A 144,179-nucleotide genomic window follows, 5' to 3' on the forward strand; every position below is an offset into this window, starting at 1 on the left:
CAGTTTAGATACAGCCACACGTGCCTTCTTCAGCCAGGCTTTCTGGATTTTGCATTTGCTGTGGACAGCCAATCGTGCATTGTTTGTGTACTCAACGTAGAAAAGGATATCTGGGAAGTTCTATGACGTGGGATATACAGGTAAGTGACACATTTTTGGTGTTGTGATATTTTTCAGTTCACTGAAAAACTGCTTGGTATTAAGACCTTTAAAAAAAGAAGTTTTGTACTGTGTATTAAATGTTGCTCTGTGTGTAGTTTTCATAGATAAAGAACACTGAAAGATAAATCAACATATAAAAGGAGAGAGAGAAAGAAATGAGAGAATATTGAAATAACAGAATAAGACAGAAGGAGGTGAATGGGAAAAGGCAAGAAAATGCTAGAGGAGACAGAAAATTTGGGAAAAAAGGAAGGAGAATTAAGAAAATCTGTCTTGACAGACAGAGGGGACAGAAATAGCCCCTTTCATCAGGCAGCAAGCACTGCACACATTCAAGTCTGATTCCCATGGCAGGAGCCACCAAAAGCAGGAAGAGAGGCCTGAATGGGTGAAACCTGAACCTCAACAAACCAACAGAGCTTGTGGACAATGGGACTGGCTGAGGGCAAGCGAACAATCCCAACCGAAAGGAAAACAGTCCTTTAGGCAGCCAGAAATAGTGAAGCAAAGGGCAAACCCTCCTGCTCCAAGTCCCACCCGACTCCTGCTTTTAACACAGCCCTTCCTATGTAATGCAGTGTCTCCATGGGGCTGATGTTCCCACGTAAGTGCAGGCAAACCTCTGCCTAAATCATCAGTTCTGCAAAGCTCCTGGAAATGTCAATGACACTATCAGGGCAAGGGATGGGCTGGAAGTAACACCTGAAACCCACCACTTTCATTTTGGGGAAAATAAACGAAAGCAAACCCAGCAGGTGGTATAGCAGATAAGTGCATTCAAGCTTATAAAATACTGAAGTTTTGGAACAGCTTTTTTGGGAATAAAGAAGTCGCAGAGCTGCTCTGGTCTATTAAAATAAAGGCTTGTGGTCTTCCTAGAGACTGATAAAGGATTTAATCACTCTGGATCAGCTGTAAATTGTGCTATCTGATCTGTGTTTAATGAATGAAAATGGGAGGAATTTACTACTCATATTGCAAATTTACTCCTGGTTGTAATGTTGATCCCTTGTTCTGCACCTTTTGTACAGCTCCAGGGCCTGGAGTTGTTACTCAGAGGCACATGGCACTAAGTGGGTGTCTTATCCAGCTTGTGGGACACCACCTCAGAGCTCCTGGTGCCCCTTGGAGCTCTCTGTTCCCCACAGGCACCAGGGACTCTCCTCCTCTCACTTGGCTGCGGGTGTTGCCCTGGAGTTGTGTGCAGCTCTACATGTTCAAGTCTTGAAGTTGTCCTGCTGTGTTGTCCCAAAGACTCCAAAAATAACTTTTCTTGTAGAAAGAAGGAACAATTAAATGTTTTACTTTACTTCCCTTGGCTGGGGCACGGAGGGAATTTGGAGCATAGGGAAAGGGCCTGTCTGGGACCATGCTGCTGGGAAGCATTTGGGCAGCCTCTCTCTTGTCTTGGGGAGCACAGAGAGAGTTTGGGATCATCATCCTGTCCTCATTCAGGACTGGGATGTCCCCTACTCCAGGAGGAACAGGGGAGGTTCTCCATTTCCATTCTGTGATGTGAAGCTGTGTTCTGTTCAACTCCATTTCTAAATCCTGCTTGTTTTCCAGGTTCCTGATGTTCTTAGACAACGGCTACATGTTGGACATTGAGGACAATCTGTTGGCTACGTGAATGATCCCTGTCCCTCCTGGCCTGGAGAGGTTTGGACATAACATCATCCCTTCTCTTGTGCCTGGGGGCTTGCTCACAGGAAACTGGAGTGGCATTTATCCTCTAAGAGCTCCCTGTGGTAGTCATTCCTCCTCTCAACTCACATACCCATGCAGCTAGGCCAGAGGTGAGTTTTCTGTCCCAGCTCCTCATGTCTTCTCCATGCAGGTAAAACCACAGCTTACCTCACAGAGTGTCCCCTCTCTCTCGAGCAGGAGCCTGCTCCTAATAGCAGAGACTCTGGTCTGTACCGGATAGGGCAAGGAAAATTTCCTTTTTAAGCTCTTCTAAAAGTTTCTGGTGGCCCTCTTTAATTTCCTTTTTTAAATTCCAGAAATCCTCTTTCAGTCTTTCCATGGATGAGATGTAGGCCCACAATGGGGCGGAGATAGTTTCTTCGTATATCTGGAGTCTGCCAAACCAGAATGCCCACTTTTTTTTCTCCCTTCTTCCATGCCAACATTCCTAATGACTTGGCACATGACCACATGTTTTGTCTGCACTGGACGCTGTCTGGATTATTAGGGAATCACTTGTTATCTGAAAAGATTATCTCCAGCACAGCTAATTCTCTCAGGCACTGGGTACATTCCTCCATAGTGTTCCACTTGTCTTGGTGCACTGAAAAGTCTTCCTTGCAAAGGTATCTTTCCCTCACACTTGACAAGAATTGCCTCCAGAGGCTGAGAGTTCCTGTTCTTTTCCTGATCCTCTGGCCAATATCTGCATCCCAGGACAGGGATCCCAGTTACTTGGCTTCATTACCATCCAGTGCCACACTGTCGACCGCGATAAGTCTTGCCAAATACTCAAGGATTTAAGTGGAAATAATCTTGAAAGAAATAATTAAAATCCCTTCCAAAGGGAGGAAGTTTTGGAAATTATATCACTTTCTTAATTAATTTTTTCTAAGTAATTGTTTTAATCAATCAAAAGCAGTGTATTAGTCTTAAGCAGTGTCATTTTCCGCTTTAGCCAGCACGTCACTAAGTTTCTTTTGACAGACTTATTGTTAGATCGCCAAAACTTTACGTTTTGCTAAACTAACCCTGATAACCTTCAATGAACAAAGGAAAGGATCCAAAGGACACCCAGGATCCAAAATTTATGGCCGTCCAAGGACACACTGGAGTAACCAGAAGACACTAACAAAGACATGACAGTCTGAGCACTGTTGATTCTACTGGGGAAAAACTGATAAAAGGGCCGAAAAACGTGGACTAATTAGCACAAGAAGCAAGAAACCAATAACTAATAGAGTAGCAATTAATGGAGAGAATTATGCAATTTAGAACCAACAAATGTTAACTTGTTTGCTAAAAATGTGTGAGTGAAAAGTTTTGGAAATGGAGTGCATGTGGCTGGAGTTATCTGCTATGCACTCCAGCTGGAAATAAAGTAATGCCTGCCCCCCAGTGCTATAAAGTAAAAGTTTGCGAGTTTGATTGCTCCCGATGTTTTTGGTGTCATTCTGAGGAGCCCAGAACTGGACACAGGAGAATGGGTGTCCATACTGAGGACCTTGGTGGCTCATGCAGCACAGCCAAGGAGTTTCTCAGCGACACAAGGCCTGTTTGGTGTTTTCCCTCCGTTTTTCCCCACAGGAGCTCGCAGCCCCGACCAGCCACCCCGTCCCGAGCCCAAGATGGCGGCCGCGATGGGTCAGCCCTGTGGGAGGGGCGGGGACGGGGAGGGTTTCCATAGCGGCGGTGTCACATCGGGGCACTTCCTGGTCGGAGGCCGCCAGTCCCGGGGCAGCGAGTAGGGACGCGCCGCTGGGGAAGGCGGCGGAGGGAGGGAGGGAGGCCCCGGGAAGAGGAGGAAGCCGAGCAAAGGTAGGGGCACGCCGGGACTTTGCTCCGGCCATTGTGTGGCCCCGGGGTGGCCGGCTGGACCCGTCCATTGCGGGGGTGCGCGGGGGGTCGCGGGTGTGTGTGGAGGTGCCGTGCCGGAGCCTCCACTGAAGCGGGCGGGTGCCTCCGGGCTGCGGGGAGGCGGGCACTACCATCCTCCCCGGGGGGGGGGGTGCGCACCCCTCGCTGGGCCGGGGAGGTGGAAGTGGCGGGAGCCGGCTCCCGCAGGGTGCTGGGGTGCTTGGATTGTTCCATTCCCAGCGGAGGGGTGTGTGCGTTTTTGGAGGTCCCCTGCTCTTTCTGCTGGGGAGGGGTCGGCGCGTGGGGGCTGCGGAGGGTGCGGGACGCGGCGGAGCCGGGAGTGCTGGGGGACCCCGGGGGAAGCCCTGTGGAGATGCCCTTGGTGCCATTGTATGGTTGCAGTGAGGTCTGGCGGCGTGAGGGGCCGCAGTCAGAGTGAGGCTGGGGGGGGCCTGTGTGTGTGGGTGTGTGCTTGAGGGAGTCACGGCTGTAGGTCGGACACTTGGGGCCTCCTTGAGGCCCCCCTTTTCTGTCCACGTGGGAGGCGGCAGTGCCGCCCTAGTCGGGAGTAGGGAGGATTTCGATGGCTGAACCCTTTAATGTGACTTTTTGGCATCGCTGCTCTCTCTGTACCTGCTCCCTCCTCTGCTTTTGGTAATACTGCAGGTATGTGGTAGGAAGTGCCAGGCTGGCAGCGGTGGGCTGGGGCAGAGGGCGTCCTCCAGGCTGTGCTCAGCCCTGGGTCTCCATGGCCCTCTCCCAGTCCTCCATCTCCGCTGGGACTGCCAGCAAAGAGCCAGTTATTATCAGGTGTTTCAGGTTCTTTCTGTGGCGTGGATGGCTGCCTGTAGAGAATCACAGAAGCCACTGAACTGCCAGCTGAACGAGAGTCAAGTGGTGACTTAAAAGTCTCTGTCTCCAAACTCCTTTACCAGTTGTTCACCCGCATATGCTCTAGAATAACTTTCTTTGTGCCATTTGCTGCTTGGAGGAGGCAGCTGCACTGAAAGCTGGCTGTGAGGGGAGCTGGTTCTCAGCTTTCCCTGAATTACAGTGGAGTGAAAACAAATGCACATCTGCCCTGTTCACAACAAATGTATCTTGTGGAGGATCATTTCAGCTAGGATAATTATATTAAATAATTGTTTTCTATGGTTTTCTAGCTTGCTGCGTGCCGTGCAATCTAGAGCTGCTGTGTAACAGTCGAAACTCCAACTCTGCCAGGCGTGTGTGTATTAAACGCAGCGGCCAATCAGCAGTGCCTGAAACTAAAGGCGATTTGCCTCAACGCTTTGTAGTGTAAATATTCCTGCTATGAACAAAGGAGGGTGTGTCGTTGAGCTTGTTTCATTTGTACTTCCATGTGCTTCCTCATCTGTGGCCAGTCAGTGGTTCTGTGTAGGTTCTGAAACAGTGGCAATTTCACTTTGTTGTGAATTGTGCATTTGTGCTGTCTTGGGCCTTTTGCTGAGCTGGGATGCTCAGAAGCTTGGTGCTATATTAGGGGGTTTTGTTATGTTCTTTTTAATAGCTGTGCTCTGAAGTGACTTAGTTTTGCTCCTTTTTAACTTTTGTTGTTTCTGATTATAACTTTAAAGTTAATTCAGCTGAGATGCAGTGTAAAATAAGTATTTAGTAGAACTGCCTTTTAACCAGCTGTTCCTCTGCCCTCTGATTATACAGCACAGAAACCACCAATTTCGGACTTAGTGTTTTGCCAGCCAGCTATCTGTGCAACTCTAAAACACAGTGCTTCTGAAATCTCTGTTTTCTGTGAGGGGCCGTAACGTTTGGTTTAAAGAAGACGGTAAATGACACTAAAATACTGATTTGTGCAAGGCAGGCTGTCTTTAGACTGTTTTATCTTTGTGTATTTAAGCAGTGCAGTTGCATGCTGCTCCTGTGATTCCTGGTTCTTGGGAACTGAGGGTATAAATTCTTAATGTTAACTCCTTAGCATCTAAGTTAAACAGATACTACAATTACACACACAGAGGCTAGACGTGAACCTTTAATTGCCAACTTAAAGGAAAATCTTTTCTGCGGGTAGAGTCATACTGCATAGAGTTACAATATGCTGTAATTTGCTTGCAATCTGGCTCCTGCTCATTATCCTGAAACAGAGTATTGGGTAAAAAAAGAGACCTGGCACCAGCTATGGAAACAGGTAATTGAATATATTATGAGTGTGTGTGAATTCGGAGTTGCAAAGAGCTTCACTCGCTGCAGGTATTCCTTTCAAGTCTCAGCTAAAATGCCAATAGTTTCATAGCTACTGAAGGTGATACACCCAAGAGTGAGTAGATGTGTGTCAGTAGAGGAAACATGGGATGGAATACAAGGGTTTAGCTCTTCAGGAAAAGACAAAGATCAAAGGTATGTGTGGGTGGGTTGGTGGTTGGGGTTTTTTTTAATTATAGCCTTGTTGATTGCAAGGGAAAGCAGAGAGGGTGTCAGGCACTGTTTTGAATTAAAAGTTTTTCCAAGATGGTGTCTTTCAGAAAGACGCTCAACAAGTAATTTACTCTTTCTGTTTTGTAGTAGTTGGTAGCGTTTCTGTACAGGAGAGAACCCTGCAAGCTTTGAAATAAACCAGGCTGGCTGAGAAAACAAAGTGGAAACAGTTTGGTTCCTAACACACATCCCTAGGAAAAAGTGTTGGTATTGCAATGCAATAGAACGCAGGGACTGTCTGGTATTTGGTAGTGTTGACTTTCAATACTGCTTGCTATTGCTATAATCAAAATTACAGATGAAAGACAAAACTTTGCACTTCTTAAAAAAGTTATTTACAAGGGAAATGACATAAAACACACACGTAGTGTTATTTCAAAGAACAATCGACTGAATTTACCAGAAGTCTGCATTGTTTGGTAAAAGATGCTAGCAATGGCTAAACAAAGTATTTGGACACTGAAGGCACTACAGGAGTAGCACTTTATGGCTGGGAGTTGGAGGGCAGGTTGCTGTCGTGCGCTGGGACATTCACTTTTCACACGTTTAGGTGGAACAGAGCCTCTGTATCATCCCCATCTCATTTCCTCAGTGTTACGTGACAAGGTTTTTATAAGCGATGAGGGTGCATAATTAAGCTATTATTAGCCTTAAGTGGTTTTCAGAGCTGCTGTTTTGTTTTTTCCTAATGAACAGCCTTTTCCTGTACATAGACACAAAATGTCATGTAACACGATGTCTCAGGGGTAAAGTATTGTTAGTTCATATTTACAAAACTAAGGTGAGATAATGCCTTTGGAAAATCAAGTTGAATGGGAGACTCTGGTCTTCCAGTTGATGATGCATAAGATTCCAGAAGAATTTGGGCCCAAAGGTAGTGTGAAGCTGTGGTCAAAAGTGCTTTGGGCCTGGTTTGAGGTCTCTCTGTTTGATCCAGTTGATATTCTTAACATATAATAGGTGTTATTAGCCCAGTAAATAATTAAATATCATGAAAGTTATACGTGCTAATTTTGACACCAGTAATCAAGAGGAAGCTGACAAGGCTGCAGTTCTAATGATATGTTTTAACAGACACTTCATTTTTGATTTGGCTGTGTGTGCTTAAATATTTAATTTAGCAGACGTTCCTGGAAAGTTGACAGGACCTGCAGTTAAACTGTTCTTCTTCACTGATTATTGCAGCTCATGGCTTTGTGTTCATCTCTGCTCATTTAGAATGTTTGTGTGTGGATTTTTTCAGCTGTTTTCTTCCTCTACTGAGTCGCTTCCCTGTTTTACTTTTTCAGTGCAAAAAAGTTGGTTGTAATTTTCAGTCCACAGCTTTACCAAAGGCTTCCTTTTGGCAGCTGGATTTCTTTTTTTTTTGTGGTGTGTGTGGTTTTGATGTTTATTTTATGTTTTTTTAAAATTGTTTTAGCAGTTGATAAAGGAACCTTTTTGGGCTGTCCTGTGGTTGTTCCTGTACTACTTTGCTGCGTGCTGTAGATCTGTGAATGTTATGTGAAGTAATAATTTAGGAAAAGTTGCATCTCTTCTCATGTGTTTTTGCATTTTGCTTTGCTTTTTTTTAAGCATGAAGAGATCAGGAGAGTTGAGACTTGAAATCTGAGTCAGCACAAGATATTATCTGGCTGGACTAGCACAGGTGGTGTGGTTCAGCAGGTTCTAATTGGTTTTGAAAAATGGAAATTTATCACATAATATTCCTTAATTTACAGATAGTCTCTATTTGTGCAGGTATTAGATGAAAACTGTTCATAGCTTAGTAGATATGTTGGATTTCTTCTTTTCATCTCAGCTGTGAGATGAAGTTGCTTTCGCTTAACTGTTCTATCAGACTTGTATAAACTTGCTTTTAGCAGCAGGAGGGAGATTATATAATAAATTTTTCAAAATGTACTTGCTGTGCTGTCATTGTTGGAGATTAAGTCCTCTGTATTTGTCTTTAGGGAGGGCCAGGCATATTGTTAGTGAATCCATATCTGCCCTACTTGGGTATCCTTTTTTGAAATCTATGAGGAACTGATGGAACTGTAGGTTTATAGTTGCTGGAAAGGGTAACTTTTTCAAGTTTTTTTTCTGAGGAGGAAGTGTTGGATGTCCATGCCAACCTGTGCTTGTTTAGTAATCTCAATTGCATTTCAAAGAGTGTTTTTCTGCATCCTGTTGCTAGCTGAGATTGCTGAAGGAAAATACTACTTTGGAATTTTCAGTTACTATACACATATTGTAGTCTTGTACTTACTAAGTTTTTAACTGTTCCCAAGAGATAACAAACATTATTTTTTATTGCACATTTTTTGTGGCACATAAACGCACAAGTTTATAATGTGATCGTTAGAAGAAGATGCACATTTTGAGTCAATAAACTGCAAAATATATCCATAAGCAGTAAAGCTCCTCAGTCATAGCAAACATATCTTTGTGTTCCTTCTTTTTTTTAACAAAGAGGATGAAAAAACAGTAGGAAAGACTGTTTATATGTAAACATATATTCCAGTGATTTGAAGTTGAAAAAATTATTTGTATTTTTATTTTTCTCCCACCTTCAGGACATGTATACCTCTGAGAAACCTTCTCCAACAAAATACCTTGCTTCAAGACCTGTCTTGGATTATATACAAAGAAGTTTCCAGTCATGAGTAAGTAGATATCTTTCTTTCAGAAGCCCCCCCTCTCCCCCCCTTAGTTTGCAGTTTAAAAGAACTGTACTTCTGTAGAAGGTTTTGGGAGGTGGTTTTTCCTCAAAAACATTCATACTGAGTTTTATGTCTTCAGTCCTGTAAAAATAAGCGAATAAAACTGAGATTTGGCAGATGCCATTTGTAATCTGCAATCTTTCGATCGATGTGTGCTCTGTAAGACTTCTCTGTTTGTAGTCTGGTCTCATTTTCAAGAAGTTGAGTTCTGTAACAAGCTGATGTTTGTTTTATTCAGTATAAATAAAACATGTAACTCTGAGGGGAAAATGCCTTGGGTTTGCTAAGAACTCCAAAATTTGTGACTGCCTGGTGAATTAAAATAACTGGTAAAAATCCAACATAAAATGAATGGACTTCATTTTATAGGAAAAAAATAAATATCTTACTCAAATTCCAGTATAGAGATTTGATCCCAAAGGAATTTTGGCATGTATTGGAATGATCTGAGCCATAGAAAAGTGTGACTTAGTATCTGTTACGGTGGAAAAAACCAGATGAAAGACACCGGAAGTTTTGATTTAGGTCATATCTGATGGGTAAGATAACCTCTTTTTAGTGAGCTCTTTTGAGTATTTAAAGGTCTCATAAGTTTTGCAAATGTGAGACTTCCTAATGCACCTTTTGTCAGCAGTGTTACTTGGCCTTGCCTCATGTAGAAATAAGGATAAAACTTCATTTGCACAGGAACTGTATTTATAATGTAGCTCAACTTCAACACAATTGTACTGAATGTGCTGAAGAAAAAGCATCTTGTTTGCAGGATAATTATATCCTGTGTTAGTAAAATAAGACCATTTGAGTTTCTGGGAGGAAGTGAGTAAAGAAAATTGTTGGTTAAATTTCTTGTCAAACTAAATGAAAAATGATTGTTCTTGACAGCTGGAAATAAAAAAGAATGATGAAGGACATGCTTGCTAAATGCCGCAGAGGAAAAATTACACCAAAAAAAGGACTGAAAGAATTGCTGAACTATAGGGTTCATGCTAGTGTAGATAGAACTATTTTAGTTTTTATACAGATGTGTCTCTACTTTCTTTCATATTGCTGCTCACACTTGTTTACTTTCTGATGTTTAAACCTATTCGCTGTATTGCGTAGAGGACAATTTTCCAGGCAGTTATTCAAATACCGGAATATCCTGATTTGTCAAACACTGTTTATGAATCTTCATTTGTTTTACAGAGTTTTTCATGTGATGTCATTACTTTATGTAGAGTCTTAAACATAACAAATAACTGACTCATAGTTGCTTTGTTAGGTGTGACTTCAGGATGCTGCTGTGGTGATGTTGGTTTTACAGGCAGAGCAAAACACTCTTGGTTTTGGTCAGATTTTGAGCTGATTCCAGACTGGAGGGCTCAGCTGTTCATTAGGAAGAATGAAGACCCTTATTCAAATGCAAGACAACGTTTTGGCAGTACTTTTTGTGGTGGTGAGAGACGATGTTCTTCAATGCAGGACGCTGCATTCCTGTGGTAGAGTGGATGCTTAAGGCTGTGCTAAGTGATGGGCTTCAAGGGCACAACACAAAGTGCCACTTAAAAAAAAATATGGTTTAGAGAAGATTAGATGTTTTATATTTGGCTGATGTTGAATTTCTTAGTTTATGGTTTACTTGAGAGAAACTTGAACTATAAGCACAGTCCTTAGTTTTATGCTTCTCTTTTCTAAATAGCTCAGTCAATAAGGTATGTATCATGTCTTACAAAGCTGCATTTATTTGCATAGTTCTGTACATGTGAGCTTATCCATAAAATCTGTGGGCACCTGGAATAGCTAGATGTATTAAAAATGGTGGGAGTCTCTAGTATTCCTAACTTGTGCATCACCTAGTATTATTCAAACCAAAAACCTATCTAAAATGAGGTAATCTCAGCCTTCAGAAGGCCAGTAAAAACTCCAGAATGCTGTTATGTGCAGGCTACATTATCAAATCCTACTCATTATTTTCTTGTGATGTACTTGATGCAATATATATTTCATTGCTCTTTGTGAAGGGCTGTGCTAGACTCTTAAGTCTTAAAATGATTAAAAATGTGTTTTCTAATATCGGTCCTAAATTTATTCACAGGCAGATCATATCTATTTGGGCTTTTTGCCAACTTTATTCACTAGCTTAAGTAATTTTTACCATGTAATATTTGTCGTTTACCATATAAATTTAGTTACATAAAGCTTATTATTTTATTGATATAGCTCGTAGAAGTAAGTCTGTTAATATCCTAATACTTATGAAGCACACACATGCTTATTTTTAAGCCAATGATCAGTTTTGGTTTGGTTTTTTTTGAAAGTGAATGAAAGAACTACTTTTTTTGTTTAACTTTTTAAATAGTTACCAGGTGTGTAAGTGCATGGTTTGGACCTTGTTGTACTGGATCTTCCCCTGTGTTGGGGAAGAGCATTGACAGAATTTCAGAGTTCACTGTTCGTGGTGATAGTTTGTTGTAGGCCAGTACAAAAAAATCTGTTAAAACGGAGGCTTTTATTTCTGTGGAATGGCTTTATAAATGTCTGTTTTCATAAATAAGTGTAAGACAGATTTGTATTTGAAATTGTGCTTTTTGATTGTGTGTCTTACAGGACACTGAGGTAATATCCTTAAAGGGTTTGTAATAGTATTAAGTGTAGCTAAGTGAAGTTGATTATTGATTTGTTATGTATTTAAAGATAACTTTTCAGAGAAATCCTGGTGGATGCAACCTGCCTAGAATGTCCCACCACAGAAAGAGTTGGTTTAATTTGCATTTTCTCCAGATATTAACATTTAGTGGCCAGAAAATGTATAGTGTCGTGATAAGTTCTTAATATTATAAACTCAGCTCTTTATTTTTGGGAATTTTCCTGTGCTTTTCTCCTTTGAGGAGAGGTCAGTACAGTGAAATTATTTGAACTGCTGCAGTGAAACTAAATGTTAGTGCACACTATTGCAACAAGCTGCTGACATCTTAATTTTTTTCCCTTTAAATGTGTAAGATGCAGTGCCAACTTATAATACAGAGTATTTTTTCCTTGACTTTGTCTTTCTGCTTTTTTTTTGTTTTATACACACAAAAAACTTAATGCTGGCTGCGGTTGGAAGGTCACCTGCTTCTCTGTGCTTCACTCTCATCAATTCAGGTTTGCTTTCTGTTCGACTTGAGTGTAGGAACTCATTTTGTGTGTTTTGAGAGATGCTGTGCAATGTAATCTTACATTCTGCAAATGGTTGGTGTGGCTTGGTAATGATGGGGGAAGTTTTTGCTTCACCAGTTCAAATCAAGCCCACAATGGTGTGATTAAAGGCTGCTTCTCTTTGATGGTTGGTTACATACCTTGACCTCTCATTACAGCTCTGACTTTCTAGTTCGTGTTCACAGAGGAACCTTATGGCTTTGAGATTTCTAAAAAAATAGATTTTTTTTTCTTTCCTTCTGTGTTCTTGTAGTGTATGTAAAGAAATATTTTTGGCTGTCGATTTCCCTGTTAATGAACCATGAACTTGGGAATTAGAACAAATGTTAAGGTCAGCCATAACAGATAAAGATGCAGTGCTGTAGTGACTGCCTCAAGGCCAGGTTGGATGGGGCTTGGAGCAACCTGGTCTACTGAAAGGTGTCCCTGTCCATGGCAGGGAGTTGGAACTGGATGATCTTAAGGTCCCTTCCAACCCAAACCATTCTACATATTATTATTTCTGTGCTTGCAGCTGAGGAAAGTGTTCTAGGCATCTGTAAAGCTTCCTGTGCTAAGGAAAGTCTGTGAGTTAAAGCTGGCTCAGTTTTCCCCCCTCAACCCTGATCTCCCCTCCTGGTGTGTCAGAAGGAATCTGTAGTAAACTGAGGACCAAGTCAAACTGTTCATAAATACTGGGAAATAGACTTTTTGTTTGTTTTACCTGAAGTGTAGGTGGCTGTGCACTTTATGTGTTGTGGGTGAAGTGTTGCAAATCATTTTAAAGCTGAATGATTTGGTTTAAGAGGCTTTGTAGTCATCACTTCTTTGCAGTGAGCTGAGATTGAAGGAAAGAAAGGAAGAAGTCTAGATTCTGGTTCACCGAGACAACTGCATGCTGGGGAAGGAAAGCTTAGAAGTAAACCAAAATACTTCTACAATATATAATAATGAATAGGTAAAGGGTGTCAGATTATGTTACACGCTAAGTTTTTGTTTTATTTTTGAATCATGAACCCTGAAAGCCATTTATAAAATGCAAGTTTGAAGCTACAGTTTGTGAAGTGTTTTCACAATTGTTGTTGTGATTTCACAGCACAATTGTCTTCTAATCTTTATAAATACTGTGACTTGAGAAATAGAGAAGAAGCTATTGTGTCTCCTGGGTTATCTTTCCTGAAACTTGAAGTAGTAATTCTCTATGAAAAACCGAAGCTCTGAATAATAAAGAATTGTAGAATACAGGGGATAAAGAGCCATAATACATATTTGAAAAAGGTTGCTTTGAAGACTTCTGATATGTTCATAAAAAATTTTTAACAGATAAATAATAGTAACCCCCCTGCAACTCAGCTATGTGAAAAAGAAGGAAACCCACAAGACTCTTAAATAGTAAAACTACTGTATATTAGTGACCCCCTAAAAATTGCTTCATTGATAGTATCAGTATTTATTTAATGTTTTCTCTTTTTTTATTGAAGCTGTCAAGGGAATTTACCACTGTAACTGTAGTGACAGATGAGAATTTGGATCAGTAGTAGTACACTATTAACTTTTTTATAGTGGGATGTTGAAACATGAAAAATACATGTTGTTGTTTGGCTCTAGAATCTTGTAGTAGAACTTGCCACTCAGTCTTGTTTCACTGTTCCTCCTCTGTGTTTTCTTAACTTTTCAGATCTGTTTTCTTGGGGTACTGCCCCTTTGCTGCTCTATCTCTTCTTTATGTAGTGCAGCTTGTACAGGGTGAGACTGTCAGCAACTGAGCTGGAGATAATTTTCTGACTCAAAATAGAGATTCAGAGGTTAGAATTAATGGGTTACAGAAACTTGTATGGTTCGACAAGGAAGTTTTGAATGAAGTCTCATTAGAAAGATCTGGGCTGTAGGAGCCAAGGCTGAACTCAGGGTCTTAAAACTTCATGACCTCTTTAAAATGTTGCCCATGCCGGTAATGGGGGCGGTGTCCTTTGCCTGCCTGAATTCCTGCATTCTTCCTTGCTACAGGAGCATTCATGGGGCTGAATGGAATTAGGTGGGGTCCCTAAGCTCTTGCCTAGGTAGCTGTGTCCATGGGTGCACTGCTGCCATGCAGGGAGAGCAGTGCAGGAGTGGGGGTCAGTGATCCGTGGGTGAGACTCTGGTAAATGCTGTTTTTCCCTTGCAGGAAGTGTGTATGGAACTATAGCTTAAGTTGTTCAGGAATGTAGTAATCTTGGGCTTCCTCTATGCTAAGCAAGGAGAGGCATCTCCAGAGGACTAATCAGATCTTGGATGACCCAGTTTCTCACCAATACTGTAATTAAACTGCTCCTCTGAATACACAGGGTGCATGAATAGCAATAAAATCTAAACCCAAATACTTTGCACAGAACTGATGCATCACATGGGGGAAATGCAGGCATGTTAGTAGAAACTTACTTGTTGTTTTAATATTCACATTTTATTATGTCGGATTTCTTATTTATTCAATTGACGTAATGATGCAGCTTCTCAGACCCTGTGGATTTTTTTTTTTGCTCATAGTACAGCTATTTAAATATATCAGAACACAAATGAAAGGTTCTTGAAATTCATCTGTATTTAAACAGATTTTAAATTAATTTTTAAATTTGTTTTCTAATCCTTCCTTTATTTTTGGTCACTTTTTAGGATATTTAGGGCTGGTAAGTTGTTGCTTCCCGTGCACTTAAAATTTATTTTTTGATCAAAGAGGCAGATAAGCAGTTTTTGAATTTTATTCTGTCATGTATTTACTTGAATGAAGTAAGTCTTCAATTTTTATAGTCAGAAGTAAAGCTGCATCTTTGCAGGAGGTTGCATTTACCAAAAAATACATTAATCACATCCAGAAGCTGTGTTTGCAGGTTTTAGAGTCAAGTTCAGTAGTGTCCCTTTTTATAGGGCCTTGCTAACGAAGAGGTATTGTATAATATTTACTGTTTAAATTAGTTAATGTATAGTAGAGCTAAATTTGTAAAATTCTTTGCATACATTTCAGATACATTTACTGAACGTTTTTTAAAAGGTGTTATTTTTTAATTTATTTTTCCATAAAGGGAACTTCAAATCTATCTTCTTTCATTTGGGCTTTTTCCTGGCAGGTTGATGTGGCTTCTCTAAATAAGTTAGTGCAACATGACACCTACTTTTAAAGAGATGTAATTTCTGTTTGTAGACCAAGATGTTGGCACTGGCCAGAAACTATTGTTAATTTTGAGCTGACAGGAGAACTGTGGCAGGAAAATTGCTATCATTAATGTTGTTGGAATTCCAGTCTTTTTGTATACACACACAGTTTCCCAAATGTGTCCTTTTTAGGCACTTCACATTTATTCTGCCACGTTTGTACTGGAAATTAAGGTTGGATTATTTACTTTATGATATGCTAGCTGTGTGTGTCCAGAACAACAAGGATGATAGAAAGATGGTTATGATAATAATTTATGTATATTTAAACATGCATTACATGTTTTGTTTGTGATATATATTTTATGTAATTATTTTCTCTTTATATTATAAATTATAGATCTACATAAAATATATTAAAAATTCTTTTATTTATGTGTTTATAAATAAAAGAGAGTCATCTTTTAACATTTGTCTGCCTCAGTGTTTTGATTGATGGCCAGTAAGGAGTGCTGAATTATTATGACTAATTGGCATACACAGGAGTACATGCCTTTGGCATGATAATATTCTCCCATTACATAGTTTTTTATTTAAACCTTAGTCTTTGGGCCTCTCTCTGTGCTCCCTTATTAGAACATTGCACAATGATGCCTTTATCGTGGGTCTTTGGTGCTCCTGCAGCAGAAGGAGTGAGTAGCACAAGAACACTGTAACCTTGTTCTCTGCAGTGAGTATCAAGTATCTGCCACTATGTAAGCAATTCATATTTCTGGGATCCTATTCATCCTCTGATAAGTTGAGGGTGGTATTCAAGTACATTCCAAACGGGGAAGAATGCAGAAATTCCCAACTAAAACAGAGATGAAAAGCAACAGTTACAAATGTAGATGTTTGGGTGGGCACCCCCTTCTCTGCATAAGGCGCTGACTAGTCACAGAACAATGTTGCAGTTACTGCAGGAGGACTTAGAGAGGCTGCAGCTTTAAGCTCCCTAATGGTGGTGTTATTTCCTGTTGAATCAAAGAATTCACAAAACAGCTGAATCAGAGGAAGGATTAGAAATGGACTACAAGAAGAACTTTCCCAACAGCAGTGTTAGGTGAGGTGTTCACAGGACTTTCCTTGCCTGTCGTGAGTAACGTTGATTCTCACTTTCCATACAAATGATTGAATAATATGCACCACTGCATAGGAAAAGTGGAGCACTGCTGCACATTGGTGTAACTTTATCACAGATAAGAAAAATAATTGAGCTGTAGTCTCATTTTATGTTGTTATTCATGTTTATATTCAAGAAACAAAACATCTGATTTAGAAGATGTGTGGTTATTTTAAGCTAAATTGACAGGGTTTCTAGAAAAACTATTCTGACATGCTTTACCCAACTTCTGATAGGAAACAACTTCTTTGTTTTGTAACACAGTTGGAAAATATTTGGGGTTGTTGCCAGAAGTGGGGTTATGCAAATAATGTCAGCAAGATTATTGGCTCCATATTTGTTTAAGTTTATGATCTTTTCTTTACTTAAACTATCCAGCCTGTTATCCTTTCACTGTTTACAAGGATGGTTGCAGATGTTTGTGGTAACAAAGCAGCTGCACTTAGGTGATACCCTATCAATCAGCTGATTTCAAGGCTTGTGTTAGCTCTCATTGCAAAGGACCCTCTCCCCTATAATTAAGATACTTTAATTCCTAAAATTATGCGGGGGACTGGCAAGATAGCACTGGAATTTTTTCAAGGCTATTGGTAAACCTAGACGTATCCTGCTCAAAATTTCTGAAGCAAGCACAAAGCTGTGTAGTACTCCCAAGTTCTTCTGGTTTGGGAATTTGGTGTGATGTGTTCTTTATTTTTCTTCCTTTGTTTCCCAGTTTTATTTTGTGTAAAATAATGGTCTCCAGAATGGAAGGCATACCAACATGCTGTAGAACCTCAGTGCTTTTGGCCAGGGCACTCATTAATCTAACAGCTCACTAATGTAAAAGGGCACTTTGTTTTAATAAAGCACTTTGGTTTGCCATAGGAGAGGATTCTTGAATGTGGTCTTTCTGTTTTAGCCTTGAAAAGCTCTTTGAAAACCTGCCTAATTCTGTGGTGGAGTGCTGAAAGCCTTACTCAGAGCTCTTTTGAGCACAAGTCAGACTTGCCAGAATTTTTAGGGACATAGGGAAGTAAGTCTCTCACCAGAATGTTCTCTTGGGTTCAACATAAAGCTTTTTCCTTCTCTTTTTTCTTTTTTTTTAGTAGACTTTTGTACAGCATTATATGAGGAGTTTTATTTTGTGATGCTACTGTGTCCAAGTTGTACCAACAGTACAATGGCATAACCTTCCTTCCCTGCACTCCCCCAAATTTAGGTTTGGAGGTGACACTTGAGGGCTGCAGGTCTGAGTTCTTGAAATGATGCTGTGCTACAGCTATGCTTGTGTTCAGGCTGTTTGACAGACCCTGCTTGCCTTGTGAGCTTCAGAGCAGTTACAGTTCATATTATTTTATATTTGGTTGCAAAATAGACCAGCTTTTAGCTTCCTCTCCTCCCCAGTTGCAGCAAATTACTGTAAGAATGTTTGAAGGATGTCAGGGTTGGTCTTGGAGGACAGGAGAAAAGAAAGCTGGTCTATTGCTAGATGTAAAAAGATGAGGCACAAATTGAAAAGTGACAATTCTGCTTTTTATTTCCTCTTCCTCCCCTGCGCCCCCCCCCCTTTCCTATGTCAGAAGCAGTGACAAAAATATTTGTAGGTATTGCTTTAAGTATGTGGTAGGAAAGTTTTCTTTTTTAGAGCAAAGGCTAATGAGTCACTTTTAGTGACATTTCAATATTTATTTATTCCTCATGCATTAACACAAATTGAAAGAAATAATATTTATGTGAAACTCGCTATAAGGCTCTTGAGTGGTTTTTTCCCCTCTTCTTAATGCAATCAATCATTAAGTGGAACATCCATTTAGGAGAACTAACACAATCTGTATTTTTGTTTAACACTGTACATTCAGTGGACTTACAGGATGATTTAGCAAGGCCAGGTTACCTGGGTGTCATTATGTGACACTTAACTGGTCAAGTTCAAGGATAAATCCACTGCAAAGGGGGGATGATGGCACTACTTCTGTTCCTTTAGCATTGGTGTAGTGCCAGTGGGAGTTAAAATGCTGGGCTACAGTGCCTGAATGTAATACTGGGTAGAGTGATGACCCTTCTTCTCTGGACCATGGCAGTTGTCAGCTGAAACTTTGCATGATTTTAAATTCTCTACAGCTACAGAGAACATAGAGAACAGTTAATACACTACAGTTTTCCATCTGCCAAAACTGGTACAATGTTCATAGGTTCCTCTGTTCTTGCTCATGGAATAAGTAGGTAAGGCATTCTTCATTTGGATAAAGTGATTGTCTTAAAGTGAAGCTGACAAAAGAAGTCTCAGATGCCCAGGTGTTTCCACCATTTTTTCATTGACGAGGAAATAGGAGAACTCTTCAATAGTGGAAACATGTGTATGTTTTTATGGGAAATAGGATTGCATATGAAGGAAGTGGGACCTGCTTGTTACAAATTTGCACTAAATAAATCCAGTTGTAAGAACAGAGGCAAAACAGAGATAAAGGTAGCCACAACCAGCCACTTAGAAAACATCTCAAATACAGCTCTAGCATTAACCTTAAGTAGTCACAGTTAACATGATTGTCGTATTCAAGTGCTAAGCTTGAATTTTCAAAATACGTTATTTAAAATCTGCTTTGAAAGACTGCATTTTCTGAGTGAATGTAGAAGGAGAGCAGGAGGCAGAAGTCTAAAAGTGAACAGATAATGGTGTTTCCCATTAGAACACAACTGCATGAAGCAAACAGACCCAGGTACGCTTCCTTTTAAAGGAGGGTGGGTCCCTTCTGCTCTGTGTGACCTTTGGGTTAATGTCCATTGGCTACTTTTGAAATGTTGAATTTGTTCTTCCTTTGAATGTGTCTCTTCATAATAGTTTTTTCATTACTAAGGTAGGCTGCATTTGTGGGATTAGATGCTACCTTAGTGTTAGATTAGCCTATTGCAGAGTATTCAAGAACTTGTTTTAAAAGTGTTGATTTTTCTTGCAGTGACAGAAAGCCACACCGTGTACTCTTTGCTGCACAAACTATGCCTGCAAATACATGGGCTTAGTAAAAGTAGTGTGTATTTTGCAGTGGACTAATAAGGTTTGATGTTCTTCCTGGTGCCTCTGTACAGCTGCATTTTATTACTTAGATTAAATATCAGTGTAGAAGTATACATGCAGTGAAGGATTTAATCACACTAAAAAATAGCAGTGCATACAATTTTCTAGTTTTTCTTTGCCTCAGGGAGGTACAAGATTATTAGTCCCATTTATATCCTCTTCAAAAGGAAGCCAAGTAAGGATTTAAATTAAAAGCAAAGTTTTTATTTTTCTTCTTTCTTTGAATTGAACACACATTCACTTTTATCAGTCTTTGCCTGATTAAACTAATGAATGTACTTTGACTTCAGTATTAGCACATGTAGGATAGTAATAGTTTTGATTTTTGTTTCATATTGCAAAACTGAAAAAAAGTCTTTAATGACTAGTGTGGCTTCTTTCTGTGTGCTTAGGTTTGACAGAACATTTAATAATATCCTTTATCTTAAGATAAATTAGTTGATTAGCACTACAGCCATGACCCAAATCCAGGCAATGTAAAATTGCTGCATATTCTGTTTGAAATGCTGCAAGTGCAGGAAATCCTGCATATTATTGATGAATATATATTTAAAATAGTTTTTGTTATGTAATTGCAACTTCATTAATGTCTGATTTCTTTTTGAGACTTCTAGTATGGAACTTTTTTTTGCAGAAAAATCTTCATTTGCACCTAAAGCTGTATGAAAACTTGTCATCTGAGGAAGACGAAGAAATTCTGTGGGGTGTGTGCATTCACTGAGATGAGATCTTGTACTACCATCCTCTTTCTTCCTCCTGTTTAAAAAAACCCGACCAAACCTTATTTTATCAATTATTTGAAATTGACTACTTAGCTACAACCTTTTTTGGTTGGTGGTGGAATTCCATATGCTTTGTTGGTGCTTTCTTGACTGGTTCATGAGCCTTAAGTGACCATTTGGCCTTTGAAGGGCATGGTGTGAGGGGGAGGAGAAAGCAATGGAATTACTTTGAAGATTCATAATAAGAATCTGTGATTCTATTCTTACTCATTTTCATGAGTTGTAGCTTGCTTAACACAATCCTAATCACATAGACCCAAAAGACATGAGTCTGTTCCTCTATATGTAAGGAATTCTGCACTGCAGCCTGAGCTATTCCTTTTGCCACATCTTTATGGGTTAAATATCTAAGAGCTTCTGGAACCCTTTGAACTGTTGCTAAGCTGTGTAGTTTAGATGCACTTGTATGTCTAAATCTGGTGGTACAGTTCTACAGAAAATATGTGAGCAAAGACAAAGCAGTACCCTTACTTTTCTCATGGAAGTGACAGGTATAAAACACATTTATTGGGAAGAAAAAAACAAATTGTACATCTATACATGCTTTTTTCCTTTTTGTAGATTTTTTTTTTGGGGGGGGGAGAGAGTGCATCAAGACTTATGTGAACACAAATTTCTGATACTGATCTCCATTAGTGTCTGGTGTCTGTTATCAGGGTGATAAAAGTGATCTACATGGGCAGTTCCCTTGCCTTCATTGTGGCTCTCTGGGAAACTTGCTGTCTATCTTGTTACAGTCTAGATCTGCTTGCAGAATGTGTTGTAGCAAGAGCTGAGGGGATGAAAACTGATGCAAGAAGGGTAACTGAGAGCAATTGAGCAGGGATGGGATTGTGCAATGTGTAGTTTTCCTTCACTGTGTGCAGTAAGGTCTGTAGAATGTGGCCCTGTGTTTTTCTGTCTTCTCTATTTCCCAGTTACAGAATTTGTTTTTCTATTTTGGGTTTATAGGTTTTTTTTCCTGGAATAGGTAGAATTAATTTCATTGACCATTTATTGAAGTTTTCCATCATCTGAATTTAATGAACAGCTTTCTTGTATGTTTAAAGTGTAAAGAAAAACAGACTTCAAAAATAAAACTTTACTTTTCCAGCCTTTAGATCAAGCTACTTTCTGCTCCCAAGAAGATGCCTTCTAAATAAAGCTCATAAATCTGCATCAGTTTCTTTTAAAAACTGCAGCCATAGTTTCATGCTTTAAAATTGGTAGCAAACCTGCTAGAAATGAAGAAAAAAATATTCCTAAGTGGATGCAAATTCTGTTGGATTAAGCAGTTACTGACTCTAAAGGACCATTGAGAAGATGGTGAGGATGTTTATTTATTTTTATGGATGCTTTGCAAAATGCATAGCCAAAAGCAGTTATTTTTGAAAAATGAACCCCTGAACAATAAATGGAGTTGTATCACTGGTGCAAACATTTTTACAAGAGAGGCTATCACAATTTCACATAGGAATTGTTAAGAGTTGTTGAGAATTTTTAGATTTTCTTTTTTTTTTTGCCTCTTTCGTGCTTCAATGAATGATCTGTAGAAAATAATGAAGATTAAGAATTTAAAGTTTCAGAGATTTATGGGGACAGTTAATTATTGATCTGGAACTCTAGAAGTCTCTTCCAACTACAATAGATTATTTAAAACTTAATGAAAACTGTAGGCTTCAGTTCAGAGATTGGAAAATTAATTCAAAATATTAGTGAGAAACAATAGATAACCTACTTTATAGCAGCTGTAGTAATAATTTGTATTATGATATATTGCCTGTCTTAGAGCTCAATACCTAATTGTTTTCAGAAAATAATTTGAAGACCTGTTGTGACAGGAAAAGTCTCAGAGTATCATAAAACAATGTTTCTGTGGATAGTTGAGGTATTTGCCTTAGCTACTGGATAGACTTTATCTGAATTTATTGTTTTTGCAAAAAATAAGCTGTTTTTTTTGTAAGGGACTATATAAATGTTCTTATAATATACTCTTCCTTCTATTCGATATTTAAAGAATCTTTTCCCAGCTAATATGCTTGATGTGTATCTCCTTAATCCTTTTGTCTATTCTTGAAAACTTTTGTCCTGCATGTGAGGTAGTTAATCCTGATGGGAAAGTCATCTTCATTTTCTGAGCCCCTTTGCTAAGATGGGAGGGACGATGAAGCAGTTGTGCCATGTGTGATTTCTGAAACTGCAGCTTTTAAAGCAAACATTCCAATGAGTCATTAAGAGCAGCTGCCCTCCCTTTGGATGGCACTGGAGTTTTTACAGCCCCTGTTACAGACAGCCCGGCTGGGACAGCCCTGCTGACTCCTACCGTGCTGGAACACCTTCCGGGTGTTACAGCCTAGAAAGGAGGGTCCAAAGTGCAAATGCACCCTGCTCTTTTGTGAATCCTTTTCTTCTTCCTCTAATGTCTTTGCTCTATCGCAGAACTGGAGACACCAGAAGAAGTGTTTCGTGTATTTATTTGCTTTCTAGAGGACTTAACGGCTTGATCCTGCTCCCATTGAAACATTAGTGACAGCACTGCCCTGGGCTGGGACCTTCCTGGCCATTTTGTTGTGGGCTCTCCATTCCCTGGGGTGTCAGGCCTGAAAGCTTGGCATCTTAACCACGTGTGGAGTCTAGCAGTAGGGAAAAGGACATAGTTCTGGCTATGGGGAACACAGGGTAGAGTAATGAAGCCAGACCTGCACAGTTTTCTGCAGAGATGTGGGCAATAATCTGTGTGCAGAATTCTGGACAGTTCAGGTTGGTATGAGATGGAAAAAGAACAGTGACAGTAACTATATTTCAGCTCAAATGTGTGTGGGGCTATTGTTCCTATGAATGAAAGCCCTCAAGCCATTGCAGTGGGTTGGGGTTTTTTTCTGTTAGTAGCTTGTAAATCTTTCTGTAAATGAGGACACAACAAGCAGGCACTTTTTGGGGTAGCTGCAGTGCTGCCTGGGAAAACCCCGAGGGTTCTTGATGGTTTTTTAATAGCCTAGACAGAATGCTGTGAATGTATAAACATTACAGATTAGAAGAAGAGAGTGAAAGAGAAAATATTAAGTCTTCCTCAGACTTAAATTCTGATCTTCCCCACCTCCTGTCAAATACCTTTGACAAATACCCACTGAGCCATCCTTCTGCAGCATCATTTGTGCTGTAAATGTGTTATCTCCTGGCAATATGGTTCATGAAAAAGAACTGCTTCCAAAGATCAGTTAATTATAATTATGTTAACAGAAGCATTTTTATTCTGAATTATGATAGCTGACTAACCAGGATGCAGGTCATTTTTTTTATTATGCTTAGGAGAGATCAAGGGCTGTACACAGTGATCCATCCCATCCTGTTAACTGCTCCTTCCAATACCAGTGTATTTCATCAGGTTGATAACATGTGCATGATTTCTGTATTCCCTACAATTTTGAAGTCAAGGAAGAAAAGCAAAATCCAAGAACATCATCAAGCACATATTGCTTAGCAAGCTTGCTGTTGAAGAGGAAAAACGCTTGGCAGAGATCCATGTTGTATGCATTGAATATGTAGCATTACTTTTTTTTTTCCTCAAACAGAATCTTCTCAAATTGTTACACTAAATTTATGACATGGTTTCTTTGTGGTTCACCTTGTGTATCTGTGTCAGAATTGCAGTGAACTTCCATCTGGTGTATCCTTGCCCACAGTGGGTGTTGTGTCAGGATGTGTGGTCTGAGTGGTGGCAGTTGCAGTGACAGATTGTATGGAAGTATCAGTTGGTTCAGTATCAGTCAAAGATAAGAGTGAACTATAACCAAGTTCTGACTCATGAATAAGATATGAAATTACACAATTTAACTAGTTAGTGTGGTTTATTTCTAGAAGTCTTTTTGGTATTGCCTCTATCCTAAAGCACGTTTAGTGTTACTGTCTGGGTGTATGAATTGATTTGAGGAAAGACAAATAGCAGCCACCAAGCTTATTGTTAATTCTTCAAGGTTTCAGTGATTTGTTGAAATTTCTTGTTTATCATGCCTGCTTCAAACTTGCACCATTTTCTTTACATTCCATGTGGAATTTTGTTTACATTTTCCTGAATTAATTTTAAGGCTTTACTTGTTTTTTCAGTTTTTTTTTCTACATGCCAATTGTCACAACAAAGAAGAGAGGGGAAACTACTGTGCATACCAACTTTGGAAACTGTTTCATGTTGAGGAAGGCAGGTGTGGGTGAAAATGACTTTCCATCCTGAAGTTCTTCTGTGTCTCTCTTTAAAAGGGAGGACAGGGACCTGTACCAGCAGGATAAGGGACAGTTGGGAAGAAAAAGGAATGACTTCCTTTTTGCAGTAGGGAATAGGTACTGAAGTGCTTAATTTCTTAATTTTAAAATAATTTTTGACAAAAGTAAGTACAAGTCATGCCTTCTAGTCCTTTCTTCTTTGCTGCCTCTGCTCAACTGTTAATCTTTGTCAGTCCACCATCCTCTCTTTGTTCCAGCACTTGAGAATGTTGCTGTAGAAATTAGATAATCAAGTTCATTTAAAAATCTGTTGTAGGATCTGCAAGGTATATTCTTGCTTTGGAAGGCCAAGTGGATGTCATTAGTGAATATGTTATTCAACCTTACTCTCTTTTTTTTCCTTCCTTTTTCCTCCTGCCCATAATATGTTTATATAAGGACCATTGAAAGTTTAGTAGTTCTGTAGTAGTTGTGTTTTGTTCACCATGATTTTAGAAGTCAGTTTTTTAGAGAAAATTTGCAATGTAGTATAGTTGCAAGTAATGATACTCCTTTAGTTTTATACCTCTGACTTGAAAGTTGTTTGATTACCCAACTAAATAAAGAACAAACACATCATGGTAAGATAATCACGGAAAAAGTTCTTCCAACAGCAGTTTTGAGCACTGGATTATTAAATAACGGACCTCCAGGTAAACCTTACTGCACAACCCTGCATTTTACATCTTATTTAAATGTTCTGAAATTATAGTTGTTCTGGAAGGGGCTGCTTGTAGTAATCTTCTCCAAACCTCTCTAGGTATAAAGTCATTAGTCTTAAACCTGGAATTTAACTTTAGGTCCAGGAGTTAGAAATTACTCTTAATATAGAAAAGTTGAGGATTCTGTCTGTAGCATTTTGAAGAATCCTTTTTCAGGGAGGGGTAAGTCATAGTTGCACAGTGTGTCTACAAGCTTCCTCTTGGGTGGACGCTTGAATGTTTGCAGAATGGGAGAAGAAATCGGACAGCTTGGCAGGGAGAAGAATTTTACTTGTCTTTGTTTTGCCTAACCAACTATGATAGAACTTTGAGTTGCTCTTCCTTCTGGCAGAGATTAATGGGCAGGCTGTGAATGAGACTGACATAACAGACATAGTTTGTCTTTCCTGTGCTCTGTGTGAGTCAAGAGACTGACATGGATGTGGATAAATACGCCAGTTAATCTTAAAATCTGAAATGCTTGTGATGAGCAGCTGGAAATGGAAGAATGGAAAGAGATGACCTCTTCCCCCCCCTCCCAATCTAGCACTTAAGCAATGGGAACAGAAGGTCTAAAGGCCGGAACATGTGGCCTGTGGTTTGTTTTAATGTTATGGTTTTCAGAACATGTAGTTGGCTTCCTAAATTGATCTTGGTGTGTGCAAGGCCTTGCAGGGCTGCGTAGGAATTTGGTTTTCTGAAGTGTTCACTGAGCCTCTTCAGGCCTGACAGTTATTTAAAGTGATCACATAAAACATGATTCCTCATGTTTATTTTTTTGGGGGTTAGCTCTGCAGAGGCTTTGACAAAAGGCACTTCTGAAGGGCCTTTGTACATTTTCCAAATACCATTAAAAATTTTGCAGGGCACATACAGCAATCTGTCTGCCTAAAATTACCTGGCAGAAGTAATGACAATACCTTTGCTGAAATAGTTCTCTGGGCCTCTGGTGGTGGGTGAGAGAATGCCTGAAATACTCCCAGGATTTTCAGCGTGCCTCCCAGTGTGTGAGAATTCCTGTCACGTACAAGGGTGTCAGAGGTTTCTGTTCGAGGGGGGTGAAAGGAACCCAGTGACTGTCTTTAGCAGGAGCTTGCTTGTGCCTGATGGAGTTTTTGCAGGGTGGGTTTAATTTTAGTTCTGTCGGTGGGTCTGACGCTGGCTCTGCACTGCACCGGAGTCTTTCTTTAAGCATTATGTGAAATTTCATGAATTGAAACCGACTTGAAAAGAGGATGCAAGCCACACTTCTTAGTTACTGAGCCGAGGGGAGCATGCTGCATCTGTCAGCAGTCATTTCAAGGGGAATTTTTTTTCTTTAGCTACTTTGTAAACATTTCCTTTAAACTTTATTTAGAGAAATCGGTATGCGTTCTCTGCAGTAAATAACTCTAAAATGTTCTGCAGAAATACATTTAGGACTGCTTGTGTTTTTTTGCCTCCTTGTGCTGAAGTCACTTTAAATCCATCACCTCAGCCTGTAGAGTCATCCGGCAGAAATCTTCCTGTGAAGGTAGATGAGTTCTTCCTGCATCAGTTTTGCTTGAGCATACTGAAGACAGCAATGTAATAAGGTGTAGTAATGAAACCTGTTGGAATTTTAGAGGAGCACCTTGTTCCTTTGATCTTGCTAACGAGCAATGATTCAAGTGCTACAGATTGTAAAGGATCTGGTGTCGCCAGCAAGACGGAGAACAGATGCTGCCAGGAAAGGTAAGAGCAGCTCTGGGGTATATTCAGTGTTCTCAGTAACTTGCTGTGAATCAGAAATATTTTGGAGTTTGGTTGTACTTAAATTGCATACTTGATACTTAAAAATGTTCTTTGTTGTAGCATGTACAGCTGCCATAATTTGGCGTAGAACTATATTAAGCCTAATTATTATCGTTTTTGCAACTGCAGCTTTCCCAAAGAGAGCCCCAGTGACGTTTATTATGGTGATAACTGAGTTTGTCGGCATCTGTGACTGTTACTGTTGTACTAAAGATTGCCCCTTTTTTCTGTTTTTGTGGTAAAAGCATTTTTGTTGTCAGGAGAGCTCAGGTTGTGAAAGTAGCAGCTGTATTCTGTGTAATCCCATCAAAATAGTTTTTAGAGTCTTAATGCTCTAAATGAGAATAAGAGCAAAAATAGGCTTGTGGAAATAACGAGACTGGAAGTACACAGCTGCACTGCTGGTTAGGTTTTACAATTAGATTATTTCTAGATTACAATTAACTTCAAAATCCAAAATGCCTCTTGCAAGTTTACAAAAAACGGCTTGAGATAATCAATGATTGTTTGAAATTATTGATGTTAAATGCTGTTCTTGTTTACTTCAGTGTGTTGAACATTTGTTTTTTCTTTGCTAAAGTAGTGCCATCCTTTGTGGTATCTGGCACATGTATCTAATTAGGAACTGATTAAACACTTATTTTGTCTTTCACATCTTAATTATTTGCAACTGCTAAATACTGGGTTTGTAGAAGAACTAAATAATTTGTGGGGATAACTTAAAAATTTAATTCCTTTCTTATTAGAAGTAATTTTCTAGGACCAGTTTATTTTGTATTGAATAGGTTATGAATAATTTAAGATTTACGGCATTTGCCCGTTACTGTGTCATTTTTCTGCCCTTATGTGTAATGTGTGGCTATAGGCAAGTACCTTTATTTCCAACTACTCATCAATAACACGAGGCTGCTCTAATTGTAACAAGTCAGTTAATGAAACACCTCTGTAAGTAAACAAAAGGAGTGAAGGTAGAACTGGGCTCAGCTGTTACCCTTTTATACTGAAAGAAAAAAAGGCAAGCTTCCTAATTACTTCCTTAGATTCTGCAGTGATTGGTTGAACATCCTCTCCAAGAGTTGTATAATTTCATCCCAGTGAATTACTTGACCTCAGCGCTGCTCACTGTTCATTTTTGATTTGTGCTGCTCCCAGAGAAGGACGAAGGGGCAGAAGTTCTGCTTGTCTGTTTTGCACGTACCTCACTAGCCAGGCAGGACTTTTATAGAACTACTGTAAGAACTGTTCAAAAAGATGTAACACCAAAACCCTTAAAAATACTTATTTTTAGGAACAGATTCAATGGAATTGAAAGGGAAAGCTTTGAAAAACATGAGGAAGTGCTCTTTCTCAGTTCTAAAGCTTTGAGGGTTTTTTTCCTGTTTTTTTTTTACTCCCTTGTTAAAAAGCATTAATTTTGGTCATTGTTTGGGTGGTATCTCAAGCTGCTACTAACTGAGCTAATTAGCTGCTAGCTCTTCTAGAAGCTGGTATTGCATTTTGACAAGCAATATTAAGATCTTAACATTAAAAACCATTCAAGTATTCTGAAGAAAACATTTACAAAAGCTGCAAAATGCTGACAGATTTTGGTGATAAATACAGTAATTTGAGTAGACATTAGGTTTTTTTCTTCACACCATGCAACATTAGGCATCTGGTGTACGTGAAGGGCTGTATTCTGCAGAAATGACTAATTCTCAGTATTGTTTTCAGTAAAGAGAAAAATGGACTTGTAAAAGACTAGGAAGCCCACTGTGAATGTGAGGTGAATCCATTGAGACTTGGGGGATGATGTGTGAAGTGTTTATGTTTACCAAAGTGTTTTCAAATTGGTGTTACTAAACTGTAAAGATTTTAAATCCCACTCCTCAAGTGCATCCTCCTCTTTCCCTTGAAAAAGTGTTTTAGTTAGAATATAATTTCTTGGGGGGTAAATGTTACAAAGGAGCACAGTGTATTAATTGCATTTTCATATATAGTATCAAGTTAAAAACTTCTTTAAGACTGAAGGTCCTAACCATGTAACTTTTTATAAGTAGTACATAAGGTTGGGGGGGGAAAGGATTCTTCTGCCCTCCAATTTTCCCAAGATTTATTTTCAGACTGAGGCTTAGAAGCACAGTTAATAGCCAAGAGAGTGTCTTTTTGCATCCATCATTCTACATCAGAAGCTTGTTATAAGGCCTGCAGTAAGCACAGCTACTATGGAGATGAAAATTCAATCCCTGCAGAAGAAATTCCTGCAGAATGCCATTTAAAAGAACCCCATTACTAATGCTTCATGGGTTGAAATGTGGATTTAATGGGGTAGCTCAACAGTCTGACAGAATTGTGGAATTTAATTTTGCTTTTTCATGGGCTAGTCTGTTTTCATTGTGGCTGTGACCTATGCCACAAGTTAAATTAAATTTAATTTTCTGTATCATAAGAGGTTGATAAATAGGTGTTTTACAAGACTAAATCCTTCAAAGAGTTAGGCAGTGTGAGCATGGGTATCCACCTTGTCTCCCAGTGCAAGACCTGCGGTTCTGGTTTTGTCTTCAGTCTGACTGTTGAGGCTAACATCAGAAAATCCTCCAGTAGGCCTGGGAGGCTTGCTTAGTGACCACATGAAGTGAGCTGAACAGTGTGTTTTGATTTATAATGTCTCACATTTCCATACTTTTTTTAATCTTGTGCTGTTTAAAAATTGAATTACTCAGTTTTTTTAGGAAAAATGTTCTATGATTGTTTTCCATAGTCTTCTAATTGCAGTGAAGCTGAGTGTGTAGAGTTTATTGTTTGAATTTTTGGGAAACTAAAGGAAACTCCAGACCCTTACCATATTTAGATAATATCCGATTCGTTAGAGGAAAAAATTACCATTAGTCATTTATTGTCAGAGGGTAACACTTCATGTGCTCTGTAAGTTTGAAGGTGAATGTGAAGTTGTGAAGAAATTTTAAAAGTTGCCATTATTTTATTTGTGAAATTGAAAGTCTGTGTTGAATAAAATGATAAATCATGCCAGTATAAAATTCTCTTGACAGGCATTCTAATTCGAAGCCAAACATTTAATGAGATGTGAAACCTTCCTGAATTTTAAAAATAGTTCAAATGTTACTTTTCCTAGAGAAATCCATGTAGAATATAAATGTACTAATTATTTTCTTTTTTTCCATCACTAAGATCGTGGTTGAAATCCAAGTTGTTTAAAATTAATGAAGAAATACTCATGTTTACTTCTTTCCTCCCTTCTTCCTCTTACAGATGGCTACAGCAGAACTTAATTGGCAACATCACCTTGATGTTAGGATATAAAAAGAGATGTTGTATTAAAACACTTCTAGCAGATGGGACAACTAAATTGAAATCACAGAATTAAAAAGGAATGCAGTATTTCAGTGTGAGAGAGAGAAATCTGAGAGAAAACTTTGGTTTGATATTACTTTTTTTTTTTTTTTTAATGGAATGCAAGAGGAGGCATATGTTTGGTCACTGCACTGTTTGGGCCTACAAGATGTGTAAATTTTGGACCAGTCAAGGATAACTACATTTAAATTCTCCAGCAGTAAATGACACTTGGGAAGTTACTGCCTGGATTCACTGCAGACAGTACTGTGGTGGTACCTTGTATTTCAGACTTAGACTTGACAAAAAATGGGCAGTGTTTTTTCGGTTTGTTTCTCTGGGCATGGACTAAGATGATTAGTTGCAAGATGGAGAAAATAAAATAAAGGTCCCACCTAAAGTAGTTGTGATGTTTTCTCTTTACCTTTGGTGATAGTAGGGGAAAAGTGTGCTCAAATCAAATGCATTCCCTTGAGGCATCTAGGGAAATATGGGAAACTTTCTTCAATCCCTTGGTTTTTCTGTTTGTTGTAACAACTTTGCATGGAAGGCTGAGAGTTTTACCCCTTATGGGAGGCTCCAGGGTTACCCGAATTTCTTATTTTATTTCTTCATATAATACTGTTATAATCCAGGTTGAGTATTTTAACTGGTAAGTGCTGGATTTGAAGTAAAGGTTTCTCTAGACTCATAGACCTGTCCTTGAATTACTTCAGTTTTTAAAGGAGACTGGCTGGAAGAGCCAAGTTAATAAAAGTTAACGAGCTCTTCAGTGAGCTGCAAGCAGGGAGTTAAATGTCTTTTTTTTTTTTTTTTTGTCATTAAATATGAAATTCTGCCCGCAGCAGTCAAGATAATGTATTGTAGTCTGCAGCTCATCAGTACATGTACACAGCTTCAATTCATAATTTACCGTGGCTAAGTTTCTACCAGTGTGACAAAATGTAACTGTATTTCAGCAGTTCTTCTCACATTATTTGTGTTAAAGTTTCAGCCGTGGTTTCACAAATAATTAGTGCCAACACAAATGACTGCTCCTGCCTTGTCTCTGCTGCTCACTTCTCGTCTTCATCCCAGTTCAAATCCCCACAGTGCTTCACCTGCATTTGTGTAGCCATGCAGTGGTTTGGAGTGGGAAATGGTACTTTTTGTTCTTGTTGAGTTCCTGTAACCTTGATCAGTTTAACTAATCCAGCTGCTGGTGCAGTTGCACAGAGGTGCTTGTGAGCTCCAAGGAGGAGCCAGCAGTGGGGTGTGACTGAATCCATGGGGACAACCTTCTTTCAGTGTTCCCACTGGGTGAGGCTAGTGCAAAATGCTGGTGGGACTTCGTTCTGCTGGAATGTGAGGAATTCACCTCAGGATGATACAGACACAAGCAAATAATAATACAGTTGGATCACTGCACAGCTGGACACAGTGACTCATCTAGAGTGTTTTTACCTAAAAGACTCTCTTTCTGTGGCTGGCATTTGCTATGTCTCACTTTAAGTAGTCGTAACTTGCATGGGATACACATACATTGTGGCTTTTTCTGTTGAATTTATTATCCTGACATTTTATTGCCTTTGTACTTTGTTTGAAATTTTATTTTTCTCCTTTGTGTGATGCCCATTGCAGTGATTAAGAAAGGTCCTGGTACTGCTTCACCATATGTAGCTGTTAATGGCTTACTTTAGTGTCTGCGTATTTGGTTATTAGGTAGGTAGCATCATTAAACAAAGTCTGTAGATGTTGGATCTTGGGAATTGGTCTGTGGCATAACAAAATTAATACAGATAGCTAGAATTCATTTACCTATGGAGGAACTACAGAGATAAGAAGCACTGCTTGTTCTCTATTTGTGCAGTAATGTTAGTCACCTGAAGTGAGCTAATTTACAAGCAGGTAAGCACAGAAGAGGCAACTCATCTTCAGCTTCCTACCATGACTTGTTATTCCACTGTGTCTTGGGGTTATTTTTGGGAAGGTGTGGCCCTAAACCCATGAATTCTCAACCGTAATATTCTCAATATTCCTGAAGTAAATTTTAGCATTCTTATTTGTAGCACATGGGAAATGTGGGAGCTTAACATAAAATATTCCTATACAAGTAGGTTTGAAAAAGGAGGAAAAGTAGGGAACAGTGCAGTTAGAGCAATAGGGAAGAGCACAACAGGTTTGCAGTGATGTTTCTGCTAGATGGGACAGAAATTCAGTTCTGTGTACATCAGCACAGCTGTTCTGGCATCACTGAAACTGATCTGACTTGCTGTGTGTGGTGTGCGGGGATCTGCAAACTCTGGCCTGGTTTCACTGCAGCAGGAGGGACCTGGCAGCTGGGTGGAAGGGGCAACTGTAAACAAAGTGAATCTGTTAGGTTCCTTGAAAGAAGAGGACAGTTAATGATTCATTCAAGTTTTTGCTTAACGTTTGGGAAGATTAATGGGTTCCATGGTTTTGAGCTCGAGCTGGTAGGGTGAGTGTATTTGGCTTTCTGGTTTCAGTGATACTCCAGCTGTGACAATGATGCTGTGTTGCCTGAGGCGTTTGTCCACTATGTTTGCAGTAGAGCCAAGATCTCAAGCCTGGATCTGAACATGGCAAAAAGGTGTTTGTGTCCTGTGCCTTTCCTTCTCTACTGGCTCTTGTGCTTCTATCAATGTGTGAATTTTACAAATAAGACATTTTAGTTTTCATTTGGAGACTTCTGAGAGAAGGTCGGGAAGTTCTGCCTGAAGGATCTAGAAAAACAAGCTTCATTCTCTGTTTTCCATTTTCATAATTCAGGCAAACGTATTTTTCTGATCTTGATTTTTGGTAGGATGGCAATTGTGCATATGCTGTTTCAAGCATGTACAACTTTTTTCTTATTATTGACTGTCAAAGGGTAATGCTGATGTTATTTTACATGAGCAAGTAGTAACACATCATGTGCTGTTGAGATGTGCACACTTCAAGCAATGAGGGATCATCTAATTTTTTTTAATGCATTAAATTCTTAAGTTTTCAGTTTTTTATCCTCATGCTTATGGAATTTGGAATCCAATCTTAAATATGAATGCTAATGTCCATGTTTGTTAGTTAGGAAGCTTGCACAGAATTTATTTAAAAAGCTTAAAAAGGTTACAGTTTTGTTTGTTAAATTGCAGTGGATACGATTAAGCAATGGTGCAGAGATAAATGCTAATAACTTTGCCCGTTTGTTTTCAGTAACTTAAAATGTGGTGAATATTTCAAAGTGACAGGGTCCCAGCTGGACATTTTCTACAACAGATAATTATAGCAGTTGGGTGGCTTAGACAGTGCTTTGGTGTATATTGACATTTCACAACTTCCCTGGACATCTTATCTGGCTTCTTCAAAGTATTTTTGTCCTGTTGAGCTTTTAGATCTTTTGGTACAGCTTGTAGGGAAAGCATCCAGCTTTCTCTAATAAGCTATCAAAGCAATTTTTTTTTTAGTTAATCTTGTCTAACAGCAAATAAAAATATTGGTTTTTCAGTGGATTAGTTTCCACTATTTCGTCCTTCTGGTTGTAAGTCCAAGCAGTTTCTTCTAAAGGAAATTATCTTTCAGCATTAGTATTAAACTATCCATAAAAATGTTAATTTGAACTGAATTTCCAGATCAAACAGAAAACTTAATTCATGTCAGTTAATTAAATTCTTGGTGGAAATGAGAAAATAAGTACACAGATGCCCAAGACTGCTGCTGTCTCCTTGCTAATAAAGAAGCTAACAAAGCATTTTTAGCAGTACCTGGAGGGGGCAGGTCCTTGGTGAAAATTACTTCCTCAAGGAACAGATTCTACTCCCTTCTGCATCATGTCCCAGGTGATGCAGGTTTTTCCCCCTGCTGTTATTTTCTATAGCATTATTACATATCAACACACTCAAACAAATGAAAGGAAGTAGATGTGCAGGCACTTGATTGTGCACACTTCTCTCCAGGAGAAGAGCACGACCCCTGTGTCAGGTGTCACGGTCACTTTACTCCGCCCCCCAAAAATAAATCTTGGGACCTGCCAGCCATGAGGGCTCCATGTGTGCAAGTGGGCTTTGGTGTAAAATGAGTCTGGGCTGACTGGCCACAGCTCCTGTGAGCAGGTTCTGTCCATGTGGGAAATCTCATCGGTATTCAGCTCGTGGACTTTGGATACTCTTGTTTGCCTGATACCACTGCTGCATTGAAGGTGTTCTCTACCGCCACTGGGAACAGCTCAAGTGCACGCTTCACATGGAATTGCCAGTTTGAGCAATAACTCTGAAAGATAGGATTTAACTGTTCCTTTAGTCTCAGGGTGTTCTGAAGACCTTGAGGGGTTTGTAGCTTTTAAGCCAGGTATCATCCTGACGCACACGGTTGAAACCGTACATCCTTGGGGAGTGAAAGTTGTGTGCTGCAGTTGATATTTTTCCCTCCCTTCCCACTGTGTGTGTGGTAATTGGTTTTGTTGTTTGTTTGGTGTGTTGTTTTTTCTTTTTTTAACAGTGATTTTTTTTGTCTGGCACTGTTGTGCTTTCTGAACAGCACATTATCACAATCTGGATGCTCCACTCCTATGGCACATTAGCCATAGGACTATTACAGCCTAATGCAGATAGTAATGAAATGTAAGTGGAATACTAGGAAAAGCAATCTCCTTATTTCCCTGTGCTTTAATTCATCATTGAAAAATAGGTTTCTATTAAAGGATTTAAAAATCAAATATCTCTTTCTTAGCATTCATGTTATAGTGGTGTGATGGCTGCAAGCACCAGTTACATCTGAACATGAAGTGTTCAAATGTAACCTTTCTGCTTATTATTTTTCCAAAAGCAAATAGCAGAGTCCTGTAAATCTTGTGGGCAAATCAGATTGCACAAAACTTTCTGCATTTATTGACTGGAAAATATTTTTATTACCTGGAAACTGAAGGGGAAATCAGTTGTTTTTTCTTTTCCTAGTTTTTCGATGAGACTTTTTTTTTGAGATTTACCTAATATACCAAGCAAGATGAATAAGCATTTGGAGGGGAATATGAATGTGAATAGGCAAGTTTCACCATATCACTATGTGTGAATTTTTTCCCCACAGTATTTTGACTACGGGGGACTCGCCAAGCCCTTTTTTATCTGCAGTTAGTCAGAAGTATCTTACAGAGGTTAAGGCTGAGTTTCAGGCTTATTTTTTAGAAATAGATCCTTCAGAGTTTTAATTAGTAATTTTGGTTTACTGATTCCTGTCACATTTAGAATGGAAGTGAAGCTTTTGTTGCTAAACCTCATTTTTGAGTGGGAAAGGTTATAGTGCAATTCATAGGTCTCAACTGGAATGCCTTGATCTGAGACTTGATCTGAGACTTCCTCTTGCTGACAGAAAAGGAAATACTGTTTGTGCTAATGAAGGGACTTTGGTAACTTGAATATGCTGTGATCTCGCCTGGAGAAATATTTTCTGTTTCATTTAAAGTCACATTGTTTGGATTGGTGGAACAATTCTTCATCACTTTCAAGTGCTGGGTGTTTCTGGGATGCTTCCAGGGCTCCCCAGTGTGCAATATACTGTTGATTTCAGGCGTTGCACTTTGCTGTATGATATATAAATGGCTGCACCATTGCTCTGTGTCCTAATTTTTCTCCTTCTATAAAGGAAAAACCTGACTAATCCTTTCCTTTTTCTGATGACAGCTGTACATCGAAAAGACTTTTAAATGTTTTGAAAAATTTTCCCATCTATGCTGCAGCTGCATCAAGTCTTGAAGCCACCGTGTCACATCACTGGGTAAAAGAAAATGTTGTGTTCGCAGACTGTAGTGTGGATCACACATTGCACAAATCAAAGATATGTTTTTGTCAATTCTGTGCTGTGAATTAGTACCCTGGCTAGGTTTTGAAGTACGTGGGATGAATGCTAGTCTGGAGCTTGCCAAATCTATAGGTGAAAAAAAAATAAGCTATGCAGACTCCAGTTCCCACTTACTGTTTAGTTTATAGGCGTTGGAATGACCTTCTAATCTGTGCAGTGATAATTGCCTGTTTTACATAATGTGTAAAACTTTGCAGAGGAGTATTTGTAGTGATGGAACATGTATTAAAAATCATTGTCTGGCAACTAATAAGAATGTAAAGCCATTCTATAAATAGTGCAGATAAGCTCTTATAGGAGGAATGAGCAAATATACTTAGGCAAATCAAAGGACAATTGTGCTGAGGCCCGGGCTGGGCATTTAACATAGCAGTGGCTCATGGACTATGTCCATGCTGGCAGGGAGCGTGGCATTGGAGGCAGAGATGGAGAGAGGAAAGCTGGGAATTCAGCATTCCTCTGCATTTGGCAGTTTTTTCCAAAGTAGATCAAACCTTGACCTTATCCTTTGGGTAGACTGTAACTTGGAGGTAGGAGTGCATCTCCCAGATAGTAGAACCTGGAAGGAATCCAGCTTTGCATACTTCTAAGTTGCTTCCCAGCACAAACTGGAGAACAGTAAATAGAGATGATCTGGAGCTTTGCGCCAAAGCGCTCTTCCAATTTAGACTAAAATGCTATTTATAGGATTGCGTGGAACATCAGGAGTCTTTTATCCCAGATTTATGATCTTGGCATTGGATAGAATAGCCTAATGAGGTTTTTCTTGGAAATAACTGGAATTTCTGGTAGGCTTGGTATTTCAGGGGCAGAAAGGGGATCAAGAGATTGTGTACCAAAGCATTGAAGACTGACATTTATGACTTGGGTTTTTATGTGCTCTGCATCTTGAGATTAAGTGCTAAGTTAAAGGCAGAGTTTCTGTATTGGGCTTACAGAGCAAGGTTTTGGTAGCTGGGGCTGCAGAGGTGGCCTGTGTGAGAAGAGGCCAGGGACTGCCCCCTGAGTTGGACACAGCCAGACCCAGCTTGCTCCGAAACAGCCCCATCCTTGGCCAAAGCTGAGCTCATCAGTGAAGCTGCTGGCACCTCTGAGATAGGATAGTTAAGAGATGCTAAAAACCACAGTGCAGCAGTTGTGAGAGAGGAGAGAGAGAAAAATATGTGGGGAATCAACTCTGCAGACCCCAAGGTCAGTGGAGGAGCAGGAGGAGGTGTTTAAGCACCAGAGCAGAGATTTCATTGGCAGCTTCTGGAGAACACCATGGTGAGGCAGCTGTGCCCCTGCAGCCCATGGAGGTCCACGGAGGGAGCAGAGACCTACCTGCAGCCCCTGGAGTCCCCACACTGAGCATGAGGATGTGCCCTGAAGGAAGCTGCAGCCTGTGGAGAGCCCATGCTGGAGCAGAAACTACAGCCCTGGAAGAAGAGCCCACGCCAGGAGCAGGTTTTCTGGCAGGAACAGCAGCTCATGGGAAAGGCCCACCCTGGAACAGTTTGTGAAGGACTGTATCCCTTCAGAGGGGGACCCCATGCTGGAGAATGAGAACAAGTGTCAGGATTAAGGAGCAGCAAAAAACAAGTGTTACGGACTGACCTGTACTATTTTTAATTGCCAGTAAATTGGTTTCCCCATGCCAAGTAGGTTTTTCTCATGAGGGTAATTTGTGAGTGACCTCCCTGTTTATCTTGATCCATCAGCTTTTTCTTCTTTTCTTCTCCCCCTCTCCTGTTGAGTAGGAGGAGTGAGAGCTGGTCAGTGGGCACCCGGCAGCCAGCCAAGGGTCAACCCACTACAGCAACATGGAAGATGTGGACAGACTTAAACTTTACAGGCCTCAGTTCCTGCGAGTTCTCCCCAGTCCAGGTTCCCTGAAGCTGCTGGTGATGGCAGCCTGAGCAAACTCAGCAGCTGGGTTTTTCTGCCGTGGGGTGCAGTGCACTCACATGATGTTGTTTATCAGCTCTGCCCAGAGCAGTAACTTCCAGCAGGGCTGGAGACAAAGAGCAAAGTTGTGGTCAACAAGCACTGTAAATCCAGGACTGGGTGTCTGATTGATGTCCTCCTGCATTTTCCTTTATGCCCCCTTAATGCACTCCTAGGTAAAATCTGTCCGTGTTAAAAAAAATTTAAAAAATTAATAAGCTTTGTAGCATTTCCAGATACTGGTGTGTAGCAATTGGTTTTGAAACAGTATTTATTGGTATGCCAGTGGACTTTTTTTGAGCAATTTTGACTTGTGTTAGAAATTCTAAAGTAATTGCTACCATTAGGAAACCTCAACAAATAATCCCTTGCATCCTAGCTATGATATAATTTCAAGATCTAAGGAGCTTGGAGAAGAGATAATCGAATTAGAACTAATAATACACTTGAATGTGAGGTGATTGCAGGGGGCAGGTGGACAAGGAGAAACAACATTTATTTGACGTATCTGAATCACTCCTGCTTCTGTAGAATTGTCATTTAATAGTTTGGTCTGGGCTTTGTTTATTTGACTAAGCTGCCCTGGAAATTTCTGATTCCTTTTTAACTTAAAGCAACTTTTCTGCAATATCTTTTATTTTTCCTCTCAAACCTATTTTTACCAGCCTTTTATCTGTTATGCAGCTTTTATTAGTTGAGCTCAGATTTCTGATTAGTAGGAAAACATTTGTTTCCAATTAAAAACTAAAAAAAAAAAGAAGTCTTAGAGCTTCATAGTTGGGAATAATTTATATTAATACAAAGACATTACAGAATTGCTGTAACATGAACACTATTTCAGGCCTTTTATAACTTTAAATTATTTTTTTCCTCCACAATTAAAAATCCTGCAGATGAGCTTTTTTCCCAAGCATTCTTCATTCTGAGCCAAATGTGAAAAGTCCTTCAATTAAAATTTGGGCTAAATCCTTCAGTCTTACGTGAAAGGCTGTAAATATTTGATATTGTATTTATATGAGCTAAGAAGCTTGAACTTAAAATACTGATGGCTGAATGATTTATCAGGGAACTGCCTGATATTGGACTAGTAATGACATACCATTTCACTGAGTTTGTGGTGTAAGAAGTAAGAAATTTGCCTTGCTTGCCCTGAAGGGGCCGTGTAGCAGCTGTATCAGGCAGTCACACCGTCCCAGTAGCTTATAAATATGGCAGCTCCCTGTGTCATATCCTCATATCCTTATAACTTGGAACTACCTAAAAGGGGACTATGAAGTTTTTAAAAATAAGCTAATTTATACTGTATTTGTATTCCTTTTGTGCTGATAAGTTTTTCACAACTCTCAGTTCTGTGTTGGAGAATAACTGCTGTTCAAAGTTACTTGGAGTTCATAGACCCTTCACACTAACTTGTGCCACAGCCTGTTCCTCTCCAACTTCTTCTGTTTCTTCTTTGTCTTTCCAAGAATGTGCAGTTGATTTGCATCCATATTCTGCCTCCATGAATTTTCCTTTAGGTTTTTCTTTTTAAACTTTTTTTTTTTCTTTCATTTCAGCATTGCTTGTGTAAGCAGAGAGATACCAAATAGTGCTGATGTAATATACAGGTGTGAAGGAGGAAAACAGGTGCAAGATGGTGGGAAAATTGGTACTCAGATTTGATGGAATGTTGTAATCCCATACCCTTTACTGATGATCATCCCTGCATGCTTTAACTTGACAGCTAGATGTATTCTAGCAATTTTATACATCACCCTCTTAGAATGTCGTTCCTTACCTAAAACATCACACTTCCTCCCCACCTCCACCCCTGCTTTCTGTATCCTCTTTTCTTGTTGTTTGCATTTGTACTGTCATTAGGTGTGACTTCTGAATTGTCGCTGCTCTGCTTCTCAGGTCTCAGAAGGTGTTACATTACCGGAAAACAATTACACAGGTCACTGCCTCGCTGTGTGTCAGGGTGAAGGTTGCAGTGTCCAAGCAGTGCTTGGGCTGTACTTCTATCAGCCCTGGAGCTCTGAGTGCTGCAGCCTTCACCTGCATCCATAGCATCGGAATAGATTTGGACCTCTCAAGCAGGGGGAGCCTCTCATTGTATTTCACTCAAAGGTTTTTTTTATTTATTTAGCAAAGCCTGATCAGCTGAGTTGCAAATCTGTGTTTTTGTCTTGTGCCTTTGCTTAAAATCCTGTTTGCTTATCTGAAAAAAAAGTGACGTAGTTTGGGTTGGAGCTGGTGATTCAGTGAAACATCACCTGGGCTCAATAGCACCTGAAGAATAATGACTGTTTGTGGTACTGTTTTAATTGAGAGAGAACTTCCCCAGGGCATGCAGCTGACTCATTTTTCAGGGAAACCTGTCAACAACGTGTCTGAGGTGGCCTGACTGTTACCCTGGGATTAAGCAGCCTCTTGTACCTCATGAACAAAGTACTCTTTGATGCTTTTGTTTTTCTACATTTATGGCACATGTTACCACAGTAATGTGAACCACTGTTCCTGTTGTCAATGCTTAGGTTTTGTGAGCTCTTCCAAAACAGTGGGTGTTGGAAATAGAGTACGTGTGAGTAATTATATAGTGTTCAATAGTTACACCCCTGGAGTTTTCTCTGCCAGGGAATAAAGTGAGCTAGAGAAGAAGAAATTGTAGAAATTCTGCTCACTGTTTACGTGGAGTAAAGTTTGTACTGATGACTAATGCACCCTAAAAGCTGCTGTCTTTAGTGTGGATTATAGTAAAACAAACTTAAGTTGAAAATGATACTTCTTTTTTTTCCCCAGCCTTAAGGGAGACTGAGTTGTTTGTAAATTCTTTCAAGAACTTGCTGTCATAACAAGTTTGTCGTTAAACAGTTGCAGAAAACTCTAAAACAGGAGAAATATTTGGTACTTTCATTCACTTTCAGACTTGTGTGACAGCAGATGACAGCTTTACTTCTGCTGATGAGGTAAGCGTTGATGAGAGGCTGTTGAATTTTCATCCAGTTTGAAGCCCTTGGAGTGATAGCTCCTTATCCTTCCAAAGTTCTGTAATTGAAGGAACATTCATTATGTTCATCCTCTTCATTTCCCATCCCATTGCTAGACCTTTTGGGAATACCTTTGCAGAGGTGGTTTTGGTTTACTGCATAACAGTTCCTTGCTTCAGGAAGAGGCTTTGTCTGTGTTTGTAGTAACATCAGAAATGCAAAGTTGTCATTTTAACACGTGCTGAAGAAATGTCTTCAGTGGTAAGAGGGAATCACAATTCATAACCAAAATATGTTTTCTCCCTTGCAAGTAATTTTGGGTTTAACTTCACTGATTAAAATTTCACTGATGAATTTGCTGAACTTTCATGTGAGGTCAATGGATTTCAGAATGAGCATTACACCTCATGGGAAGGTTTCCTGCCTGACCACTGTGTCTATCTCTCCCAAGTCAAAAAGAGGATTTAAAGGCCATGTAAGCATATGTAGAGCTTTGACCTCTACGTTTTCTCTCTGCAGCTGCTGGTTTTAGTTAGAGCTCCAAGCTGTTGGCTTGTGAAGGTTGTGATGTTTGGTTCATGCCTGGGTAACCAGTCAGCCCGGTTGCTCCTGGTCTGTTCAAGCTGCACAAAGGAGAACTTGAACCCTCCCCAAAGTGCTGAGTATCTTCATTGCTTGTCTACAGGCACAGCAGACAGTGGGTGGATCTGTGTTTAAATCCCAGCTGGTGCTGTTCCTCCTTCTCTCTGATGGAGGGTCATGTCTGCGCTAGGGGAGGGTTCTGCAGTGGGTCTGCTTTTCCCAGGGAACAGGACCCTGTTTGCCAGGTGCAGCTCTACAAGCTCAACCAAGTCGTGACTCTTCCTGTGGATTTTGTTTCTGTGAGGGATATGAAATTCGCAGAGGTTGAAAGTGATCTACTGGGAGTGAAATAGGTTATATGGGCTGACTGGAATCCATAAAAGGCTTTATTTGTGTATTGTCCTAGAGCTAATGCTTGTAACCTGGAATAGGGATTTCCAAAGTATTGCATCAGTGTAGATGAAGTAGATTTTCTCAGTGTACTTCGTTTAAAACTGCTTTTTTTAATTTCAGGTAATTTTCTGCTGAGATATGAGAATCTGTGACAAATAGATTTTTCTGGGTTACGGGTGGTTTTCGTTTGGTTTGGCTTTTTTCTTTAACAGAGTGTAGTGGTTATAAAGCAGATCTTCATTAGTAGGTTCAGTGCATTATTGACTTCAGCATAAACAAATGGATTTTTTGCTTGATGCCTGTGTATAAGGCTTAGACTAGAATTAACCTCATGTTTGTTTTGCAGTAGGAACTTGTTAAGGCATTCACAGCATGTGTCTGTAGTTCTTCCTTTTGCATTGGTACTGAAATAAAAGTACTGACTTTGAGAGAAGTAGCATTGAAAACTTGATGGTGGGTTTGTGTCACTGAAGTACCTCAGTGTTCATCTTCCTCTAAGCCAATAAAAAGAAAGTGTTACTGATAGGCCTGTTAATGCACTGATTATTAAAGTTACTGTTTCTGTGCAACAGCAGTATAAATTAATAACTGTCATCTTATGTCAACACTGGATATTTGTAAAACGTTTTCAGAGTATCCACAGAATGAGCCAAATGGTGTCTCTTGCTGTGCTCTCTTACTTGAAGGACATTTATAATCTCTTTGGAAAATTCTGATTAGCCTGTACTGTCCTTTAAAATCAACTATTCAAACAAATGCCTTTTCATTTTTCTTTTGTGGTCCTTTTCTGCTATGGCTTTGTGCCTGCCTCTCAGTGGTGCTGACATCTCAGTGTTGTCTGTACTTAACTGGTGTCAGAGGTTGGGGAAAAAGAAAACCCTGACCTTTCTTGTCACAATGCCCTAAGTTTTAGGGATAGATTACATCTAAAATCTACTTCAGTGTTTCCTCTAGCAAAAAAAATAAAGGTGATGGATATAACGAAGGCAGAAGGTTTTTCTGACTGGTGCAGTGTTCTGTAGATAAACAGCCAGAAAGTTTCTGATCTTTTTTCTTCCCTCCTTTTCCTCTGCTTTGGGGTGTTTTATCCAATCTCTGAAGTTGTTTTATATTGACAAAGGTTTTAACTGATGCAAACTAGATGGAAGCAAACAAATTCATACTGGTATTGCTAATTAGCAGTATGAACGTGACCTGATTGTGATTTGGTGGGTATGGCACTGGGATTTACTGCAGCCACTCTGCTGGGTTTTCCCTCAGCTTGGGGCTGGGACCAGGCACACAGGACAGCCTTGGAAGCCCTAATTCCTGTTTTGCATGGGAAATGCCATGGCTGTTTACTTTGTTTTGTTTACCAGCCCTCAATCAGCGAAACTGAAAACAACAGAACCTTTTTGTCTACCACTAACTTCCTTTTCTCGCAGCAAAGATGAAGAAACTTCCCCTGTTTCTGCTGCCCTTCGACAAACTTGTTTACCCTTCATCTGGTTGTCTCTTACTCTTCCAGCCTTTCCTATTACTGCTTTATAAATATAAAAAACATGGATCTATTGCTGCCTGACACTTAAGATGATTTCAAATGTTCAGAGGGGATTTCAGCATTTTTCCCCTCTTAAATGTCATTTTCGTTTTTAATTAAATGAATGACAGATATTGTAACTAGTCAGTTATTCAGGTTTTTTTTTCAAAGCAGCTCTGTGCTGTGTAGACATGACTGATACAAGCAGGCAGGTATCTGAATTTACCTTGATGTCTTTCTGTGGACTTACTCAAACTTACCACAGAGCCACCAAGAGAAGGTTTAGTGTCATATGAGCTTCTTGGTGCCATTCAGGCTTTTCAGAGGATTCCTTTAGAGGATCCTATTTGTACTTAAGGTATTACTGCAGTTAAAATGTTTATTTTCTTAAAGATGAATAGCTCAGAGACAGAGTAATTGAAGAAAGCTATTCAGCTACGGTGAACTGAGCTGTAGTGTGTAACTCAGTTTTTTTTTTTTTTTTTTTGTGAAATGCTTTAAGTATGTTAAGATGATAATTAAAGTCAAACAGAGAAAGGCCTTGCAGCTCCTCTCACTGTTACTGTGAATTTTGATGGTTCCTTCAGTGTATCCCAGTGGTAGAGGGAGGGATGCCTGAGATCCACACTCTTAGGTATGGATCACAACAGTCTGTCCAACAGCCTGTAGTAAGTAGTGTAACTCATGTAACATGCTGTTGCTGGAATAAAGCAATAAATGCTTTTTCATCCTGCCACAACTTTCACAATATTCAAGGTTTTATTTTCTTGCTGTGTATGGGGGTGAAACTGAACTTAAAGTGTGAAAATGAATCCCGAGGTCTCCCCGTGCAGACGCTGTGCCCAGAAAGGCAGAGCAGTAGCTCAGCACCTGGGAGGCTCAGGTTCAGGTGTGAACAGAGGCAGCAGGGAGGTTTTCTTACGCTTGTGGGCAAGGACTCATCCCTGTGTGCTTCATGCTGTGTCTTCCAGGAGAAGGCAGAAAAGTAGACTGGTAGTACATGTGCAGCTGGGGAGTAGAAGCTGGTGGTTTCAGCAGCTGCTCATCAGTTGCTTGTTTGTGAACGCTTCCTTTTCCATCTCATGCATGGGCCAGCGAGGTTTGGGTAGTGCCTGTTCAGCTGAGCAACAACTCGGTGCCAGCCCTGAGGCTGTGAGCACTGGGCAGGTCGGGGGAGCTGCTGCTCCGTCCCCATGATGCTGTTCAAGTTCTACTCCTGCCACCTTGAGTCAGAGCTGGTGTTTTTCTGAGCTGGCTTGGAGCTCTTGAGTCTTGTTAAGTGGCAGAATAGCATCTATTACAAAAACAAACCCTCCTTTTCTTCCTGTTGTAATCAGTTAAATCGGCTGTGTAATTAAATGATGAGCTGGACTGTGGGTATGTCAGTGTATTCAAAGGTCATCTGTGTAGAAGAACAAACCTTTTTATTTTAGCTGGTATAAAATGATACCAATATAGATGAAATTTTATAACTAGAGAACTGTTGTAGCTTCTCTAGCCCTACAGAAGAAATGAACTGGTTCCTCAAAAATTAAAAGAGCTGCCTCCTTTTAAAAAACTTTATCTGGAGTCTGTATGAGTGTTGTCTTGGTGATGTTTTAAACTGGGAATAGACTTCACATCATTAATGCTGAATTTTAAAATATAAGTATTGTTTGCTTCATTAGTTTTGACTAATGCAGAGAGAAAAATGATTAATCAGGAGACTTAACATAATTAGTGCAGTGTGGCAACTATTTAAATATAAGCCTGTTAACGTGGGAAGAATAGCTCTTGTTATGAAATGTTCTGCTTTGTGTCAGAATCTAAAATATTAGAACCATTTTACTCTTCAAATTGATACTGCAAATCTTACTGCTGTGAAAACATTCATATTCCAGCACTACTTATGATGTTCAAAACAGGAAATCTGAAATTATGTCGGAAATAATGTCAGAATTTCAGAGAATTTTTTAATGGTCTTTTGATTTATGTTGCTGGGGGAAAAAAAAGATTTTTATATGTCATCCTGATATACGGCATTGGGAAAACGAAGAAGAAATTTATTGCAGAGAACTGCTATGTTCAATCTTACTGAAGGATCGTTTTGCTTGTTGTGTTTAGTAGCCTGTCATGGTTAAAAGAAGTATGAGCAGCGTCAGTGCACAGAAGGGATATTTTGGTTTTCAAAAGCCTCTGGGAACTGCAAGCATAATATACTTTTAAAGTACAAGGGATCAAAAAAAAGACATTTCCAGCTAAATTTGCTTATAAAATCATAACCAGTACCTGAAAAGCCATTGATGTGAAAGGATGCCTTGACTTAATGTTAGGTTGAGGGTCAAATTCCTGAAATACTCCTGCTTTTTATCTGTCAATACTGCTTCTGAGGTCAAGTGTCTGATCTTACCATTTACTGCAGCAGCTGATTTGCAGCATATTTTATTAAGACATAATTGTAAAGGCTAGGGTTGGTGCTGGGAAAGGTCATGGATTTCAGGAGAAGTGTGGGAGTAATACTCATGAGCCATAGAAGAAACAGATTATATGTTACAGCGGGATCAGTTCTAGCCACAGTAGGAGTTCTGAGAAATGTAATCTTTTGGTGGAAGACCATAAAATGATTTCCATGTAGTAGAAAACCTCCTGTGTTTTTCCATGAAGGCTGTGTCTCTGCTGTTCCATGGCTGCTGGCTTATAACGTGTTACAGACACAAGGCTTGCTGTGTCCCCTGGAACAGCAGGATGCAGATCTGCTCCCATCACCCATGGAACAGCTGCTTGGAGGGCTGACATGACTGAGCTCAGCGCAGTGTTTGCATCTCCTGAAAGACAAACGTGTAGGTGAGCGACCACTTCATTGTGGCCACAATGCTGCTCTTTCATAACAGGGAGAAAACAGAAAAATTGTAATGAAAAGGCCAGACACCAGCTACACCCTTGGGAAGAGGAGAACAAAGGATGACTTAAGCTTAGACATAAGACATTAGCTAGTTGTGGCACAAGTCAGACCAGTCTTTACATACTGGCAAGCCCCAAATTATACCCAGCCTGAGTTTTTACATTTAAGTCTACTAAGAGCTGCCATAAATGTTTCAGGTTGTGTTGACAGAGTTCTGGCCAGGAGGGTGGGTTGTGCGTTGGTTTTGTCCTCTTTTCCTTTCAAGAAAGGAGTATTGTTCAAAATTGGGCTTACTCTTTTCAGTGTAGCTTGCTGCAAATTGGCAATTATGGTTTCTTCTGGCTTTGCAGCTGATTATGTTAACCTTCATTAAATTAATTATCTTCTGGCCCATGACTGCACACACAACACTTAGTAAAATGGAATTACAGTAGAACCCTGCCAGCTCTTGTCACTCCACTTTGTAACCCTTGTGGGAGCTTGCATAAGGCTCAGTAGTGAGGTGATGACATGAGCATTCCAACTGCAGCTTCCAGCTGGTTAGGTGTAGGCATTGCTGATGGAGTGATCTAATTTTAAGGTGTACTTACTTACATGAAACACACAGAAAAACAAATTGCAAATTAGGACTAAGTAAATGGCCAAGCTGTATTTTATTGGAATATGTTCTTCTTCTGTTTTATTGCTGGTTTGTTCTGAGTTTTCTGCTTTCATTGCTCCATTGATTAAAGGTGTTAGTAAGGCTATGTTATTAAAAATAAAATGATAGACATATTGCAATAATTGATTAATATTGGTAGACTTTCTGTAAGTCCTTTAGTCCATCATTGCTTAAAAGCAAGACAGAGTATTTGATTTAAATTCTATGCAATACATAGACTCCTAAATTCCCATTTCATGTTTTGACACAGGCTTCCTCCGTGGAATATCACTTAGCAGGGCTGCCTGGTTTTCCCTGCTCTTGCTTTGAGTCCTTTGGGGATCACTTTAAAATTGATTTGAGTGGGGTTTTAGTAGCAGTTAATTATACTAATTTCTGAAGTGACCATTTTCCATTGGTGACTGTGCAGTGTCTCATAGGGGATGTTGCAAAACTGCAAGAGTTCTGCCATAGTGAAACTTGATTTTTCATTAAGATGAGAGTTCCGTCACATTTCTTCAGGGAAGTTAAATCTTTACTTTCCTATTTTTTACCCATTTCTCATGTAAAACTACAATTGGGTCTACTTTGAATGCTAGTATTAGGGGGAGAGTGCATGTGTGTTGCTGTTGCAATGGGCTTTTTTGGTGCAATATATCGATTTTCATATGCATAGTGCAATATATTGTTTTTCAAAGAGTTTTACTCTATCTTTTAGCTTTTGTCTTTTCTTTGAAATAGAGAGAAATTTCAGTTAAGCCAAAACACCTTTTCTCTGTGTAAGTCTATTTGAAAACACTCGCAAAACCAGACATGCTAAACTTGAGAGCTATAAGAGAAATACCAGTATAGATATCTCTAGTATAGCTATAGTGTGTGTATCTATCTATCTATCTATCTATCTACACCTGTCAGTAATATGGCTTATTGCTGCCTGGGTGTAGTGTGTGGTAGAAGAACAGCAGTGATATTAAAAAGCAGGTTGTTTTCAAGTGGTGAAGGGGTGAGAGAGTTAACCTGTAAAAAGTGCTTGTGTTCACTCTATGTGAGTTCTTTTCATCCTCACCACAAATACGCTCACAGATAAGGAAACAGAAAGTAGTTGGTTTTACAAAACCAGTTCAGTAGTTCTGTTATGAGCAAAGTGGAAGATTATTTCTGTGTAGCAAGAGGATTGCTGTTGTGTGTGTCAGCAGTCAGAAAATGCTGCCTTTGAGGGAAATGTACCTGGTGGTGGACATGGCACTGGCTTAGTCTAAACTCATACTGATTCCAGAGACCAAACTATTGACACCTGGGCTTGGGTGGGATCCATGAGCAGTAATCAGTGGTAAAGACAAAGGAGCTGCTGCTCATTTCCAGGCTTGGTGCTTTGCCGGACGATATGGGGAGGAAGGTTAAAACAATTGAAGGAACTGTTCCTTTTTCAGTCTCTGGGGAAAAAAGAATTGTCTGACACACTTGATCAGATCTCCTGTTCCTGGCATTTTAACACTTCTCTGAGTGCAAGAACAAAAGGGTTGAGGCTGGAAGAGACCTCTGGAAGTCATCTGGTCCAACCCCCTGCTCAAGCAGGGCTGTGCAGAGCTGGTTGCCCAAGACCATGCCCAGCTTATGAATATCTCCAAGGATGGAGATTCCACAGCTTCCCTGGGTAACCTGTGCCAGTGCCACTGGTCGTCTTTCAGCTGGCTTCACAAAGTGTCTGGTAGTGTATGTGCCCTGACTTGCTTAGGTTAGGATATGGAGCTGGCTGGTTCTGGCTGCAGGCATCAGCAGCAGAATGTCTGTGTGAGAGAGCATGTGTGAGGGCTAAAGTCTGTTCAGGAGAATGGCTTCGTGTGTTTGTCCTGGAATATTTGGTATGGGGATCTGGTTTTCAGGATGCAGATGATTTCTACCAATTTTACTCCTGAATTTTTGCACTTTTACCGTCAAAAGCGTTCTTGCCAATTCCTGATGTCCTGGATGTTTCAGGTCCCCAATATATCTTGAGCAATAAAGGAGTTTTGATAAGAAAATAATGTAAAATCTCCATCCTGCATGTAGGGAATGCCAGTTACAGAAATCTAAACTGTATTTTTAGAGTTACCTAATTTCATGGTTTCTTAGGTAATAAGTCAGAAAGAGGGTACTTCAAGCCCCATTTCAAGTAAGTCCTTTCAGTAAGATGCTTTTCCTGCAGCACTTGGAAAACACCATTAAGAATTCTTGCCCAAGAGTATAACAGTGATGTGTTACAGGAGCCCTGGCCTCTGAGGCTGTTTGTTCAAATCCTTTTGTTTATTATGAGCTGGAATGCAGGGCTGTGGGCTGGGCTGGAGAACACCAGCGTGGTGCCTTCGTGACACTTGGCATTAACAAATGGCATCTTTGAGTCCCTGCAGCTCATGGAGCTGTAGAGGGGCTGTGTCTGGAGAAAGGAGCACGTGTCAAGTGGCTCAGTTGTGTGGAACAAATGCAGCAAGTGGAGGAGGAGAACTTTTCCCCTGGTCATTTTTGATAAACTGATTTAGAATATGGTCTAGAAGCAAAGAGACCATATTTAGTCTTCATGAAGACTAAAACAGAGCTCTACAAGGACTGGGAAGAAAATGACAGTCTAAAGACTGGTAAAGTGTTGTGTAAAATTTTATGTACTGGTCTTTAATTGTTTATATTGTGCTGTTTTACTTCTATCTTATTTCAAATTAGTGATAAGTTTTAAATACTTCATACTGTTTAAAGTATATAATTATGTGTAAGGGGGAAGAAATGTAGCTCAGTTAACTTCTGGAAATACGTACTTCTGAGGAAGTGTTGCTGTGTAAAAGGGATTGCTTTTCTAACTAACTAGTTCACTTGTTGTTAGAAGTTCTCTGTTTTAGAAGTTCTCTGCATGAAGAGAAAGAGAAAGTATAATAAATGATGCTTAATGCCTTTTGTTCAGAGCAGGTTTAGTATTGATGGGCAGGCATTTACCAAGATTCTTCCTTTTGAACATCGTGTACCCAGAACAAAATACTATTAGGTGTACGTCATGGCTTTTATTTCGTTGTTTATGGGAATGAACTGGAAGGAAAATAAACAGCCTGAGTATTTAAGGGACTTTCTGCTATGACCAGAGACTTTGTTTATTGCTCTGATGTGTGCTTTGAATGTGTAGATGCGTAGCAGCTGGTGGTAGTGCCTGCAGACAGGAGTTTGTGCCAGTGCATTTCTTTGTGCAATGGAACGTGTAATGTGCAAACAAGCAAGAATTTTAGTAAAGTAATGGGAAACAAATTAACATCTTTAAATTTTTGGGTGGTTTTTAGAGTGCTCTGCAGTTGGAGAGACAGCGATGGTGGGTGAAAGGAGAAAAACGGGGAGAAATCTCTTTTCAGAATTTGGGATAAGGTTGCACAGGATGCTCTTAGTATATTGAGCCTCAGCCCCATGGAAAGAGGCATTGCTTCTGGGGGTGCTGGTCCACAGTGTCTGAACATGAGCCAGTGTGGGCCCAGTCAGCCAGGAAGGCCGATGGCATCCTGGGCTGTACCAGCAATAGTGTGGCCAACAGGACCAGGGCTGTGATAGCCCCTCTGTACTCAACACTGATGAGGCCACACCTTGAATCCTGGAATCAGTTTTGGCCCCTTTATGACAAGAAGGACATTTTGGTGTTGGAGCATGTCCAGAGAAGGGAATGGAGCTGTGACACGGGCTGGAGCTCAAGTCCTATGAAGAGTGACTGAGGGAGCTGGGGATGTTTATCCTGGGAAAAAGGAGGCTCAAGGGGTAAACTTATTGCTCTCTACAAGTCCCTGACAGGAGGCTGTAGCCAGGTGGGGGTCAGGCTCCTCTCCCAGGTAACAAATGACAGAATGAGATGAAATAACTTCAAATTGTATCGGGTTGGTTTAGACTGGACATTAGGAAAGATTTATTTCCCAAAAGGGTTGTCAAGCACTGGAACAGGCTGCACAGGGAAGTGGTGGATTCACCATCCCTGGAGGTATTTAAAAGATAGGTAGATGTGGCACTTGGGGGCATTGTTTTGTGGTGGGCTTGGCAGCGATGGGGTAGTGGTTGGACTCAATGATCTTAAAAGTCTTTTCCAACCTAAACAAATCTATGATTCTTCTTAAATTTATGGCACATCTGTAAGAGGCAGTTTATTATGCTGCTGCTGATACATGAGCACTGCAGTGTATCTCGTACCTTCCTCGAACGTAAGGAACTCGCTGAGGCTCTTGGTGGTACTCATTTCATACTACCTCGATGAGGGAGCTAGTCCTTGGCTGTTGTTACCTTTTCCAGGTGAGATACTGTCTAGTCATTTTTTAGACTGTTTTGGAGAGACTATCTCTAGTGAGTGTGAGTAACCCCAAAGACCATTTCTGTAAGTCATATGACTACTTTTGCAGGGACTGGAGATAATGTGCTCAGTGGATTGCACATGGTGATCACTTTAAAAAAAGCTGTGCCGTACTGGTTTGCAGTTCTGTATCTGAACAGGATTAGGAGCCATGTAGGATTAGACAAACAATTCAAAATACAGATACTTAGTAAACCTTGTAGAGCAGCGGCTTTTCTTTTTGTGGGAAAGACCAGTGTTTTACTGTCTTCTGGCTGTTTCTCCCTTGGCAGCAGCTCAGTTCTGCCAGGCTGTGATAAAAGCCAGGTGTAACTACGGGCTCTGTGTTAGCCACCCCAGCCAGGAGTAGCCAAGGTGCTGCCAGGCTGTCACAGGCTGTTCAGCTCCTCTTTGACTGCTGGAAACACAAGGGATAGTGCTGCCAGTTCGTGCTCCTTTATTTTGGAAAACTGAATTACTGCAGGGACTGCAAGAGGGATCCTCAGTGTTTAGCTCAGTGATTTAAGTGAATACTAAATTACATTATTGTCAATTTTTTTCCCCTTACTTTCTCCCTACCCCGACCTACAGATTTTAGGTGGATTATAGGGGGTCTTTGGGTCGAGATTCTCTGGTGTCTGTGGGTGCCTACATAGACACCTGCTGTTCCTCCCTGGGGAACAGAAGGGAGAAGATGGCACGAAAGCAAGAGTAAGGGGCAGGATCCTTCAGAAGTTTTGCTAATAGTCAGAATTTAACTACATCTATTTGTAGGCCACAACCTTGTTTTTTCTTTAGTAGTGTTTATTTTTACTTGAATCCATTGTTTTGCTGTTAAATGTCACTTATAGCAGTTGGTCTCTTCCAGGTAGTCTAGCATTAACAGAGCATAGTGTTACGTGTTTTTAGTTTGCATTATGTCTGTTGTTCCTGAGGAGATTCAGGACACTTGGAAATCTTCACGATGAGAGCAGCCATTGGAATAATCTCCCCAGGGAAGTGGTGAATCCCCAAAGATTGGACACTTTAAATTCAGCTGAACAGGGTGCCTGGACCATCTTGTCTAGACTCTGCTTTTGCCAAGAAAGCTTGGACTTAGATGGTCCTTGAGGTCCCTTCCAACCTGTCATTCTATGATTGCTGCTGGGCAGAGTTTTAACCATACTGCTTATGCCTTGTAAGCCTGACTGATTTTTGGGGGGACTTGAAAGTGCTGTTCAGCATCCCATCATTGAGAGATTTTATCATCAGGTCATTGCTAATATATTTCCCTATTTTTTAGTTCAAATCAGTTCTCCATACTACTTAATTGACTATATATTAATGTCAACTTCAACTTAGATGGCATTGTTTTCTGTATAATCTGTAATGCTAACTTTTAATTAGTAAATTTAATCATACTTGTGTTGTATCTTTAACTGCTTTCACTGAGATAACACAGAATAAAACTGATAAGACTTCAGGATAGCAGTTACTTGTCTTCAATTTCATAGTGATGTATTTTCGTGCTGAAGACTTTTTCTTGTTCCCATATTTAGCTTTTACTTTATCAGGAATCACTGTGTAATTTCTAAGTTGGAGATATTTAAATATTTCCTCTTATAAGAAAAATCATGTTTAATGCTTATCTCCCAAAATATAACCTCTTGTCCCTATCTCAGGCTGTTTTCTGGGGTTTCAGTATTGATGGATTAGTGAAGTATTGAACTATCTCAGTGCAGCTGGAAGGTTAAGATGATTCTGGCAGAAAGCAAAGAGGATTACTTTAAAGGCAATGAATATGATAATTTACACACTAAATGTAATTGAATTGTCATGAGACACAGAACATGCCAAATTTTGATTCACACATTGCTTATGCAGAGGAAGGGATGGTAAGCCATGGCCACGTTTTCAGCATAAATCAGGAACTTGCTTTCTGGTGCAAATACAGTTTGGCATTCTTTTAAGCAAAAGTTCGAACTATTTTTGAGCTTACACTGTTATTCTATCTGCGTTGTTGAAGATCTGTGCATGTCCTTTTGAGCACATTTTAAAATAAAAATATAAGCCATTTTTAGTTAAAAAAATGTATTGACTACATACTATGTGAATGTACTGACTATTGTGTATTACAGTATTGTCCACTTACATTCAGCCACTCTTTCACTCTTTCTCAAATTAAATCTAATCTCTCTTTTGCCTGAAAATTAGTGATAGGACTTTTTCCCTATTTCTTGAAGCTCAGCAGCAGGTGTACTTCAAACAAGGGAGCTTTTCCCCCACATCTGTCCATTGGAGAAGTGGAGATTAGGGTCAAGTAGTACTTAAATTTGCTGAAGGAATGTCAGGTTTCTAAGGAAGTTAAAAGTTTACTTTTTAAAAACCCGTAATTGGTCTTCTGTAAAGACTTGTTATAAGCACAGATCTGTCTTACAAAAGAAAACACAATTTAATTTTGGTTACAGTTCCTTTATCTTCTCACTTTGAAAGTAAAACCAGGGTTCATCCACTGCTTTTTGTCACTGTTGATTTGGTAGCTTTAGTGGACATTGTCAGTTTAGTAGACACGCTATGCCAGCTAGTAAAGATTAGGAGCCAGATTGTTGTAGTTGTGCTGGAGGAGGAGATAGTGCTGAAATGTCCTGGCAGTGGTGTGAAGTTGTGTCTGTGCCCTTTTGTGTGACGAGGCTGGGGAGGGGCTCTGGAGGGCTGCGGGGGGGTGTGGGAGCTGTGCCTTGATCAGAGCTCCCGTGGGCAGCCGGGGTCACAGAGCCCTGCAGTGGCTGTAAAGCTGGGTCAGGGAAAGCGCACCTGCGCCCAAACTGCTTTGTGTCTTGAGTCCTCTTCAGGCTTAGGAATAAATGTGGATTTGGCACCTGAAAGCAGGGGAGGAGCAGTGTTCTGCTTGGACGAACCAAAATATGAGCAATGTGAAATGATTCTACTTACCTCTTACCTTACAGGGAGGAAATTATTTATCCGTGTGGTGGCTCAGAGATGTAAAGCTTCCAAATATAGCAGATTGAATTATTTATTTATTTTTTTCCCCCCTCCCTCAAATAACTGTGTAAGTACATGTGTGCTGGTTCTGCCACACACTGGAAGAAATGACAGAGCTCTGTGTCCTTGCTAATAAACAGGGGTAATATGATTGGGAAATGATGCTGGCCAGGAAAAGGGGACCAGGTGAGGGTAACAAAGTGTGACTTCTGGGGATCATAAATGAAAGATTTATAGAAGCAGCCAGATTTTCCCCTAGGGGAAGCTTGGGACAAGCAGTGCTGTTGTCTGAATGCTGGTGCTTGTCTGTGGTGGGTCTTGTGTCTGTGGTGGGTCACACTGAGGTTCTCTTTGCGTTCCCCTGGAGAAACTTGGAGTGAAAGCAAGCAGAGACCATGCTAAATCTCTAACAGATGTCTTAGAAGGCCACCTTGGCACAACTTCTTGTCTAAATGTTGAGAAATATGTAGGCAAACTTTATTAAAGGAACACTAGGTTTGAACAAATAATTGTGTTAATGTCATACGGTAGAAAACTGTAATATCTGATCTGTTTTTCTATTTCATGGCCCAGATGGTTGGTATGTACAATTCTTGAAGTTCGTTATGTTGCCATGAACTAGACAGTGAAGAAAAACACATGCTTGGAGTTATTTTTGTAACAGTGTTAGGTTGAAATGTATTTTAAACCTTTTAAAATCCTTGCTTTATCTGAAGTTCATTGCTTTTTAATAATCAAAAGAAATCAACTCTTGAATCTTTCACAAACTTACTAATTAAGGCTGATTTACCTCATTGGTTTGATATAATTACATTTGGGATACTGAAGTACATTCTGTTGTTGGGTATTCAAACAAACAACTTTTCCTTTCTTGGTGCTCTCTGGTCCTGTCCATTTTCTAGAGATAGTCTCTGCTCAGGGAACAGGACTTACCAAAACTTGAACTCCACTCATGTACTAAGTGCTGCATCTGCAGTGTCCTCATGTCTAATGCTTACTCACACATTGTTTTTCTTCTTGCCTGTCAGCCTTCCTGTTGTCATATCCTTACACTTCTTCCAGCTTGGGGTTGCCCAAGGTACAGTTCTGACACTGTAACACTCCCCTTCCCTGTTTTCTGAGAAATAAGTTTTAGGCAATTTCTAAGAAGAAGCCATGCAATATTTCTTCAGCATTCTAATACCTCTACAAATCCTGTAAATAGTTCACACATTTGTTTTAAGCCAGCAGTGAATGTTTCAGCTTTCTCTGACTATTAGAATGTGGAATTCCCAGTTCTAGTGGCTTTCAGTACTTTCTTCAGTCCTTCATTTAGTGGGTTGTGCAGAATTATTTTTTTACTGTATTTAATATCTGCATTGGTGGAAAATCAGAAATATTCTCAACCAGCAATTAAGATGCTGTGCAGTAACTGTACTTTGCTTTGAGCAGTATTCAAGACATGCACCAAGGTCATATTTTGCTTTGACACAATAGTTTTGGCATTTCTCCACTGAAGTAGTCTCCCTGACGTTGAAGTTTATTTTCCAAGTATTTGGCTGCAGTTCTTTGTTCACAAGGGAGAAAATCTGAACAGCATTATTTTAATTCCTCTACAGGTGCAGATGCTGAGCAGGATGCTGCTATCAAACTTGCCCAGGAACGAGCAGAAATAGTTGCCAAGTATGACAGAGTAAGTGAACTTGTTAATAATTTAAAAGACATTTTATAATGAATTTTAGTAATATGTCTGTTTAAAAACTGAATCATTATTCCAGCTAGCTGTTGTTCAAAATACTCTGTCGGGTACTAATCTGATGTTTAATGACACACTGGCCTCTGGGTGAATTAAATTCTCCCTCCATGGGGGATATTCTGGGTAATGACTCAATCAACTAATTTTTCAGGTGCATAGCAAGTTACTTTGGGACTATTTCAGGGAGTGTATTGTATGAGAAATAGTGAAAGTGGGGTGTTTGAGGATGCTCAGTGTATCTATTAGATCAGAAAGACTCTCATTTTACTTTTTATTTATTTAGTATTTGGTTATAGTAGTAGAAACACTGAAATCATTGCAGAAAAAGTAAAAGATGAGTGAGTTGTATGGTTTCTAATATTGTTATGGAGAACTAATGAAATGCCTTAGTCATGTCATGTTTGATCTTGGACCCCTTGTCAGGACAAGCCTGGCACAGAGTATACCTAGATTGCTTACACTGTAGTCAGGTATTTTTGTACCACTTACAGACTTTTAAGTGTCATTGGAGAACTGAGCAATACTTGTGTTTGTAGAGATCATGAAATGTTTTATTTGCCAGACTTGCTGGTGTTTGCACAGTGTGTGCAGGTGAGTGAGTGGATCACCTTGGAATAAAGAAAACATGCTCCTGTCTGGCTAGCTGACACCACACGCCCCTCAAAGCTGCTCTGTCACTGCCATCCTCAGCTGGGCAGGGGAGAGAAAATAGAACAAAAGGCTTGTGAGTTGGGATAAGGTTAGGGGAGGGATCCTTCACCAATGACTGTCATGGGCAAAGCAGACCTGACCTGAGGAAATCTGTTTAATTTATTACCAATCAAATCAGAATAGGATAATAAGAAAACAAAAACTGAATCTAAAACATTTTATCTCTTCCCCTCCCTTCTTCCTGGGCTTAACTTTGTTCCCAATTTTCTCTACCTCCTCCACCCGAGCAGCTCAGGAGGATGGGGAACGGGGGCTGTGGTCAGTTCATCCCACGTTGTTTCTGTGGCTCCCTCCTGCTTGGGGGTTTGTCTCCTTAAACTCTTGCCTTTTTCCAGTGTGGGGTCCTTCCCACAGGCTGAAGTTCTCCATGAACTTCTCCAGTGTGGGTCCTTCCCATGGGTTGCAGTTCCTCATGAGCTGTTCCAGCACTGGTCCCTCCCACAAGGTCAGTCCTTCAGGCACAGGTGCTCCAGTGCGAGTTCCCCATGGGGTCACAAGTCCTGCCACCAAACCTGCTCCAGTGATGGGCTGGGCTGTGAGCAGCAGCAGGTCCATTTTGGAGCTGGCTGACTTTGTCTCTGTTGGATGTGGGGGAGGTATCCAGCGGCTTCTCAGAGAAACCCCTGGAGCCCCCTGCTACTAATACCTGGCCCCACAAACCCAATACACTTTTTGTTCTGAGTGGTGGCCTGATTTCGTATCCAGTAACCTGTGTATAGCCCATACCAGATGTAGATAGGGCTGAAATGGAGTTAAACTTCTGCAAACCTTTTGCAAGATTGGCAATTGGAATAGAAGAGTGGGACATGAATGAAGGCATCACTGAGAGAAAACTCAGTGCTGCATTGTTTGACTGCTGCTGCAAGTCAGCATGGACGTTAATTCAGGACTGTCTGCAGGATGTGCTCTTGCAAGTGATTGTTCAGGAAAGATGGACTTGGAAAATGGAACAAGTAGAAGGCACTCTGTGGGGACCTTGATGGATTATTGTGGAGTTTAACAACAGGTGTGGGATTACTATGACTCTGGTTGAAATGTATTCTGTGTACAGCAGTGACCAAAAGAGATTTCCTGTGATGAAAATACTGTTCATAAGGGCTGGGAGAGGTGTGCTGCTCTCCTTTTTCCTGGCTGGTCAGTTTAGGACTGGTGTTCTCCTCCCCCTCCTCTAACTTCCTGCCACCATGTCCCAAAGGTTATGCTTTGAGTGGTTAAATGCTGTCTTAATTGTATTAATTTATTGTGTCATAAAACATCATTTGGCTTTTTATTTTTTCCTTTGCCTTTAGGGACGTGAGGGTGCTCAGATTGAACCGTGGGAAGATGCTGACTACCGTCTTTACAAAGTCACAGACAGATTTGGGTTTCTACAGTAAGTAGCAAGCTTGGAAAGAAAATAAGATTAAAAGTTTGCTACTATTAATATTCAGGCTCTTTATTGTATTACCTATTTGGTGAAAGTATTATTATGCCTTTTAATAGGTATTTTGGCAAATGCTGTGTAAGTGTTACTACTGGCTAATCTTTCACTGTGCTTTTCAGTTCAGTTTCTATCTGTTTTTTTATTTCTGTAATTTGATCCTGCATAGGGAATGGAATTCCTATTTTTAAAACAGGAATAGTTTAAAATAGTTTTAAAATACTCGGGAATGAAAATTGATAAGTCTACAAAAAAGATATTTCAAGCTGAATTGCAGATAAATTTTGGTTGTGAATAACTTAGTTGGATGTAAACAAACTTGAAGTTCTTGGATTTATAAAACTTTTGTTAAAATTTTTATTTTTAAAAAGATCCTAACATATTACGGTTACTCAATGGTTGTATACAAGCAACAGTTTATCTCAGTCCTTCAAAGATCTTTTAGCTGTATATATTTTTTAACCTTACTGAAATCTCTGCTGATTTGGGACCTAATGTTGAATCTCAGCTTTAAGTCAGAAAATGCCAGAGTCCAGATGCAGTTCCCCTATAGGTGCCTCCATTGTAACATAATCTGTGCCTTTTTGGCAAATAGAAGATTAGGCATTAAATTGTATTAGGGTTTTTGTGTTTGGCAGATGTAAATATCCAGCTTGCACAAACTGAACACAAGCTGACTTGCTGCTTTTGATAATATTAGGGCTCTCTGATGTTCTTGATGTTTGACATTTTGTTTGAATACATGAAATGCAGTTTAAATCCAGAAAAATCAGTGATAAGTGGAAGACTCAGAAATACCCATGTAATTTATAGTACTGGGAAGGGGGGATGTGTATGTTCTGGTTTTTGCGGCTTTTTCCCCCTCTCTTCTTTCCTTTTTGCAATGTTAGTGTTTTTACAAGCTGTCAGTTAAAAAGTCATCTTCACCTGCTTGTGCTTCATTGGGGTGAGTTAATCTGATGTGTGACATTCAGAGAGATGTGTTTTACACACCGAGGTCCTTGTGTTGGTAAACCACAGCTGCAGCACAACTGCCTGGTGGTGTAGCTGCAGTTGTAGCACTCCTAATGGAGAATGGATGTCAGAGTTACTTTTATTTCTTGGGCAGAAGTAATGGAAGCCACTGCGGGGTTCACCTCAGACTTTGGTATCCTTGAGAACTCCTGAACTTTCCCTGTTACTTGTATTGTGATACTTGAATTTTTATGTGTAAGCCATAAAAGATTGTTACTCAAGTCCTCTCCAGTTGCTGCTGCTGTCAGTCATTACCCCAGACCTCTTCCCCAGGAACATCTTTATGCACCAATGCAGAATTAATTCTCTGTATAATAGTCAACTTCAAGGGATGAAAGCCGAAAGATTTAAATTACATAAAGACTGCACATGTTAGCAGTGTATGCAGATAATCTGTTCACTAATTGTGCCTATTTGTAGCTTGTCCATGTCTTGTTACAGGGCAGATTTCACCTGGGAGTGTTCTCAGGGCTGCTTTATGATTAAGATAAATTCATTGCAAATGATATTTTTATTTTCCTGAGAAGCAAAGTTTCTCCTAATAGAAGAAATATCATTAGAATAAACATATCAACTGTCTTGCCCTGAAATGACAATTTATACTGCACTATAGATTTTAACTATGGTCTGGGTCATCTGTGCTGTCATACTGGGCCTGCTGTGTCTGAAAGAAACGTCTGTTCTATGAGAGTTTGACATGCAGCAGGACGTACCAAAAGCCTCAAAAGGTTATCATCCCTGAGAGCCACAATTCCTTACGACCTATCAGGTGTTTACAGTATAAATTAGCAAACAGGCTGATGCACATTGAAAACAAAATCTGGGGGCAGTACCAAATATATAGTGCCCTAGTTAATGTCTGCAGAGATTTGTAATCTTGCTTGTATTGACATCTTAAAATAAGATAACTAAGTAGCTGAGAGATGTCTTTTATGTCAGAAGGGTGCTGGGTGTGAGGAACCAGACAGAAAATTAGGGCTTGTTTTCTCAAGTACAGTAGGCTTTGATTACTATCAGTAGTTTTCTCTTTCTCCTTGTCTGTGTCCTGTTTGCAGCTTTCCTTGGCTTTGTGAAGGGGCATTCAAAGTTCAGTTGATTGCTGATAGGGCAGAAAAGATAATTTTGAGGGAATGAAACACTCAGGCTGCCTGTGTAACTTGCTACTGGGTAGAAGATGGGAGAATGTAAAGACTAGAGCCATTAAAAGAGTAGTTTTGGTCTAGATCTGCAATTTTTCTGGTGTCCCAGTGTCCTTGTTTGTGTGTTAAAGTGGGAATTTGTAAACTTGAGGAACCTGAAGACTTAACACTTCTATTGTCTTCCTGCCATACCTGTAGAAGTGGGCTCAGGTTCTCTTCAGAGAACAGACTGAGAAGTGGAGGGAAAGTACCTTTTTATTTAACAGTGGAGAAATGGGATTGTGATTGGAAACAGATTTGACATTTGCCTTCAAGTAAAATAGGTCACTTTAACCTTCTTATAAGACTCTCCGTTGATGTATCTGGCATCTTTGAGTGGTTCTAAGTGTTGTAGTATTTATTGTTTACAATAGTTAGAATCATCTTTACCCAATACTGTCTTAAATTTATAGTAGCTGCTGCCTTCAGAACACAATTTGTTGCAGTACTTTATTTTGCAGTTCTGCAAATGAATGTGAATGTTGTAGTTAACTTTGGATATTAAAAAGAAATTGGTGTGGACAAGTTATTAAGACAGCTATTTAAAACAACAACAAAAAATAGCTGAGTTAATACCTAATGAATTTAGGGAACAAGAAAGTATGTTCAGTGAGAAGTACCAGAGCATTATAATAACGAGACTTATTTGAAATGAATTAAGGGAAGTTTTAGGGGGAAGTTGGATGTGGGACAAAGGTTTTCAGCAAAGCTAAGCTGTGAAATAACCTGTGGGGAGCCCAAGGGGACTGTCTCCTGAAATGTTTAACACCAAAGTGTACAAAAAAAAATACAGTCATGAGGAGTTTGTTCAGTGGCACTGACTAAATTGTAGGAGCTATGAGCTACTCTGCTGAAAACATAAATTGTACAGTAGAGGCATGCAGGAACCAGGAAGAGTGAAACTCTCGTTACTGGCTAAAACGTAGAAAATTTGGCCTTTACCAACTACTGTTGTTGCAAGGCTATAAGGAACTGGTGGGTTGTTTATTTAAGCCATGTGGTGTTGCAGGCAAAGCAGACTCAACTTGGGGATTTTTTTTTCATAACTTACTGCCAAATAACATGACATTCTGCTTGCTGATTTGGATGCTGGGTAGGAACACTCCAAACCATAACACTCTAACAGGCACCTGGAGGAAACACCTGTCTCCCCTCTGCCTCCAGGACAAATTTCCCTTGCTTTTTGTCATGGTTACCCTTGGATCACCCCAGTTCCTTCGGTGAGGTGGCAGGCAGTGCAGGAGCTCCTGCACACAATTTCTTTCTGCTGCTCCTGGCTTCTTACTTATTTTCACCTACTGCTCCTTGTCTTACATGTCTTTCCCCACCCGGGCATGGTGTGCCTCCCCACTGGGAGTACATCTCCAGTCATGCTCTCAGCATCCCCTTCCACATGTCTCTTCTGTCTCTCCAGTTAGTATTGTTCCTCTTAATTAATACAGACTTTTTTCTGCCAAGTGCTGTTGGTCTTCCTCAGTGACACCTGGTATACATGGAATAGTATATTTAATTAATACATCAATTAAGTAAATTAAATATTCCTATTACATGGAATAGCCTATTAAAACTTCACTCTTCACTTTTGTAATATTTCTTTCAGAGAATCCCATGTCAGGGAGCTTGTCTTAGTCATGACCACAAGTATTGACAGAGCAGACCAGCATATTTTATACAAGTGCAGTGTGGTTACCAATAAACCTAAAAATATTTAAAGGGAAAAAAAAGTCACTAATATCCCTTCCCCAGAAAACCTCAGTCATGGTCCTTATTCCGTGCAATTTATTTTGCAGTAAAAATCCTGCTGCTGATTTCATGTGACAGTGCAGGAATGCTGAATAGTCAGGCTGGTATGAAAAGTGCCATTCAGTTTTAAAAGGAACATTTTTTCCTCTGAAGTCTAGCACCAGTGTCTGTATATACAATCTGCCACTGTTTTGATAAGATTAGATATTCTTTTCTAGAAAGTGCAGGAGATGGGTGCTTCGTGCTGTGCCTGTAGCTGATGGAAGTCTAGCAAACCATCTCGGGGGACTCCTGGCGGGCTCAGATAAGCCTTAGCCTGTAATAGATGACTTTTGCAATCAAGCATTTTAGGAATGGGAGAAATGCCGAAGATCTCTTCACAGATAGTCATAAAAAACCCCTGTTTTGGCTGTTTTTGGAAATGAAAAAGGCAGAATGTGTTTGATATTCATAAAAAACAAGCGGTTTGTTTGCTCAGTTTTTTATTGTTTCTTTTTTTTCTTCTTCTTGGATATGTTGTATCTTTTTGGTCAGCATTATGTGAATTTTGACCCTGCACCCCCCAAAAAAGCAGTTCCTCTCTGTCCTATCTTGGAACCTGGCTAAATTTTAAAGCAAATGTCGTCAGTATTTTTACTGTGGACTCTTCTCTTGTCAGCCCTTTTCTTTACCTTGTAGATACTTCTACTTGCATTTTTTCCAGCAGTCATTGATAAGGGAATAATTTCAGGGAAAAAAAGCTAAAGGAGTTTCTGAGTGTCTTGAAGCTCATAGCAGGCATTCCAGTAATGCCTCGGGATCTGGGATTTCCCCCTTCCCCTTCCTTGAATTCTTTAGTTGATTTTGGTGCTGCTTTGGAATGGTTAAAAAAGCTACTAGAATAAATACCTTATTCCTTGGGTGGTGACAAGTTCCCTACTACACAACTAAGAATGTTTTAAAAGGTATTTTATTTTTTCAAACTGACAGTTTATGTAATATCTATATTGATTTGTCTATTTAGAAGTGACAATTTTATGAGTTATTTTTATAGCTAAAAAGTTATTAAAGGTCTTAAGACAGTAAAAGAAAGCAAGAAATTCAAATGACAGTCAATATTTTTATAAGTAAGTAAGAATTTAAGCTTTAACTGACTGTCATCAAAGCACGTACTTAAAGATGTATTTTTCTTGAATATATCCTTGTATTTATTTTTTGTGAAACTCTCCAGTTATCTACAAGGGCAAAACAGCTTTATTCCCTCCCTTTCCTCCCTGCCCCACATAATGTTAAGGTTGAGCATTGTCTGATTGAAGTTTGCAAAACAGCCCAAACTTTGTGCGTGATCCTGAAGTAGGGTAGAAGCTGAGAACAGCATTTTGCAATTGTGAAGGTCAACACCAGTTTAAAGAGCTGATCCTCTTTGGAGCCTTTCAACACCAGGCCAAAAGTCAGAGCAGGATAAGCCAGACGGCCTCGGTGTCTTCCTAGGATGGCACAGAAAGCTAACATTTGAGCCAATCTGAACAGCATCTTCCTGCACTTAGGTCACCACACTAATGGTCAATGCACTCCAGGTCCTGAGAGGCTTTGTACTGAAACCCGTAACGCTTTAAACAACATCCCCCCGAGGAAGAAACATCGGCAAGGTTCATTTGTTTGGTACCTGTTGGAACTACTGATTTCAGTCCTTCAATCAGATGGTGGCCACGCAAAAGTATTTAAAAAAAATAAAATGTCCCACACTTTTCATTTTTAGCTGGCAATTAGAATTTACATTATGTGGTCTTATATAAGCATCTTTGTGTGTGTATATTCTTGGTGATTCTTTTATATTTCTCTCTCTGTACAATCACCCATCTGTGAGGGAGGTGTTCAGTTTTCTTTTATAACAGAACTGTTCAAGGCCACAGTTTTGTTTTTCTAAGTAAAATAAAAATAATACTGGTTTTTGGAATTTGGGGCAGGTACAGCTCAAGTCCTCATTGGGAAATCTGGATTCTGACTTAAATACTCTGAATAATGGATTGTGGAAAGTGTTTTAAGTGTTCACACCTTAACAGTTATGAAATAAAAATGGCAGAAGAAACTGCAATTTATTTACTGCAACTTTACAAGAACTTTTTCCTTTCCATTGTTCCCTGATGAATGCCAGTCACGGAATTGTTCTGGTAACTTTGTTGATGAGCTGTGAAAATCAATGCAGCCATGACATGATTCAAAAAATTAAAAAGTACTTTTATTTCTTCAGCCTGCACTGTAGGAGTTCTTTTCAGACTTTGTTATTATCAAGGTTTGTGTTAACTTACAGTAATAATTGTTATCTTATAGCAGTAACCAGTATTGTCAGATTTTGTGTTCTGACTTGGGTGATTCAGTTTAAACATGTTTTTCCTTTTACTGCCTGCTCAGTAAATGGAAACTGGGGATGTATATTTACTGTGGCAGATGCTCTTATGGTGATAAATATTCCAGGATCAGCATAGTGAGATTGGGCAGATTGGAGGTTTATTTTGCAAGGTTGTTTATGTGGGTTTTTATCCCCTAGGGAATAAAGAGTGGTACAATAGAAGTACTTGTGGTAGAAAATACAGATGTGTTCTGCCTCTCACCCCATTCATGAGGCTCTCTCCAAAATTTAGGTTAGATTCTTGTGCTACTCTTGCAGTGTAGCTCTGTTCTGATTCTGATGGAATTGTACCAGTTCACAGCAGCTGAGAATGTGACTCATACCCTTAGTCTTTATCCCATGAGCCTGTTAAAGCAGTGAACATGTTTTGAGAATAGTTTGCTAATGATGGAGATTATCACATTGCCAGAGGCGCTTTTCAAATACCAGAATTTATTATTTCTTTTGCTGAGATAGAGACCTACCTGCTCTTCTCCATCAAACTTCACTCTTTAAAAAAACCTGCATTTTTATTAGCTCTAATGCATTTCTACAGCATGCTCCAGAAACAAATTAGGGGAGCAAGGAAAGGGAGAGCTCAGTCAAGGATTGAGCTACTCCATTAAATGCCTCCAAATAAAACTATTGATTACTTTTTTCCTCCAGTGTTATTATTTTACCCTGAACTTTTTGATAGGGAGCAATATGATGAGCAACCGCTTATCCCCTCTTGGATTCTATTTCTTGGTAATTTGTATGTAGCCTTGCTGGAAAATAGTCTTTATCTCTGAAGTATTCTGTGTGCATTCCTTAATATTTTTTTCCATGTGCCTGTTGAACCACATGTCCATAAGCAATAACTCTTGCACAGCACTCCCTGCTGATTTGGGTGGGTACACGAGTGAGTTCTCTCCAGATAAGAGCTGTAAGGACAGGTCTCTGAGGGTTCTTGGCAGCAGCAGAAGTTATGCTGAGATTTTGGGTAATAGCAGTTAAAAAAAGAAGCATGGTTAATGTAATTTGGTAATAATCAAAGTAGCATTCAAAAAATAGGGATTTTATATAATTTTAGTTTCAAGTTTTTAGTAGGAGAGACATAGAATCATCAGGGTTGGAAGAAACAAGCTCATTAAGTCCATCAGTACACCCAGCACCATCACTGTAACCCCATAACCACTAAACCACATCAGCCAGTGCCAGATCCAGAAGCCTCTTAAACACCTCCAGGGATGGTGACTCCACTGCCTCCCTGGGCAACCTTTTCCAATGCCTGACCACCCTAAGAGTGAAAAATTTTTTTCTAATACCTGATCTAATCTCCTCTGTCTCAGCTTAAGGCCATTTCCTTTTAAGGCCATTAAGTCTGCATCGGAGTTTAAGGAAGGAGCTCCAAGGCTGCTGGAAGAGTTGCAAAGTTACTGTTCACAGTGACATGGAGCCACAATTCGTAATTTTCTAGGCACAGTAAATATTGCCAAACATGTTAAGTGATGTGGTGATGTGCTAAAATGGCAATGAAATGTTTATTCTTAAGAGTTCAATTATAAATGTGAATCTTACTGCATTTTATTTATCCTGGTCATTCAGCAGGGACTTGCTGTCATTTTCCTCTTCTCAGCTTTGTGAGACAGGGTCAGACCCTCTTGTCGGGAGAGTGGCTAAACTCTTCCCTCCCTCGGGAAGAAGTGTGCCAAGTTCAGCCTCTTTCAGCTGCCAAAGTCAAATACTTATTAAAAAAAAAGTTCAGATCTCTCTTTTTAAAGAAAAGTTGTGTTTCTCTTCTCTTTCTCCTAAATATATGAATCTGCCTCATTTTGACTGCCTAGAAATTTTATGTGGCATTATGAAGATTTACCATGGGAACTCCACTGAATTCTCTTCTCTTCACTGGAGTTTTGCTTTATGTGTCATGGATTCTGCCTTCAAATATGTGATAACACTTGCCTTGACTGATTTTGCTGCAAAATATTCATTGCTAATCATACTGAGGAACTGCTGTTAAAAAAACCCCCAACCACAAATCTCAGCTCTATTTAACATTCTTTCCTTTTGCCCTAATATACCCTGAGGATATTATCTTTATTTAAGGAGAGAAGTGGTAGTTTTCTTGGGTTAGTAATTGAGATTCAGAATGCTTTTTTTAGGTCCATCTTCCTAGCATTAGACAAATCCTTTCTTTTTTTTTTTTTTTTCTTTTGCATGCTTCCACAGGAACTACTTCTAAAATAATATTTTAATTGTATTTCTGTCTGACAAAACCTGTTTTGAAAACACAGCAAACCCACTGTTTTCCAGTTATGGAATTCCTGATAAGTTGAAATGAATCCCTGCTTGCTATGCCGTTGTGAAGTGGTGAGGCTGTGTCAGAGACCAGGGTAGATGGGTAATTGTATTTAAACATCCCTGACAGTGGAAGAATACATTGGACCTGCTGTAAAATTTCCTTAGTCCTGTCCATTCTGACTGAGTTAACAGCTCTGCTTCCTTGATGGACAATGAACATTTTTCTCTGAATCTGTCTGCGCTCGTGGTAGTGGTTGTGTTGTGACTCTTCTCTTTGCATTAATGCATTTGAACTTGTGTTCAAAAGCATGAGCTGTCCGTGGAAATTTGCAGTATTTTCTTCCTTAAAGCGAGGTCTTATTTTGCAAGAGCATGTGGTCAGAAGTGTTGCTTTAGAAGGTGTTTTGGTTACCACCAGGAACTCTTCAGTGCCTTTGCTGTTCACTTTTTCTCAGGCTTGCTACTTTCACAAGTATTCTTTGTCAGCCTGATGGTGAAGATCGGCTGTTTATTCAAAGCTGTTTCAGGAAAATTGTCTAAACCAGACCTAGCAAAGGGAGAGGAATCAGCTTCTCTCAGCTAGTCACCTGTGAGCTTTACAGCTCTATATATTTGCACATCACTTGTGTATTTAGTGGTAGGACTTCACCAGGAGGAGGAAGTGCCTTGAAGTTACGTGTCTAGAAGTTACCAATGAATTTTTCTGTGACTTGGACTGTGAATTTAATTTTTTTTGCAACTGTATTTAAGATGATGTTCTCTTTTATTTTTTGTCTTCCCTTTCCCCTTGTCTTATCGTGGTGATCTAGTGTGTGGTTCTTCTCTTATATTCCCTTCATGCAGGTCCTTCCTGTGGAAGGAAGAAGTGTTCTGTTGTTATTTTCTGTAACTCAGAATGGTATGGTCTTGTTTTTCCTTCCTAAAACTGTATCACAGTGTTAACCCATTTCTTTGGCTTGGCTTTATTCTAAGCTTATTCTTAGGACTGGAGTTGAAATTTGAATTTTATATCCATTCTTTCAGCTGAGGTAGTCCAGGCTGTCAGTTCAGCAATCCTCTGCAGATACAGAAGGAAATGAGGTGAATGCAATCCTGCAGATTTGATGGCAAACACAAAAATAAGCTGCAGGATAGTTCTGCCAACTGAGGACAAATAATGTGTTTTTTTGTTAACAGCTGCTGCTACTTGATTTGAGTAAAAGATCACCCACTGTGTACTAGGAATTCATAAAGTACTTCCTTTTATGAAAAGAGCTATTAGGTAGCAGAACTGAAAGAAATGATTGAGTACGTTAATATAGTTTAATTTATACAACGTTCATAAAGCGATATGCAGTGGTTTTGAGTTACTGCTTAAGCTTTAAAACATACATATTTAGCATAATCATTATTACCTCGTATATTTCCTACTAAATTTTGCATTTATAGAAGATTAAAGTAACTGAATGTAGGAAATGGCCAGAGTGTGTTTCACTGGCACAGATTAAGGATGCTAAAAGGGGGGACAGTTTGTAGAAGTGCAAAGATGCTGCTACTCTAGACCCAATGAAGGACCCACCAAAATGGGATTCGAGACCACTGACGTTTATTTCCTGAAAGAAGCAAGTGTAGGTACATAATGCTGTGAGCTTCAGCAGTGAGCAAGTATGTATTGCTGGAACAATACCATTTTAGTTAATTTATGTTGGAATAAGCTTTGCATAGTGCAGGAATTTTAATGCAGATGAAGCTGCCAACATGCAAACCATGGATCGCTGTTAATTTATGGCGTAAGTGATCTGCATGGGAAGTAACCTTCAAGCGGTACTTCAAAGCAGGAGATATGTGTTTAAGGAGAAAATCCTAGGTGTTTTAGACATTTATCAAATGTAAATTAGAAGCAAGGCATTCTCTTTCATTTTGCCTTTTAGACTCTAGAGAATTTTAAGGTAGCTTAGACTAATTTTTTTCTTTATAAAAACGAGATTCTGAGAAGACATTTTTAACCTCAGTGTTCATTTATGTACAATTAAAGTGATATCAAAAATCACTAGAAATGCTGATGTGCTCAATTAAGCATATTATAGATTTTCTCAAAGGTTTTCTAATTCCAAGCTGGGGAAACTTTGCGTATAGAACATACCTTTTCACTAAAAACACAGGAAAACACATATTTTTAGCATTTGACAGTGAAAACACAGTTCTATGTTTTTTTTCTATGAATTTCTTGATAATTTTTCATAGTGGCAGTAAAAATTTTACAGCAAAGTCATCTTCTCCCATGCAGCAGAGTACTTTACTAAAAAGTCACCATTTTGAGATTTAGTTGATTTTGATAAAACTTTTGATTTTATTTTATCTCATCTCTGAGTGTGCATTGCTTGAGACTCTCTGGACAGGAGCTACATGTTCATAGCACTGTGCTGTGCAAATTGGCAGCGACATCCACAGAATCCACAAATAATAATTGCAAATAAAACCTAGTCACAAAATCACATGTGGTCCAACCTTTTGCCAGCATTAAATTCTTTCTTGCAGCATGTTTCCTGGTAATTATATTGTGGAATATCACATTGGCTTATCCCATATGTTAATTAATTGCTTTGGCTTGCTTATGAATTTTAATAAAACTTCTGAAAGCTGTTTTTTAATCTGCTGTAGTCACTACCCCCATACTGTGCAGAGGTTGTTTGGTGAAAATTCCAAGTGGATGATTACAGTAGCAGAGCTCCAATTATTTTGAGAGAGAGACTCAATGAAATTTGTGAGTTTGTAAGTAAATTGTGAAGTACAAAGAAGGAAGCGAGCCACAGAATTTTGTATGTGAAAACCAACAGCTTTCTTACCTTCTCCTTAATATTTTCAGAAATCTTTCTCATATATTATTGGCTTTGAAAATAACACTTTTGCTTTAATTTCCTTTCAAAAACTGGAAAATTAAAGCAATATTCATAGTCAGGATTCCTCTGAAAATTATGTTGAAGGTGTGATTCTGTTGCAAAGCGTTGTTGTACACATCCATAATACCACATATTGCCCAGACAGCTTTATGTGCCATGTATCAGACACTGAGGGGGAGGCAGACCTAATACAACGCCTTGTTGTGTGTTTATTGCTGTAGAATTGGTTTCCCAGTGTGAATATACTCATTTTTTTGTGTCTAGTAAAGCCATAGATTCCTACAACTCACTCCTGACAAATCACACAACTTAAAACTGTACCTATTTGGGAAGATTTTACTTTTTCCTAATACATCTGAATACTGTAATGGTGGAAGTTGTTACTCAGCAATCTGAGTTTCTTGAGTTTCATGTTGTACAGCAAGACAACTCCATTTTTACTAAAGCTCTTTGTGTTCAGACCTGTCAAGTGAATTCTTCCCCTCATACCTTACCTGTGCATGATCACTCTTAAGAATTTATTTCACATCAGTTTTGGTTTTGACTTTTATACCTTACTAATGTCTGTGGATGTTTCACTCAAAAATTTCTTGATCATGAAAGCTTCAAAATGATACAAATGACTGGTTCTTAATTTTTTTTTTTTATATTGCCTTTAAAGTAAGTCTCCTGGGTAATAGCAAGTATGTTTTCCTCATGGATTAAAAAACAGTGCATCACAAATGACAAGCTGAATGCACAGCATTTGTTTCTTTATGGTTAACTCAGTGAGACCATGAAGATCAGTGTTCTGCAAAAAACTTATCCTATGTTATATTTAAAATGTGACACCAGATACGATTTCAAAATACTTTTCATTTAAAATGAAACTCTGTGCAGTGGTACAAGGTGATGCTATTGCACTTAGAGTACTTTGAGGAGAGCATGAGAAAATTACTGAGGATAGTGTGAGAAAACTTTTTGCATAGGCACTGCTTTACAGGTTTTATGAAGATTAAACTTTTTTAGTGGTTGTTTTACACTGAGTTCAGTAATACAGAAATATTGAATGTAATTGACTTTTTTACTAGATGACTTGTGTATATCACAGTTATTCCCACAAATGTTTCCTAATAATGAGCCTCAAAGTTCTTCACAGTGCTCTGGCCAGTTGTGTCTGGGTTAGACAGACTAGAGCCAAGTAGAGAGGATTTTTAAGCAAGTGCTGTGTTCTGAAATAGAAATTGAGAAATAAAAGTACCGTGTAGCAAAAGATTTTGAACATTACAATTCTTTGGGTAATTAAGCTTTGTAGTATTTCTGGTCTTCTTGTGGTCAATTTTTGTCACTTATTTTTTTCCCAGTGAAAATTTGGTTGTCAGGCCTTGTCCAGCTTGTGACTATGAAGAAATTAATCGATCCTCTGGAATTCAGAATTCTGGGGTGATTGGTATACCAAGGTTACTGATCATTGCACTAAATACCTTCCACCCTCAACTGAAGCTGCAAAGGACAGAGGAGGCTTTACATTTCTTAAACTTAAGCCGAACTAGAAACAGGAAAATTCGGTGATTTGAATCAGCAGGGAACATACTTGGGATTTAAATACAAATGTAGGAAAGGAATAAGAGTGTCTAATACAAGAAAGTCTTTCCTTGTGTTTGTATTGAAAAAATACATCGAAGTGCTGTTTAAAGATGACTGATTTAAACAGCAGCAGTGGGTAGGGGACTGTAAGCTTGTTAAGTCTTAGACTTTTCAATTTATTTCAACTACCACTGTTACTCTGGGAGGCTAATTACAACACATACTGTAATGGTCAAAGCCATAGATCTGCATATTTAATGTTCTGAAGTGACAGATATTTATGCATTTGACATAGTTTCTTTTTTTAAGTTTTCTTGAAACATTCACAAAAACCTGTGTTAGTCATTGTAGTAGGTTTAAAGATGTAAGATCCATTCATCCCTTACAATGCAATAAAAAAAGGCATTTTCAATCAAGTCCAATAAATGAACTCTTGTGTCTTTGAACTTGGAGACCTTTTCACCAGAAAGTGGAAGTAGTTCAGCCTGAAAGATGGGAAGATGGCTTTGGGCTGGTGCTGCAGATCACCACCAATGAGGACCAAGGGTGGATATCAAGTTCCAGTCAAACCTTGGAATCCAGTATTCACTTTCTTCTAGTGAGAGATCTTTGAGGAGCCTCCTAGTAGAATGACTATCAGGCAGCTTACCGCAGTTGTGATTTGATCTTGCAGTGTTTTGCAGCTCCTAGACGTGTGGACAGTATCTTCAGTCCTCTCTCTTAGTGCTCGATCTCCAGAGCCGCTTGGCAGTGACAGGCAGAGCCCTGAGCTGCTGTTGGGATCCTGTATGGCTGCAGCTGGGAGCTCTTGTCTTGATGGCAAGGCACAGGCCAGGTGTGGTGATTCTTAATTCCTGGCTCATTCAACAGCTGACTTTACCTAGTTCAGATTTTACTTTAGTGCAGACAGCAGAGTGTTAAGATCTTTTTTCTGCTAAGTGAGACCTTATATTCATGACTTCAGTTAAAAGCATCCCTGTGACTCCTCTTTTGGATATCCAGGATTGTATGGTTCCAAGCTAATGATGTTAATCACTTCTGTTCTCTCTGTATCCCCTAAATGCATATTACTTGAGCTATTAAAGGAAAACAGTCGTCTTAGGGCAGGATATGGCTATATTATGTTAATATTGTTTACTACTTCCCATTATTATTTGGTGAAGTATGCAGATAAACACCATGGAGAAATGCAAGTTTACATATACTGGGAATGGTTGGAGAAGATTAATTTTTAAAAGAAATAATTAAGGTGTAACAATATTAGATTGGCTGGGCTGGGAAAGGAAGGGGAAGATGCATCATTATAAAGAAAAAATAGAAGGTACAATAAAGTAACAGATTCGTAGACATCAATTGATTTTGTGTCTGTTCCTACCTAATAATAAAAAAGCCTCTTAAGATTCTTCTGCATAGAAAACACGTACACTAAATGGAGCTGTATTTATTTAAAATACCTTAGGGGCTTGAGAGAGTTTGTGTGCCTGCTCTTCCTCTTCTTCAATCCTTGCAGGGTAGATTTTAATATTTACACATATGAGTATATGGGCATAGTTGGTGCCATCTCGTTAGTGGAGAGGGAGATCTCCAGGAACAACTGCGTGTCCAGCGAGTTACTGAGCAGCCCAGGGCCATTCATTTGGCTTCTGAGCTGTTTGCCTGGTGCTCAGCATCATCTTGGGGAATAAAAACATGGGGCTGCCTTAATGTGCTGCTGTGGAATTTCAGTGTAGCTCTGTCATATTAGAGCAGAGCTGTACAGCTCAAAAAATAACGAGCAATGTGGGCATAAATTTGATGTTGGATTAATTTAGTGTCTGCTTCCCAGGACGTGAGGGCTGCCTTTTCCTGCTCAGGAGGTTCAGCCTGCCTTTTCTTTGTGCATTGATGGTAACTCCCAAAATTAGCAGTGAGCAATTGCTTAATAAATCACTAAAACTCCTTCTCCCTTTGTGAAAAATAGGATTTGATTAATCTTTCATGTGATCAGCTTCCATGCCAGTGTGCAGATAAGCTGTCAAGTGGTACCAGTTCAGCAGAGGAGCTGCTGTGGCCAGTATGAGTCTGCAGGGATGCGGAGCTGTCAGATCCTTGCCTTTCACGCTGCAGGCAGCACTGGAGGAAAAAGGGTTTGTTGTGTGCACAGCCAGCTGCTGGTGTGACCTCGTAGGGCTGTGAAGAATGAGGCTGCTGTGGGAGGCTCGTGGAGGGTAGGCAGGGCCTGCAACTGTCACTAAAGAATTGGAAATTTTAAGTGATGTGAGAAGGCCTAGCAGTCTTTGTACATCAAACCAGACAGCAACCACCCCAAGCAGATTGTATTAAACTGAATTTTTTCTTCCCCTTTGCTTTTTCTTTCCGCTTCAAATAAGCTGAATTTCTAGGTGACATTTGGCATACAAAGAGCCTGCTTTCAGTTACTTGATTTAGTTATATGAGACTGTGCACAATACTGTAATTTTGTTAACATTTACAAATAGCACTGACTAGAGGTCATTTCTAGTGTGTTAGATGTTGATCAGGAGTTTTTTTGATTTTGATGTTGTTCACCAAGAGAACTTTCAGGTATTAGTTAAGTGCTTCTAAATGAAGGAATTACGGTTTTTGCAGTGCTGCTCAAAAGCAACAGTCTTTTGGTTTTAAAATTAATTTCTGGGCTGTGGACTGGAAACTTTGACTTGTGTTTGGTCTCTGTGAAGGTGTTGATGGGAGCAAGTTTTTCCATTGGATTAGGTGGTTCAAATGTATTTCTTTATTCTGTATTTTTTATTCAAATATAACTTCTGAATCTGAAACAGCATCTTATAAATGAAATGAGATTGAATACAATTCAAGCACTTTGCATCAGAGTGTTGTTACACTGACTGAAGCATTAACTTCTGTAGCCTTCCCCAAGGTCACCCTTGCACAGAGTGGATGCAGGTCTAAAATACTGGGGTTTAATGGCCTCGCTATAAAAAGCTGTAATGATGTAGGTATGAGGGTTTTTTTCATAATACCAAGACTCAGTAGGAATTTTAAAAAGCATTTCCAGTGTTTCCTGTGTTGTAGTCCCTTTTAAACATGGTTTTATTGGGTGTGTTATTTTAGCAGACCTCTGTAGCAGAAGGGAGTTGCTTCTTACAGTCGAGCTGCTGTGTTTTCAGAAGCTGCAGGGGAAGGCAGGCTCACTTGGCATCAAGATGGTCCAGTTACTTTTGAGAGGAAAAACACAAATTTCTTTGATAAGAAAAACAGAGGTCGCAGAATGAAACGAAGGTAATGGAAAGTCTGATGATCTATCTGGTCAAAGGTTGCTTTTCAAGCTTTCAGTTCCTAAACTGCCTTTTAGGCTTAGGGTAAGAAGTAAAAAGACTTTAAGTAACCAGGAAGAAGTAGCAGAAAAAAAAACAAAAATCTGTTTTGTTACTAGGTACCTAATTAATACTAAAATTTAGAGTGAGTTTTGTAGTTTTGAGAAAATGTGAGTTAGCTCTCCTAAGTCAAGCAAAGTCTCGGAGCCTTTCCTTGAGCACAGTGGTAAAGGAGGAAGTACTTTTTTTTTTTTTTAAATTTGTAAATCAGCTAACAATAGTATGGTCAAATAAAACAAAAATCGTTTGGATTTCAGTTCAGTAATACAGCAGAGGTGCTTTTACAGAAGAAAAAAAAAGTTTTCTTAAGCTATGCAATGTTTTTTGTAAGTTATGCAACTACTTTGATTTAAAATCCTAGTTCTGTACTTAAAAATATTAGTTCTTCTTTACAGTTCAAAATTCTTGTTCACTTGTTAGTACAAATTGCTGCTGTAAATGGTGACTTGTAAGAACCTATGCAGAAATGATTTTGTGCCAAGATTAACCAAGACTAATATAAACTTTATCTTTGTTTTCAGTCCAGAGGAGCTTCCTGTCCATGATGCGGTGATAGAAAAGGTAAGTCCACTGTCCTCCGGCTTTTGTTACTGGGAAGTAAACATTTACAGATTTACAGCTTTTAACAATATAAATCATTGTGAAATGAGTTGGTGAATCGTTTTAGTGATTTGCATTTCCAAAGAAGCACATTCTAAGTCCCCTAAGAGCTGTATCCTTGAGGCCACAGTAACTCGCCCACAGATCCCTTGGGGCCCACTCATTCTTACATTTGCTCCTGTCAATGAGATGTGAATATTCCTTGCCCATCATATGACCTAGTGAAGGAAATGGAGCTACTTAAGAGCTCACAGCCGGCTCTGCCCTGAAAGAGTGAGAGCTGTGGTCCTGTGCCAGGAGCTGCCATCAGCTGTGCTGGGGGATGGATGGATGATGTGAGCGAGGTGGTGGCACTGACACTGAGGTGTGCACTGCTGTCCTGAGGAGCGTGGGGTGCTTTGCTGCTTTGGGAAATGGTGACAAGTATCCTGCTGCCACTACAGTGTGGTGACCTCCCTTGTAATGCTGAGTTGCTGAGCAGGGTGTGTTCTGGACATGCAGGTCCTGCTGGCAGCTGGAGCATGTCCTAGTCCAAAAATCCTGCTGCTGCTGGAGGGTACTGGAGAAGTAGTTTGACAACTGATGTGTTGGGAATGTGGAAAGCAATAAAAATAATGGGGAACTGAATTTCTGCCTGTCTGGGCCTAGTTACTGTTGGTATTTCCCCTTGGTCAGTTGGGTCTGTTGCTTTCTCCAAGACCAAATCAGATCAGAAAACTCAAGATAAAATATTTAAAGCTGTAAGTTTAAGTTAGCCCTCTTGGGTGCATAAATCAGTAGAATACATGGAAAAAGGATGGAATGACTTATTCCAAGGCAGCTCAGCTCCTTGAGTGTTAAGAGCAGCAGTGCTTTGGAAAATTAATTATTTTGAGCTTCATTTATATACTGAAGCTAGTAAGAGATGCTTACTCTAAAAGAATAGAACTTGTAAGTCTCTTTTGTTTTGCCTTGGTTCATGTGTGGTTTTGCATACACAGCCTGAAATAGTTGCATTTTCCTGCCATGTTTCATTACATTTAATAACACAGTGAGTGTATGTATAATTTCATTTCCATCAGAAGGACACAGCAGGGGGGTGAGTCTCTCAGCAGAAATATTAGGCAGCTTGCAGCTACTATGGTAAATGTATTTTGAAGCTCTGATTCACTGTGGCTTTGTAGTTAGCCTTAAATTATTGGTGGAAATAGTGTCTCAGTTCTCTGTCCCAAATTTTGTTTGTGCTGTCTCAAAGTGTCAGCATAGAAACTGTATTTATGGAGTCAGTGTTAAATTACAAGTCTAGTGTGTTTTTATAATCATCCAGTGATGCTCCTGCATGAGACTCCTGGTTACACTCCTGATGGTATCCTGACCTCTGCTGGTCTGGGCTTTATCTGGCTTCTGTCAGCAGGGTTTGAATCTTTGCAGTTTTCGAGATTACCATTCATAAGGATTACTGTGTTATGTTAATGCAGGCTAAGATTATGAGCTTTTGGTACAATGGCTTTTGAAGTCGCTTACTTGGCAGAAGTATTTATGCTTTCCTTTTGCCTTGTGAATTTTAAAAAATATTCCTAACTCAAGTTTTCATTTCATTTGCAACTTATGTAGAAGGTTGATATCCTTGTGAATTTGGAGTCTGGTCTTCAGATAAAAACAAACTTATGCTGGAATTGGCTGGGATTTCTGTGTGTTTTTGTGTGTGTGTATTTTTGGTCATAATACCTTTACTGTGCATTAATAGTTATAATTAAGGATTTTGGTGCTTCATTACTTTGCTGCACATTTGATGCCTTAAATGTATCAAATCAGTGTCCTTCGTTATGAACTACTTAACCTTTAGATGAATCATACAGCACATCTCAGCTAAAACAAGGGGAGGAAAGATTTTCTGGAGGAAAGGAGTCAGAGAACTGACCTCAGGAAATCTGGAGTCTGTGTCTGACTCTGATTTTGAAGGTCTATGAAATGTCTCTAAGTCATTTTCAGTTTGTTAAGTTTTGTAATTTGATTTGATTTGGTTTACTTGATCATAAATTCTCTGGGGGACAGTGTAGCATGTTCTGGTTTTTTCTGAAGCTTCTGCTGAAGCACGCTTTAAGCCTCAGCCCCTGGCACACGTGCTCTCTGGGAAGGTGGAGTGCTGCACACGAGAGGGATGCTTGCCAACTATTTTTGCTTTCACTAGTGCATTGTTTACTGACATGAGTAGGAAACCAACTCTGCTTCAATTAGGGATTCTGTTACTCTCAATGGCAAAAATGCTTCAAAGTGTAAAATGTACTCAGAAGACAGATAAATGGATTTTTTTTTTTTTTTTTGGTGACATCTACATGGAACTTGTCTGAAGGAGCAGCAGCAGCGTACATCTGCTCTGCAATGAGCTGCCTCAGATCTGTCTGTGTTTTCAGTGTTGTACCTGTTAGACATGAAAGTGAACATAATTCAGGCAGGGAAAGAAGTAGCTAAAAGTTTTCAACAACTGAACACAGAAATAATTGCTATTTTGACTACAGTAGCATCACTTGAGAACGGGGATAAATTGACACAAAGACATAAAAGCTTGAACAAACATACAATTGAAGTGAGCTTCTGACTCAAAAGACCAAAAATCGTGAAAGCAGATCAAACATACAAACAAAAAGACTATGGAAACAGAAAGGGTTTTATTTTTCTTACCAATTATCTGAAGAACTTGTTGAGGGCAGAGACCTTTCCTGACTTCCTGTTATTCCTGCAGTCTAAACCGTGCCTAGACGAACAGCTGCTTTAAGAGATGTTGAAAATGCTGATTCCTTAAAGGGGTTGCAAGTGTGAAGGAGAATCAGAAACAGTGTTGTGATATCTGGGAAGCAATAGTTTTTCTAGTCTTCCCCTCTAACATAACTCCTAAGAGACATCTTTTAAATTTTTTTTTAAAAGGCAAGTATTTGAGATAATACCTCAGTACAGCCAGAACCTGAACAGGAATGTGGGCAGTTGATTGCAACATGAGTAGTTAGATAAGGTTGAAAGAGTAGAGGCACTTCTTTTCCCCGTAACATTTTTATACTTGTGTCAGGCTTATATCATTTGAATTTAAACAAAAATAACTTGAAAGCCCAAACCAACTTATTTCCTGGATGTTTTGTGGACCTATCATAGTTGGGGTGGACCTAAACATCATGAAGTTATACTTCTGCTAATGCAAGGCTTTGGGATCCTGGATTAAAGAGGTTCAGGAAGTTAAAGAAGCCCACTTTGTTACATTGATAGCTGAGAAAGAATGAACAAATTCTGATGGGGAAAAGCTAGAACTAAAATTAGGATTCTGTTGGGACAGTAAGTAGTAATTTTCTTTTATATTTTCCCCCAACATTTTGGATGCAATTGACTTTATAAATACTTAATGAAAGTATTAATAACTTTTCAGTATCCTGCGGAGCTTTAAAATTAAACTTTTACATTGTTACGAGATTGAATCACTAGCCATGTGAATATCCTTCCTGTCTTTATTAATCCCTGGATTTGAAGTTGGAGGTAAGGGGGCTGTCCTTTACAATAAAACTAAATTCTTCCTTGTATTCAGCTTTGAAGAGAAAGCAATAGCCACGCACGTACATTTTTCTGCTTTAACCTTTCCAGTCTGGATCTTCCACTCCAAAGCTTTATGAGAGAGTTGAAGTAGTCTCATTAAAAAATTTAAAAACACACAGCTAACTATTAACTTTGCAGTATAATCAGAGACACTTTCCAAAATGTAAAACTGAGCTGTAAAAATAATTGCAAAAAGTCATCATTGGAGCTAACAAAATACAGATTTTTTACCATGTCGTGCCAAAGCACCTTGAAATTCTGTGCACTAAGATGGCTGATTCCAAGTTGTTGTTTGGTTCCCAAATTTGAGAAGTTGATAGCAACTGTTGCATATTTTTATAGACAGAAGGGCAATCTCTAAGGTAGTAGCTGTACTTGCTAGACTACTTAATGTAACTACTTATTTTGAGAAGATGGGGTTTGTTTTGGTTTGATTCTCATTCTATCACCTTGTTACTGAAATATTCTTGTCAGTAATAAAATTTGAGCAAATAGATCTTCAGAAGAAATCCTGATGTTAAATTACCTGGTAATTCAGGTGAAAATATGCCAAGGAGGAGAATTGTGGCAAGGATTTCTAGCTTTTAATGTCTAGAATTAAAGCTTATTCCCATTTCTGCTCCTGCAGTGTCACTCTTGCATGCACTTCTTTTTGTTCCTTTTTAACTTTGTGCCTTTTAAGAAGGGATGTTTTGTGTGATCATCAGCAAACAGAAGCTAATTATGTTTAGGGCAAGTCTGGGTAAAGAAGATAATTTCAGAGACAACTAACTTTTAAGTAGCTTGCAGCAGAAATTATTTGCCTGATTACTGAGTATGAAGACAAATTGAAGTTTTTTTTTTTTTTTTTTTAACCCGCCCAATGTATAAAGAAGAAACTTCTAGAAATCTTGTCCTCTTAACTTCCTCCTACGAAATACATTTCTTCCATAGTGCTGCAAATAAGAGTTTCTGCTTGGTTTTTGGTTGGCTGGTTTTTTGGATGTCTTAAATGAACTGGTGTTACTCTTTGCTGTTCTCAGATGACTGAATAAAAAGTTCATAATGCTCTGTTAAACTTTTTCTTGTTATTTTGAGAAAAACATAAATAACTTTAAATGCATTCATTTTGGAGATATTAAAATTTTCTAATTCCTTTTCAGCAAAAGCACCTTGAAATTGAAAGGACTACAAAATGGCTTAAGATGTTGAAAAGCTGGGAAAAATACAAGAATAGTGAAAAGGTAAAATTCTGCATGCCTTTGTCATTGGCTGTCACTTCTGAAAGAATGTATACCCTGAAATTAGATTGCCTGTGTTTGATAGCTGAAAGAAACCCAAACCCCACACTGAAAGAATAAGGTTTTTTGTTCTTCCAAAATGCAATAATACCTAATAACCCAAGAGGAATTACCCAAAAAAATTGGTGCTCAAAAGAGAGGAATTTTGTTCAGTGTGTTCATGTGTGCAAAGTAATCTGTAGACAGAGTGGGTTATGTCAGGTGTGCCATTAAGTGCTAAGTACTTTTACTTGTTTTAAAAGCTAGGTAGGGACTTCCATGTGAACAGTTTATTTGCTGGAATTGTAGTCTTGGTCATCTTAAAATTACGGAAGAATTTTGGCTGGAAAAACCTTTCTGGAGAGGCTGTATTCCCAACACTGGGTTCTGGGGGGGGTTTCATAGCTGGTCTTGTGGCTGATCGGTGGATAATGCACAGAATCCCAAATTCAGATTCCTTCTTCTCTTCAACACAGCTTAAGACTTGCATTTTCTTTTGCGGGTACTTTTGATGCTGCTGATCCACCTGTACTGTGCAGAGGAGCAAGGACAGCTGTTACACATCCCAGGTTCCTGCCTGGATGACTGGCCTGGAATGTCACCTTACTGGCCTTCTGCTTAAGTAAATGATCTGTGTAAAGTTGAGACCTTTGAAGAGAGATATTGAGACCAGAATACTTGTTAGCCTGATGAGCAGAGAGCTGAGATGCTACAAGGAAAGTAGAGGGAGAAATTTACTTGGCATGTCCCCTGCTCATCCTGTCTGCTCACTACCTGCATTTTTTAGACTGGTGGCTGTATCTTGCACTTTGCTTTTGTTAAAAACCAAAGCCAGTGGTTGATCTCTTTCAGGGTATAGCTCAGAATCTAGAAAGTCCACTTCCTCGAAATATGATGTGAATGCATGAAAAATAATTATTTGTTCTCAAAGTTTTTCTTACTATCCTACTTTCTGTCCTGCCATTTTCTCTGGGAGGAGAAACCAGGGGTCTTAACACTTGTGACTTTGTTTTCTTAATGTGGCAGTAAGGAGATTTTAAGATCAAATATGTTCCCAAGTCAAAGGGACAATAAAAAAACCTCTGTAACAGCTACTTTGCAAAGAGAGTGTTAAATATGACCTTTCAGGTAACACAATAACCACGTGTCATCTAAGCAGCAGTGGTTGTACTCTTCAGCCATTGGTGACATCAGTCCATGAGACACTGACTTAAATAAATAAGCCTCCCTTCACCAGGCATGCGGAAGATGTAGCAGATCAGCTGAGCAGAAAGAGTTTCAGTTCATGTAACAAATTATACGCTGAACTATAAATAGTGGCTGAAATAATTCAATATGTTCATAAAGGGATGAACTTTGCTTGAGGCTAGGAAAAATTTTCACTCATTGTTGAACTCTGGTGGAGCACATGAGATTTAAAAAACAAGGGTGTTTTCCTTATTCTCTCTCACATCTTATGTGGTAAGTGAACCAGAACATACAGAGTAAAGAATCAGCTGCCTCCTCCTCCTGAGCATCCAGTGGAATGCAGACATTATTTGTCACTTCTCTTTATGGAAAACCTGCCCATGTTCTTAAAGACAGTTTTTATCTGGAAGTGTGTTGGAAGAATGCACCAGCTTTCCATGCTCACATTCTTGAAGCATGGAAGGAGTAGTTGCAGGAATAGTTCATGACTCTTGTGTTCTGTCTTCACTTGACTGGATAAAGTGGTTAATGCTAGAAGAACAAATGGCTAAAGAAAATGAACAGTCTGTGTGTTACAAGACTCACTTCACCTGACACTGCCATGATTTCTGTGCAGTCAGGCTGCTCCTGAAATCAGTATTCTTTAGAAACAGCACTGAAGGGAACATTGCAGCAACAACAACAGTAATAATGTTGTAGGATTATAGATTATAATTGTAGTGATGGCTTGGTTTTGGAAAATGGCATATTTGAGATACGCTTGTGCTCTTAGATAGGAAGGGAGACTCAGAGAAAGTGATGGTCTCAGGTATACAACAGGTATGTACAAAATACAGGGCTTTGGACAGGCTGTTTGTGTGAGCCTTCATAATATACAGCTAAGGGAACTTTGCCTTGAAGGAATCTGTTCATACTGTACACATATTGTAAATGAATCCATATATTTGATTCCATTATCCCAAACTGTCAAATGTTTAATTGAAAACTACAGTTTTCATTCAGTACTCTTGCAGGCCTGCCTATAGGCTGCTTCTCAACTTTTTTCTTCTGTCATAACTTCACAAAGAGAATTAATGAGAAAACATTAACACACTGGTGGTGTGTGTGTGCATTTGAGATGCTTCAGTTTACATCTTCTCCTGATCTTCACTGTTGAAGAATATCTCAAGAAAGAGATGAAGCCTCTGGGAACTTCACACTGTTTTCCGGTTAGAATGCTTGTGCTTAAACCTTCTAAAAAAGAGGGGGTGGGGAATAGAGATTAGGAATGTATACCATGAGGAACTGGGAAAAGATGGAAGAATTGTCATATTGAGACCAGAAATATGCCAGGCTCTGCCATGTTTGAGTAATAGTTTAGAGGTAGTGAAACACGCCATAATAAAGTGAGCCCATGTACAGCTCTATAACAATGTAGAATCACAGAATGATAGAATGGTCTGAGGTGGAAGGGACCTTAATGATCATTGAGTTCCAGCCACCTGCCATACACAAAGGACACCTTCCACTAGACTCTGTTCCTCAGAGCCCCATCCAGCCTGGCCTTGAACACTTCCAGGGATGGGGCAGCCACAGCTTCTCTGGGCAACCTGTGCCAGGGTCTCACCACCCTCACAGGGAAGAATTTCTTCCTTACATAGGATGCCCTTGATGTCCCTGGCCAGATTGAGTCTCACCAGGGTTTTAGCTCTCTAACCTGCTTCCTGGCGGCTTGAACGGTCTCTCTGTATTCCTCCAAACTGCCTGTCCTTGCTTCCCCCCCGTAGGCTTCCTTTTTCTGTTTGAGATTGTCCAGGAGCTGCTGTTCATTCATAAAGGCCTCCTGATGCTTTTGTCTGACTTGCTCTTTGTGTATAAAACTCCTTGATTCCTGTGTGGTTATTTAGGCATCTCTTTCAGTGGAGTTGTCATGGTTCTTATAGATACCACTCTGAAGTGTGTAACTGCCCTTGTGTCTTTGCATGATTGATACTTGTCAAAACAAAGCTTTCATCTCCCCATCAGTTATTTCTTATGCAGGAAGTGGCACAGAGCAGCAAAGTTTGTGTTTCAGTGTGGTCCTTCTCTAGTTTATGCTTTTATTTCCTATTTGTATTCTACTGCTTAGTGGTTCAGGGTACAATCAACCATCCACAGATAGTAAATCTTTCCTGGCTTAGTATGATCATAACTTTCAGGAAAGATTAAATAAAACTGTTACATGCTGTATTCCCATTTGAGTATTTCCACCAAAGTATTTCTGTCTTTCCCTGTTTGCCTTCATCTATCTGTGATTGAAGTTGCCTAAATTGAAGGGGAAAGGAAGAAGAGAAACAATCAGGGTGGCTGCCATTTCCAGCTGTTCTGGCTGTGTTCACACACAGTATAATAATCAAGTCTCCAGGTCGTTTGGAATCTGAACACAGAGCCTTAATGAAGAACCCTCTTTGCATTCCTGAGATTTTTGAATGAGATGGAACAACTCCTCTATTTGCACTTTTTCTTGTTTTATGCAACCCACAGAAGCGGAAGAACCTCTAAAGGCAGCAGGCTTTATAAACAGATTTTCTTTTCATTATAAATATACTTTCTTGTGAGACTTCAGATTTTAATTCTTATGCTTCTCATCACTGATTCTTTTTGAGGTGGCAGAGTCCCTCTGCTACTTGTGCAGCTCTTCCTGACGCAGCTGAGAAAGTTTTATTTTCAAGAAAACCAGCTTTATATCTTGCAGGAGCAATGATGCCAGTTGCCACTCTTCAGGCCAGTGCTGTGTGACAGTGGCCTCATTTCTTGTCCAGAAACCAGTTGGGTTATGAGGTGGAGATATTGGGGCTGGACAAAGGGAGGGGAGGCTGTATGTTTTCCAGGTGTTTTTTGCATGTTGGACATTATGGACCTCATTGAGACTATACTAATTTCTTTTTGTCTTCTTGCTTTACAAGGGTTTTAGTTAATTCTGTATATTCAGTGTATTTAGAGGTCCAATTTGTTTTTGCATGAGAAGCTCCTTTGAATTCCTGGGTGATAGGGCCTCATTTAGTGTCAGTTTCTCCTACCTACTTCAGGATCAACAATATTACTAATAATTGCAAGAGTTTGACTGCTGTCCTTGGCTGAATATCAGCTTAGATGTGATACAGAACTTAAACCTGTATTTTTATGTATATTTATATATTTTGTTTTGAGCTATTACCTTAAGGAAGCTTTAATTTTAAATAATTCGTTAAAAATTAACTCAGTATTTCATCTTCCCTGAAGCAGATGAAAAAAGTAACCTCCTGAATTTTCTATTTTCTGTTTTAATTATTAATCCAGAGATAGCAGAAAAGTAGATGAGAGCTCTGCAAGTGTATAGACCCAACCAGCATTTCTCAGCAGATTTTTAACCTGGTATTACATAAGGATATAAAAGACAGCAGAGGGCACTAGAATGGTACTTATGGTAAAGACATTCAGCTAGCTAATAATCAGTTTGTTCATTTATCTTTTCTTTAACTGTTTGGTGACTGAATGATTATCAGAAATTAATTTTGCAGTGAAGTGTGTGTGGGTTCCCTCCCACAGTCCCCAAGATGCAGCACAGCCGTGTCGTTTTCGCAAAGCTGCAGCATTGCACAGGGTCACTGAAAGGTTGGGGTTGGAAGGGGCCTCTGAGGTCACCTGGTCCAGCCTCCTGCTCGAGCAGGGCCACCTCCAGCTGCCCAGGACCATGTCCTGATGGCTTTTGAGTATGTCCAAGGTTGGAGACACCACAGCCTGACGGGATGACCTGTGCCAGTGCTCCATCACCCTCAGAGTGAAAAAATCTTTCCTGAAGTTCAGAGGGAATCTCCAGTGTTTCAGTTTATGCCCGTTCCCTCTGGTTGTGTCACTGGGTACCACTGAACAGAGCCTGGCTCTGTCCTTTTTACACCCTTCCTTCATCGTTATGCAAAAGACAAATTGATAAGATCCCCCTGAGCCTTCTCTGCTCCTGGCTGAACAGTCCCAGCCCTCTCAGCCTCTCCTCATGGCAGAGATGGTCTCATCATCTCTGTAGCCCTTTGCAGTGTGTCCATGTCCGTCTCGTGTTGAGGAGCCCACAACTGGACTCACCAGTGCTGAGTACAGGGAAAGGATCACCTCCCTCAACATGCTGGGAATACTTTTGTCTGATGCAGCCCAGGATACCATTGGTCATCTTTGCTTCAAGGGCACTGCACTGGCTGCTGCTCAACTTGGTGTCCACCAGGACTCCCAGGTCCTTTTCTTCTGAGCTGCTTTCCAGCTGGCGACCCCTAGAATGTTCTGGTGTCTGGGGCTGTTCCTTCCCAGGTGCAGGACTTTGAACCTCTCCTTGTTGAACTCTGTGAGGCTCCTGGCAGCCCATTTCTTCAGCTTGTTGACATCACTCTGGATGGCAGCACAACCCTCTTGGTGTATCAGCCACTCCTCTTAGTTTTCCATTGTGTATGAAATTTTTCACACTTGTTTCCATGTTCTTCTTTGTGCAGTGGAACCTGTGCCATGACTGAGTGACATTTCTCTCCTCTGTATCAGATAGTGAAAGTTTTCGGTCTAGTGTTCTGCTGAGTCTGTAGGCAGGATCTAGTAATGACTTGGGATGACTGAGAGCTTTCCTCTGCCTCAATAAAAGAATAGTTGGAACAGCAGAGTCAGCTGAACACAGATCTAAAATAGTTTGCAAGAAGCTGTGAATGTTATTTGGGTTTATTCTGTCAGGTGGTGCCTCTCTGTCCTTTCTGCTCTTTTAAAAGTTATATTTGCAACTCATTTTTCAAACTTTTCTGTGAAAAGCACTTCCATAGTTCTGTGTCTCAGTTTTTACTTCCTCCTTTAAGGGCTCTTCTAGCATTTGGCTGTTTCAATCTAGGCAGTGCAGGAGATGGGAAAATTGTAAATGCCAAGGACTCCTCTGAAACTGGAGGTTCTTCTCCTTCAGTTTTATTTTCCAAAAAGCCCCTGAACATCTTCACACTTTGGATGGATGGTTTGAATTGTTTTAATTCTGTTTGAATAAGAAGCTATTATTATAAAAGCTTATTTCTGGCCTTTTGTATCCACCTGACCTTCTCTCAAAATACTAATTTATTCAACAGTAGTCTTGAGAGTTTATTCTTCAACCAGTTGTCTTCATTAATAATCTTTTGCTCTTGGAGACATTTGCAAATGAGTTAAAAAATTATAATTAGCTGAAAAAGTGTTTGTTGTGAAGGTGCTCTGTTGCTGTACATGGGTCTGAGGAATAAATAGTACTACCCATCACTGAGGACATAGATCACTGCGTTTTTTTCCCCTAGTTTTCCTCCAGATTTCCAGAAAAGATCCTGCAAATTTGGCTCATTTTGCTTTCCAGTAGACAGGCTAATCTCTTCCTAGGATGACTCCACTGCAGTTGGGGATGTCTGGCTTTCAAAAGACTTGAATTATTTCCCACAAACAGTTACCTTTGTGTCTGGGTTGACACACACTGGAATTCTGTGACCTGAGCTCAGGGTATCCATCTGTAGAGAAGGCTGCTTTGGAGCTCTGTATGTTCTTCTTCACCTTCACAGAAGAAACTGCACTGGCCCAGCTGTGCTCGCACTACAAGTGTTGCTGATTTAGCATTCTTAGTATTAAGGCAGCAAATTTTTCTTTATGAAACACAACATTTTTTTTGTGGACAGTCTTCAGGATGGCTGCTGTATTTTATACAAGTTTATAATTTTCATTTGAAAAAGGAGCAAGGGAAGAAACTCATAACCTTACTTGTGCAAGAGTTACAGATTCTGCAATCCAGACACAAATCCTTGCTGGAATTAAAGACACCTTTAAAGAGCCAATATATTCCAAATGGCAGGAGGTTTGGAAATATACTGCAAAGAGGGGTTCATTAATTTTCCAAAACTGGAGATGTGAAATACGTGAAAAGAAGAAAAATCCTGTCTTTGAGGAGGACATTGCTTTTGAAATATTTCTTACTGCAAGCATAACTTTTTTATAAAAATGTTTAAAGGAAGTGGTAGCTTTTTCAACTGAGATTTTTAAGGTCTGACTTTCATTGTAGGATAAACATGAAGGAAAAATTGGAGAGCAATTGTGTGTGGTTTGTTCTCTTTTGAATCTAATTGTCTCCCTGTGTAATCATTAAAATAATGGTAAAAACATAACTTCAGAAGGATTCATTTTCTTTGCCAGGGTTGCCTTTTTTATTTCCCTTGTCTTAGGTATGTCTCCAAAAGATGGTAACACCTTTTTGTGTTTTTTGTTGGTTTTTTTTGGAAATGTTTTAATATGCATGTAGGAGACTGATTATTAGTTTAGAAATAGAGTCTGAGATCTGTTAGCTTTAGAAATGGCACATTCTGATTTTTTGTGATCTCACAGTTTGTCTCCTTGCATAACATACATTTCAGCACTCTGTTGCAGTTTTACAAGAATTCAAAAATCAGTTCTGCATTTGGTTTTTTACTGATAATTTTTAAAGCTTTGTGATTTTGCTGCTTGCCTTTTGCTATTTCTATTTATAGACCATAATTACAGTGAGTTATTTGTGGCTTACCCTGAAATAGTGTTGCTAGGAATCTGATTTTTGGGATCTAAATCACAAAATTTGCTCGGCAAAGGTGATACAATTTTGACAGACCTTCCTACATGCAAAAGTCCTGACTTGAAAACGCCACCTGGGAAGGTTTGGCCTGTGTATCCATTTTGTCCCTGTGCCTCTGGATTCCGTCAAGAGGTCCCAAATGGCATTGCTGGACATGTTCCTCAAAACACATTGGAACACTTCGTCACCAGCAGGTCATCCCTTTCTTAGGGCAGTTGGTGTAATTGCATTTTTCTCTTTAGCATGTTGTGCATCACTATTCCTTTTATTCAGAGCATTGTGAATTGTGCTGCATTTTCATCTTCTTTTCTCTTTTTGCAGTTTCATAGGAGAATTTATAAAGGGATCCCACTGCAGTTCAGAGGGCAAGTCTGGTCTTTGCTGCTTGATGTTCCTAAGATGAAAGAAGAAATGAAAGACTTCTATAATGTGAGTTTGTAGAATTTCTACTTAATTAAAAAATACCAGATACTAAAACTACAGGCTTTATTAAGCCTTTGCTGTTATGCAGTGTTAAAAAAATAAATTAGAAATTACATTGCACTCTATTGCTTGTTTCAGCTAGGAAAAAGGCTGTGTATTCAAAAGCTGAGCTGAGACTGAGTGTGAATAGATGAGGAATCTTATGGAAGAAGATTGGTGTTGGGATTGGTGTTATCTAAATTTTGGTGTCTGTTACCTTCCTCATATTTCTCACTCTTTAGTCTAACAGGCTGCTCTTTCAGACTATTATATTTTTTGTAAATTCCTCAGTAAGAGTAGTGGGAGATCCAAAGTAAAACAGAGTTAATGCTGATTAATGTCGTTGCAGGGAAGAATGCCAAGTAAAACTAGAAGCATTTAAAAATAGGTGAAATAATCTTCAGAAATTATTAGTGTCATCTAATGCTCAATACAAAACAAAGACGTGTTTGTAGTTCAGATACAGAAGTAGAAAGAGTTTCTTCCATCATTATCTGATTTATTTGCGATATACTCATCTTGCTGCTCTCTATTTTCCTGTTTCCTGAAATTATATTAACACTGCTCACTGCAAATGTCACAAACTGCACACCCTAAATTTAGAAGAATAATACACATTTGTTGTAGGTCAAATACCTTCTTTCAGTTCTCTTTGCAGGGGAAAGACAAGTTCTTAACCTTCTGTCCTTCCTGTTTCTCAAATTTTCGGTACCTTTCTGTTCTCTCACACGTGAAGCTGCCACGACTGCAAGGGCTCAGGGTGCTTCTTTTCCTATATTCCATCAAACCATAGGTGTTTAAAAAACAGAAATTTTCCTTTTGCTGCCTTTCTGGTCTGTCTGGGGGGGACAGATCATTCTGGGTGTTTAGTTTAAATTATATTGAAAGGTGCACATAGCTGAGATGTGGTTAGTGTTGGTTCAGTGACTTACAAGTAATTCCTCATGTGCCTAAAGCTTCTGGTTGTGTTCAAACAGACTTGATGCATGTTACTGTTCCCTGTTTGATCCCTTTGTTATTACTCTTTTTGTCTTTACTCTTCTTTTTTTGCAACCAGAGTCTGTAGAGTTTTGCCTTTTGTGGTATTCTCTGATAGTCAGAAGTAATGTTCTGAAAATACCATATTGAATCCAGAGGCTTGCAAACTCAACTTTTACGGACAGAAGTGAGAATAAATGAATGAGTGTCAAGAGAAAATCATTTTAAGTGCAAAAAATAAGGTGTCAGTCTAAACCTGTGCAGGCTTCATAAGTATTCAGTTACAAAAATGGATTTAATTATAAAACACTAAAGCAAGTGCTAAAGTAGACGTACTCTACAGCTAAAGTAGATTAGAACAGAAAAACAGAGGAAATTACTATAGAAATGTCCATTATCTGTACTTAGGTAATAAATGGCAGCTATGTAGCTGTTACTTCTGCTAGAGAAAATGACAGGAAAAGTATGAAAACCACACTAAATCACTTGCTTAAAGTCTAGTCTAGAGCACTTGGCATCTCAAGTTCTTGTTCCTGAGTAGCAAAATTAATTTTCTGTCTTTCTCTAGTGCTGTGCCTGCTTGAGAAATGGCAATAAGAAATTCGAAATGCTGAAACAACCTTAAATATGGGCAGTGAAAAATTGTGTTATGGGATTGGTCTTTCTACATCTTTTCTCTGTGGCTGCTTCTGAGTCACAGAATTTGTACATGTATAAGCTTATTTTGGGAGTTAAAACCGTTAATCTCATGAGTTGCTATTCTGTATTGTTTTAAATCGCGTGATGGCAATTACTTTAATATAGCTGTACAGTCAAGCAGATTTCTGCTATTTTAGAGTTCACAACTTTAAACTTAAATTCTGTTCTTTACCGTGTTCCCAGAAATTGAAGTGTCAAGCACGAGGGTCGTCGCCAGATATCCGGCAAATTGACCTTGATGTAAACCGGACGTACAGAGACCACATCATGTTTCGGGACAGATACGGTGTAAAGTAAGTAAACTTTCACCTTCCCAGAGATTTTAGACTTTCTTTGGATTTCGTGTTCTTCTTCTCCCAGTGTCTGATTCAGAACCAAATAAAGCAGTATTTTTGTATGTGAGCATTTAATTATTTAGAACTGTAGGCCGTAATGCTTTTGAATTTCTTCAGAATGTTTTGTTATTTTTTGCTGCCACTAGATGAGGAATATTAGGCAGCTGTCATCTTTAAAAATGCTTAATAGTGAAAAAAGTGGGGATACAAACATCAGTATTGTTGCTTGTTTGCAGCATCAGCACCCTGCTGAGAAGAAGAGGGTATTTTTCCCCTTCTGTTTCTGTATTAGTTCAGGTTTTAATCTCCTTTTCTTGCCAAGGCAGATTTTATGGTAGTCTGCTGTTCTCAAAAAGCAGTACTCAGAGCTGTGGACTTCGATGTGATAATAAAAGTAACATTTTCTTCCATTGTTATTCTAGATGTTTTGTGGAAAAATTCTAAATCGGGGAATTTCTGTGATGGCTGTAAGGAAGGAGCACAGAGCGGAGATTCCCAAGCTGAGACTATTCATGCAGCCAGTGCAGTTCAGATCCATTTGTGCAGGGCTGTCAGTGCCTGTGCTGCTCAGGCCTCTCTTTGTTCTGTGCACACATTTTAGATGTCAGCAGAAGCTCGTTGCCTCATCAGTTTGGGGTTAACACAAACAGAGCCATCTCCCGTCCCTGTGGCTGTTGTAACCATGCCCTCAGAGTCCACAGGAAAGCCTTTGGCTGCCTAAAGCAATTTCACACTTGGAATAGATCTCAGAATTACTGTACATATATTATGCATTTCCAGCAATGCCTCAATGAAAAATTCAGAAATCATTTCACATAGCAGTGAAATAAAGTCCCCTGGGTAAGTCAATAGCTTGTTTGACTTTTAAGCAGACTGTATGTCTTTGAAGGGTCGTTCTTTTACAGGTCTTTAGTGCTACCATCAAGTGTAAATAATACTAAAATCACCATTACTCTGTGTATGTAACTGTGAATGAGATAGAGCTCCTATGCTCAGTTTCATATGGTCATCTGAGGGTACAGGAGGTTCCTATGTACATTGGGGACCTGTTAGTTTGTCCTTGTAAAATGAGGCTCAGCTTAATGGCTAGTACCTTCTTTGGTTACTGAAGAATGGCTAAACTTCAATTCTGCAAGAGGGTAAACCAAAATGCCATAATGTAGATGTTTGGTAAAATTCTCCAAGTATAAATCCTCTTCCCAAAAGAAAATAAGCAGCTTCTGGTTTATGCTGTTTTTTAGCCTGCTAGTACATCTTTCCATTCATTGATTAGTAACAGGAAGAAAATTTCTCTGGATAGAAAAAGGACAATGTGAAAAACTCAGCTTGTAGATGAAAGTAGGTGTTCAGGTATCCAGATTCTCTCCTGAACAGGTGACAAAAAGTAGCTGTGAGTTTAAAAGTTGATTATGAGAGCTCTCCACCATTACTTTCATATACCACTTGGAAAGATCAGAGTTGTGCTGGTTGGTTTGTTGTTGTTTGGGGTTTTTTGTCTGGCTACCTTCACAGGTTAGACTGTTTTACAGAAAGCGAAGGACCTCTACAAAGCTCTTGGTAATTCTGAAGTATCCAGAGATCAACAGAGGGCTGAGCACAAGATGCTGAGCCAGAGTTAATATTGTTTGTCTTCAGTTCGACAGTAGCAGTCACTAGAGCAGACTCTAATTTTGGTGCCAAGATTAAGACACCTTTGTGGCTGCTTTGTGTATTTCACATCTTCACTTCTACATCTCTGTTTGGAATCAGTAACAGCTGTTAGTGTTCTGCAAGCACAGAAATCAGGTTTAGGGCGTTTAAATTTTGGCATTCACAATAAATCAGTGTTTGAAATGTCACCCATGCAATGATTCACTTTACCTGTCTGTAAAAATGATGATGTGCCATCACTCTCTTCTAAAGTATTATTGATACTTTTTGAAACATTTCAACATGTAAAACATCTTAAAGGTGCTAATTATGAAATTGGCTTGAAATCAGAAGCACTTATCATTGTGAAGTGTGGTTTATCCTGGTCTTTAGTACTAGACAGGTTAAATTGGGAAAACGTGTTTCCAAAATCCAGTTCACTACTTCTATGTTTTTCTGTTTTTACAAAAGATAATACTATAATTTTTTTCATTTTCTGCTCTTATTTCTTCAGGCAACAATCTTTGTTCCATGTTTTAGCTGCATATTCCATATATAATACGGTAAGTTGTGTTCCTTCACAGTTAAATCTGGTTCTCTGAATGTGCTGTAAGATAACTTGCATTGCTTTTTCCCTAAAAAACCAACAGACATTTCAGAGACCTTTGGAGGTACACAGAAATAAATGATTTGTTGATGTGTTTTGAGCTGAAGTTAAAATGAAGCATCTCAGGAGTTTTATTGGACAGACTGAACTGTGCTTACAATTTGGCTGAAGCCAAGGATTGTGTCTAATTAAAATAATGAATTTGTGTTGTGCTGGAGTGTTATGTGACTGATATTTCCCCCCATTATTTTATCTGCCTCCCTTTCATTTGAATGATGGGGAGAAAAATACTGCAGAAAGATGCATGTTGGAGTCCACAGGTGTGTTTCATAACCTGAAAGGTTCTAAAAATTTGAAATTAGTTTAAAAGGTTGCATCTTCTTTACATAAGCCCTTTGTCTTGGCTGCAGTCCTGGATGGGGATTTATTAGAGTGGGCTTTCCAGACTATTTCATAAGGGTTAGAAGCTTATGTATTTTGCAATGTCTTTTGGCTGTATGCTAAAAATAGAAGAAAAAGAAACGCCATCGTGTCCACGTTTAACTGTGGTTTTAATGCACTGTCCCCTCATTCCTTGGGCCCATTTTGAGCATTTCTGTGTATCTTCCATTTTGTATCCATTAGCAACTCTCTAGAAGTCAATATAAAATATATTAGCTTTAGAAGAGGAAAGAGAAATTAAGCAGTTATTTGAATTAAATACTGGTTTGTTTGGATTTTTTCAAAATCCAAACCTTTCTGTCTGGCCTTTTATGCCTTCTATAAAACACTGGGCTTGTATTTTCAAGTTGCATGAATAATTATGTTTAAAATCAATCATTAAACTGTAATGATGAGAATATTATAGTGAAGTTTTTATTTCGCACTTCTGTTGTTGTATTTTTCCTCTTAATGTGTAGCAGTTCTAATGCTTTGGTTTTATCCCTAGAGCAAAGTTGTGCTAAGAATTTGGAAACCTGAAAAAACTTACTCAACAATTAAGTAATTTTCCATACATATACTTTATTGATGGGGTTATCTGAACAGCTGAATGATAGTGACAGCTGGTTCCTGCCATAAAATTCAAAATTAATAGCGGAGGAAGTACTCAAGTTCAGTTTTGGACAATAAATTTTTTCTTTGGGTTTATTAGAGTTGCTTGCTATTGGGCTGCTAAACTTGAGCGAGTTTATAATTACAGGTCACTCTTGAAAAATCCTGCGGTTATCAGATGGTGCCCTGACTGTAAACCAGAACAAAGCCAGATACTCTCACCCTCCACAGAACCCCCCAAATCACAGCTAAATGAGAAACGCATCCATTGGACAATAAGATGATACAGTAACTTGAAAATATTAGTATTGACAAAGGATTTTGTTCATCAGTAGTGAGTTCTAATGAGCAATCAATACTTCCAAGTTATTTTTCAGTTGGAGGGTTGTGCATCATCCCTTCTACCTGCCAATAGTTTTAATGTTTAAATATGAAGTGTGTTTGGTGGGAAGCTTTGCCATCAGGACAGGCATCATCTTTCCTCCAGTACCCCAAGGAAAAGCTAAAAGCTTATGGCTATGAGGCTTTTGTTTCCAGCATTTTAATATTTCCACTGTATGGTTTTCAGGAAGTTGGATACTGTCAGGGAATGAGCCAGATCACAGCTTTGCTCCTGATGTACATGAATGAAGAAGATGCCTTCTGGGCCTTGGTGAAACTTCTCTCTGGTCCAAAGCACGCTATGCATGGTATGGAGTTTCATGTCAGTATATTTAGGTTTCAGCCTGTCCTATTTAAGCTGTAAATTATTTGAAAATGGAACTATGCTGTTCTGATTGGTCAAAAATAAGACATAATGGGAGTTTTATACTTGAGGGAGGTATTGCATGTTACTGGAGCTCTCATCCGTAAGAGTAAGTAATGGTTTTTATATGTGATATCTTTCAAATAGTTCTTAATGAAAATCAGATGGTTTCCTCTTCTCTTATTCTCTCAGGGAATGTAACCAATTGAAAGCTGGTTATGTAGACATCTATATAGTAATAAAATAGTAGTGGAAACCTAATAGAGAATGTGTTAAATAATATTGCAGCTGTGCTATCATTTGGCAGGACAGGAATCTGCAGTAAAAAATGGACTTGTGTCTAGGCATGAACTTCAGGCTTCTCAGTTTTATCTCTGCCTCACACAGAATTTCCTGCTCTCTTGGTAATGTTGTTCTTATGTTATTGGTAGTTCTCTCTTTCCATGCCAGATTTATTATGATCTATGCATATTACATGGCTGTTGGTATGGAGCAAGCCCAGGAATTCCAAAACCTTTGTGATGTTACAGTTGTGGTGATTCACAAAAGCTGTGGTTCTTGGAAGGCTGCAAAAGTAAATGCCATCCAGAACTTGGGGTTTTAGCAAATTTCCAGCAAGCTCTAGCTGCTTTTCCCTGCTGAAGAATTTCTCATTCTGTGATATCTTCCTTCCCAGGCTTTTCAGTGTTCCTGAATGTTCTCCACCCCCAAAACAAAGGGATGGTTTGTTAGTTTGCTGTTTACAGTTCTGCAAAGCTATGAGCACTGGGGAAGGAAAAAAAGTGTTATCTGATGGGAGTGTCATAAATGAAATTTTGAATTCGTCAAATGTCAAAATATTTTCTTAGAGCTTTACACAATAAACACAGACTAAAAGCATCTTGCAAAAAATCTATAGATTTCATAATAATCCAAACCTGTGCAACTGCAACAGTGTAGAATATTGAGCTTCTCAAAGCTCACAGAAAATTCTAGGTGTTTTGGGGGAAGTAAGTCAAAATCAGCTCCCTATTTACCAAATCGTGTGCATGGTAAACAAAGATGTGATGAACAAGAGGGTGAACACAGGCAGATTTGTTGCTTGAGATATTGCAAACCTCTCTCTTTCCCTCCTTCATTCCTATCACACACCTGCCAAGTGACTTGAGAGGGAAGGAGGGAGCTTTGAGTTAGCCCAAGGCTTGATGAGCTCCTCCACAGGGCATATGAACCATCATGCCACAGCTTTATTATACACATTGAAACTGTCTTGGCAGCTCCTGTTAGGCAAGTTTGCATTTATAGATATGCTGATAAAACTTTAATTATAACTCATGTGTTGCCAATTTATCATTTATTAAATGTTGCCAAGTAGTCTAAGGTTCTGCCTTCAACATGTTGGACCAGATAATCTCCAGAAGTCCCATGCAACCTGGATTTCCTGTGATTCTTAGAATGTATCTGTTTTAAATCAGTTTATGTCACTGTGCAGCTGTAAATATCACTGCAGATTGTGGAAAGAAAACTTTAAAACTGAGTTAACTGATGTCATATTACAGTTTGCGCTTTCTGTGTTCTTTGGAGAAACTAGCTTAAAGCACTGTTGGTCAACTCTTTAAAGCTTAAGTAATTTCAATTCCAATTTGCCAATATCTGTGAAGAAAAACTTTTCTAATTGCACTTGATGCCACAGACCATCAGATGGTTCTTTGAAATGGGCATCTCCCTATGGAAATCATGGGAGTGGGCTGAGTAATTCAATTAGAATCATATTGGCAAGATTAGGATGGTTGAAAGCTCCTCCCCACAGACAAGGTTTTTCATGTGTTTTTCACTTTTACCTGTGATATGGCAACCTGGAATACTTTTTGGGTGCAGCCCATTAGCCAGACTAATTTCTAATATAACACCACTTGAAATCAAGAGATGAATTTGGTCTCTGGGGTATTTCATATTGTATGTGAAGTCTCTAAATGATAAAAATACAGACACCTGACCCTGAAAATTACCTGGTTTTTTTGGAAGCTCTTTCCATTGATCTTTTCTACAGTCTTAGAAATTCAGCATAACGAGTTGGTGTATATAAACGTGAAAGAGCAACCTTCCATGGAAAAAGAACCTTTATTGTTACTGTTGATGGCTAATTAGCTTTGATGTAGTCATTCACTGTTTACAGTAAGAAAGAAACCAAATGCCTTGCCTGTGTTATTGAAATTTCCTAACATGCAACCTGACATTTAAGTATTGTAGAATTTGCATTTGTATCTATAAAATACTAAACCTGTGTGATTCTGAGGTAGTAAATCTTGTGTTTTAGTGACTATGCACTGAGTTACACAATTGGTAACTAGAAAGACTTTGCTTTTGGGTTTGGAACTTCTTTAGTCATTTTTTTTTTTTAAGTGGCATGGCTGCTATGGATCTATACTTGTTCTTCCAGTTTTCATACTGCTTAAAAGATATTTGGGTTTTTTTAATAGCCTTTTTCATCCTAAGAATAGGGAACTGCCATACTAGATCTATATAACCCAGTGTCTGTCTGTGATTCTTGCCTTGTGTTATGTGTTTGCTCTGGGCCATTTTTTAACTCTGCTGATACCTCAGTTGGAAGGGGATCTTAGAGCTTTCCTTTTCCATGTATGATCACTAAACCTATTAGATAGGGTTTTTTATGCCCATTGTTTCAGTTGTATGAGTTTACAGTCTTTACTTACATAATCATGATGTCTTGCTGGAATATCCCTCTTGTCTTTTTTTTGTGGTCTTTTCTTCAATGCAGACAGTTCTACTAGATACCTATGCTGTTTGCCCTTCTATCATGAATTTTCTGGCCTATAATTTCAATTTTAGTGGGTGTGGGTTGTGATTCTTTGTTTTGTTTTCTTTTAAAGAATAATTATAAATACGGTTTTCACATGATCTTATGTTGGGTTGGCTAATGTAGCACTGATGGATCTGCTGTCACTTGTCATTCTGATCTGATAATAGTCACTAAGTCACACATCTAGTAATAGTTACCACTATTGATTGTAGCTATTTAGGCAGGAGGATGTGCATATCTGTATGGAAACATCAAAATATTGTTATGAATATCTGTTCAGATTTAGTGGTCTTATAGAAGGATAATGTTCTTGGAGTCTTAATGCCTTTTTTAATGTAATTTTTATAGTACAAATGCTTGTTAAATGGTCAACTTCTTTTCTTAGGTTTTTTTATTCCTGGTTTTCCAAAACTGTTGAGGTTTCAGGAACATCATGACAAAATACTGAAGAAGTTTTTGTCCAAACTTAAGCAGCATTTGGTAAGTACTTATTTCACTATACAAGCAACGCTGCTTTACAGCTTTCTGCCTTGTTTCAGTTCAGGTGAACCCACTAGATCAAGAATACTCAAACCTCAGGAAAAAATGAAAAGCTTTAAGAAGCAGATATGCTGTTGTTTTCATTATAGACAAAGTTATGGTGCACCTTGGCAGAATTATGGTAAAACTGGATCCTAAGAGTGAGTAGTTTGGATGTCTGTCTCACTCTGGACCTCTGAGTTAAGGACAGTGTGTGGTTCTTCTATTTGGCCTTGTGTGAGCTGCTGTAAGCGAGCTGATGCTAGAACATTTTATCAAGGGCTTTTTGTGTGTTTAGCTTTGTGGTTCATCTCTGGACAGAGGTGACTTTTATGAACAACCAGTTTTAATCTCTGTTTAAAAAAGAGCCTTTATAAGAGGGGTTAGTGGTTCTTTTAAAATACTTCTATTTTCATGAAGCTAAATGTAGAGTTTTATCTTTTCTAATACTGTTAAATAGAAAATAATATGCATTTTTTTTTCCTAATATTGGCTATATTTATTCTAAGATGTAAATTATTTTTCTCATGGGAGAAAAATGTCCTTCCAGTAGTCATTAAGAATTTCCTTTCACACTACATTGGTACTGCCAGAATTCATCTCCAGTTCTTAAAAGGTAGTGTTAGAGATGCTCACTTGCAACATCTTTTTCCTCATCTCTTTGTGTGTCACTAAAATGAGTCAGTGTTAACTCCTGAAAGACAAAAGTAAAGCCTGCACATAAACCAAAGGGATTTGGCCCGTTGCTTATTCAGTGTTTGTATAACTAAGTTCTTAAATTTGGTCCATAATTTTTGGAAAAGCTGAATCTGGCAAGCATAGAATATGATGTTATCCCACAGTTAAATTCAGGATTTCTTAATTTCTCAGCTTTTCCTTCAACTTTTCCTCTAACTGTGCAAAGGACTTTGAAGAGCTCCATGAAGCTGCAGAGAAGCTTTACCAATCTTTGAATGGGTGTCATACCACGTGGATTATCAGTGCTCTAGGGGAAATTAGGCCCCTTAATTCAGAAATAAAATTCCATATCAGCCTACGTCCTGTTTTTGAGGCCCAGTGGTCAAAGAATTTGGTTGTTTTACAATCATTTCTGGTGCATATATATATTTTTGTAACAAAGTTCTTTCAGCCTTTGGCATAAATTGGCAGCCTTGCTACAGAGAGGTGAAAGACTTAATGGACCTAGTGCCTGAACTTGGGTTGCTCCAGAATATTGATTTATTTTCTTGAGAGAGGATTTTATCCTCTGCTACCTCTGTCCCAAGAACATGATAAAAGTCTAGGATGTATTAATACTTCTGCATTTCCAAGTGCATGTTCTTCAGGTGGTGAAATTGATGAAGAAAAGCTATAAAAACCAGAATTGCATCTGTTGGATTGAAGTAACAATGTCTTATATAGTTTAATTAATTCTTTATTGACTATTGCCTACATTGGCCTCACGGGGAAAATGTTTTTTCATGGTCAGTTCAATTCATTACTTGAATTTTTGAAAATATTTTTCAACTTCTTTGTTGTGTTGTTTGCAGGACTCCCAGGATATGCCCACCAGCTTTTACACAACCAAGTGGTTTTTCCAGTGTTTTCTTGATCGTGTGAGTATGTTTTTCCTTGTGTTGCAGTTTTTAATTGTGACTTGGGGCAGACTGTTTTCACAGCATTGCCTGATTCTGTCATTGCAGACTCCCTTTACATTAAGCCTCAGGATATGGGATATCTACATACTTGAAGGAGAGCGGATTCTCACTGCTATGTCTTACACAATTCTGAAACTGCACAGAAGTAAGAAATTCCTCAAACATTTGAAACCTAAACAGACGTTCAGCTAGTTTTGATCTGATTTTGTGTAGTTTGACCTTAATGTGTGAACATCTTAGTTTCCCATTTGCCTTATGCTGCTTCTGAGGGATATTTTTCATTCCTTACGCACAAAAAGTTAAAAATCTTTGCTTTATTAATGTATGTATGTTGTGGATTGGCCTTGGCTGGATCCAGGTGCCCACCAAGCTGCTCTATCCCTCCCCTCCTCCAGCAGGACTGGGGTAAGGAGAAAGCAAGATGGACCTTTCTAGACACCAGTGTGCAGCACAGTACTGTGAGGGCAGCTGTGGGGAAAATTAATTCCATCTCAGCTGGGTCCAATGCAGTGTGATTGTCAAAGAAAAGTATTTATTAGTGTCAAAAAGTTATTTGGACCTGAAGTGAGTTGTACTGCTGACTAAAGAGTGGCGTGAAGTGTGGTAGTTCCATGGTCTGGAAATGGCTTGTTAGCCCTCACAGGATTTAAATTAATTAAAAAAGCACACAAAGAATCCAGAGTGTGCCACTAAATGCTGAAAATCTACCAGCAAATACCTCAGCAACGAGGAATCACCAGTCTATGTGGTGATACCATTGTTCGTCCAAGAATGTAATTAAAATCCAGAATTTCTCTAGTCTGCCTGTGTGACCTTCTCCTTCATCTCTTGACTTCAGGTGAGGTAAAAATCGAGATTTTGGATAGAACTGTCTAAAGCATCTATGCTTGGTTCACCAAAGTGACTTAGCATCCTAAGTTCCAAAGGACCCAAAAAGCTTTTGAAGGTGGATGTTGGCTTCTAAATAGACTTGAGCATTTCTATGGATGATAACTTGTAGCTCGAGTTTGAGACACTCTTCCTGTGGGATTTTGGTTTTCTGAGTGAAGTCATTTGACTCTCTGTAAATGCAGAGAGGTCTTCATGGGGCCTGCAGAATCAATGTTGTAATTTCCTTGCTAGTTTATCCTTCTTGAACTGTGGTGATGCTACCTCACTGTCTCACTGGGGTGTTCCCATGAGCTTGTTTACAAACTGCTTTGAAAAATGGAAAAGGTTACTTTTTACATTACTGCCCTTGAGAAAGCTAAACATTTAGAAGCAAATCATTAGGCTTAGCATTTTGGTTTTTCTTTATTTGCAAATAGACGTCTACCTGGAAGTTTTTTGTTATTCTCCACTCTTTTAATGGGAAGGCCTGAGGAAAAAGTCTGAGTGTGGATTTGCTTGCTTAGCAAGTACACAGCAACTTCCTCCATGATCAAACACAGAGAACCTCACGGCAACAGAGGAGATGAGAAGCTGGTAGAAGACAGATTCTGATTTGTTTTCCAGTTTCTTGTCTACCCTCAAAAATGTGGATGGTATAGCTATCCAGTCAAAGTGTCATTGTGGAATACATGCCAAGAGCATTTTTATTACAGCACCAAAACATTTTTTTGTGATTTCCATATTAAAATCATACATTCTGAAACTTTGGATGACATACAAATGATGAAAAAAGTGACATAGGTATGCAGTTACAGCCTTGCAATCCACATGACCTTACTGCTGTAAGAGAAAGAAAAATAGTCTGATAACTGTAAAATGACTTTCAAAATGTGACCTGAATTTTCAGAGAGCCTGAAGCAACAGTTCTGAAGTGAGCTGCCATCATCATTTCATTGGGAGTTAATTCAGTTCTGAATGAGGGTACTGTAAACAGTGATTTTTAAAATGTTTTTCTGCTTTTCAGAGCTCCTAATAAGAGAGATGATGTATATTGTACTGATCTACAGCAGTGTTTGTAAGTTGAGGATGCAGGCTGACAAATAAAGACCTGAAGCTGCTGGAGATGAGAAGGCTGAAGGAGGATGACTTGTAGTTAGTTTTCTGCAGATGCCCCGTTTTGGAAAGCACTGTTCTAAGTAGAGAATAACGTGTAGAAAGGATTTCCATGGTGACTTGCAAGTGAATTTTTAATGTATTTTTAGATCTCTGGTTGTAGAAATCTGTTATCTGCCTAATTAACAAGTGTTTTTCATTCTGCTTTGAAAACAAAAGCACCTAATGACTAAAGTACATTTTTGAGTGTTCATTATCAAGATATCTTAATGTATTATGTACTATTTTCTCCTTATATAGAGCATCTGATGAAATTACAAATGGAAGAGCTTGTAGAATTTCTGCAGGAGTCTTTAGCCAAGGATTTCTTCTATGAAGATGACTTTGTAATAGAGCAGCTCCAAAATTCTATATCAGAATTGAAACGAGCAAAGCTGGATTTACCAGTAGCTGGTAAGAAACTTGCACATATGCAGAGTTAGATATTTGCAACTGTTCACACATTGTTAGTTTTTTAAATGTTAATTCATGCTGTTGAAAACTGCGCAAATATTTTCCTCTCCATCACTGCATAAATTTGGGGAGTTTTTACCCAAAAATATTTTACAGTGTAAAATCAGCACTTTTCCTTTCATGAATTTCCTCTTCTTTTGGTGTTTTGTTTACTGGTTTTAAGCTAATAGCAAAGCACTTTGAAAAATACCATGTACTGGTAATTTTATTAACTTGAATTTATAAAACCTTTCAGATACAGGATTACATACCAAGGTTTCAAAGTGTCTGAAACACTACATTGCCTGAGAATCCAGACTGTTTTGTAGATTGATTAGATATGGACCAAACTTCAGGTCAAATAGCTTCTTCTGTTAGTCAAATCCAGATTTTTAATTTCTTGTAAGAGATAGACCTTCTGGGTGTTTAATTGAATAGTTTTCTTTGTTTCTTCTTAGTGTTTGTACTTTTTGGTTACAGATAAGAGATGGTTGTTTCATGTGGCCCTGCTTATGAAGTGTATGGGATCTCTTCTTCCTCTTAAGATTCTATTCTCTTTTCTATCCCTATCTCCATAGTCTTTAATTAGAATTTTTCTTGTGATTACTCAGAGCCCTTTTACTTTATCCTTGCTAACTGTAGGAAAGTATGTGACAAAATGTTTTTTTAAAAATTACAAACATGGCAGAATTTACCTTGAATTAACTTAATAAAGCTGCTATGGTTAGCTTTCAGAAGTTAAGAAGTGTCAGAATAAAGATTGCCTGTGTAGCATTGTTGTGATAATTTATTCTTTCATTAATGAACTTAATTTTTCTGTTTCTGTAGATATTATTTATTGCACACAGTATTGGCCTGTGTCAGAACTACTCATCACAAGTAAATACCTGTTTCATCTGGTTCTTAGCAGATCTGTTCCTATGGAGTACAAACACTTTCCGTATATTTGTTTCTTCTTTTGGTTCTTGTCAGCGTTTCCATTTCTCTTGCTCCATATTCCTGTGTTTTACCCTCTTCCTGAATTTCTGTACAATCTGTCCAGCAGAATTTCTTCCAGCCACAGTAGGTGTAAGTCTTTCACCTTTTAATCAGTTGCTTCCCCTTTCTCACCACAGCATTCCTGTTCTACCTTCTCTCCATCTTTTTTTCCCCAAGCTAAGTTTCAATCTTGACTTTCTCTTCAGAAGAAGTTGCTCTTTGTCACTGCTCTTCAGCCACGTGCTGTCTCAGGCATCTTGTCACAGTGGTGACAAATATGAGCAGCTGTGTCCTTTAACATCAGCTCCACACCACCACGTTACATAGATCACAGGAGTCCTGTCTCTTAAATCTTAAATACAGAGTTCTCCATGGTTGTGTTTCAGCAGTGAGGGGGTTATCCCAACAACTTCAGTTGTTTGTCGATGCGTAGACTTTTTTATGGATGTTTTAAAGTAAAGTTCATCAGTGAAAAGTTCCACTTGAAACTGTGGTAGGGGAAGAATTGGGAAAGATTTTTGTAGTTTGCTACTTGATAGAGTTAGTTTATCTTCCAGCCTAGAAAATCATGTGCATGTAGGTTGTGTTGAGCTTCTCTGTGGAAAATACAGAATTTACTGGAAATTTTCTTGATTCAGAAGGCAGAAAGTGTGTTCCTAACTTATTTATGTTTTAAGGCCTTTGTTTTGGTAGAACATAAAATGCCTTCAGATGGAAGTTTGTTTGAGAATACTGTGGATTATCACAGAAAATTCAAGGACAATTGAGGTGACGTAAGTCACCCACCTTGTGACAGAAAATGTGAGACTCAAGGAGTCTTCTTGTGGCTACCAACAGCAAGGAATGGTGACTGTGTCTTCTTGCCAAGACACTTTGGCAGTGGGATACAGTTGTTTGATTTCATACTGTGCACACTTAGGTGTAACTTCTGATATGGTGAGCTGACAGGATGCTAATTGTTTTGAGCCACATTGGTTCTTAATTTTGGTAGCTAAAGCAACATTGGTAACAAAATGTCTTTGTGTGTTGGTTTTTTTTCCCCTCAGCATGAATGAGGGAAGTTTAATTTTAAAAAACAGGAAGACGAAAGCCAAAATAAAGTGTATTTTGATGCTGGAATTGAGCTTTTTCCTTTTTGGTTTCAAACTAGCCTGGACAAGCCTTTCTGTGTGGTATGTTTTTGCTAGGGGTAGAAGGGAACATTACTTAACCTTACACAGAATAAAAATAAAATGCCTTCATCCTAATCCTTGGGAATCTAGCTGATTTGTCTGCTCTTATCTCTGCTTGAGTGAGGCTGCCTCATTCGTTCTTCATAGGAACTTCATAAGCCTTTGGTTTTATTTTATTTTTTAGAATTTTCTGCACTCTCTTAATCTTGGTTTTATTAATCACTGTCTTCAAGCAATATTCTTTTACAGGTTCTGAACATTCTCTAGACATTCAGCTTTGCTCATGTGTTGTGGCAGGTTGATCCTGGTAGGATACCGTGTGCTGTCCTCAGCTGGGCAGAGGAGACAAAACAAAACAAGACTTCTGGATCAAGATAAGAATAGGGAGGGATCGATCACTCAGCACTTACCATCCTGGGCAGAACAGACTTGACTTGAGGAAATGAATTGAATTTATCATGAATTAAATCAAAGTAGGATAGTGAGAAATAAAATCTTTAAAAAAACCTTCCCCCACTCTTCCCTTCTTCATGGGTTCAACTTCACTCCCATTTTTTTTTCTACCTCCTCCTCCCCAGCAGCACAGGGAGGGGCAGGGAATTAGAGTTGTGATCAGTTCATCGTTTCTGCTGCTTCTTTCTCCCGAGGTGAGGACTCCCTCACACTTCCCTTTCTCCAGCTTGGGGTCCCTCCCACAGGCTGCCAAAACCTGGCCATGTAAACTCCATAGAGATGTCTGGCTCTACTGTCTTTACTACCTTGAGTCTTACTGTTTTTCTCCTAATTTAATCTAAAACATATGAAACTATTATATGTGGTACAGACACAAAAAACACTAGCCTGCTCATTTAATAGCCTGAGAAAATAATGTTTATTTTAGTTTTCTCAGCTAAAATCAAAGCACTGCTTCCTGTCTTGTACGTTTTTTATTTTTTTCACTGAGCAAGAATTATACCTTTAAGAACTAAAGTAAAAATGCATGTTAGGAAAAAAGAAAAAAAATCTTCATCTTGCAATTGCATCAGTATCAGTCATCCAGGAATAGCAGTGAGCTAATTAAGCTCAGTGGAATTTTCCATCTGGCATCCTTTGTTAGGCTGTATAGATTTTCCTGCCCTAGTAGGGTAAGCTGCAGTAGGATATTAAAAGAGGTAATAACTTTCGTGTTACTTTAAAGTGGATGTCTGTTTATGTCTGATGTAGCTTTCTCTGGCTCACTTCCTCTATGGCTTCTCTCACTGAATTAAGGAGCTCCTTGTTCCCTTCAGAGCAGAGAAGGAAGGGACTTGTTTAACATTTTCTCACCGATAAAGCCCCTAAAATGCTCAGCCAGAAAACATGGGTGTTAAGGGGATCTTGCTAATTTTGGATGTCAGTGAGCTGCTTTTGTCAATACCAGGGTTGTTTAGCATAAAGAAAACCATGGATTTTTCCTGCTTTCTGTGCTGATTTCTAGTTGAGCGCTGACCAGTGTAGGGTAGCCCATACTTTGCAACTGTAACCTCCAGAGGATGGCTTGGAACTCCAGTGCTTTTCCTACAGGAACCCAAGGTGGGTTCCCTCTCTTCCTGTGATTCTGGAGATGGGGGGCTGTGTGATAAGCACACCTCTTACTGGGAGGCTGTGGTTGTTGAGACCTTGGAGAAGGGAGGCTGTGACAGCTGTACATAGAAACTGTCCTTGAAGGTACTTCTCTGACACACCCTCAAAAAGAAGAAAAGGCATTTGGTATTTTCTGGGTTGCCTGGAACATGATGAAAGGTGTCCACATCATGGCTGGTTCTTGAACAGCTCTCTCACCTAAATCTGTGTGACTTTACATATTCTTCTGGAGCCAGATCCAGTGTAGATTCAACAGTCTCTTCCTTAATTCAAGGATGATGTTAAGACCATAATGAGAAGAACTTTCTTGGTATACACCACTGATTTCCAAAATTCCTCGATGCAGATTCTTTCCTTGTCTGTTATTTAAAACAGCAGCTAAATTCTATAAATGCTCACAAGATATGGATAGAATTTCCAGCTTTGCTGTAATTTTTTCCTGTAGGACTACATGAATAATGCAATGCTTAATAAACAATATTTATATATGGATAGATTTTTATAGTGTCTGACTTTAATAAACAGAAGTGCTTACCAGTGAAAGTTCCATATTAAAAATATGTTGCTGAAAACAGTTTATTAATCCAGTGCTTTGTAAACAAGACAGCCAGGGCCACCTTCAAGTCTTGAAGCCCCTCAGGTATGTTCTTGAGACAATTTCTCACCTGTGTTTTAATATAAGGTGTCCTGAAAAGGGAAGGGCAGAGGGGTCCTGAGTTGGATTTTTAGCACTGGAAGTTTAATAGACTTTACAGCAGCTGAAAGCCTTAAAACAGAGATAAAGGTCTTGTACCTTAATTTTAAAGCAATATTGGCAAATTTGGAATCTGCGTGTGTCCTTGTGATTAACACCAGCTTTAAACTGCAGTTCTTGTAGTTTTCCCAATCTTTTCTGTATTCAGGGAAAACTAGTAAAGTTTGAATCTTGCATTTGCCATAAATTTTTAAATGTTTATCTGATATTTATCTTTGAAGTTAAATGTTATTAAATTTATTATCAGTATCTTTTATTTACTTACCTATTTTACATAGTCTTCGGTGATAGTGGAGAAATGTATTATACTACCTTAGTAATCTATTAAATATCGTCTGGTCTCTCCTGTTAATGAGCCTTTTGACAGCCAAAACAATAGAAATACGTAGTTCAGCTTGACTTTCCTGTTTCTGATGGTGTCTTTCTTTTGGTTGTGTTTTGTTTCAGAGGAATTTTGGATTTTTCTCTTGTACTTCAAGAATACACAAGTAGCTATTTCAGACAATGCACTTCATGTTTTAATCAACTAAACTATTTTTTCTGCCTTGTTTCTTGTGTGATGCAGCTATTTTACAAGACTGTGAACTAAAATAATACGTGGAATTATACTAATATAGTTTGTATGTATCCTCAGCAGTTTTAGGTGTTGGCTTTGCATCATTTAAAAATCTTTACTGTTTAAAACGTGCATGATCTTTAAACACGTGATCCAGATGGTTGTGTTGGTGGTCATTTCTAGTATTGCTGTTTAAAACTGACTTTTCAAGGAAGTATATTTTCTGGAAGAAATGTGGAATTAGGAATGTAAAGCACAGTGGCTAATTTTACAAATTTCTTTTTTTGCAAGGGCACCTTACAGACATGCAGCTGGTCACCTATATCTTCTGGCTGATGACTAAATCTGTTGAAATTTCTGTTGTTTATCTGAATGCAGATGTTCATAAAATAAGTTCTCCTTACTGTCAGTACTACAAAAGTGACACAGCATCAGAGGGGCAAAGAGTGCTTTTTGTTCTCCCTTCAAGTTGTCCAGCAGTATTTCATTTAGCAACTCCTTTGCCAGTGATAGAGGAGGACCGGAGGTTGACTTTCAGACAGCAGCTTGAGCTTCTAGTGCAGGCACTTAAATTTCTTTAAAATTCTCCTGGACTTGTAAACCAAAGAAGATGGGATGTCACTGGTGGAAAATAAACACAAAATTTCAAGATGTCATTTTAAGAGTTGTTTTTATGACCATTACCATCCTTGAAAATTGTGTTAGAACAGTCAAAGTGCATGTATTCTGGTGCTGAAATTAAGGACTAGACTGTTATTCACCGGAGAGAGCACTTAAAGCACTTTACTCCAATTACACGTCTGCTACTCGATGCATGAGGCTGTTAGTGCCTCCTGAAGCAATTATCTGTAAAAGTCTTGTAGTGGAGTTCGACTTCCACTGGGTGGTGGCCAAGGCTTGTTTGAGCAGGAGGAAGTCAGGAGGCAAACTTTCTTTTATATGACTTGTATTTCTTACCTTTTGGGGAACAGTCAGATCTGCTCATATTTGCTTTGCTCCTTTTCATGTCAGGGAATATGTTTGGCAACAACAAACAAGCATTTGATTGTTCTTGTTTTGCTTAAATTGTCTTTCTCCACTTCCATTACTCTCCTTCCTCATTCATTTTTCACCCTATTTCCTTTGTTGTTTGCTTATTTTATGCTATACTGCATAGAAGCCAACTAAACCACTGCCTTTCTTTTAAAGGAAAAATAGAAAATCTATAGTTCCTGCTCTGTAAATTCTGATACAAGCTATTATATTGCTTGTCTTTGGGAAAAGCCAGTAACTAAACTGTCTAGAAACCTACTCCGTTGAAGGAAGGAAGGAGAGAAGATGAGAGTAGAGATATCCATATCTCACAGGAATACTGGCAACTTGGGAAAAATCTCATTGCCCAGATCACTTCAGAGGACAAAGGGACATTTGGGTGATTGTAGAGGTCAAAACAGTCACAGCTGAACTAGACAGCTGTGTCTTAACAACTAGTTTTAAAAAGCTTTCGATTCTTGTATGTAAACATCACAGATCGTATAGAAAAGCACTTGTCCCAAAAGTACTTCTTGTAGAAATCAGCAGTTTCTCCATTATTCTGTCAGACAGATATATCCAGACAGTGAATTAACTCAGATCTTGGATCAACAACACAAACAGGTATTCAATTGAATTTCCTTGAAAACACCCAAATAAAATTTCTCCGTGTTCAGATCTGAGGAGTTGGAACCGTGAGTTTAGTTGAAGTAGTAAAGGAGATGGTTGAGAATTGTATGTGAGGCTTTAGGCAGATTTGGAGTGGAAAAATGGTAGATAAAAGAAATGTGGCTTGAAGGAATTGGTGCTTTTGCATGCTTGTCTGGCAAGCTGTTTGTGCACCTCTTCAGGTAGAGATGTTTGTTGTGACTTGGTTTCTTTTGTTTGCATTTGCATTATGGTTTCTTTTCCTCAGCTTTTTGCTTTTACCACCTTTTTTCTTTCTTTCTTGCCAGCATGCAGCATCATGGGTTTCTTGCTGTTACTGCTGATAGTGGATGGCTTAAAGTATTCCCAACACAGTTGGCATGCTATTTGTGCATTGGAAGAGTGTCCCATTGTAGTCATGTGCATCGTGGTAATTTTGGTTATCCTCTACTTGTTTATTTTGTGAACTTTTTTGAACTTCTTATTTTTTTTTTAAGTATTTATTAGTTTCACTGGAATTGGCAACTGTTTGCATGTGTGTGTGTATGGGCATTTAGGTATGATTTGTACATTTAAATTAGAATTAAGTAGCCATTTTTCAGTTTCAAAAAAATTTCCTTTAAAAGGCGACTGGTTTGCAGGATGTCTTTTTGGTGGAGCGTAATAGATCCTTACACAATTCTTTCCCTCCCAGCACTTTTTATGGCAGAAGGTGATCAGTGCTGGAGCACCTTTGAACCAGAACAAGGCCTGTTCTGGTAGCCTTAATTCCTAAGTTGATACCTCCAGCAATGTGGCCTTGCTTAGTTCCACAAGCAGATGTGGGTGACTGAGCAACCAGTGCCACTTGTTTGTGTCCAAGGTCAAGTTAAACCGAGTTCTGTGGTAGCCCTGTGGCTAAGGTTCAACCTGTATTTCTTCTTTTCCCCACTGAGCCTCCTTCCACACGTTCTCATTGTTCTGTATTTTGTTTTCCCTGAAAGCACTAAGCTCTGGTGTTACCAGCCTATAAACATGGTATCATGCTGTTAAAATGCAGAGGCTTTCTTCTAAATGAGCTGTTGTCTTGCACCACTTTCCTTGTTGCTCAGGATTTGAATTAGTGTTGAATTCTAACAATTTCACTACAGACATGGCAAGATTTCTCTGGTAATTTTACAGCTGTAATTTGTGTTACAGGATACATCATCTGGACCATGCAGCCCACATATGCCTGCTTGTAGGGTGTTCCTTTACCCTGAAATGAGAAGGAAAGGTGGTGCAAAGCAGCCTTGGTAGAATTCAATAAAAATGGCTGCAGTATTCTCACTTGGGTTTATTAGAGCTTAATTGTAATTAGGAAACCTTAAGTGTGTGAAATTAAAAACCAAAAACTCACACAAACCCCACCTTTATTGTGCAACCAAGTGTATTTAGAGGATCTCCTATTGCTCTGTGGGCATTTCTTAGAGTAAAAGCTGGGAGAAAAGAAATCAGTTCATGCTTTTGATGACCCTGGGCAAATGAAGGAAGCATTGCAGCTACCAGAGGAACTGGTCTTCAGATTTTTATATATATGATTAGAATATTTTAACTTCAAGTGTGGAAGAAAGTAAACACTTTTTCTAAAACATGTCTTGCATACAAGGACAGAAATTAAATAATTTAGAGATGTTGCAGAGCCATTTTCTTGTGCTATTGCGTAACTGCTTTGGATCTCCTGGAGGCTATAAACGGATTAGCAGCCTATAAAGATTAGTTTTGTATGATTTAGGTGGCAGGTTTTTGGTATATATTTTGTACATACCAGAGTATTTTTTCTTAATTCAGACTTCATGCTATTTTCACATTCAAGATTAGTAAGACTGAAAGCACTGCAATCTATGGTTTGAATATCAGGAATATTTATTATGTGCAAAATGCACTTTTATTTAGGAGACAAGATCTTCAGCTTTGCCTAACCCTGTATTTGAGGATGCAGATGGAATTAAGTGATACAAATGCCTCTTGCCAAACAGAATCAAGTTCAGAAAGTGAACTCCTATTCATAAAGACTAAAGGACAATTTTGGAGAGGCTGGTGCAGCAGTCAGTGTATTGAGGAGCTGTTAAATCACCCTTTTTTACAGCATCCATGCAACTCTTTCCTTTGTCCCCTCGTCTGTTCTTCCACTGGTGGAGCACTCCCTTGCTGGGGAGTGCGGATCTGAGAGCCCTGTTCCAGATTTTAGCCTCATCTGGGAATAGTGGGGGGGCCCATATGGAAAGAGGCCAAACATCAGACTTAAAATTTCAGAGCTGCTCATTGGAGCCTAATGCTGAGGTTAGGCCCCACCATGTGCTATATGTGAAGTGAGGTTTCTGAAGTTATTTCTGAAGCAAAGGGTAGGTTTCCATATGATCTTTGGCTCTTAGGCAGAAAAATCAAGAAAAGACTAGTTTAATTGTTTGGCAAAGCCAGACTATTTCTCTTAAGTGCTTTTATTTAGTTACCTTGTCGTGACACACAGCACTGTTGTGTTCCTCTCTGCTGTCTTCCTGCTATGGCCTGGCTGGCTCAAACTCTGAGTTTTCATTTAGTTTATACAGCAACTGATCTGTGCTGGTAGTTTGTTATGCTGTTATAATAAATAACAGTGACCTTGGCTGCTGGCTTTCCTCAGTGTATCTGTATCATGAGCCACTCATCAAAGATTGAGCTCCTGCTCATGCCTGTATAAATGAACATAGCTCACTTGTAACCACAGCACTTGTCAGGGAGAGACATTTGTGTGTATTCACTCCTGTGAACCCTTGTAGACAAACAAAAAGAATTTAAATTACAAATAGCTACAAAGTGAGGTGCTAACTCTGATTATTTTACCAACAGCCATTTTATGTAATTTATTTTGCATAGCACTTAAGTAAGGGTAGCCATTCTGTTTTCCTCCTTACAGCAGAGCTTCTGCTGTACAAATAGGTACACAGTAAGTAGGATTTGTTTGGTAATGCTGACTTTAAAACTTTTTTTTTTTTTTTAAATGCTGAACATCAAATGAATTAAATCTAGATTAATACATTTAATGGGAAGTGCATGACCTTTTCTTCTTATAATGGGAAAGTAATGGATTACACAATTAAATAAGTTATATGCAAGTAGATATGACAAAAGACTTTGGCTGCAATTATGAAGGGCGTTGACTGCTAAGGAGAAGGACTGCAGTAGAAGATTTGATGGGAGTTGTTCTGTGAGCAGCATCGAGTGCCGTGAAACGCTTCTTTATTGTTTCTGTATGTCAGTGTGGGTTGCTATGGGTCCCCACACAGTTGATGTTTACCACTGGCTGTTACAATGTATTGAGCTCCAGTCTGGGAGAACTTTCCATTCATGTCCTTGTCCTGTAAATGATGTCCTTGTGTTTGGCAAAACTCGGCCACGGAACACTCAATTGAAACCATGACGTAGCTGGTATTGGTGTCAGCTGCTTCAGTTGTTCTGTATTGATAAAAAGCTGAACTGAAAAAAAAATTCTGTGTCTAGAGCCTTTTACTGGAGGTTTTTACTACTGAGGATGAAATTTTTAGGCAGGGAGGGTTTTAGGAGGAATAAGGTCTTAATTGTGCAGATGTTAATGAGGAGCTCCACCTAAAAACGGAAGTGAGAGACAGTTCAAAGATGTCATCTGGGAGCTTTGTGCATGTGAGGGAGGAGCTGATAGTGTAGCTTGCTAGAGGTGAACATGAAAAGATGAATGAATGGAGAACAGTCAGTTGGGAGAGGGATATTGGGAAGGATTTTTAAAGTGGACAAAGTAGTTTGCTTAATGTGACAGTGTGAGGAGGCTTCCATACAGAGTAGGTATTGTAACCAGCATGTCATCTAGAAAAATGGGGGTTTTTTCAGCAGTGTCATGACAGAGCAAAAGCTTGGTAAGATTGCATGAGCTGTAGGGAGGAAAAACTGGTTGGGATAAGAGGTTAAAGAAAATCTCTGTTTGATGTCAGTGTACAGAAGAACCTTTGAGGTGTCCAGCAGAATGGTGACCCAGAGAGAGGCCCAGTTAAGTTGTAGTTATTTTTGCTTACATGACCAAAAGGTCAAAGAAGGCTTCTGCGCAAAGGTGAATTTATGTTATTATTGTTCTTGTTTTAGGTAAAGAAGATGAATTTCCAAAGAAGCCATTGGGGCAGATTCCATCAGGACCTCAGCCTTCTGTGCTTAACTCCACTCCAGTGCTTAATGGACAGAACAGTACTGGTACACAAGCAGCAAGAAGGACAGAGAGAAGACCATCCACAGAAGAACCACCAGAAAGTTCACCAAATGACCGAAAAAGAAACATTTCTGTGGAAAAGAAACCTTCCTTAAAACAGCAAAAGATTCAACCAATAGAGACACAAAACAGTTTGCCTAAGAGTGAGGTAGATACCAGAAAAAAGCCTCCACCAACAGAGCCAGACAATTCGAGTCTATACAATAATGCAGCTGCTAATCAAAATTCTAATGCTACTTCCAATACAAGAAGGGAGTTTGTACCTAAGTGGAATAAACCGTCTGATATCAAAATAATGGAAAAGACAATGCAACTTACTGCAGAGGTGAAAGGGAAGCCAGTAAACCATTTGGTTTTGGGCCCACCACCAAGTCCTGGAGAAATGCAGCCTTTGAATGTAAAGCAAAAGGTGAGGGTTTTGGATGCTGATGAAGGTAAGCGAGGGTCTAATGCATCTCAGTACGACAATGTTTCAGATGATGAAACTGAGAATGAGAATGTTGTTGAAGAGATGCTTGAGAGAGTTCATCCACAGAGTCCTAGGCAGGTAGCATTTTCTAACAGTCCAAGAAAGCAAATAGAAAAAATACCAGCTCCTTTAAAAATACCCAATAATTACACCTTCACTTCACAACCCAGATCTCCAAAATACGCATCTCAGTCTGATGGCCCACCTCATGGACTGAATGTAAAACAGCCACTGCCAGGTTATAGTAATCCCCCTACTTACTATGGGAATTCTCCAAAGCATGTTTCCAATATAGGCAGTACAAGTTCTGCACCTCTGCATTACCACGGGAATCGACCCAGCCCCTCTGGAAGGCCATACCCTCCTTTTATATCAGTCGATTATTCCCCAAATAAACTGCAAATGAATTCCTATCCTGCCAGTCGCCAAAATCCTCTTTCACCAGCCCCTGCTCAGACAGAAGTTGCTCCTGTCGATGCTTATACCAGCAACTCGAGGTCCTCCCCAGGTGTCAAGTTCATAATCCCTCCAGCAGATTATTTACCAGAGGAGAGAAAGTGGCCAGACGCCACCTTTGTCTACAGACACGAACTCTACAGGCAGCCCTGGAGCCAAGACCTTAACAAAGGCCACTTGGATAATTTCCAGAAATACCAGCATTTTCAGTCAACACCTTTACAAGACCACAGTCTTCCTGCTGTTTCTGTGGATAGTCCAGTAAGATACAGGACTTCCCCAGCCTTTGAAGAGAATGGTTCCCCACAGTACCAATATTCCAGCCCGTCAGCTCAAGCCCAACCCTATCGGAACAGAACTGATGGATTGTCTATGCATGAATCTGTGCTTCTCTGAGAATCTGGCTGAGCTTAGTAAAATGGCAAGAACCAAAACCAGTTGAACAGTACTGTGTTACCACCTCAGTTCTCTGAAATGTGGATGGTTCATGTCAGTTCAAAAATAATGACACTATTTCAGAGATGTTTCAGACTTTGCTTGAAGGCTGGTGGAGTTCTTGGACTTGCATGGAAGCTACTGGAAGTGATCTAATGCACATAGACATAGCAATAAGCTCATATATGTCATGTGGTTCATGCTGTCATCGCTCCTTACGTTTAAATAACTTGTGTTACAATCCTTCTGCCTAAAATCTGTAACACACTGAAAAGTTTTATTTTGACTGACATTGTTAATGCACTGTATGGATTGTGTGTGTGCGCCTGTGTGAGTGTGCACTTACAGTACACAAACTCATATGGAAAAGAGCTAAAGAGTTTAAATGTAAATGCATTTAACTTTGGGCAAAGCTCGTGAAGTACTTTTATTTCATATTAATTTTTCTTTGTAATTTATTTGAGAAGCCATTCATTTTGAATGGGAATTTCTGTCATTTTTATACAGCTGCCTCAGCATCCCAGTATCTGTTCTGGGCAGGAGAGATGCTTTGGGATTATTAATTTAATCATATGTGAGAGTTAATTTCCTCTCCTTTGACTACTGTTTGTCATTTTCCACAGCAGGAAGGAGCAGGCAGGCAAAAGCAGAAAGCCAAAAATGTCTCTCTAATCTGGCTAAGAAATGGTGCTTAAATTCAGGGCAGTGTTTAGGGGTTTTTTAGGTGCATCGAAAGTGGAGAACTTGTACCTTCTCACCCAAATCTACCTTCAGAATGTCATTCTATATGCAAAATACTGGAGCACAGTGAGACTAATGCCAGATACAGAAATGGTGCTGCGCCCTTCACTTTTTGCCATGCTGTGCTGTCAGACTAAAACTGGTTGCAGGGCCAAATCTCACAGGTATCAGAGAATTGCACAGCTCCTTGGCACCTCTGTGAAGTGCATGCAGGAGTCTGAGCTTTGCTCCAGGCTTGATATTCCCCAAGCTGTGTGAGTATGCAATGTCCCCTCTCTTAAGCTTTGTCGAGTGGATTCTGTTGTGTTTTTGCCCTTTTCCCCCCCAAATTGCTAGCGGGTTCGTGTCTGTGCTGGGCCCTGTGCTGCTGTGGTGTCGGGCTGCTCGCACTGCGCGGTGTTTTACACTAAAATGACGCTGACTGTTGTTAACAGGAACCTTAAACTCCTGCTAATATAAGTAATTTTAATTAGTGTTTGCAGCCTTTTCTACTTTGCGTTGTCCTTTCTTTGACTGTGAATTGGGGGTGGAATTAAAAGCAGGTGAAGTGGCACATGTAGGATGTAGTCCTGTGAGCTGCAGGACGCTCTGACCTCTCACGGGGAGCTGAGGCAGAGGAGGGTCTCTCCAGAAGAGGTCCTTGGAGTGCTGAACTGAGAGATTTCTCTAATACTGAAGTACTAAACATTGGTATCAACACCAGTTTGGTATGGTTTGGAAGGTTGTCCTGTTCCCTTTTGTTTTGTAAGGTTTGTTAACTGAAAACATAGAAATGGATATTATTTTTTTTTTCCTTTAAAGAATGAGCTTTAGTGCCTATTATTGCTGCAGGTTGGCTCTGTAAGTTTTAAGGTACAGAAGTAAAACAATTTTTACAAGTGGAAGTAACATTTACTTAGTTTGTTTCAAAACTTTTTTTTTTATGTATATAACGTGTCTGATGTAATTTTTAATAACTGGGCAATTTTATGGTTTAAAAATTGCAAATGGCAGTGAAGTAACTGTAGCCAAGCACTACACTGAAATCCTGAACTAAAATTGTGAAGATAAATATGACTTGGGCTTACTTTAGTTCTGATTGCTTACAGCAGCTTAGAAATGTATGTATATAATATTGTGGCTAAGTGTAATAATCTCAGTGTTTAATGATGGTTCTGTAATTCATAACGAGGCTGTACAATTTATTTGTGCAAACAACATGAGGCTCCAAAATATGTATCAGCATTAGTAAATACTGTAGATTTTTATATATAAAATATATACACACTATTTTCTTATTTCATCTGCAACAGTTTTATAACTGTGTACCCTATTTTGATGTGACTGTATTTTTAACATGTTAAAATAATAATAATTAAGCTTATGTTGTTTTGTCTTTATTCTTAATTATTTGATTAGCTCCAAACTGGACTTTTTCTATTCTCAGCACAAATAATTGCTTTTCATAAATGAATCATGTATATATATGATGTAGCCTATTTAATTTGTACATGTTTATTTTTATACTGAGCAGTCTGGATACAATCTATATAGTGCTTTTGCATTATTGCAGAAGCGGCAAGATCATTGATTGTAGTTTATTACACTGCTAAACCTTAGCCTATCATTTGCAAAAGCTAGGAGCATAAACTATGATCATAATTTACTGGGTTTTTTTGTTCTAATAATCTCACCCAATATCAGTTTGAAAGAGAATTACTGGCATGAGGAATTTGCAAAGTTGCATTGATCAAGGTGCAAAATAATAGTCTGACTGTGGCTTCCATCTCTCACGTGTTTGGAGGATGCTGTTGAGTTTTTTTTTTAAAAAAAGACAGCCCAACCATGTGTCATCTGTTCGTAGTGCAAAATACATTTTTATTTTTATTTTCATTTAACTGGACAAACCAGGCTCAAGGTACAGCCAGACTTGAGTCTGTCATTCATACCAGTAACAAAACCCACTTGATGGAGAGTGAAGTGAGACACAGCTCTGCCAGTGCCTTGCTGATGGAGGGAATCATCTCAGTGTCATGGATTAGATATCCTCGTAAGAGCTTTGCTGTCACTGTTTTCTTTGATCTGAAGACAGTGGAGTGGTAAGTATCAACATAAAATACTTGAGACCTTTTTTTTCTTCATATGGTTTCATAATTTTCCAAGATCTCTGCTTTGAGGTGTATAAACTGTAGGTTTCTTGTCCAAGTTAGTTGTCACGGCTTTCCTTGTGGTTGGTGAGACAAATTCAGCATAGGGATTTGGAGAATTAACACAGAAGAACACAGAAGACTAAGTAAGGAGACATGTCTAACTTCTGTATGGCAAAAATTTAGTGAAATTAAGCTAATTAGGATTTAAGAGGAAAAGAAAGGACCTTGAGTATATGTTGTGGTCTTCTGTGGTTGTTTTTCCTTTCACTCAGATGCTGTGCTAGATTGGATCTAATGACCTCAGTGCTGGACTGAAGCGTTTCAGTCTTGTGCAGTGCAAATTGTTGTGGCCATGGAAGAAGGACAGGAAGGATCATGGTGCTCTTAACCGTTTTGGTGAGTGGGATGTGATTGCATGATCCAGCTGCTTGCTTACCTGTATAACCAGGACATGTTCATGCACTGCAAGTGAAGACAGAAGCCATCCCTGCTCCTTCTTCCTCAGCTGATGCAGAGGAAGATTCTGGCATCAGATTTGGTGATGAATCGGAATCTAAACACCCACTTGCTTGGGGACCTAAGGAAGAGAATCTGACCTCAGGAAAATTACCTTTCCTTCTCCCCAGATCCATCTGTGGCCAGTCTGTAATGCTTTAGGGAAGGCAGCACTGAGGAAAGAGAAAACCTGTTTAGCCAGAAGTTTATTAAGGAGAGTATTCCCTCCGAATCCTGCTGACGACTTCCTAAAGCCTTAAAGCTTCAAAATGATCAGACTTGTGTGGACATGCCTGTTTTTCTCAGGGCCAAGATGTGTAAATGCCAGTTACCTCTGTTATATCTGTCAGCAGGATGAATCCCTTGTTGTAAAAGTAACTGTTCTGTTCTCACTACCAGTAGAAGTTTCAAGACAAATAGTGAAAGATTTTTAGAAATCATGGAGGATGCAGAAGAGAAGTATCTTATTGCTAGTCAAAGATACACCATTGTAATAAACCACAGAATAATTCCAAAATTAGATGCAAACAGTAAACAACATTGAAATGTCAAAAGACAGAACAGCCTTCCAGTGTGGGGAAGCAAATCCAAAGCTTCCCTGAGGTACATACACGTTTTCCAGGGAGATTTCTCTCAAGAATCCTATCCTGAATTTCACATCATCCTCAATATGACTTTGAAATGGACTTGCAAATTGCAGACTTTTTTTTTAATCTCCCCCTTGGGTAGCATTACACTGCATGCACAAAGAAGAATACTATTTAAAATATGCCATCAAACGCCCACCGCTTCATTTCCAACAGAGAACATTCCACTTTCAATACTTCAGTGAGAGGAAAATATAATCTTTTTTGTAGTCCTTTAAATACTGCATTTTTGTAAAGTTCTGTACACGTAGCATAGTTACAGTTTAACAGCTGCTTAACCAAGTATCATTCAGGCTCCTCTTTAGATGGCATGAAGCTACTGCATAATTTTCTGCAGTTTCTTTTTTCTTTTGGGTAATATTAAGACAGTCCAAATGCTTTTAGTGGCAGAGTTGCAATGAGGAGATGCCTAGGCCAACAATTGAAATTGGAAATACAATTGCAGTCATTTCAGACTAGCCTGTAAGTGGTTGCCAGATCTGGGGGAAGACACCATTTTCTGGGTTCTTCATGCCAAGAGAACTTCTTACTACAGCAGGGAACACGTAGGCCCCTCTCCTGAGTGATTTGATTCTCTCTGCTCACACCAACTGCTTTTCTTCGTGCTTATGGAGTTAATATGTTAGTAGAAAATCAATGGTACCTTTAGAGTGAATAATCAGAAAACAAAGATATCTTGTTCTGACTTTTCCTCCTTTTTTTTGTTTGTTTTGCTGATTTTATTGTCAGCCTTGTCAAGGTGAGCTGTGCATGATGTGATTCTTCTGTCTTCTTTCTCTGATAGTGTGCCAATGTGTTTTTCAGAGGCTTTGTGATGCCTTTTTGCTGCTGTTTATATCAGAGGTTATTGCTTGCCTCTTCAGCTTTTCCTTTCTAGATTATGTGCAAATTAAGGGGAAAAAAAATTATATTCTCAGTATTGCAGTTGGTCAGAAATTCTCCAGTAAGGTTTATTCCTGACGGAAAGCAATTTAATTTGGCCATTGGTGGAGGATGCTGTAGGGTGGAGGCTCTTCTACAAGCCTCTACAATCTGAAGGCTGAGGTTGCTTCTGCTTGGAGTCAAGCACCAAAAGCCATATTACACACAGGCCAAGGAAGCGTTTTTTTGCAAAATGCTGTGTTCTGCCACAGAAACATGCCAGCTTAGACTGGCAGGAGGTCAGCTGTAGCTCCAAAATGTTTGATTTGGTTAAGTAAATAACCCCTTGTTTCCTGGCAATACATTGCTTTTGTCAGATTTTTCTGCTGGAAATGAGGCAAAGAATTGAAGCCTGGCCTGAGAACGGGGGGTGCCTGAGCACCTCTCCTTAATTAGGAGAACTTAAGTTGGTTTTTGGTTCAAACCATCCACTTTAATTGTATTTGCAAGTTCAACAGTATCTTTTAGAATAATTTGTGCTATTGTCCCTTAGGAAAAAACAGATCTCACTTGGGTTTTTTCAGTAACAAAAGGTCTGTTAGATTACTTCATCTGATCTTTGCTTTCATTTTAAGCTTCCCTGTTCCCATATTTCCCCAAGGAAAACTCAGATCTGGGAATGACACCTTAGGTAGTCATCTCCAGTGCTACCTACCATCAGGTGGATTGGACTGTATTTTCAGGCATGTTGGCACCCAGCTCTGAAAACTGGGGTTTTGCAGCCCAGGTAAGTGGAAGAGTTTTACTGGTGGAAGGCCCCCCTTGAACTCAGCAGCAGTGTGTGTTTTATTGTAAAACTCACACAACTCTGCAGCAGAAGGGCTAGTTCAAACATGGTGATGCTTAACTGCCTTAAACCTTTGGGAGTGGAGTTCAGTACAAAGCCTGTTTCTAGCAACACCTGGGTTTTCTTCTGAAGTTTCACAGGATCATGGAAGGAAATTCGTTACTCAAACAAACTGGGTACTGTGTTTATATTAAAGTGGTTTTAAAACAGCCCTCTTGGCCTCAGTATTCCTTAGAACCAACTCACCCTATCAACCTTTCAGTCTCCAGAGTGACTGCATTAGAAGATCTTTCTTTGATGTCAAATAATGCTCAAGATGTTGAATATCCTTCATTTGTTCAGACTTTGTGTCTGGAACTCCCGAAACCCTTCACTGTGCTGTCCCTTTTTGTTCCCTAGGTTTTACAGTGTCAGATTTTTCCATCAGAGTTTTTTCAGTTCCAGTAGAGATGTCCACTTGTTTGCTTCTCCAGTGAATGAGTTTTCTTTCAATTCTCATGTCAGCCTGTCACGAGCTTCATGCTCTGTGTCAATTCATTGCATTCTCCAGTCCATCTCAAAGGCTGGCTGCAAGTTGCAGTGCTGTCACTTTGCTTTGGAGAAAACACTGAAAAAGGGACAAGTACATGATTTGGAGATCATAAAACAGAAATTACGAGTGTAAAAGCCAATCACAAGCACTTTAGAAAGGCCTGTCTGGTGGTTGTGCTGTGAGCAGCACCTGTATCATCATAAGTGATAGAGGTGCTTTTTTATTACCCCGTTAATTGGAAGGGCTGGGATGATCAGTGGCTGTGCTGAGCTCTTTCCCCCAGTGATACCTGGCTTGTGTGGGAGGTTGTGTCCATGATTTGACAATTTGATGCTGGTCAGCACAAAGGAGCAAGCCAGCCTTTATTGGATGGCTGAGCACAGAACTTTGTAAATATTTCACCACATACAGTGACTACAGAAGGAACAGTCTCTCCTTGCCATAGCATGAGTACACTGACAGCTATAGAAAGTAATTTGTGGCTGCTGGAGTTGTGCAGAGCTATACCTCCACTTTTTTGATGCTGCACATTGTGATTTTGCTGTGTAATTTGTAAAACTGCAGCATTTACCTCTGTTGTGGTCTTTGCCATGCCGGTGCATCCAGGTGGGGAGCATCCATTCTGCCTGCTCCCATTGCTTTCCTGCTGTGCTCAGTTTCTGTTGGGCATACCAAGTCTGACAGGGGAAGAAATGAACCCCTTGTCTGCTCTTAAGTATTCGTGGCCCCTCCTGGGTGATGGTTGCAGGGTTTATTTGGTTTGAGACCAAGCTTAGGAATATATTCAGTTTTCACATCTCCTGGTCCTCCCTGCTCTGTCCAAATTATGCCAAATACTAAAGGAGAGGCAAAAATCATGAATTCTGGACTTAAACATCTGTGGACTTGACCTGCTGGAAGTTCTGCAGCTCTGTCTGCCTCACACAGAGAAGAGTTCTGGTAGCGAACTTCAGGCAAGGAACAAAATAGTTCTGCTCTTTAAATGCCATTATAAAACCCCATGATTTCCATGACTGGGTGGGGTGTCATGCTGGGCACACATTTATCATTGTAAATGTTATGTCTGAAAGGCTTTGAAATGCTTTCAGAACGTGTGATTTTGGGCACATAAGCAGATCACTTTTATTACAACCTTCATGTAACACTCAATAGGGTTGGTCAGGTGATGTTTTTCCCTGTTCATTTAAGTGGTTTCTTACAGAGGGCTTTGAGTTCCAGAATAAGGTTCTCTGCAACCCTGATAATTACTTTATTATTAACTGGAAGGCCAGACTCCCTTGTCTCCCTCCCCTTTTAGAAGTGAATCATGTTCTGATATTAAAATGACCCTAAGCTGAGATCTCAAATTTCCTTTCCAGCTGGACTAATGGGGCTTGTAGGAGGGAAGCCAAACTTCATGACTGCTAATTATCCTCGGATCGGATTAATAAAGGAAAATTACTTAACTACCCATCCAAAGATGGAGAGTTAGCTGTACCTTTGAAAAGACTTGTCAGCTGCTAACAAGGGAGTTGAACTGGATTTGCCTTTTTAAAAGATAACTTGGGTATATCCACTGAGTACTGTATGCAGAGGGATTCACCCTTGTGTGAACTGTCTGCTGGAAGGGCTCAGCAAAATCTTAGCTGACAAGTTGACCACCTCAGTAGGTGTCTCTGGAGCTAAACCAAGGACTGTGTTTCCATCTGTGAGCCTAACCCATAACCTGTGGAGGTCATTTGGGGTTTATCAGTAATTTTTAAGGGGTTTATCATCAGAAAAGGAAGGTGAGCTGGCTGAACTTCTGTCTTGCAATTCTTTAAGCAATAGAGTAGGAGTTAAGTGCTGTGGGGTTGGAATTGTTTCTGGCCATAAAAAAACCCACAATGCTCATGCAGTGCTGAAGGAGCACTCTCCATGATGGTGCTCCTGTGAGGGAATTGCATTTAATTATTTTAAATTACTGGAGCAGGCCAAAGAGTTGTGTCCAACCTCTCAAGTGACTTAGTACTCACTATTCTTCACAGAATTTGAGGAGCCAATGTCCATGTCACTTAGAAAGGAAAAGAACTCTCTTTATATCCTTGGCATCTAACAGATGCTTAGTTTTACTGTTAGCATAGCTGAGCTACTTTATAAAACCTCCCCAGCCTGCATCTTCTGTCTGACACTTCATTGATAGTGGTGTTTATACGAAAAACCTGCAGCCCTTTTATTTTTATCTCCTGTGTTAATGATGGGGATGCTTAGGGAGAAATTCCTCCTGCTTTTTCGCCTTTGCTGTGAAAAAATAATAAATGCTTGTCAGCCTAACAAGATTTAAAGTGCCTCCCCTGCTCTGCAACATTTAATTCCTGAGGTGTCTTTGTAACTGCACTTTGTTGTGCTGAACAGAATTTCTCAAATATTTTCCATCTGATCATTTTGTGATAAGTGTAGTCTGACCTTTCGGACTTATTTTTGGCTCAAGGCATTGTTTTTTCAGTCACTGTCTGCTTCCTTTCTCTCCTAACTAGGAGCTGAATAGACCTGGAGGATGCTGGTGGTGCTTTGAGGTGGGTATACCTGAACCTCTCACTGCAGAGAGCTAACAAAAGAAAATGAGAATGGCTCTTTGAATTCAAAAAGCTTTATTAGAATGTCAGCTAGAATACTTAATTATCTTAATTAGAATTCAAAGCGATGAAGAGCATTCTTAAATATTTAAGCGCTCTCTGCCCTTGTCCATTAAGTCTCTTCCTGTGTGCAGATCTTTTCTTTCAATTCTTAAGTCAACCCAGCCATGTTTTTGGGGGGAGTATTGCAAGCTCTGAGCTGCCCCTCTCATCCACAGTGTTGTCCCCATGGGATGTTCACTCCCTGCCCCTCTCAGCAGGTTTTTAATCTCTGACGAGTCTTTCATTGCCAAGTTTCTGCTCTTGGCCCCTTCTGCTGCCAGCCTACCTTCTGCCCGTGGAGCTCTGTCCTGTGCAGGCTTGGGCACAGCCAGGCCAGGAACCTTCACCCTCTGCTGACTGAGCCCTGCCCACCCCAGTTTTTCTCTCCTTGACCATGGGAACTGAGAAACCATCTGGCACAGAACCACAGCAAAGGCTGGGGCAGATTAGGATGGGTCTTGCCTGGTACCTGCCCAGCCTTCCCTGCTTCTTGCTTGCAGCTGGAGAGTTCCTTCTATCCTGGGGAAGAAATCCTTCCACAGCAGATCAGCCCTATAAGACTGTAAATACAGAGTGCACAAGCCCACTGAGCTCAGCAGAACTGGGATGTTTATATGTGAGAGAATTTTCTATAAGCAAAGTGAAAAACCCGTCAGTCTTTGCATGTTTGGTGCCTGAGATTAAAAATTTTGGGCAGGTCTTCATAACTGTTACTGATACATTTCATGCTGGCTTGGCACTGTACAAACAGCTCTTCCTGTGTCTGATTTCCATTTTTCTTTTAAATTACATTTCTTTAATCTTTAATTTCACTCAGAGGTTTGTTTTCTTTGTTGCATACACAGATGTGGGATGATGCTTTTATGTCTTCTCAGAAGTATTGAACTAAGTTGGTTCTCTCTGAGTTCCTGTGTAGGATACCAAATATTTTCCTCTCTTCAATATAGATGAACCTGTCGCTCTGCAATACATTTATTAATTCACAATGAAAACCTATTTTTTTGTTATTATTTTTATGGGAGTCTTTTCTGTAAAGATGTTGTTTAAAAGTATGTATTTGAAATGAGGCTTTTATTGTAGCTGCTCCAAGAGGACCCTCACAGCCTTGACATCTGAAGTCTTCCAGAAGAAGCTAAGTGGGCTGTGTTTGAAGTGGCAGCATAATGCAAAGATGTAGCAGGAGGGAAGTGTATTGTATTAATTCTAACAAACTTCAAGGAACTTATTATATCTATGAAAGTTATTCATATCTTTGGTTCAGAGGTCTCAGATATAAAGGAGCACTGAAATCAAGGACAAAGATGCCAACAAAGGCTTGTGGAAGATGGAGGACCCAGACCTCCTATGAAAGTGAGACAACTTCTCCTGGGATTCTTTCAGAGAAATAACAATAATAACAATAATAAAAAGCCACTCAGCAGCATCTCTGAACACAAAGGCTGAACAAGTCTCTGTCCTGTGAGACTGAAAGGATTATTCAATAGGTAATTAAACATAGTCAAGGACAGTTGTCATATGAGGTAGAATCTGTGTTTGTGGCTTTGGTTGCTGGCTCAGGTCATCACTTGTCCCTAGACAGGCAGGATCAGGCTGTGAATGCCCATTATATATAGAGAGACATTATTGACCTGCCTTGCCTGTGAGTTTGGGGTTTTTTAGCAGTATTTGATGTGGGTTTTATGAGTGACAGAAACTTTCAAGAATACATCTATTATTTGACTGTAAAAATGGGAACAAATAAAGGGAGCTTAGCCATCTTCCTGTTCTCTACTTCTAGATTAATCTTAAAACTTACAGCTGAAGAGCCTAAATATTGTCTAGAAGAATAAATTTCCAGTATAGAGTGGATTTACAAAGGCACTGGCTTCCAAAGAGCATTTGCTGTCTTGTCTTTGCAAACTATTGAAAATTTAACTGATGCTGTTTGATTGGTCACTATGCTACATATCACATGTCTTTACAGGTTTTTAAATTATTTTTTAATGCCATATTCAAATACTTTGGCTCAATAAGTGTGTTAATATGAAGCACCCATGAAACTAAGCTTTTGCTCCCAAGCAAAGATCAGTGGAATCGAGACCTCTATGACAGACAAGAATTTGTAATGCTTTGGTTTCCAATTCTTTGTTGAAGTCTTCTTGGTTCCCAGAAGGATTTCTTTGTGTTTAGTTATGCTTGAATCAATTTGTCTGTATTGTGATCTTTCAAAAAAACCCAAATCCAAAAGCCAAAGCAACAACAAAAAAAACCCATCCCCAAACCCAGCTTCTTATGTAAAACTAATTTCTGATCATGTACTGCTATTCCATCTGTTTGTCATCTACAGAAATTTTCACATGAGCATCTAGAACATAGATAAAATATTAAATAATATTGAGCTAAGAGTTAATCCCTGGGGAAATCTGCTGGGAAAAGCCCCACCAGTTCCTATCTCCCACTAATGTGATTACATGAAGTTGCCTTTTGATATCAGTGTTTACAATTTTAACATTAATGTCCAACAATAAAGCTGTGCCTGACACTTGGGATTTCTTTGTTTCAAGTTGCCTTCTTTATTATGCTGAATTCTTGAAGTTTATAAAGTTTTCATTGAATTTTGTACTCTCCATTATTGTCTGTATTTTCAACCCGACTGAAACTCTTTGCCATTTCCTGCTCTGCTTTTAATCTTTTTTATTTTTACTGAAGTATTTGTACTTTTAACTATATGGATTTTTTGCAGATCACAACTTTTCATATGCCTGCTGGGTTTGGTTTTTTTTTTTTTTTTTTTTTTTGCTGTTAGGTGAAAGACCTTAATTTTTTTCCCCAGAAACTCTGTATTCTGTTAGGTAGCCACAGGCTATGTCCACAGTGCTGGCTCATGATAGATTAACTTTCCTTTCTCTACATCATACAGTGATTTTTGTAGAGTACTTCACTCTGTTGTCTCATCATATCTGGTTGTGTGCTCAGATGTCAGTGTTTTACTGATTATAACCCTGAGTATTCAAAGACTTCAGCGTCTGAGTCAGAATGTCCTGGAGGACTGAGCCATGGGGTGGGCACTTGTCCCTGAGGAGCTGAATTAAAACCTGATCATGATTTTGAGAGGAAAACAGCATTAAATACATTTCCTGTGCACCTGGGTAGAAGGTGTCTTTTCTGGCTGGTAGAGATATATAGAGATGTTATAGATGAGATACATGAAAAAATTGTCTATTTCTTTACCTATTACAGGTGTAAATATTTTAAAGACAATATTCAGGTGTATGGCTCAGCTAGCATTTGTCTGGAAGGAATGTCTTGCATAACATTTTGCATAATAATTATTTACACCTTCCTTCAGAGCTGGGAATCCACCTGCAGTTGCCATTTGAGTGCACAGACAGTGCTAACAATAGTTGTGCCAGGAAGCTTTTCCTACCCTCATCATATTGCCAAAGGATTTATTATCCTTTACAGCCAATACTTCATGGACTTGTGTTATGAATGTTTGTTGTTTAGAATTTGTCACTGAGGAAAGGCCAATTCCAGACGTGACACTCTGGATTTGTGATGTCGTGCAAAGCTCAAGTTATTTTTCATAATTATTAATATTGCTTTGGTGACAGTCCAAAGGGGAGTTGTATCTGCTCATCTCCAGATGACCCTGTGGAGATGAGCAACATTCGTAGTGATTTTGGTCAGTGGCTTCTTAGCTGCTCTGAGTAATTTCAGAGCCCAGCCAAGGGATTTACCTTTCCAGAAACAGATCCCACCCGCAGAAACTGTCTGAGCATGAGGGATCTGGAAGGACTGGCTGTTCCATCAGTGTGTCCAGAGTTTCCACCACAGGAATCAGTACAGCCTGTCTGTGAACTGGGAAGACACCCCGGGTGGTGACATATAAAAAGGACGCAGAGCATTCCCTTTCTTTCAGAACATCTCTCTCTCCTGCTGGCATTAGGTGATGCATTATAAAGAGGTTGTGGGGTTTGGGTCAGAAGTTTTTCTGAAATATTATTGAATATATTTCACTGGATGAATTCAAATCAAAACAAGAGCCCAAAAAAACAACTGAAAAAAACAAACCAGATGCTTTTCTCTTTTTTTTTAATATGAACTTTAAAAATTTCTTTTGTTCTGAGTCACTGAAGGCTTTGGATTTTCTATTTTTTGGGCAAGGGAGGGTCAGAGGACATGGACACAGACACACAGCTGGAGGATTTTAATTTTTAACACTAACCTTAAATATTACCAAGTTCAATAAAACCTTTTCAGTGGGAATTGCAGAATTTAAATGGGGCTTGTAGACCTGCAGCTGAGCAGGCTTCACCTTTGCTGATGGAAACAGCTGTGGTTTGCTCCTGCTCCTAAATGAACTCTGAAAAGTAAATATTTCCATGGGGCAATCCAAAAAAAAGGCTTCTTGAGGGGGGAGAGAAATTGTCTAGATGCTCTTTTAGGAAGACTGGGTGATGTTTTAGCTACTGGGATACAAAACCTTTAGGATCAGATAGCACCCACCTCTGGAGAACACACTTGGTTGCCTGACTTGACCTCTGCACACATATCACCTGCTGACCATTGCACTCCTTTGGAAGTACCTGACAGCCCCATTCCCAGAGGCCCTGAAGATTGGAGCAGATGGAGAATCTGTGGCATTTGTGGCATAAGAAGAAAAGCAGGTGTTGCTGCAGGTCTTAGAGTGGGAAACATACCTGGAGTACTCCAGTATCCCAGGGAAACCCTGTATAAATTAATGGGGGGTTGAAGAATACCATGTGGGTGAGGAAGAATTGTTTGCTTTGGAGGCTACAGAACATTTAAAGCTTCCTCCTACCCCAAGCTCCTGGTATTTGTTGTCTTGCAGGAGAAAGTCCTGGGAAGAATATGCTTTAATTCTGCAAAGGTAGGGTGATGCCTTTTCCTGGTCTTAAAATCAAGAGTCATACACGGTTAGAAGAGGAAAAAGGGATTTTACCTTGGTATTTATTTTAAGGATCCTTAGATACACACGTCCAGGTCATGTGTATCGAAATGCACCCCGCTGAATATGCCCCCAAAGATCGGGTATAACATTATAGGTTTTACTAATTAGCAGATCTATCAAAGATTCTCCAATGAGAGGCTCAAGTGAGCCCCCCTCCCCAAGGAACCTTCCCCTGGATGGTTCTATCTTGGTTTACAGAATGTGCTCTGGAGAGGACCTTGGGGTCTGGGGCACACTGATCCCTAGCTACGAAGCTTCTAAAATGTTTAATTTCTCAGCTTGACAAACAAGTCCAAGAATGAAGGCAAAAAGCACTAAGAATACAGAAGCTGTAAAAAGGTATAACAGGGGTATAAAAGAAAAGGCAAAAACTCTTCATGGCATCAAGGGGAAGACACCTGGATGGTTTCTTCAGGCTCTGTCCCTGAGGACAAGCCACAGAGTCAGGACAGCAATGTGAGTCCTCTCCTGTGCCAGCAGAATGATGGAGGAGGAGGAAAAAGGCTGTTCTGGCTTGCCAGTGGGGAGGAGGAGTAGGAGTATTTGCAGTGTGTGTGTGCTTAGGCATGCAGCAAACCTGGAGTGGCTCAGTGGAGCCGTGTTGGGAGCCACAGGCTGGTCCCAAGGCAGGCTGCTTTGGGAAAACATCTTCCCTGCAAGCACAACCACTCCACCAGGAGCTGGAGGAAAGCTGGAGGACATGCAGCAGTCAAACCACCTGCCCAACAAACAGAAGGAAGAATCTGGCACTGGATGTGATGGACAGCCCAGGAAAGGGAGAACCTGTGATTCCCCTGACCCATTTGATCTTCAGATCTTTGAGAGGATTTTCCTTTGAAGACATTCATCCTAATGTTTATATTTGCTGTCACCTCATGTTTCTGCTTATGATTATTCACAGCAGCTCAAGGGTGACTCCAGCGAGACCCCTGGGTCTGTGGTCACTTCCCTCAGGAGATGTTCCTGCTCTTGGAGGCAGCTTTATGGTTCTTGGGGAGCTCAGCTATCTCTAGAGCAGCTCACTGGGGGCCCAGGTGCTTTCTGCTCCTGCTCTGTCAGCAGGGATTTGAGGAGATGGGTTTTTTCCCTGGTGAAATAGATTGACTATGTTTGACATTTAAATTGTCATCCAGAATTAACTTGCCACTGAGATAACAGGAGGATGGAGCAGCTTTCTCTTCCAACTATCCCCCCCTCCCTGGATTTTCCTCCAGAGATTTCACTGTCTCCTCTGTATCCTTCTCCCTCTCCAACTTTGCATCGAGCCAGACCAAAAGAGCAGCAATTCCTATATGAACATTCAATTAGTCCCATATTTAAATCTTGTCACTGTGACCTAGTGAATTATGCAAGGGGCTGCATACCAGAAATCAATTGAGCTCTAATTCCCAGCCCTGGCACCAGATCTCTCAGCATATTGCTATAGGCAAGTTATTTCAGCACATTTTCTCTCTCCATTTCTTCCCTATAAATTGCACATGCTAACATTAGGTGATGCAGTGGCATCATAGATGTGCTGAGATATTTGGGTAGAGGAATTACAGCAGCACATCCCACTCTTACATTGTGTGCCCAGGTCTTTGAATCAGATGTTTATTTAAAAATGCATCCATAGCAAAACATTTGCCAAACACAGGATGATTCAGGCTTTGTCTAACTTCTATTAAAGATAGAAGGTCTGGGGAAAATCTTTCGAATTATCACATGAAAGACAGTTTAAGATGAAGAGAAGGTTACAAGAGAGTAAAATGCACAGTATTTTCTATCCCAAAATGCTAAGTTATCACTTACATGCAGTCCGGCACAATGGCAATTCAGAACCACAGGGGTCCTTATCTCCCATGGCTCATGCAGAAATTATTGCATATGTTGTCATCACGAACAGACTGATTCCAGTGTGAGAGGATGCATCAGCAAGAAGGGTGGCATCACATGCAGGGCCTTAGGATTTTTGTGAAGTTTTTTTCCACCTTGATTGAAATGTTTTTAAGAATGGCTTTTTAAAAAGCCAGCGCCAAGTCTGCAGTGCTCTTCAGTGATGAATTCGTAATGCGAAGGAAATTTAAGTATGATAGAGAAAAAAAAGGTATGATAGCAGTTTACAAGCCTTTCATGTTGGTTTCGTAGAAACATTACCGGAGTACTTTGTCTCCTATTGCTCCTCTTGCTACCAACCTGGTTCTTCCCATCACACTGCACTCACAAGTTAATCGCTCCACTTTGGAGTTGTTATCCACTAATGGAGGAACACAAGTGATATGTGGCAGAAACTTAAATGTTATTTATATAAAAAAGTACTGGAAAAAAATCTGCTTGTGATCAGTGTTTCCTGAATGGTTTAAAATGTCATCTGAGACAAAGTTCTGTTCAGCTGTTCTCCAGTGTGGTATTTTCGTGGTGCAGCATTTGTAAGGCGTGGGAGAGCCAAAAAGTGAACTCATGAAAGGCAAAGTCTTTAAGCTGCTTAGGTGGCTGTATGAAGTGTCTTGAAAAAAACACAGGGCAAGGAGGGAAGAATAAATTATGTGGTTTAAATGTCCTTAATTTTAATTAAAGATGGTAGCAGTGAAATTGGAAATGTATTTAACCTGATAACTTCCCTTTAAAGAAGCATCCTTGGTGTGGCTTCCGGGGATCCAAGTTCACTGTCCACATTGCTGAAACCTCTTTGCGTCACACAGACCTTGTCTGAAATCAGCAGTTTATTCTTGGCTTCTACAGCTTTTGGCCTCTTTATGCCATCTTAATGCTACCTTGGTGAAGTCAAGCTGTTTGCACATCCTTTTCCTCCAGCCCTTAGTGGAAACTTTCATATGAATGAAAAATCATTTGCTGTGAGGTGATTCATTGGTAGGATATGTAATGCTCTCATTGGTCTCTGAGTGTTTCAGCCAACTGATAAATAATCAAGAACCTTGAATGTTCTTTTCTGTCTGTCTGTCTCCTCAGAGTGCTTTGTTTGACCCTCAGTAATTTATGGTGAGTGCATTAAAGCCAATCACTGTAATGTCACAGATATGAATTACCACAGTATATTTTGTCATTTGGTGGCTTTTTCAATGCCAGATGACAGACTTATCCCAGTGCAGGGTGTGTTTGGGCTTGTTGTTGTTTTGATTTGACACTGCATTTTTAAGTGTCCTGATTAAACAGTGAGACTGAACAAAAAAATCAAAGTTTTAAACGTTCTTCCAAAGTCCAAGTGCCATTCACAATGAGGGCTTTTTGGGTTATTGCTGGGTGGCTATAACCCCTTTTTCATTTCCAACCTTGTAATTTTAAATCCAAACGTTTTGACCTTGATACCTTTGTTATTGTTTTCTGATTGCCCAGGTGAATGCAATGTATGTCTGTGGAGCCAGGTCCTTGAGGAATAGTTCTGCAAATGGTGATTTTCTCCTGGAAGGTCAATCACAGAGTCTCAGCCTAGGTTGGCCTCTCCTCCTTTTGCCTCCTGGCAGTGCTTGCATGCCAAATGATTGCACTCTTGAACCGTGAACTCCAAGGCCTGTGCTCCCACTGCTGCTTGGCAGGAAGAAGTGATTTTCTGTATGGAATTAAAGAGCCTCCTCTCTTCCTCTGATTTAAAAAATCATTTTAAAAAGACTTTTCCACCCCATATCTTCTGAGGTTAGTGCTACACCCTGCAAGGCTGGCAGCTTCTGAAAACAATTAGAAAGAGACCCTTGAAGGCAGAATCTGGACAATCTTGCAAGAGACATAATTTTAATCTCATAGAAAGTCTTGGCACACTGGGTGAAAACAGGCTTTGTCCCTGGGATGAGAAATGATTAAAGCCAAATTCTATCTTGCAGCGATTATGGAACAGGCTAAAATACAACGCAAGGCATGGCTAAATTGGTTGTCTTAATCCATGGTCTATTAGACTCTAAAATATCTCTCTGAATGGGGGAAGGAGAAATCATCCTTTTGGGTGTCATCTGCACACATGTCATGAGCACCCTGACCTGACTTTTATCCCCAGGATTCTCTTCTTCCTCCGGCTTGACTTTGGCCCACTGCCCTTCCTGGCATCTGTGGCTGTCCAGCACCTGCTCCTGCCTCCACACACACACACACACTTTTCAATTCCCACTTGCTTCTCTTGTGCAGCCTCTCCCTTTGCAGGCAGATGGCTTTGGGCAGGACATCCCACCCTCCTGTCTCCCCACGGGATGCTGCCTTATAATCTGGCTACACACCTACACGATGCTGCCTCTTTTGGCAACCTTTCACAAAGCTCTTCAAGGACAAAACCCCCAAAATACAAGAGATAATCCTAAACAGGGAAGTCCCCCTTCCTCTCATTTAATCTCATCCTCACTATACATCAGAGCGAATACAAACCATTGTACAGTAATTTTAACCTCTGTTCAATTTCTGCCAAGCCTCATTGGTTTGAGCTGGCCAGCCCCTAAAGAGGGGGCACTGTGAAGAGCAGGACGTTTCACACAGGGATCACACTTTATTTCTGAAGCAGCAGCAAATCATGTTGCTCCTGGTTTTCATCAGTATCATTAGCCAAAACTATGGAATTTTGCAAAGCCGACTCAGGAGAGAAAGCACTGGAGATTGCTGGCACAGTATGTATTTACATATTAAGTGTACAGGGTCAGTTCCTAGGTGCCCAAGCAGAACCAAACACAAGAAATGTTCCTGATTAAAACTCCAGACCTCTCTTGTCAGCACTGCAACCCCAACCTCATACACTAGGTTCCTTTCCACACCTGAGAGTTGAGTGATGAAGGATTTGGGCTCCCTTAGCTGCCAGGCTCAGGTTTTATCCACCTCGTCCTGCAAAAATACTTCCTAGACACCCAGAAAACACCTTCATCTGCTGTTCTTCATCCTCAAGAAGACTCAAACATGCCTTGGTTTCAGGTGAGGGCATGCCTTTGTGTTGGCTGCAGGTTTGTTTGGACGGCAGTAATGAGTGCATGCAAATCTGGGCAGTGCGGGGCATTTAATGTGCTTTATAAAACCATAAATCACTTAAAATGGGAACAAGGGAGCTGTTTTTCTAGCAGAGGACTTGACTGGCCCTTCTAAGTGGTAGTCTGTGCTTCAGTCTGTCGTTCAGCCCAAAGCCATCTCTGCTTCACAGCTCACTCTGCAGAAGTGGAGGTGAAATAAGGAGCAGAGGTACCAAAGGGCATTTGATCTGATGCAAGTCTGTGTCCAAATTTTGAATGTGTTGGGTGGTTTTTTTGTGGTTGTTGGAGTTTTTGTTTTGTTTTCATTTTTGTGTTTGTGGTTTGTTTAGGTTTTGTTTTTTCTTAAGACAAGCCCACATACAGATCTTGGTCACTGAGATCTGTAGCAGTAACTACATGGGGACAAGCACGATCTGGAGCTTTGCTGTTGTGGCTGTACCAGTTTAATGTGGTCTGGCACCCTGATTCAGGAGCTGTGGTGTTTAGAAGTCACTTGGCAATCAGTGGGTTAGTTTTCGTCATCTTTGTGCCTGACAAGGGTGTGAGTGAGGAGGAGATGTGGCAATGAGATAAGAAGAAGCTTTTAATTCATTTCATAGGTGACCTAAACTCAGCCCCTGTGGCCATCATGTCAATCCCACAGTCTTGTCTGCTAGATTACTGATGTAAGTGATGGTGACACATGTATTTATCGAATGTCCTTCTCTGTGGCTTCAGGAAGGACATCTCAGGGGGAGAAAAAAGTTACTTGGAGATTTAGTGATACTTGTCATCAGTTCTGTTTTCCATGAACTCTGGTTTATCCTAGCACTGGCAGAGCATCTGACAGCACGTGCCACAGAAACACAACGTATTTATTCTGTGAGGATCAGGCATCTCTTCTGCTGCTGAGGCAGCAAATGTGCAGAATTGGTACATGCCTTACTGACAATAATGAAAAATGTAGACGTGGTGCCTGTACAGAGATTGGAAATCCCAAGCCTTTGTGCAGGGGCAGAGCTTTTATCAGGGCTGCACAATCGTGTGCTCACACTCTCTCTCTCCAGCTTTAGATTTCCTCCTGTGCTGCAGCAGTTTTGGGAGGGGAGGTGATGTGTCCCATCTCCTGCTCTGAAAGAGGTGTCTGAGCTCCTGGGTCATGACAGAAAATCTGTGCAAAGCATCCTCCCCTGTGCTTCATACCTAAGGAAAAGCTGAGATTGATCAGGGAACTTAAGCACAGAAAGACCTAATTTGCAGATCCCAACAGGCATGTACATGACATAGATGCAAACCTGTGCAGTCCTGCTGAGATGACAACATTTCTGAGTGCAGCAGCAAAACTCCAGATAGCTGGGTAATTACAGTGGCAAAAATTATATGTTAGTGGCCCTTTAGGAGCCTCAGGGGATAAATGTTCTGTGGATTGCACTCTCACATTTGAGTGCCCACACTTTGTCCAGGCATCCTGGGGTTCCTCGTGCTGTCAGTGACACCTTGGGCATGGTGTGTGCAGGCTGCTTTAGTTCTGAATTAACTTCTCCAAAGTAATCCCAGTTTTCCTGTCTCCTTTCCACAGGTCGGCCCAAGCTCAGCAGTGACTCAGCAGCACACCTGCCCTCACACACGTGACTGAACAGCTCCTGCTGTTTCATCTCCAGCACTGCTACTTCCTAAAGTTAGAAGCAAATAAAAGTCATGCTTCACGAAAAATAAACCTTTATAATTTAGGTCTCCAGCACCACCTGGTCTTCCATCCTCTCCCCTAACCTCTTCCTGGATAACATTTCCCATGCTGATTGTATTAGTGTAGCATGGAGTGAAGTACAGTCAAAGGCTAATCTTTTCATGATTGAATATTAGATTCCTCATTTCAAGAGGCTCTTACAAACAGCTTTTTTGTCAGACTGATGGAAGATGGCAAGGATGGAACAGGACTTGAGGGAAAAGTACATGTCTCTTCCCAAGGGTTTTATTCTCTTTTCCTTCGTAGCTTTTACATTATGGCAAATAGTATAATTTAGAGTTGTAATTTCAAGAAAGATGTTCATTACTGAGAAGGCAGCTTGACCAAATCTTCCTCAGAAGGCACTTAATTGACAGTGTTTAGGTCTGACAACACACCTGAGGTGGGCTGCCAGCAATTCATCTTTGAAGCAAAAGAAAAGGAGCAGAAGGACAAAACGGACAAAAAGAAAAAACCTGGAGGTGCAGGACCTAAAATGGAGTAAACATGCAACTGAATAATACTGATCCTGTGCTTCCTGAACCATCTTTGGAAGTGCATAAAATTACATATTAAAATCCATTAATTGCTAATTTTTGCAGGGTGAAAATCCAGGACAAACACTGCTTCTCCCCAGGCAAAGCCAGTCCTTTACCCCTTATGCAGAAGATGGGATCTTTCCAAGGGACTGGTCCTTCCCATTCCTATCTTAAAACAACCCTCTGCTGTTTTTCTTTTAATCACTTTTAATAGCTCTACAAATTTCTCTCCTCTTCCTACTCCCAAAAGAAAATGTTTGCATGCAGGGTAGAAAGGGTGGTGTCCAGAAGGGATCTGGCAGTTAAAACTTACACTGATTCAAGTAAATATAACAACACATAATACCTTTCTCCAACTACCACCCAGTTCTGGAAGGTCTGACTCTGATTATGTCTCTCCTTGCACTTTGTGAATCCTCTATATCAACATGTTTGCTGCTGCTCAGCTTCAGCAGTTGTGCTTTTTATGTTAGATAAAAGCAGAAAAAGATACACTCTGAATCCTGGTTATTTTTGTTTATCATGGGAGGGAGGATTAAAGATAAAGGTTCAGAACTGCCCTCTCCCAGGAAAGTGACTTGGTTTTGCTTGTGCTGCTGTCTAGAAAATAATGTGGGACTTGGGGTGTTCATGGGAATATTGGGCCAAACAGTTGGCAGAGCAAAGGGTCTCTGCTTTGTCACCTCACAGTTAAAGCCCTTGCTGTGGATTTGGCAGGTGAAGGGGGGAGGGACCAAAATGTCTTCTGTTGTTGGTGTGCCAGTTGTGTTTGTGTTTAACATAGGTTTTAACACTGACATCCAGGAGAAAAGGAGGTTTCTGTCCAAAGGCCCTGAGGAGATGGAGCTGCTTCCCTGCAAGCCTGGGTGAGGAGCCTCCAGGAGAGGTGAGCTCGCAGATGTGTCCCAGTGTGCAGCATCCTCTGTGAGCTTGCACTGACCTGCCTTTCTGCTCTGTGTGTGTGCTTTTTTGTGGGGGTGCCCTGATCCCTCCCTGTCAGCTGGAGGCAAGGCAGCTTCTGGATTTGCTCCCTGAAGTACAAAAGTCTCAAAACAAAACACGATGTCACCTAATTGCGAGAGCTGAAATTATTTATGGACCTGGCCTTTGGAGTCAGAGCCTCAAACTTCTTTAATTACCTTTGGGGATCTGTGCACAGGATACCATGGTGATGAGAATAATATTTGGAATTCAAGTCTTGTCTAGTGTGCTTTAGCAGCTGGAATGGGCAAGCAGCTGATTATGACCATAACAGCAATAATGCCAAAACCCTGCATGCACAGAGTTTGGAGCATTGGCTTTTTAATCAGATGCATAAAACTCTGGTTATCTTTCTTAAGCTCTTCTGGAAACAAAATTTGGAAGGAAATCTCCTGTTCAATATTCAATGTCCCTATGTAATGTAAATCTTTACCTATAAAGCTCTTCACCAAAGGAGGAAAGACTAGAATGTAAATTGTTGTCCTGATATTGCTATCTGGAGCATTAATATACATCCACTAAAAACCAAAAACTGAGCATGCAAATTATTCCCACTACAGATCCATACCAACATTGCTGAAATTTGTCTGAATCTACCACTGCTTGATTCAAACTTTCTAAAATCTCTGGGGACAACTTAAATGTTTAAGGTGATTTGTTTCTCCAGGGAAGCCATCCAGATTCATTAGCAGAGCATGGCAATTGTCAGAACTGATGATATCTGGAGGCAGTTGCTGTGTTCCCACTCACCTCTAAGGATCCACTGAGGCACAGCTACACAGGGCTCTCCATAGGATGATGTAAGACTTGGAACCACAGACAGCCCACATTCAGCCAGATCATAACAAAAATCTATCAGTCCCAGCCACGTGGGATTCATCTGAGCAAACAAACTGGTTGTCTAGTCTTGCTTTGGCACCACAGGGAAATTGGCACATTCAAGGCATGATTCATCCTGCCCTGAAGCTGATATCTAAAATAAGTCAGCTGAGCACGCTGTAAAAGTGCCTGTTTCCCTTCATGGTTACAAAGGATGGGAGGCTCAGTGAGGCACAGATGTCTCCAGTGTGGATGTTTTGAATTAGGCAAGATGAATCCTGTCTTATGCTGTATTTTTAAAAAATGCCTTGTGTGATGGATGCTCAGGTCTCAAATTGGAAGTACAAGTTCAATTAAAAAGCATAGTGTCCTCTAGGGCCCTCGAAGAAATGCCTTTGCTCTGAGTTCAACCCTGACCCAAAGCCCTGATATATCTTTTCCCAGTATTAAGTGACTATAACTTGACAGACAGTTCACTGTTTAGTCCTCTCTATCACTTTCCTTTAGCAGCTGAATTCAAAGATTTAATGGATATTTTTGGAGTTTACTCACATAACTCTAAAATTGTTCGGACCAGGTAGCACAGACATTTCCCCCTTCTTCCACAAAGAGTTGTAGGACTTGTAACAATGAAAACATGACTTTGCCCCAGGTTGCTGTTTTCTTCCTTTTATTTTTTCCTTTGTCTTGTATCATCCATAACACTGTGATTGTGCCACAGCTCAGAGGAGAAGTTTTTTTGAGTAGTTTGGAACATCTTGAACTTTGATTTCTAATCAATTTGCGCTAACAGCTATGGAAACCAGTATAACAAGCCAGGCCTTTTCTGTCTCTTTCTCTTTCTTACATTTGGAAAAATAAATCTGAGCAGCAATGTGAGCCTTGTATAATTACTCTTCCATTTGTATTTCTAGACTTGTCAATCTGGCAAGCGTCACAGAGCAGGATTAAAAGCTTTCTCCTTCTCTCTCAATCAGAGATTTCATTTGCTTCCATGTTTTGCAGTAAATATAATCAGTTCAGCAGGAGATGGTTTTGTTCTCTTCAGTGATGTCTTCCTTGTCGAGGGAATTCTTATTAGCAGCCCAGCTGGGAAGTCATTTGACAGGAGCCCCCAACACCGAGTGCCATTGCAGCTGTAGGCAGAGTGATCGGGGCTGGAGTCCCTGTGGGGCACCTGCAAGTGTGTCTCCCCAGCAGGAAACCCAAAGATTTCTACTCCTCCATTTCTGGTTGGGGTTTAGGGGCTCCAAACGAGGGTTGGAGTCAGACCTCCAGGTGGGAGCAGGGTGATGCCATATATCAGTTGCTGCCGAGAGCAAACTGCGCAGATTAACCTTAACTCCTGCTTAGTCCCAAACACGGGGTCTCGGGGAAGTTCCTCCAACCAGACACAGTCCACAGCCAGGGACACAGGGAGTTTTGCTCTTTTCCCCTGGGATTGGTCCCAGTTTGGTGGGAGGGGAGGTGCTGGAGCATGGCAAGGCTTGGCTGTGGGATGGGGGGGCCTGGACTGAGGGCTGTCAGTGTGGATAGCGAATTATTTAACTCACTGTAGAGGAGAGAAATAAAGGAATTTTTGATTAGTGAAGAATTGTACTGTGGGCATTTAGATATCTCTAAGTTTAGACAGCAGCAGAGCAGAGAATTTAAATATTGCTTTCTGTGCATTTAAGCACCTGAATTCCACTGGCACCCCACTTAGTTTGTCTTTGTCCTTTTTTTCACCCTGACTTGCAAGCTCTGTGCCTTGATTTCCAACACATAAACATAACACAAAATACAATAAAAAGAAATTTGAAACACTTTGGTTAAGCCTTGATGACAGCTGGTATGTAAATGCAAAGACTTCAGACGGTTTCTCAGTACAGAGCAACCCTTAGCACTTTGTTGTTTATAACTTTTGCATGGTCAGACCCATGGATATGCCAGTGGTTCGGTGCTTTCACTGATTGCTTCATTTCTCAGCATCTGAATTCGAGAACAATATCTGGTTTCATGTAGTGTAAGTCCTTTGCCAATTAAGCAAAAAAAGCAAACCTACCCCTAAACCCCAAGGATTTGTTTTTTCCCCTTATATCTTTTCCAACAAGTTTAATCCCTTTATGAGGACAAGGTTGTGTATTTTTTACTTACTGACTTTGCAAAAGTCAACCTAAGAGTTGATATTTCTATTCTTTCCTGTTGTCATGACTAATAAATATTCTGTGGTGGGGCCTGAGCTGACAGTTGTGATGAAGAGATGGGGTGGCACAGAAATACTTGATCCTCTGTGGCTGTGCTGACAGCTGGTGTGGACTGGCACGGCTCCAGTGGAGATCTGGCCCCTGGTCCTGGATTCGTACAGGGAATCCATCTGCAAAGGCAGAAGCCATTTTACAAACTGCATTTTCCCTTCAGCCTGACAGGTTTTAATAGCTGATATCAGGGTGCTGTTGCACCATAGAAGGTATTGTAGAAACTCATAATTAAGAGCAGCCTTGCTTCATAAAGCTCTTAATTTAAGCCAAGAACAAATGGACATCAGAGGATGCAAGGGAAAAGCAGTCTGGTTTTGCAAGCAGGTGAGGTTTTCAGCGCTGTGCTGCTGGTATCCGAAGGAGAGCGGTCGAAGCGAGGAGCTCGGGAGCGCTCCTCTCCTGACAAACGAGGAGCGGCTGCTGATGCAGCCGGGCAGCCAGCATCCATCCCGCCCAGCGAGGCCGCAAGCTGTTGCACAGCCCCTCGCCAGCCAAGAGCAGAGCGAGCCAAGCGCCAGCCCGGGAGCCAAGCGTGGCGATCCAGCTGCCGCTTTCGGGGAGGGGACGCGGGGCTGGGCGCCTTGGCCGGGTTGGCAGCGGAGCCCGGCAGCCTTGGCCAAGCTGTGCCCCCGGAGTGCGCGGCCGCCGGCAGCGCTTCTGAGGCTCGGAGATAAAGAGGTTGTGCCGGGACCGCTTTCCACACAGCAATTAACAGGAAGAGACCGCACCGAGCAAATATTCCAATTGCCGATCCAGGAGGTGCCAATATGTTTTGCCGTTCCGCGATTGTGTTCTGGAGGCGGCAGCAGGGCTGCTACACTGAAGGGTCTGTTCAGTTGGCATTTCTACTATAAACCTAATTTTTTAGGGGTTATAATTCGGCCGTTTTTAATTAACGAGGGGATTAAAGTTGGCACACGGGCACTCAAGCACTGTTTGTTGCTGGTTTATTTTTTTCTAATCCAATCTGTTAGGCCCATCTCAAATAATATTCTTTGTTTCCACTTGCTGGGATTGACTTTAAAGACCTTTAAAGATCTCTGTGCATATGTGTGTGCCTATATGTATGCATAAGAGAAAAGAGATTTATCAAGGTGAAGAACCACATCAGAGAGGGTGAGCAGGTTGCTGAAAGATCCCACATTCCCAAAGCTACCATAACTCATAGCTATGATGGGCTGGAACAGGGAATGCAGAAGCAGTTGCAAATTTTTTTGCTGAATTTTGCAGAATGTTGTCCACTTGGGACATGCAAAAACTTTTTTCCAAACTTGGGCATCATTTTTATTCACTATACTTTGATAAATAAGTATCAGTATTGCACAGCTTCAAAAAGAACCAGGCAGCTTGCTGGTAAGTCACTACTAGAATACATAAAGCCATGTAAATACAATGATACTGTAAGTAATGTAAATAGATGATGTTATTCTAAATCCAAAAAGTTATAGGGCCATAAACCTCTCAACATTAGAAAAATTTATTCCAGTTCTCTATTATCCCAGCCACTGGAAATTTTTTTCCTCATATTTAAACTGAATCTCCCTCTTACCTTAATCCTATTAATTGTCCTATATCCCCTGGACCTGGAAAACAGTCTGTCCCTTGCCTTTTTGCAGCATGCTTTTCATGTACCAGAAGGCCATCGCCTCTTGCTCGTCCTTGCTTCTTGGGGCTTTCCAGCTTTCCCAACACAGCCTCTGAAAATCTGTCTATCTTTTAAAAAAACTGTGTCTCACTTCTTTATACCTGGTCCAGCCTTCCTGGGAGTGATGAAGATTTTGTGTGAAGTTTCAGCAGAGCCCTTGCTGCTGTCCCTTCAAGCTCAGCAACACTATGCCTGTCTGTCCTTCTGCTCTTTCACAGATGTTTTCTCAAGCATCATCCACAGATGACCACGACACATGGAGTATGCTACTGGACTTTCCAGGAGGAATGGCACTATCTCTGCTTTTGTTCAAGTGCTTCACACAAAGACCCAGTGGGAAGGGTCTGCAGCTGGCTGCATTTGAACCCTCGAGCTGGTGCCTGGTAGGTCCTTTGTTGCTCATGAGACCAGAGCTCTGTGGTGAGTAGAGGGATAAGAGTGAAGTTTAAATCCCTTGCACTCTACAGTGCTCTAGCAAAAAGCCTGCTGGCCATGTGAACAACACTTGCATGGTTGATAGAGCCCGTTCTTCACAACACAGACATCCTTTGCTCTTCCCAAAAGTCATATTCTAGATCAGCAAGTCTGCAGGTTTGTCCCAGCTTTGGCCACAGTGTCTGGGCAGGCCCAGGAGTCACTGAGCTGGTTTGGTAATCACCATGAACTATTTCCATCTGTCTGTGATGCCTGTCAGTTTGTTGGCCAGGGGCCATCCCAGCTGATGTCCATCTTCATCCTGTGGCTGCTCTCCCATCTTGGTAGATGGACCAAATGAAAATCCTTCATACAAATCAGATGGGTAACAAAGGATGGGTTGTCCTTTTAGTTCAGGAACTTAGGGTGGGTTTCAGCTTGGAGTGACACCTACATTAGGTCTCTCTGTATATGCTGAAGTCTTTAGTTCTCATTATTTTCAGTGGAGATGAAGCTGATCTAGAGAGCAGCACAGTCAGGGTGTGACTCCATTCAGAGGTGACACAACACCCAGAAGTCCAGAGCACTGTCCAATAAATGTTGCTGCCTTCTGCTCTCTGAATGGGAAAATTCCTTGTGAAGCTTTGGTTCCTCTCTCCAATTCTTCTCTCCTGGTGGCAACTGGGTGGGAGGCGAAGGGCAAGAGTGGGGTGTTCCTTTCCTGTGAGGGCTATTTCTGATTTGGGGATTTGAGGAAGGGTGTTTTTGGAGGAAGTGTGGCAGTTTGCACAGCCTGGGGGTTGTTTGTCTCCTATGAATGCTCTGGCCCGGAGCAGTGAGGCCGCAGTTTGAAGGGGTGCAGCAATCATTGCTCCCCAGTGTGATGGGTTTGTCACGCAGGGTAGTGCTGCTCCTGGGGTGTGTGTGTTTGTCAGTTGAAATTTTTCTGCAATTTTCTTGACAGGAGTGTTGAGTGACATGTATTCCCTCAGGAGATATTTCCATGTTTTTATTATTCTTCAGGCTTCTGTGACATTTCCCAAGTCCAGTTGTTGGAGCCTCAGGTTTGATAATCTGCACAAGGTGCCAGCAGGGATAATTTGGTCCTTCAGCAGCAATTACGTTGACTTCTGCAGCTCATGGTATGCACAGTTTGGGAGTGGGTTTCTCACGTAAAACCTTAAAACCCACAGTGGAAACCTGTGCTACTGGGTGCTCAGTGACACCAGGTCTGGCACAACTTTTCATTCCTGTGAATTCCAACAATGGCTTGAAAATGAAGGTTAAAAAGAAAATGAAAACTGCTTTTGCCTTCATTTTGGGTAGAGGTACATACAGGACTGAAATTTTCAAGCTTTCAGTGATACACAAAGTACAAAAACAATTCTGGAACAAAAAACAAACTGGAATGCTGGCCAGTGGGAAAAGCACCACTTACTGTGAGTTTCTTGGTAAAATCATGACAGTTGACAACACCAAGCAGCAAACAAAAGCTAGATAAAACAAACTGCTCTTCTGAGTAAGTTATCACTGCTTGCACTTCTCTGGACTGAATATTGACATGTTTTAGAAATATCTGGTTGGCTGTGAAAGTTTACTTGTCCCTGGACTTTAGATGTCTCTGATGACCCTGGTTTATAGTGAAGGGTTGTCGATGGACAGTTCATGGAGTTGTTCCATCTTTATCACGGTGAAAAGAGGGGATGTCATGGTTTATCCCCAGCTTCTTGGGGTTTAGCCCCAGCTAAGTACCTCACAGTTGCTCATCCACTCCCACCCCCTGCCCCAATGGGGAGAAAAATCGGAAAAAAAGTAAAACTCATGGATTGCAATAAGAAGAGTTTAATAATTGAAACAAAGTAAAACATAATAATAACAACATTTATAATGACAGTGATAATAACAGTAATGAAGAGGAGAGAGAGAGAGGAATAAAATATAAAAAAGTGATGCAAAACACAATTGCTCACCACTCACTGGCTGATGTCCAGCCTGTCCCCAAACAGCTGTTGGACACCCCTGGCCAACTCTCCCCCAGTTTATATAATGAGCATGGTGTCCTGTGGTATGGAATATCCCTTTGGCCAGCCTGGGCCAGCTGTCCTGGCCGTGCACCTCCTCACTGGCAGAGCCTGGGAAACGGAAAAGTCCTTGACTTAGAGTAAATTCTACTTAGCAACAACTGGAGCATCAGTGTCTTACCAACATTATTCTCATCCTAAATCCCAAACACAGCACCGTACCAGATACTAGGAAGAAAATTAACTCTATCCCAGATGAAACCAGGAGAAGCCACCTTTTTTTTTGTTGGTTTGTTTTTGGTTTTTTTTTCAGCCTGAAAGTGCATCTACACCAATGGTTTGATTTTCAAGTTGCCCTGGGCCATCTGTGCTGTGCCCATGGGTGCAGCTGCATTTGTGTAGGTTCATTCCCCAGCTTGTTTCCCCCTACATACAGCTCTGAGGGTAGTTTGCTCCAGGAACTGCTTCTCACTTTTTCTCTTGACTCCACCGAGATTGGTCCTCTCTGCCCTTGCATCCCTCTATAACGCACCCTGAGGTAATTTTGAATATTTTCAGTAAATTGGGGTGGGATTAAATTAAGTTCTTCCTATTTCTGGCCAGAGGAAGAATGACTGATACAGGTACCTGAGATGTGCCACCAACCACTTTGGAAAAAGATAAAACCTACCTTATCTGTTATTGTTGCTTTTGTTATTATTATTATACTGAGAACCCACTGAGGCCCTCTTATTATGTTGTTAAAGTCAACGTTTCCCCTCTGCGCTTCATTCTCCAACTTGGGAAAAATACAGAATTTTTTGATAAAGTTATGCTGATAATACTGCTAATTAGTTTCTCATCTTTAAAAAATATGACTGCAGGCAATTGGAGCAATCTCTTTGTTGCAGGACACTATAGGCTGAAATGTCTGGATGCTTGATATCCTCTGCAGGGCTCTCACAACATGCTAATTTGTCCTTGCAGCAGAGTTCATTTTTATAGGTCTTTGCCACTCTATTTTGCAAATCCATTATGTCAAAATAGGATCAGTCATATGTGCACAAGATGCAGGCCTCCACCAACACATATAGAGATGTTTGTGTGCATGTTCACCCACAAAATACGTTAAAAAAATAAATCCAAAGATATGTGTGTATGCAGATATTTATGTACACAC

General features: G+C 39.9%; 1 protein-coding gene across 4 annotated transcripts; it reads left to right on the forward strand.

Moving 5' to 3' along the window:
- Positions 1–3,561: 3,561 nt before the first annotated feature.
- LOC121673336 (USP6 N-terminal-like protein) lies at positions 3,562–115,984 on the forward strand. Of its 4 annotated transcripts, none has more exons than XM_042046559.1 (15): positions 3,562–3,666; positions 8,715–8,804; positions 55,823–55,896; positions 57,960–58,042; positions 74,993–75,032; positions 79,772–79,852; positions 87,972–88,079; positions 89,973–90,082; positions 92,268–92,316; positions 93,961–94,081; positions 97,323–97,417; positions 98,986–99,051; positions 99,139–99,238; positions 101,377–101,529; positions 112,400–115,984. In XM_042046559.1, the coding sequence occupies exons 2-15, from the start codon at positions 8,801–8,803 to the stop codon at positions 113,839–113,841; spliced, it is 2,526 nt and encodes an 841-aa protein (XP_041902493.1). In that variant the 5' UTR covers positions 3,562–3,666; positions 8,715–8,800; the 3' UTR covers positions 113,842–115,984. The 4 variants fall into 4 exon arrangements, with proteins under 4 accessions (XP_041902493.1, XP_041902494.1, XP_041902491.1 ...); XM_042046560.1 differs by lacking the exon at positions 3,562–3,666 and adding an exon at positions 5,277–5,872; XM_042046557.1 differs by lacking the exons at positions 3,562–3,666; positions 8,715–8,804 and adding an exon at positions 26,434–26,795.
- The last annotated feature ends 28,195 nt before the right edge of the window (positions 115,985–144,179 follow it).

This window comes from Corvus kubaryi, unplaced genomic scaffold, assembly GCF_017639235.1.
Source record: "Corvus kubaryi isolate FWS band 111438036 unplaced genomic scaffold, C.kubaryi_AGA036_p1.0 65360, whole genome shotgun sequence".
In the NCBI taxonomy this organism is placed as follows: domain Eukaryota; kingdom Metazoa; phylum Chordata; class Aves; order Passeriformes; family Corvidae; genus Corvus; species Corvus kubaryi.

What these genes read in the sequence shown, in the direction of transcription:
- LOC121673336 (XM_042046557.1), top strand. Translation starts at nt 26,723, where the DNA reads ATGATTCAAGTGCTACAGATTGTAAAGGATCTGGTGTCGCCAGCAAGA. An exon ending in ATGATGCGGTGATAGAAAAG is followed by an intron (nt 75,033 to 79,771) that starts GTAAGTCCACTG and finishes ATTCCTTTTCAG; the next exon opens with CAAAAGCACCTTGAAATTGA. An exon ending in TCCAAAGCACGCTATGCATG is followed by an intron (nt 94,082 to 97,322) that starts GTATGGAGTTTC and finishes TTCTTTTCTTAG; the next exon opens with GTTTTTTTATTCCTGGTTTT.